Source organism: Coregonus clupeaformis, chromosome 16, assembly GCF_020615455.1.
Source record: "Coregonus clupeaformis isolate EN_2021a chromosome 16, ASM2061545v1, whole genome shotgun sequence".
In the NCBI taxonomy this organism is placed as follows: Eukaryota; Metazoa; Chordata; class Actinopteri; order Salmoniformes; family Salmonidae; genus Coregonus; species Coregonus clupeaformis.
Window position 1 is genome coordinate 32,999,813 of NC_059207.1, and position 106,833 is coordinate 33,106,645.

The 106,833-nt window shown below is 42.2% G+C and overlaps 3 protein-coding genes across 7 annotated transcripts in view; all 3 read right to left on the reverse strand.

Moving 5' to 3' along the window:
* Window positions 1-4,813: 4,813 nt before the first annotated feature.
* On the reverse strand, window positions 4,814-55,653 carry LOC121584867 (MLX-interacting protein-like). 5 transcript variants are annotated; one of them, XM_041901047.2, is made up of 17 exons: window positions 53,132-55,653; window positions 36,623-36,729; window positions 32,367-32,452; window positions 31,976-32,065; window positions 31,676-31,711; window positions 29,075-29,246; window positions 17,884-17,973; window positions 17,589-17,683; window positions 16,830-17,427; window positions 16,315-16,421; window positions 16,107-16,209; window positions 15,685-15,797; window positions 15,401-15,508; window positions 14,730-14,857; window positions 14,455-14,578; window positions 13,935-14,064; window positions 4,814-5,462 (listed from the first exon to the last, which is right to left on the reverse strand). In XM_041901047.2, the coding sequence occupies exons 1-17, from the start codon at window positions 53,446-53,448 to the stop codon at window positions 5,341-5,343; spliced, it is 2,526 nt and encodes an 841-aa protein (XP_041756981.1). In that variant the 5' UTR covers window positions 53,449-55,653; the 3' UTR covers window positions 4,814-5,340. The 5 variants fall into 5 exon arrangements, with proteins under 5 accessions (XP_041756981.1, XP_041756979.1, XP_041756978.1 ...); XM_041901045.2 differs by having other exon boundaries at window positions 29,075-29,315; XM_041901044.2 differs by having other exon boundaries at window positions 29,075-29,315; window positions 31,676-31,717.
* A 16,859-nt stretch (window positions 55,654-72,512) lies between these two features.
* On the reverse strand, window positions 72,513-81,777 carry LOC121584177 (B-cell CLL/lymphoma 7 protein family member A). The gene is made up of 6 exons (XM_041900014.1): window positions 81,579-81,777; window positions 80,620-80,701; window positions 80,318-80,411; window positions 80,033-80,212; window positions 73,638-73,741; window positions 72,513-73,498 (listed from the first exon to the last, which is right to left on the reverse strand). Exons 1-6 carry the CDS (start codon window positions 81,668-81,670, stop codon window positions 73,424-73,426), a joined length of 627 nt encoding a protein of 208 aa, XP_041755948.1. The 5' UTR covers window positions 81,671-81,777; the 3' UTR covers window positions 72,513-73,423.
* A 24,735-nt stretch (window positions 81,778-106,512) lies between these two features.
* psmd9 (proteasome 26S subunit, non-ATPase 9) overlaps window positions 106,513-106,833 on the reverse strand; it is a 4,669-nt gene continuing 4,348 nt past the window's right edge. The window contains exon 6 of the mRNA XM_041901043.2: window positions 106,513-106,714. Coding sequence (XP_041756977.1) covers window positions 106,687-106,714 — 28 coding nt within the window. The 3' untranslated portion in view covers window positions 106,513-106,686. The remainder of the gene's footprint in view (window positions 106,715-106,833) is intronic.

A 106,833-nucleotide genomic window follows, 5' to 3' on the forward strand; every position in this document is an offset into this window, starting at 1 on the left:
CTTCAAACCAAGCTGCTTACCTATTGCAGATTCAGTCTTCCCAGCCTGGTGCAGGTCTACAATTTTGTTTCTGGTGTCCTTTGACAGCTCTTTGGTCTTGGCCATAGTGGAGTTTGGAGTGTGACTGTTTGAGGTTGTGGACAGGTGTCTTTTATACTGATAACAAGTTCAAACAGGTGCCATTAATACAGGTAACGAGTGGAGGACAGAGGAGCCTCTTAAAGAAGAAGTTACAGGTCTGTGAGAGCCAGAAATCTTGCTTGTTTGTAGGTGACCAAATACTTATTTTCCACCATAATTTGCAAATTAATTAATTAAAAATCCTACAATGTGATTTTCTGGATTTTTTTTCTCAATTTGTCTGTCATAGTTGACGTGTACCTATGATGAAAATTACAGGCCTCTCTCATCTTTTTAAGTGGGAGAACTTGCACAATTGGTGGCTGACTAAATACTTTTCCCCCCCACTGTACCTATAATACACACACAAATATAAGCACCCACCAAAGCAATGGATGATTATGTTGACACTGTAGTCCTTTTTTAACAGTAGAAAATTACTTCCATTTCTATATTTCATATTCCACTAGTTACAGCCAATTCTTGGACTTACAGTATCATTGTTATCAGTTGATATCATACAATAATGTTAGCCATCATTGGAAATGCCAGGTATTATACCTGATGCAAATCAGTTAACATGCAATACATTTTTTAAATAATAATTTCTTGAACATGAGTGAAACTGTCAAAGAGCAGAAAACTGTACCGTTGTCATACTTCCTAGACTTGCGACATATGCACTCGGGAACGCAAGAAAGGAGGATATTGATGTTACCTAAAACACAGTACAAAAACACAGAAACCATGTAAAAAGGAAAAATGTCTTTACTTTGTAGACCAAGAAAGAGAATATTTACAACACTTATTTACTGTATCTCAGGGGGAACAAACATAAAAAGACAAGGACTTCCAAAAAGTAATCTCATAAATGAAATCTCCCCTTAAACAAAATTGTTAATCCTTGTTTTATAACATAAAACATGTCATGATTCTTGACAGAGGAATATTGGAAATTTTCCCCACATAATAACTGCTTGGCAAACACATTTTTTTAATGACATCCATCTGCTCTTGTCCTTTTGGAGTCTTTGCATAGTTCCAATTCCCTTTGAATGGAACAGAAATAAAACCTTTGATCTGAATGACACTAGATTAATGTTAGTTGTGATTAGCCCACATAATGCTGTCTGATGTGGTCAATACTGTACATGGGGCTCAGAATCTTGTAACAATAATATAGTCCCCAGTCATAGGATAAAGGGTACTCCACTCGTAGAGTAGCAAAGGGTGCAAACGGGTGATCGCAGTTATTGAGACATCTATTAAGGACTCTCGTAAAGCCCATATAGCCTCTAAGAAAAATTACATACATTGATGAAATACAGAACCAATGGTGCTAAATGTGATTTAATTCAAAGCAAACTCTGTTATGCATCAAAGTAATAAATACAGAAAAAAAAGCAAGCAATCAGTTACATTAAAGACTGCCTGAAGAGTGTTAACACAAATGTGCATATTGTTGAAATAAAAATAGACAAAATATCACCCTGCAACAGTCATGAGTTACAGTAATAAAGTATATCCATGTATTTGCTGTTCTGAGGTGCATTGCTAATAAAGAAGTAGTCTCTCTAAATGCCTCCCACAATGTGCCAATGTAGGTCAGGGTTTCTGAGACAAATAAAGGAAAGGGATGTGAAATTAATGTTTCTACTTTTGCAATATGGCCTATAATGTTTAACTGTATCTTAGACAAATAAGATCTGAACTATGAGAAGAGATATGCATCTTTGACAGGCTAGCATAATGCTGTCATAAGCATACGTTAGACATAAGGATGACTTGATTATGTGAAACAAAAAAAGAACATCAAACATACGTATGTAACTTGTATGCTTATAGCTGATGCTTTCTTCAGCTTAAAATATCCTGATTGTGTTTGTTCGTTTGGTTATAGGGAACAGCATAAAACGCTCACCAGCGCATCCCTGAGAGAACAAGAAAAGAGCAACATTCACCACATAATGTTTGAATGCTCCTATAGCACAAAGTTAATTTGTTTAAATGACTGAATGAAAGGTAGGCTGCAGCGTGTAAGGTTAAATGTGCTCAAAGTGCTTCAGATCTGTCCATGGCCTTGTCCTCGAACCACTCAGGGTCCATTAGTAAAGGCAGAATCTTCCTTGAGTGAAAACACTTTTCCATGGATAAACTTTGGCTTAACTTCATCTGAGGATATTAAAGACTTCTGGTATGATTTGCACAGTCCAACCTCCCCCAAGAAAAAGGGTAGAATACCCAGAATGTCTGGCCACAAAGAACTGGGACACCCTCCCTCCCACTTCATGGAGGGAAGACAACTGTGCAAGAGTTTGAGACCCCACCAGATGCAAAGGCACCTGAGCCAAATGATGAGAATGAAAAAACAGTAGTAAGTAGTTACTGAAGGCTTTCAGAGCACTCAAAGCATACTGCCAATCAGTGCTAAGCCTTTGGTTTGTTTTATAGCCTTTTTGATAACACTCAATGTATCCACACTCACTGTCATACAACAGAGAAAACAACAACAGAATCTCAGGATGCTACAACTCATTCAAGAGATATTTCCCTTTTATGACAATTCATATGCCGCTTTCTTTGTTTCATACCTTAAATAACAATTTAAAAGCTGAATAAAAACAAAAAGATTAAACAAAACGAGCAAGCACGGTAAATCCCCTAGAGTTCAAACACCATGCTATTTGCCTGCCAAAGTACAGTGCCTTCAGAAGGTATTCATACCCCTTGACTTGTTCCAAAAAAAAAGTGTTACAGACTGAATTCACCCATCTACACACAATACCCCATAATGACAAAGTGAAAACACATTTTTAGACATTTTAGCAAATGTATTGAAAATGAAATTGAGAAATATCTAATTTACGTAAGTATTCAAACCCCTGAGTCAGAACTTTGCAGAAGCACCTTTGGCAGCGATTACAGCTGTGAGTCTTTCTGGGTAAGTCTCTATGAGCTTTCCACACCTGGATTGTACAACATTTGCCCATTATTATTTTCAAAATTCTTCAAGTTCTGTCAATTTGGTTGTGGATCATTGCTAGACAACTATTTTCAGGTCTTTCCATAGATTTTCAAGTAGATTTAAGTGAAAACTGTAACTCGGCCACTCAGAAACTTTCACTGTCTTCTTGGTAAGCAACTCCAGTGTAGATTTGGTCTTGTGTTTTAGGTTATTGTGCTGCTGAAAGGTGAATTCATCTCCCAGTGTCTGGTGGAAAGCAGACTGAACCAGGATTTCCTGGTTTCTTTTTTAACCTGAAAAACTCCCCAGTCCTTAACGATTGCAAGCATACTATTGGATTCTAGCTTGAAATATACTTGTTCATGTTACCATACTAGAACTTATTGATTACTTTACATGTATAATGAATGTATATGTTGGGGTCAATGGAGGGTGGGAAAGAACTAGGTGTATGGAAAGTTACTGAGTGAGGAAGGGTGAGTGCAGAAAGTTTACATTCTGCAAAATATGGTATTGTTAAATCTCGTGGCTCCTAAGGAGGGAAGCAAAGTGCAAGTCTGGTTTCAGTCACTGATAAGGTAGGACAGCCGTGGAGTAGGGAGGAGTGAGGAATTTAGCCCGAGGTCGGGTCAGATGAAGTGACAAGGAACAGTCCTGTTACACACATATACTTCCATGCCCACGAGAGGAACCAATTAAGTCCTGACTTGCAACAGAGATATATTGGCTGTTTAGATGTGCAAGGAGTTGACTCCGCCTAGGAGGAGGGTATAAATATATATGCTTGTGTTAACATGTCTTTGCAGCTGTTTGACCCAGTGGGGGAATAAACTTGGTTTCAGCTTTTCCTAGTCGTCCGTTTGAGTTTTTACTCTGTTTGTTCAGAACCTAACAATACCCATAACATGATGCAGCCACCACTATATGCTTGAAAATATAGAGTGATACTCTGTAATGTGTTGTATTGGATTTGCCCCAAACATAACACTTTGTATTCAGGACAAAAAGTGAATTGCTTTGCCAAATTGTATACAGTATTACTTTAGTGCCTTGTTGCAAACAAGATGCCTGTTTTGGAGAAGAAAATAAAATTCTGTACAGGCTTCCTTCTTTTCCCTCAAATTAGGTTAGTATTGTGGAGTAACTACAATGTTGTTGATCCATCCTCAGTTTTCTCCTATCACAGCCATTAAACTCTAACTGTGAGCAGTTGGTTTCCTTCCTCTCCGGCAACTGAGTTAGGAAGGATTTCTGTATCTTTGTAGTGAATTAATAACTTCACCATGCTCAAAGGGATATTCAATGCATTTTTTTTTTTTTTTACACATATACCAATAGGTGCCCTTCTTTGCAAGGCATTGGAAAACCTCCCTGGTCTTTGTGGTTGAATTTCTGTTTCAAATTCACTGCTCGACTGAGGGACCATACAGATAATTGTATGTGTGGGGTACATTGATGAGTTAGTCATTCAAAAATCATGTTAAACACGATTATTGCACACAGAGTGAGTCCATGCAACTTATGTGACTTGTTAAGCAAATATTTACTCCTGAACTTATTTAGGCTTGCCATAACAAAGGGGTTGAATACTTATTGACTGTAGACATTTCAACTTTTAATTTTTAATCAATTTTGGGGGGGTTTAAATCGAAAAACATAATTCCACTTTGACATTATGGGGTATTGTGCGTAGGCCAGTGACAAAAAAACTACATGTAATCCATTTTAAATTCAGGCTGTAACACAACAAAATGTAGAAAAAGTCAAGGGGTGTGAATACTTTCTGAAGGCACTGCAAGCCTAAAAACGAATTGGGAGTTCCACCATCAACAGTGTAGAGTTACATCAACAAAGAGCAACGTTATTGCCATATTCAAAATATGCTGTAAATGTTGTTCTATGTGTTGTGTGTATTAATCATCCAAAGTAATGCACCGAGTTTGGGTTGTTGACCGCAAAGCCCACTCGATGTGTAGGAATGAGAGGTCAGTAAGCTGGATGAGGTCACGTATCCAAAGACCATAAACTTCATGTCCTGTTCTAAATGGTAATGGATAGGGTGGAAGACAGAGTAACCTCTTTGGATTACCTTTAAGACAAACTAGTGCTGGTGCTTTTCCATACTGTAGTTTCAAGGTATTTTTCAATCTGGAGAGGTTAGAGTAGTTTGTGGTAGAGACCCTCTGTGGAGTGCTGTACTATAGGGTACTAAGATCATGCACTCTATCTGAACCACTCCTCCCCTCGAGGTGCGGCTAGGAGTCTGCAGAGTGCCTGTGGGTGTTGATGACAGCCTGGGTGGCTTCCTCAGGCAGAAGGGTGGGGTCGGTAAGGATGGATGTGCTTGTGCTGAGCTGTCGGAGAGTGTTCAGTACCACTGGACAACAGAAAGACCAATCAGCTATACATTCATCACAGTTTACATTTTGTGTGACAACAAGTTACACAAAACAAGTAACAAAAAAAAAAATCCTCCATAAAATAATTTATGAAATAACAGACAAAGATAAAGACAAGGAGCTAGCATGCCTCTCAATAAGATTGTGTATATGACTCTTCATGATCCTACTTCCAAAAGCATGCTAATCAGATGGTAGTAATATACAGTCGCTAGTAAAAGTCTATGACCCTGGGAATCGATAGAACATCGCTCAGAGATGCACAAAAACAATGAAACATAAACAATGGGTGAATCTTTACTTTAATACTTGGTGGAAGCCCTTAATAGCCATTACAGCTTTGAATCCTTTTGAATAAGACACCAACTTTGCACAACTCTTAAGGCAACATATATCCATTGTTTTTATATAAATTGCTCAAGCTCAGTAAATTTGGTTGGGAATCATTGATGGACAGCAATATTCAAACCTTGGCTCAGATTTTCACGCAAATTTAAGTCGGGACTGAGACTGGACCATTCAGAAACACTTAACACCTCTTGGAAAGCCATTCTGGTTGGTCTTTGGCATTACATTTGTGTAATAGGCCCACTGGAAAATACAACTGTATCCCAGGGTTAGGTATTCAGAAGACTGTGGCAAGGTTTCCTCGAACTTTCTACCTGGGTTATGCTCCTTTCATATTTATTTAGATCCTGACAAACTCCCCAGTCCCTGCCGGTGAAAAGCATACTCATAACATGATGCTGCCACCACAATACTCAAATACCTCATCCTGGGACTATTACACAAATGTAATGCCAAAGACACACTATGACAGCTTTCCAATTATGTGTATTTTAATAGACTATGAGATAAACTGGGTTAATCACGAACATAGAGTTAGAATTATTTGTTACTGGGCCAGGAATGTAATTGGGTCATTTCACTGTGTGTGTGGGGATAAAGAGGGAAGCTGACCCAGGGTCAAATTGCTTGCTCTTACTTAGATCCATGGTTGTCTTATCATATCAAAGACTGAAACTGGCTTGAGCCTTTTGTTTCTATCTTCAAACACAGTGAAAAGAGCGGGGGTTGAACAGAGTTTAAACTAAACATGAGTGTTTTTGCAAGATAAGGGTTGATTGATTGTAGTACTATGTGATTCTGAACTTAATGAAAGTCGAATTTAGCCGCCCTCAGAGACAAAGGAAGTGGGCGGAGTGATAAAGAGCAGGAAACTGAAGAGGGAGGGATTTGAACCTAGGGTGGGGGAAGGAGACTATATAGGTAGGAGAGAGGGGGCGAATCTGCAGATTGGCCTGGCTTTGTTGACATTATAATTAAGTCATTTTTAATCCCACAAACACTCTGGAAGGACTGATTTGTAATAAAGTATAGTGGTTATTTTCCACAACACCAATAGGTGTTGAGTGTTCCTGAATGGTCCAGTCTCAGTCCTGACTTAAATTTGTTTGAAAATCAGAGATAAGGTTTGAATATTGCTGTCCATCAATGATTCCTAACCAAATTTACTGAGCGTGAGCAAGATCTAATTTAATCAATTTTTTGGAAAATGTGCAAGGGGTGTGTAGACTTTCACTAGGCACTGTAACCTAGTGAACTGAACTGTCTCCAGTGATGATCATCTCTGATGTCAACATCCCTTCCTCTTAGATTGAGTGTGTGAGAGACACAGGTTGAACAAGAGACTGAAAGAGAATGTGTTCATTCTTGTAAATAAGTGACAGGGAAAATATTGTGTGTGATAGTGTGTGAGACCATGTCACATCAGGAGGCAAATATTTCCTTACAAAGAAAATGGGGGTGAAATTGACTTATATACATTCAAAAAGTATAGCGTACCTCACACATACAGTGGTATTCAACGTTTTTCAGGCTTTTTGTCGAGCAAAACTTTTTGAGGAAAGTACTATGCAGAGCACAACCCCCTCGCACAATAAACTTCGTTGAGATACCTCAAGTGTCCTTGTAGGCTTATTTGGCGTGGAAAATGTGAATCCAGCTGTATAGCCTATTGCCTGTTTCTGTTTACGAGTCTTTTATTAAAGAATGTGAAACAATGTGTCTGTTTGCTGCTTTTCATTAAATCATGCATAGCTGTTTTTTATATGACCTACAATAAATGTGTTCATATGGGCAGAATATTATCTATAGGCTATAGCATACTTAATTTTGATCAGTTATGAAAATAAAAAATGTAATGCAGAAAAATTGATCTGGTAAAAGGCTGATAATTGGATGTTTCAGTTAAAACAGACTGTCACGTCTATAGAAATGGAAACATTTGATTTTAGAGACACAAAGTAACAATAACCTATGATTAAAGGGTTAGGCTATACCGTCATCATCATTATTCACATAATTCCAATTCAATCAAGTTGTCACAATTATCAGCTTTGGTATTGACATCAAGAAATCCAATGTTTATATAAAATTTCTGCCTTTCCCCTTACCTTTTAACAGTCTAAATAAGTAAATGTAATATAGGACATCACAAAATCCATTTGGCCTATGTCATTTTATGTAGTTTCACTATGATACGGAAAATGTAGGCTATTTCAACAGAACTGAATACCACATTATACTAAAGATCTGAGGTTCAACTTTTAACACTATTTTGATACTCACCTCATGTCTTGACAATGTGAATAAGAATGTAATCCATTTTGTTTTGAAATCAGCATTTGACCATCTCTCCCATTGTTCCAATTTTCAATATAAAAATATGCATGAGAGATTCACAAGACTATAACATTGGAATGTTGTAAAGTGCTGCCCTACTCTGGTTGGCGAGGACACAGGTGAAGCCAGTGAATAAAATGTATTACAAGGAAATAAAGCTTCTTAGCTTTTGAACCCCGTTTTTTTTATTACAATATTAGCCTGTATAGTTTGGACTGTAAAGTATGAGACTTCCATAATTGTTTTAAATGTTCACTTTACCGTAAAAAAATTAAAATAAAATCTTATTCACCTGATTGTTGAAACAGGGTTCAAGTTGCATGTCTAATTTCACAGGGAAATGCTTATTATATTGATAGGCAAGTAGTGTTTTATGTCACACGATTTTGGACAAGTAAAATGTTTTTAGACTGTATTACAATTTTACATTCCCATGAAGCCCAAAAGACGGTTCTAGTTTTAGGTCCTAATTAAATGTTAAATAATAATAGACACACAAACTAAAGTATGCTGCTAATTAACAATAACTAGCCCCAATAGATTACCTTTGAAACTATCCTCTTTGAACTGCCGGATCTATATACAGTAAATGGGTCCGATGGATGGCTTCGATAGTCCAGAAATCGAATTGCAAGTCGTTCATATGCTAATAATCCAAATATTCTATGATGCTTTCGAATGCCGAGATCGCACAACCCTCACTGATTGCATTACCTCCAAGTTATCTGGAGAACACACCATATCCCGGACAATGCTCGGATTCGGATCCAAAAGGTGATGAATTGTCCAAAGGAGAGAAGCCTGGATACCTAGAATGAAACATGGCTTCCCTGCGTCTATTTGGGGAGAAATGCCCTCTCTGAAGAACATGAAGAAGTTGGTGCAGAGGCACCAACAAAAGAACGCGGCACCCCCTGTACCTACATCCCTCTCCAAACTCGTCATCCCTGACAACTATAAGGGCTACAATGGAGAACTGTTCCTCCAGCATGACAGCGGACCCCAGCCAGACAGAATTTGGATCTTCACAAGCACACGCAACTTGGAATACCTGTGAGACTCAAAAGACGTAGATGGAACATTCAAGACAACCCCTCCTTTGTTCAGCCAATTGTTGTTGGGTATTTTTCAGTAGATCATACTGAGCCATGGTACCGAGTGGTACACAAGGTCAGACCATAGGTTAAACATGGTACATATTTTTAGACTATAAAGTTTAAAACATAGTTAATCATAAAGACAAGCATTACGACTAAGTGAATACGGAGTGTGGTACCGAGTGGTACACAAGGAGGGAGTCTGAGCCAGAGTCAGGACATGGCTCTTGATTGATTATACTGTTATGCATGAGGAAAGTCTTAAATGTATATGGTTGAGAATGGGTTATGGACCTGCCATGTGTAAACGATATTTAAGTATGGATTGATATGTTTTGGAATAAACAGAGCAGAGCCAGGAGATGGCTCTGTTATTTTTTACATGAGAAAGCCTGGTTCTGCCACTATTGTTTCCAGACTAGATAAATAGAAGGAGGAGACTGAATAGGGTTAGATTTTGCCACTATCATAAATAAAGATAGTGGGCGGAGCGGTCAAAAGATGAAGGCTGGAGAAACTGAACTGGGAGGGTTTAAGCTAAAGAGTATGTAAAACAAGCAGGAATGGAAATTGTATATAAACTGAGGGCCAAGTGTTGGGAGTTTAGTTGCTCTGCAGACCAGCTCGGCTTCTGTTGCTTTGTGAAATAAAGTCTATCTTGATTCTACAAAAACTCTGGAAGAACTTTGATTTTTAATAAGTATAGTGATAACATTTATAAGACCGTGTACACACCATTCATGGGTTGCAGGAGGGACACATGGTTCCAACAGTCTTCATGTTGCTGCCCAATAAGATTGAAGGTATATATCAACAATTACTATTGACGTTGTTTTATTGAAGTGTTCATTAAAGTGTTCATAAAGCGTTCATAAATTTTTTAAATTAAGGACAAAATGTAGGCCTAACCATGCAGTCTAACATTATATATTTTCTATTTTTAGGGAACATACACTCGTGCATTTGCGGCGCTGAAGAGGCAAGACCTGAAACCAGACTCCATCATGACTGACTTCAAGCCAGCGGCTTTTAAAGCCTTCACAAAGGTGTTTTCTGGGACCCACAACCGGGGTTGCTTCTTTCACATGAAACAGGCCATTTGGCGAAAAGTACAAGTACTTCCCAAAGTGCGACAAAAGTACCTCAACGACACCGACTACGCCCAAGAGATCAGGGAGCTCGGCACGCTAGCATTCGCCCCACCGGCTGATGTAGGCGAATGTGTCGACAACCTGCTAGATACCTGGTTCTTTCAGAGCCCGGAACGTCAACTGGAGGAGCTCCTGACATACTTTCCGGCAACATGGGTTAGGGAGAAGGTCGGACGCATTTACTGTATTTTGCTAAGCTTATCTGTTGATAAATACATGTTTTATAGTAAATGGTTGGTGTAAAAACGAGATAAAATGAAAATACATTCTTTAAAACAAAAATACATTGTAGAAACTAGATATAGGCCTAGATATAGTATAGTTTGTTTTTAGCCTTCAGCCTTTTTATATAACCATATGCACGAATTTATATAAAATATTCTGCCCATTTTAACTTATTTTAAGCCATAACTGAACCAATTTCTGTATATATACACACAATATTCTACACATAGGTGCTAATGTATATACAATATGTATAGCCATATATGAGTAAACATACACATTGTTTCACATTCTTTAATAACAGACTCATAAACACAATCACGCAATAGGCTACAGATCGCTTCACCGGGTAACTCAGCGTATTGTAGCCTCACGCAGACTAAAGAGTAGCGGAGGAAGGAGTTGGCTTCTGCTGCAGTGTTCCCGGCATTGGCGCTTCACTGTTTCAGCGGGGACTCAAATTATTTTCACCAACATTTCTGGAACCCCATTTTTTTCACCTGAAATTATGTAGACCCCACCCCAAATCTAATGAAATAACCTTAAAAAGGGGTTCGATTTTCACATCAACAAATTAGCTTCAAATTCATTACATTTTCATCTCTCCTATCAAAATAAAGAGAACCAATATATACAGTGCCTTCAGAGTATTCACACCCCTTTACTTATTCCACATTGTGTTACACCATGAATTTAAAATGGATGAAATAGAGATTTGTCACCGATCTACACACAATACCCAATAATGTCAAAGTGGAATTTATTTATTTGACATTTTTACAAATTAATTAAAGCTGCAATATGTAACTTTTTGGGCGACCTGACCAAATTCACATAGAAATGTGAGTTATAGATATGTCGTTCTAATTGAACGCAAGTCTAAGAAGCGGTACATCTGTTCTATGTGCATTATTTCTATGCTTCCCGTTCTTTCTGTTTCATTTTTGCATCTTTTACTTTCAGTTTTGAAAATACAATATTTTTGATTATGGAAAATATATTTCACAGCCGTTTAGATGGTACAATGATTCTCTACACTATACTTGCTTGTTTTGTCACATAAACTGAAATTAGGCAAACTATTAGAATTTTAGCAAACGGGAAATGGTGTAATGATTTCTGCATAGTACATCTTTAAAAATGAAAAGCTTAAATGTATTCAACCCCTTTGTTATGGCAAGCTTAAATAAGTTAAGTTGTAAACATGTGCTTAACAAGTCACATAAGTTGCATGGACTCACTCTTTGTGCAATAATAGTGTTCAACATGATTTTTGAATGACTACCTCCTCTCTGTAGCCCACACACACAATTATCTGTAAGGTCCCTCAGCGGAGCAGTGAATTTCAAACACAGCTTCAACAACAAAGACCTGGGAGGTTTTCCAATGCCTCGCAAAGAAGGACACCTATTTGCAGATGGGTAAAAAAGCAGACATTGAATATCCCTTTGAGCATAGTGCAGTTATGAGTTTTACACTTTGGATGGTGTATCAATACACCCAGTCACTACAAAGATACAGGCGTCTTTCCTAAATCAGTTGCCAGAGAGGAAGGAAACTGCTCAGAGATTTCACCATGAGGCCAATGGAAATGTTTAAACAGTTACAGAGTTTAATGGCTGTGATAGGAGAATACTGAGAATGGATTAACAACATTGTAGTTACTCCACAAATATTCCAAATAATGCATCCTGTTTGCAATAAGGCAATAATTGTCAAAAATTAACTTTTTGTCCTGAATACAAAGCGTTATGTTTGGGGCAAATCCAATAACACTGAGTACCACTTCATATTTTCAAGCATGGTGATGGCTGCATCATGTTATGGGTATGCTTGTCATCAGCAAGAACTAGGGAGTTTTTTAGGATAAAAAGAAACAATAGAGCTAAGCACAAGCAAAATCCTAGAGGAAAACTTTGTTCAGTCTGCTTTCCAACAGACACTGGGAGACAAATACACCTTTCAGCAGGACAATTACCTAAAACACAAGGCCAAACATACACTTGAGTTGCTTACCAAGACGACATTAAATGTTCCTGAATGGCCTATTTACAGTTTTGACTTAAATCTACTTGAACATCTATGGCAAGACTTGAAAATGGCTGTCTAGCAATGATCAACAACCAACTTGACAGCACTTGAAAACAATTAAAAAGAATAAATGGGCAAATATTGTATAATCCAGGTATGGAAAGCTCTTAGACTTACCCAAAAACACTCACAGCTGTAATCGCTGCCAAAGGTGACTATAACATGTACTGACTCAGGAGGTTGAATAATTATCTAATCAAGATACAGTATATTAGTGTTTTATTTTTCATTAATAAAAAAATAAAAAATTTGAATTTTTCTTCCAATTTGACATTACAGAGTATTGTGTGTGGATCATTGACAAAAAATGACAATTCAATCCATTTTAATCCCACTTTGTAACACAACAAAATGTGTAAAAAGTCAAGGGGTGTGAATACTTTCTGAAGGCTCTGTACATTTACTCAATACATATATATTTTTGTAATTATCTTTCTCAATAACGTTTGTATATTGTCCTATGAAATAATACGTACTCTTAATTTTTGGTTCACTCCCCAGAAGTTTTTTTTAAATTTTGGAACCCCACTGCAATTCCATTTGAATATCACTGCTGTAATGGAACCATTTGCCAGCTGGCCCTTCTCTATCCACCTCCTCACTGTCCTACTCTGACGCTACAGCTACAGGAAGACTGATTTGCAGGAAAATCATGGGTGAATCTTGAAAACATTTAATTGAAAACATTGTGTGTGTGTCTGTGTGGGTTTTTGGTTTTACTATCCTTGTGGGGACCAGGCTCAGGGGTTAAGTTTAGGGTTACAATTAGGGTTAGGGGTTAGGAGTTCGGGTTGGATTTAGGGGTACCGGTTCATGAAAATATGATTTTTAATGGGAATCAATTGTTTGATCCATACAAGGATAGTAAAACAAACATGTGTGTGTGTGGGTGTGTGTGTGGGGGGGCTTGTATACTATCCTCGTGGGTACAGTCCCCACAAGGATAGTATAACAAGGAAAATTCTCCCTCATGGGGACATTTCCCAGGTCGCTACAACGACAAAGGCTATTTTTGGCTTAGGGTTAGGTGTTAGGTTTAGGAGGTAGGGTTAAGGTTAAGGGTTAAGGTTAGGGTTAAAGTTAGGGAAAATATAATTTTGAATGGAAATCAATTTTAGGACCCCACAATGACAGTAAAACATATGCTGTGTGTGTGTGTGTGTGAGAGAGAGGTTTGGGGCGATGTGTGTAGTTTACTCACTGGGCCTCAGCACATGGAGGGAGCAGTGACGGTCCAGCCACTGCAGTGTGGTCTCACACAGCTCCCCTTTGCTTGTGGTGGAGACAGTCCCATTGAAGGACTCAAACAGGGGTTTAATGATGATGCTGAACTAAGGATGATGGGTCAAGGGTCAAACACACACTATTGAGGGAACAGATCCAAAGTTGCATCCTATTTATATCTCAGGAGACATATGAACGAACCTCTGACAGAAAGGACCTCAGATGTACTCAGATGGCTCATGGTATACAGTCCTATATTATACTACTTCATTTTCTACAGTCGTAACCTTTCACAAGTCCCCCTGAAACCTTAGGTTGGTAGGCTTTTCCAACAGTCAAAAATTATAGCTCTTCTTTGCTTATATACAGCATCTAATCTAGCCATCTGATCTAAATGAAAATGTACCAGCATAATATTAAAAGTAGCCTGATTGAATCTTATATCATTATGACAAAGTCATGTTAAATGTCAGTGATAAGGGTAAAAAAAAGGATACGATCCAAAACTTCCAGTTCTGAAGTGTGCGGCTCTTCACGTACTCATCAAACTTCTCCCGCATGTGGTCGAAGCGGTGGCGTGTGATGGGCACCCCCGTAGCAGGCAGCTGCTCCTGACACACACTGTGGCACAGCAATAACACACAGATCAGATTACTATGTCATGTAAACACACACATAGTATCATCACATAAGGCTGTGTACCAGTATACAGTTTACTGAACTCGTCTACTCAGAGGAGAGAGATAACAGATAACAGTGAGGAAGTACATACTTTATGGAGGCATTGACCTCCTCAATCTCCTCCCGTAGCCTTTTAGTCTCCTCCTGCATCTGCTGCCTCTCCTGCTGCAGCTTCCCAATGTACTCCACTGTCTTCTGCAGCGTGGCCGCATTACTGATCTGGTATCAAACACAACAAGAATAGGTGCCGATATTGGAAAGGTCATGTAGAAATGACACGTCGTAAACTGCTGGAGCATTCAACAATGTGTGGGTATGTATCATTCTTTCATGACTTTACCATTACCCATTTCAGACTGATGATGTGGTATATTACCTGTAAAAGAACATTAAACCATGGGTGCTGTTTGCATTTCACATTAGAGAGGTGTTAAACAATGGAAGTGTTAATGAATTTACCTGCAAAAAAAGCATAGAACCATTTACACAGCCCACGATAACTATATTTGGTTACAGTGCTTTTAATTTACCATGTTTTTTTTACCCCCTACCCCTTTCATATATACGAAAAATCTGGTATAAAAAAGCAGGCATGGTAAATTTGTGGGATTTTGGTCTGTGTATGAAATGGATACTATATTTGTACCTGAACATAACTGGATGTGCATACACTATGCTTCTGAACTGATCTTTAAATAAAAGCCACCAAAAGCTATTAGTATGAGGACTCAGTAGACAGATGACAGACAGACATGGCTTTACATTGGACTGGGACTTGAGAGTGGGAACCAGGCTGCACAGCGTTTTGAAGCCGATGTTGATGTTAAAGCGCCTCTTCTGTTCAGCAGTGATATGGGTCACCCTACGGCTCTGGAACAGACAGGGAGAGAACAGACACACACATAATTAGAATGATCAGAGTCTGCAATGCTTCAACGGCAGGCACACAACACTGGACCAGCTTGAAAAAGCTGTAGTTATACACAGACACAGTCACAGTCACAGACAGAGAGAGAGTAGTAGGCAGGAGGGTGGGCTGCTGTTACCTGGTTGGACTCATTCTTGGAAAGGGCTGTGCTGCTGCTGAGGGGAAACTGAGGACTGGAGACCTGCTCTGACCCACACGGTGACCCCTGACCTGAGCCACGCCCCTCATTCCCTGGGTGACACAGATGATCCACACTTACCAAAAACCATCATAACAAAGACTGCTACACCCTGCTACACCAGTGAGCACCAACTCACATTAAAGACAATTCAATAATTTTATGGAAAGCAGAACAGTACTGTAAACATTCCAAAACAATGTGTATGAATGTGTTACCATGCCACATCCTGTATGCACACATAGAGCTAATAGATTGATAGCTTAGGTTTGACAGGAGGAAAACACCCTCTGACACTTGACTGAGCTTAGTGTACATGCATATAACAAAAAAAGTAAGGGCCTGGCGTATGTCACTCTCACCAGTACTTGTGGAGGGTTTTTGTTTCTTGCGGCTGGAAGAGTAGGTCTCCTCTTTAGGGATAATGAGCTGGGGAGACTTCGGAAGGATATGAATTCCAGGAGCCTGAGATAGAGGGATGGAAAGAAATAAAACACAAATTAAATGAAAACGATCTTAAATAAAACAGTTGAAAGCAAAGGGGGTGCTTCAGAGCACACCGGGTCTTACCCTTGATAGGCTGGAGGAGCCGATGACCACGCCAGTTGAGGGAACCACGTCTGCTTTCAGGGGGGTTGGAGTAACAATCACTGCACTGGTATGCCCTGGGAAGGGTGCTGAGACAGCAAAACATCATCAGTCAGGGCCTTTGACATTAAAACCACAGGGTAAATGCTGATTCTTTCATGTATTTAATGTCTAATATTGAGCTTGGATGTCATTGATGATCTTTGCTAGGATCATTTAGGCTGATTCGCCTGCAAACATTGACTAGTTTTCATTTAGTTTTTCATTACAATAGTAACTGACTATATAATGATAGACGGTAGCACCACCTTGTGGTGAGATCACACTGTGGAGCAGTAATCCCCACACCTCAATAAATACTATTGTTTCTAATGTGGTAGTTTTTTTCTGGGTAGCACCGGCTAGGCATGTATTAATTCAATATTACATTTGATATTAAATCAATACACCATTCATATTCAGCTACAGTTAAACCTTTTGGGATGTGATTAACTCACCTGTTAGGATGAGGTGAGATGAGATGGCAGGAACAATCCTTTGCACACGGCGTGTCTTTTTGTTGGAGCAAGAGGGCTGGATGGGTCTGGGCAGGGTGAAGGTCTGTGGGTGTTGGGGGGTGGCGGCAGGTGAGGGTGCCAGAGGCTGGAGGGGTGGTGGTGGAGGTACCCGGGTTAGGGAGCTGAAGTTAGACCTGTGACTGAAGGTGGTGGCAGCATCACTGGGTATAACAGTGGAGGAGGCTGTTTGTGTGATGATAGATAAGGGTGTGGAACCGTCCAGGCTTGTGGCATCATCCAGGGGTGGGGGGGCTACTGGTGTTGCCGTGGCAGCACCCTGGCAGGGCTGGGTGTGCCGCACCGTGGGAAGGGCTGAGGGTTGCATGAAGGAGGAGCCTCCAGCCTGAGTACTAGGGGGCACCGGCCCAGAGAACAGAGGCATGTAGTTCTGTACGTAAGAGGGGCTTCCACTGGTCCCACTGGTTTGATTTGACATGGGGGAGGAGATAGTCAGGGGGGCTGGGGAGGCGATGAGTCTGTGGTCAGGACTGACGGACGGGAGGTCAGCTGAGAGGTGCATGGAGGAGAGTAGCTGGCCCTATCAAGTCACAAGGACAAGAGCAAAGATAGCACATTTATAATGTTATCAGCTAGTAAGATGTTGTGAAAACATCTAAGAATAAAAGGCAGGAGTGTGTTAGGTCTGTGGGTGTGTTAGGGTTGAGGTTCACAGGGACCGGGCCTACGGTTGGGGTTTACCTGGGATTGAGAGCTGCTGCTGGGTAGAGGAGTGGCGGATGAGGTAGTGAGGGAAGCAGAGGGGAAGATGGGCTGACGGAGGCTGTGAAATAAGTCTGGAAGAAGAGTCTCTAGGTTAGTTAGAATTAGTATAACATCCACTCTACCCTCATAAGTGTTAGGATATGTCACCTGCTGTATTACACTTCCCATATGAGAGTAACATGGTGCTCCAGGGTGCTGTTAAAGAGTTTGTGCACTGTGCAAGTGACATTATTTTAGAGTTTGTCGCTGTGGCAGAGTACATTGTCATTACCTTGTAATTGCTCATAGGAGTCCATAAAGTCCAGGTTGGGCTGTAGGGGGATGAGTCCAGGCTGGATCATGTCTGCGTTCCCTGCATGAGCTATGGGGAACATGGATGGGGTGTGAAAAACAAACAGACATTTCCTATAGATCTGATTGGGGAAAGGCTTGGGTGGATCTGAGTGAATAGAAACAGGCTTGGTGTACGGCAGGGCTATTCAACTGGCGGCCCGCGGGCCAGATCTGGCCCCTGTATCAATTTAGAATGGCCCTTTGATCAATTCTGAACATTAATAAAAAGAACAGCTAAAAAATCCCCGCAAAATCCAATGTTTAGTGCCAAAAGGAGCCCTCGTTCAATATTCTCCAATGGGAGAATATGTTTTCCTGTAGTCCCACCCATTAAGTGCCGTCAATCAATATCACCCAACATACGAGTTACAGCCAATCAGAGCTGCTAACAGGGGTACAGGGTCTGTCTGCCCGCCTATTGGCGCTTTCACTGCAGATGAGATCACTACACTGCCTGATACAGCAGCGCGCGATTTGAGTTAAAAAACATCACGGACTCAGTTATGGCTATCATAAACTTTATCCGATCAACATCTAGCCTGCAACATCGCTTGTTTCGTAGTCTGCTGAGCATCATGATCTACTTTTACATAAAGATGTTCGGTGACTAAGCAAGGGTAATAATGGCTGAGCAGCCTATGTGAGCTTAGGGAGGAGAGTTGCTTTTCTCAGCGATTGCCGCCACAAGAAAGCCAACACATACAGTGCCTTCAGAAAGTATTCACACCCCTTGACTTTTTCCACATTTTGTTGTGTTACAGACTACATTTTAAATGGATAACATTTTGATTTTGTGTCACTGATTTACACACAATACCCCATAATGTCAAAGTTGAATTATGTTTTTAGAAATGTTTACAAATTAATAAAATTCCATCATTTTGTCATGACAAGCCTAAATAGGTTCAGGAGTAAAAATGTGCTTAGCCACCCTGTAGGCCAGCAGCATACCACCCTGCATCCCACTGCTGGCTTGCCACTGAAGATAAGCAGGGTTGGTTCTGGTCGGTCCCTGGATGGGAGACCAGATGCTGCTGGAAGTGGTATTGGAGGGCCAGTAGGAGGCACTCTCCTCTGGTTAAAAAAAATATCCCAGGGCAGCAATTGGGGACATTGCCCTGTTTAGGGTGCCATCTCTCGGTTGGGATGTTAAACAGCTGTCCTGAATCTCTGTGGTAACTAAAGATCCCATGGCACTTATCGTAAGAGTAGGGGTGTTAACCCCGGTGTCTTGGCTAAATTCCCAATCTGACCACCTAATCATCCCCAGCTTCCAATTGGCTCATTCATCTCCTCTCCCCTGTAACTATTCCCCAGGTCGTTGCTTTAAATGAGAATGTGTTCTCAGTCAACTTCCCTGGTAAAATATTTTTTTTTAAATATATATATATATATATTGTGACGTCACGAGAGGCTACACAGCTTTCAGCGGGATTGCTCAAGTAGTGCAAGGAGACAAGGTTCAAACAAAACAAGGATTTTATTATAGGTCTTGGGAAATTAACGAAAATATAACAAAATTCTGTTCTCTTGTGGCTCTTTAAGGGTTAACAGTTCAGGGATGTCTCTTCCACATCCAAAATCATAATTCTCACTCGCTCAGATAACTTTTCCCCAGCCTTACTGTAGTCCACGTTGCAGCTAGTGGCCAACCCAGCAAAAAGTCCTTCCAAATGTCTCTCACGTATTTCCACAGGTGCATATATCCAAAGGTGAGTATTTTCCCAAAGGTAAGTATCTCCAAATCCTTATATTCCCCATGGAAGTGGACGTGCAGCACTCTTGTCCTCCAGAGAGCCCAGGTTGGAGACTGTGTCTCTTCCCTTCCCACCCCCCCCCTCAGTGTGTCTCTTCCCTTCCCAAAACTTCAGCTCATCAGCTCCTCATTTGTTTCAGCTGCGTGGGAAGATTGGCCATAGAGGGGTGGAGTTCCCGACCATACCAGCAGATGGAGCCATAGCTGTCTGGGTTTGCAGCCACCTCAGGGGGGATGTAACGTCCCTCCAGGACACAGCCTCTCGTGACATCACACATCCCCCTCCTCGGGACCGACGTCCTCGTCGGGGTAAAGGCAGCGAAGAAGGCATCACGCCGGGAGAGGGCGTCCGCCTTGCCGTGGTGCTTGCCAGACTGCTCTCTCTTCAACTCCTCCAACTCTAGGACCAGGGACTCAGCCTCCTGTTGTCTCTCCTTGAGTTTCTTACTGAACGCATCAGCCTTGGTTTTAGCAGAGTTTAGCTTCTGTTGAGCAGCTTTCAGTTCCTTCTCTCTCTCTGCCTCCGCATTCTTCATCTTGTTCTCCAACACCTTGTACTTCTCCTCTGCCTTCTTCTGGACCTCCTTACTACTGCGCAGGGTCTCCTCACACTCCTCAATGGTCCTGCGCAGCCTCTCCAGCTCCTCCTGTTGCTTAGGGAAGGAGCTCTGTTGGAGTTTAGCCTGGAGGATATCTAACTCTTCTGTCTTCATGTCTAACTGTTGCTTTAACAAACAATACCTCTCAGCGGTCCCCTTCAGACCAGACAGTTCTTTGTCCAGATTCTGTAGCTCCGTCTCTGTGTCGGTCTGGGCACCTGCCATCCCTATCAGAGCCCGGGCGGGAGTGAGTAACTCGGAGGATTGCACCGGAGCCTTCCCAGGATGAGTCTTGCCTCTCCGTTTCCGAGGTACTCGGGTTATCCTCTCCTGAGACTCTCTCCAGAGTGGGTAAAAGGCTGGGCAGTCTCGTCCAATTAGGACAGGGACGGGGAGGGAATCAACCACCCCCGCCGTCGTGTGTATGGTTCCCCGTGTGCTGGTCATTGTAAGTTCAGTAATGGGGTATTCTCTGGTGTCCCCATGGACACAGGAAACTGGGAGGACTTTCCCCGGGGTCAGACACGTTGGGCCCACCAAATCCTTACGCACCAGGGTGGCCCGGCTACCAGAATCCAGTAAGGCCTCCACATCATGGTGATTCACAGTTACCGGGCAGGTGGGGGGGGTCGATCTGGGCCGCCATCTACGACTCCCAAGAGCGAGGCAAAACGGTGTGTGGGTGCTGAGCTGGAGGACTCCGCAGTGGGCATAGGTTCATCGGCTGGTTTCCCACACTGCCAGGAGATATGTCCCATCTCCCCACACCGGTAACACTGTCGAGTTTCCCCTCCTGGTGTACTCTTCTTGGACCCGCCTGGTTTCTGGCTCCCCTGGAGCCGGGATAAGTCCTGACGTGGCTGGGTTCGAGACCTTGGGGGTCCTTTGGACGGGTTCTTCCCATTTGTGGTGGGGCCGCACTCCTGGGGTCTTTTCGGGAAGCATTCAGCATCTCCGCTGTGGCCTGGTACTTTTCCACAGCTTCCACGGTCAGATCAGCCGTGGTCAAGGCCTGTTGACTGATGAACCGTTTTGCCTCATAAGGCAGGGCGCGTGAGGTAACGATCCACCACAACGGCCTCCACCACCGCCGCTGCTGTATTCCTCTGCGGATCCAGTCATTTCCTTGCGATTCGGACAAGTTCATGCATCTGCGCCCGAGGAGGTTGGTCTGGTTGGAAGGTCCAGCTGTGAAAGCGCTGGGCCATACCAAACTTTGTGAGTCCATATCTGCTGAGGATCTCAGACTTCAGGGCATCATAGTCAGTAACCTGGTCAGGGCCCAGGTCCCGGACAGCATTCAGCGATTCCCGGTTAGAAAGGGGGCTAACAGACCAACCCACTGTTGCTTGGGCCAGGCTTCCCTAGTGGCCGTGGCCTCAAATGCATGCAGGTATGCCTCAATGTCATCGGTAGCTCCCACCTTAGATATAAAGTCACTTGCCTTTATTGGGCGGGTATTTTGGACCACCCTCTGTCTCTGCAACTGCAATTCCTCTGCCTTCAGAAGGTTGGCTTTCTTTTGCTCCTCCAAGAGAGCCATGTTTGCTTGCATCTGGGCTTGCTGGCCAGCAACAAGGGCTTTCAATATGTCCTCCATTTCAGTCGGGCGGGGAGCCTACGGCCAACTTGGAAAACTGGGTGATCAAACCTTCGGTATCCTCCTCTGACATGCACTATTAACGCTTGAGCGTGCCCGTATTCTCCACCATCTGTGACGTCACGAGAGGCTACACAGCTTTCAGCGGGATTGCTCAAGTAGTGCAAGGAGACAAGGTTCAAACAAAACAAGGATTTTATTATAGGTCTTGGGAAATTAACGAAAATATAACAAAATTCTGTTCTCTTGTGGCTCTTTAAGGGTTAACAGTTCAGGGATGTCTCTTCCACATCCAAAATCATAATTCTCACTCGCTCAGATAACTTTTCCCCAGCCTTACTGTAGTCCACGTTGCAGCTAGTGGCCAACCCAGCAAAAAAGTCCTTCCAAATGTCTCTCACGTATTTCCACAGGTGCATATATCCAAAGGTGAGTATTTTCCCAAAGGTAAGTATCTCCAAATCCTTATATTCCCCATGGAAGTGGACGTGCAGCACTCTTGTCCTCCAGAGAGCCCAGGTTGGAGACTGTGTCTCTTCCCTTCCCACCCCCCCCTCAGTGTGTCTCTTCCCTTCCCAAAACTTCAGCTCATCAGCTCCTCATTTGTTTCAGCTGCGTGGGAAGATTGGCCATAGAGGGGTGGAGTTCCCGACCATACCAGCAGATGGAGCCATAGCTGTCTGGGTTTGCAGCCACCTCAGGGGGATGTAACGTCCCTCCAGGACACAGCCTCTCGTGACATCACAATATATATTGTGACGTCACGAGAGGCTACACAGCTTTCAGCGGGATTGCTCAAGTAGTGCAAGGAGACAAGGTTCAAACAAAACAAGGATTTTATTATAGGTCTTGGGAAATTAACGAAAATATAACAAAATTCTGTTCTCTTGTGGCTCTTTAAGGGTTAACAGTTCAGGGATGTCTCTTCCACATCCAAAGTCATAATTCTCACTCGCTCAGATAACTTTTCCCCAGCCTTACTGTAGTCCACGTTGCAGCTAGTGGCCAACCCAGCAAAAAGTCCTTCCAAATGTCTCTCACGTATTTCCACAGGTGCATATATCCAAAGGTGAGTATTTCCCAAAGGTAAGTATCTCCAAATCCTTATATTCCTCATGGAAGTGGACGTGCAGCACTCTTGTCCTCCAGAGAGCCCAGCTTGGAGACTGTGTCTCTTCCCTTCCCAAACCTTCAGCTCATCAGCTCCTCATTTGTTTCAGCTGCGTGGGAAGATTGGCCATAGAGGGGTGGAGTTCCCGACCATACCAGCAGATGGAGCCATAGCTGTCTGGGTTTGCAGCCACCTCAGGGGGATGTAACGTCCCTCCAGGACACAGCCTCTCGTGACATCACACATCCCCTCCTCGGGACCAACGTCCTCGTCGGGGTAAAGGCAGCGAAGAAGGCATCACGCCGGGAGAGGGCGTCCGCATTGCCGTGGTGCTTGCCAGCCCTGTGGACAACAGAAAAGTTAAACGGTTGCAAGCTCAAAAACCATCTGGTTACTCTACTGTTTGATTCCTTGTTCTTGGCCATCCACTGCAGAGGGGCGTGATCAGATACCACCATGAAACGTCGGCCCAGGAGATAGAACCGGAAGGGACTCCAGGGCCCAGACTACAGCCAGACATTCTTTCTCCACCGTTGAATAGTTCTTCTCTCTTGGAAGTAACTTTCTGCTTAGGTAGAGAATGGGATGTTCTTCACCGTCATGTGCCTGGGTGAGGACAGCACCCAGACCCACCTCCGAAGCATCCGCTTGGACAATGAATTCCTTCTTGAAGTCTGGTGCCACCAGGATCGGACTGGAGCAGAGTGCTCGCTTCAGGTTGAGGAAAGCCGCCTCCGCCGCAGGGTTCCACTTCACCATTCGTGAGTGGCGTTTGGTCGTCAGCTCCGGTCAACGGTGCAGCTATGGTAGCAAAATCTGCAATAAAGCGTCTATAGTAGCCAGCGAGGCCCAAAAATGACCTTACTTGCTTCTTGGTGATGGGCTGCGGCCAGTCCTGTATGGCCCGCAGTTTGGCTTCCTGTGGTTTGACCAACCCCCGCCCAATGGTGTACCCCAGGTAGTTTGTCTCACTGAAGGCCAGCTTGCACTTCTTCGGGTTTGCCGTGAGCCCTGCTTCCCTGAGCGAATCCAGCACCGCTTGTACCCGGGGGTATGTGGCTGGCCCAATCCGGACTTTGTATAACAACATCATCCAAATAAGCCGCTGCATGCACTCTTGTGGGGCGCAAGGACTCGATCCATCAGGGCGTTGGAACGTGGCAGGTGCCCCGTGGAGACCAAACGGAAGTCGGGTATACTGGTAGAGCCCCTCCGGGGTGGCAAAGGCTGTCTTCTCCTTAGACGCCGGGGTCAGGGGCACCTGCCAGTAGCCTTTTGTGAGATCAAGAGTGGTTAGGAAACGAGCATGCCCCAAGGAGTCTATTAAATCATCGACACGAGGCATTGGGTATGCATCAAATTCAGACACTTCATTCAACTTTCGATAGTCATTACAAAATCGGACTGAACCGTCTGGCTTGGGAACTAGTACGATGGGACTTGCCCAGGCACTGTGGGACTCTTCGATTACTCCCAACTCCCGCATCTTCCTTACCTCCTTCTGTATAACCACTTTACGAGCCTCTGGCACGCGGTACGGGCGCTGGTTTACCGTTCGGCCAGGCATGGTGCGGATCTCATGTTGGACCACCTCTGTGTGACCGGGAAGGGAGGAGAAGACATCCTGGTTCTGCTCCACGAGTTCCAGGGCCATCTGTCGTTGATGTGGGGACAGATTTGGACCCAGCTGAACCTCTTCTCGCGCGGTTCCTTGGTCTCTGTGGGGGTAGACAGCTGAACAGCGCCTCTCTGGCGTGCCACTTCTTTTAAAAGGTTAACATGATAAATCTGCTCAGTTTTTCTTTTATCTGGTTGCCTCACCTTGTAGTTTACTTCTCCCATGCGTTCAATGACCTCATATGGTCCTTGCCAGGTTGCCAGGAATTTACACTCAACGGTTGGCACCAGGACCAGCACTCTGTCCCCCGGCTTAAACTCCCTGGGTTGAGCAGATCTGTTGTAGGAGGCTTGCTGTTGCCGCTGACTGGCCTCCAGGTGTTCCCGCATCATGGGATAGATGGCCTTCATTCTCTCCCTCATAGCCCCGACATGGTCGATCAGTGTCCGCTGTTGGCATGGCTGCTCCTCCCAGGCCTCCTTGGCGATGTCGAGCAGTCCTCTGGGTCTGTAGGAAAGCAAGAGCTCAAAGGGTGAAAAACCAGTAGAAGACTGAGGTACCTCTCTCACCGCAAATAATATGTAGGGTAACAGCTGATCCCAGTTGCGCCATCTTCCCCCTACCGCTTTCCGCAGCATGGATTTTAGTGTTTTGTTAAAACGTTCGACTAGGCCATCTGTCTGGGGGTGGTAGACCGAGGTTCTCAGCTGTTTGATTTTCAGTAAAGCACAGAGTTCTTTCATCACCCTGGACATGAATGGAGTCCCTTGGTCCGTCAATATCTCTCTTTGGGATTCCCAGACTAGTTGAGAGACGGAACAGCTCCTTGGCGATTTGTCTGGATGTAGCCTTCCTCAGCGGAATGGCCTCCGGGTACCGGGATGCATAGTCCAGAATGACCAGAATGTATTGATGTCCCCTGGAACTTTTCGGTAAGGGCCCGACTATGTCTAATCCAATCCTCTCAAAAGGAGTTTCGATAATGGGCAAGGGAATGAGCGGGTTTCTATATGTGGGCTTTGGCGCAACCTGCTGACACTCAGGGCAACTACGGCAGTAGTTCTCTATCTCTTTGTGTACTCCTGGCCAAAAGAAACGTTGCATGATTCTTTCCTTAGTCTTCTCTACCCCCAAGTGGGCCCCCTAGCGGGTGTGTGTGTGCTAGGTTGAGTACTGTGGCCCGATAGGGCTGTGGCACGAGGAGCTGTTCATGCACTTCATCATTTTTCTTGACTATCTGATATACTAACCCCCGGTTTACTGCGAAATGGGGGTAAGTAGGGTTTGTCTTATCACCTAACACTACACCTTCTAATACCTGCACATTTCTTAAGGCATTTGCAAGAGTAGGATCTTGTAATTGAGCCGTACCATACTGGCCTGTGAGAGGGGGAAGCTCTTGGGTGCCTGGGACGTCTTCTTCACTGGAGAACGGAGCACTTTCCTGGGCTGCGTTCTCTTCTCCCGTATCCGGACCAGTCTCGGTGTCGGTCGGGGCACCTGCCATCCCTATCAGAGCCCGGGCGGGAGTGAGTAACTCGGAGGATTGCACCGGAGCCTTCCCAGGATGAGTCTTGCCTCTCCGTTTCCGAGGTACTCGGGTTATCCTCTCCTGAGACTCTCTCCAGAGTGGGTAAAAGGCTGGGCAGTCTCGTCCAATTAGGACAGGGACGGGGAGGGAATCAACCACCCCCCGCCGTCGTGTGTATGGTTCCCCGTGTGCTGGTCATTGTAAGTTCAGTAATGGGGTATTCTCTGGTGTCCCCATGGACACAGGAAACTGGGAGGACTTTCCCCGGGGTCAGACACGTTGGGCCCACCAAATCCTTACGCACCAGGGTGGCCCGGCTACCAGAATCCAGTAAGGCCTCCACATCATGGTGATTCACAGTTACCGGGCAGGTGGGGGGGTCGATCTGGGCCGCCATCTACGACTCCCAAGAGCGAGGCAAAACGGTGTGTGGGTGCTGAGCTGGAGGACTCCGCAGTGGGCATAGGTTCATCGGCTGGTTTCCACACTGCCAGGAGATATGTCCCATCTCCCCACACCGGTAACACTGTCGAAGTTTCCCCCCTCCTGGTGTACTCTTCTTGGACCCGCCTGGTTTCTGGCTCCCCCTGGAGCCGGGATAAGTCCCTGACGTGGCTGGGTTCGAGACCTTGGGGTCCTTTGGACGGGTTCTTCCCATTTGTGGTGGGGCCGCACTCCTGGGGTCTTTTCGGGAAGCATTCAGCATCTCCGCTGTGGCCTGGTACTTTTCCACAGCTTCCACGGTCAGATCAGCCGTGGTCAAGGCCTGTTGACTGATGAACCGTTTTGCCTCATAAGGCAGGGGCGCGTAGGTAACGATCCACCACAACGGCCTCCACCACCGCCGCTGCTGTATTCCTCTGCGGATCCAGCCATTTCCTTGCGATTCGGACAAGTTCATGCATCTGCGCCCGAGGAGGTTGGTCTGGTTGGAAGGTCCAGCTGTGAAAGCGCTGGGCCATACCAAACTTTGTGAGTCCATATCTGCTGAGGATCTCAGACTTCAGGGCATCATAGTCAGTAACCTGGTCAGGGCCCAGGTCCCGGACAGCATTCAGCGATTCCCGGTTAGAAAGGGGGGCTAACAGACCAACCCACTGTTGCTTGGGCCAGGCTTCCCTAGTGGCCGTGGCCTCAAATGCATGCAGGTATGCCTCAATGTCATCGGTAGCTCCCATCTTAGATATAAAGTCACTTGCCTTTATTGGGCGGGTATTTTGGACCACCCTCTGTCTCTGCAACTGCAATTCCTCTGCCTTCAGAAGGTTGGCTTTCTTTTGCTCCTCCAAGAGAGCCACGTTTGCTTGCATCTGGGCTTGCTGGCCAGCAACAAGGGCTTTCAATATGTCCTCCATTTCAGTCGGGCGGGGAGCCCTACGGCCAACTTGGAAAACTGGGTGATCAAACCTTCGGTATCCTCCTCTGACATGCACTATTAACGCTTGAGCGTGCCCGTATTCTCCACCATCTGTGACGTCACGAGAGGCTACACAGCTTTCAGCGGGATTGCTCAAGTAGTGCAAGGAGACAAGGTTCAAACAAAACAAGGATTTTATTATAGGTCTTGGGAAATTAACGAAAATATAACAAAATTCTGTTCTCTTGTGGCTCTTTAAGGGTTAACAGTTCAGGGATGTCTCTTCCACATCCAAAGTCATAATTCTCACTCGCTCAGATAACTTTTCCCCAGCCTTACTGTAGTCCACGTTGCAGCTAGTGGCCAACCCAGCAAAAAGTCCTTCCAAATGTCTCTCACGTATTTCCACAGGTGCATATATCCAAAGGTGAGTATTTCCCAAAGGTAAGTATCTCCAAATCCTTATATTCCTCATGGAAGTGGACGTGCAGCACTCTTGTCCTCCAGAGAGCCCAGCTTGGAGACTGTGTCTCTTCCCTTCCCAAACCTTCAGCTCATCAGCTCCTCATTTGTTTCAGCTGCGTGGGAAGATTGGCCATAGAGGGGTGGAGTTCCCGACCATACCAGCAGATGGAGCCATAGCTGTCTGGGTTTGCAGCCACCTCAGGGGGATGTAACGTCCCTCCAGGACACAGCCTCTCGTGACATCACAATATATATATAACAATAAATTGCATGGACTCTGTGTGCAATAATTGTGTTTAACATGATTTTTAAATGACTACCCCACACACAATTATCTGTAAGGTCCCTCATTCAAGCAGTGAATTTCAAATACAGATTCAACAACAAAGACCAGGGAGGTTTTCCAATGCCTCGCAAAGAAGGACACCTATTGGTAGATGGGTAAAAAAAACAGACATTGAATATCCCTTTGAGCATAGTGCAGTTATTAATTTAACACTTTGGATGGTGTATCAATACACCCAGTCACTACAAAGATTAAAACAGTTACAGAGTTTAATGGCTGTAATAGGAGATTACTGAGGATGGATCAACAACATTGTAGTTATTCCACAATACTATCATAAATGACAGAGTGAAAAGAAGGATGCCTGTACAGAATACAAATATTCCAAAACATGCATCCTGTTTGCAATAAGGCACTAAAGTAATACTGCAAAAAAATGTGGCAAAGAAATTACATCTTTGTCCTGAATACAAGTGTTATGTTTGGGGCAAATCCAACACAGCACATCACTGAGTACCACTCTTCATATTTTCAAGAATGGTGGTGGCTGCATCATGTTATGGGTATGCTTGTCATCGGCAAGGACTAGGGAGTTAGTGACATCTTCAAATCAATTAAATTGACTTAATTTGGGACTACAGGGGAGGCATAAAACAGTTATTGACATGATTGAAAAACGGACTTCTTTTCTAAATAAATGTGTTATTTCCCCACTGTAAATATCATTCATATCAAATCTGGCCCCTGTAAGAATATAGTTGATAAGCCCTGGTGTATGGAATGGGATGTTGGTGGCAGGCCCTCACCTATTTCCCTGGGATTGGGCCAGGCCATGGGCTGGTGGGAGGCCAGCGTGGAGAAGAGTGTGTCAGAAAACTCTGACATCAGCACGTCCATGTCAAAGAGTGGGTCCATCTCCATGGGGACGGGTGACTCACAGCTCTTGCGAGCAACGCGGCGCCCAGCCATTTCCTCATCCTGACAAAGGGACACACAGAAGGTGTCTGGAAAGACCTCCCCAAACAGCGAAAACTGCTCTTCTGGCCCCTTGGGGTATTCAAAATGCAACAAGCCAGCCAGTCACACAAAAAAAACATGCAGTGCACACACTATACAGCATATCAGTCATATAACTAATCTATTTAACAGAGTAAGATAAAACAATTATGAAACATGCACATTGCATACTCAAATTGATTCCAAGCAGTCTCTCTGATAAGACATATGCCTCATAACAATCCAAATAATTATGCAACAAGCGGTGTTTTTTTTTTTTTTTGGGCGGTGTTTGTTTGCACAATTGAAGTAGGCCTATTACACTCCCCTACGTATTTATTTGGACAGTGAAGATTTGACTCTATACTCCAGCATTTTGGATTTGAGATCACATTTTTTCATATGAAGTGACAGTAAAGAATGGCACCTTTTATTTGAGGGCATTTTCTTATATATTCTGTTTTACCATTTAGAAATGAAAGTACTATGTATCTAGTGCCCGCATTTGAACGCGTCATAAGTATTTGGAGAAATTCAATTATGTGTATTAAAGTAGTCAAAAGCAAACTATAGTTTTGGCAAGTTGGTTAGGACATCTACTTTGTGCATGACACAAGTAATTTCTCCAACAATTGTTTACAGACATATTATTTCCCTTATAATTCACTGTATCACAATTCCAGTGGGTCAGAAGTTTACATACACTAAGTTGACTGTGCCTTTAAACAGCTTGGAAAATTCCAGAAAATGATGTAATGTCTTTAGAAGCTTCTGATAGGCTAATTGACATCATTTGAGTCAATTGGAGGTGTACCTGTGGATGTATTTCAAGGCCTACCTTCAAACTCAGTGCCTCTTTGCTTGACATCATGGGAAAATCAAAAGAAAAATCAGCCAAAACCTCAGAATTTTTTTTGTAAACCTCCACAAGTCTGGTTCATCCTTGGGAGCAATTTCCAAATGCCTGAAGGTACCACGTTCATCTGTACAAACAATAGTACGCAAGTATAAACACCATGGGACCACGCAGCCGTCATACCGCTCAGGAAGGAGACGCGTTCTGTCTCCTAGAGATGAAGGTACTTTGGTGCGAAAAGTGCAAATCAATCCCAGAACAACAGTAAAGGACCTTGTGAAGATGCTGAAGGAAACAGGTACAAAAGTATCTATATCCACAGTAAAACGAGTCCTATATCGACATAACCTGAAAGGCCGCTCAGCAAGGAAGAAGCCACTGCTCCAAAACCGCCATAAAAAAGCCAGAATACGGTTTGCAACTGTACATGGGGACAAAGATCGTACTTTTTGGAGAAATGTCCTCTGGTCTGATGAAACAAAAATAGAACTGTTTGGCCATAATGACCATCATTATGTTTGGAGAAAAAAGGGGGATGCTTGCAAGCAAAAGAACACCATCCCAACCGTGAAGCACGGGGTGGCAGCATCATGCTGTGGGGGTGCTTTGCTGCAGGAGGGACAGGTGCACTTCACAAAATAGATGGCATCATGAGGAAGGAAAATTATGTGGATATATTGAAGCAACATCTCAAGACGTTAAAGCTTGGTCACAAATGGGTCTTCCAAATGGACAATGACCCCAAGCATACTTCCAAAGTTGTGGCAAAATGGCTTAGGGACAACAAAGTCAAGGTATTGGAGTGGCCATCACAAAGCCCTGACCTCAATCCTATAGAAAATGTGTGGGCAGAACTGAAAACGTGATTCATTCATGATTTTCGGTAATCAAGTGTTCAGAAACATATTATATTCTTATTTACAATAAAATACTACAAAATGACACAATACATTATTTACCATTAATTTATATTCGGCACAACATAATCTTAAACACAACAAAAACAAAATCCAAATGCATCCAACAAGTTTGTAGAGTCACAAGCTGGATGTAGTCATTGCGTGCTAGGAATATGGGACCAAATCCTAAAGTTTGACTACTTTAATACACATAAGTGAATTTGCCCAAATACTTCTGACACTTTAAAATGGGAGGACTAGATGCATAAAGTGCTTTCATTTCTAAACGGTAAAACAGATATGTATGAAAATACCCTCAAATAAAAGGTGACATTCTGTACTGTTGCCTGATATGAAAAATATGATCTCACATCCAAAATGCTGAAGTATAGAGCCAAATTAAACGTTTTAGCTTCACTGTCCAAATAAATACATAGGAGAGTGAGTGTATGTGTACTCAAAAACAGCATTAGAACATAACCTACAACTTTCCTACCCACATCTAGTTAATTTATTCTGTGACATTAATAACCTATTATTTTTCATTTTCACATTAGATTTCAGATGTACTGATTATTTGGGTGTTAACCACTCCTTTGTTATTACCAAATTTGAATAGAGGCAGCACCACATACAAGAACGCTAAGAATGCATACCTTGAGAAGGCTTGAGAGATCGTCATCCTTGTGCTTCTGTAACTGTGACAAATTGGAAAATCTATGTTATTTGGCAGATTCCTATATTGAAAGTATAACATGTAGTAGAGCATAGTAAATGTAGGATATTCAACTGGTTGCCTCACCATCCAGTTAAAGCAACTGACAAGAACCTAAAATAGGCCTACTGCTGCTTAGTCTTGAACATTAGCCTACTTTGTTTAATTGCGACATTGCGGTACTTTAATATAAACACAGAAAAGGCACAATTTCAGGCAATAACAAAATCCATTACTCTACCCTTTTCTTGAAATATGTCCTCCACTTGTGATACTCTCGAATTACAATTTCAATTCTTCTTTTCCAATATTTACCCTCTGTGGCTATTGCCTATGGAAGATAGAGGGGGAGGGAGAAAAGAACATGAGGAGAGGTTGACAGGAAAGTGGAGTGAGTGGTAAGGAGGGGTGAGAGCCATGGGTTGGAGTGGAACAGATGAGAGGAAAAATCATATGATTGATAATGAAGAGGTAATGCAAAGGAGCTAAAACGATACGTATGGGATCAAAAAGGAGCTAAAACGATACGTATGGGATAAAAAAGTGATCAAAAAGAAGAGTTTGGTTATTAGGGTGAAGCAGCTGTATGGTAGTGTTGCCTATCTAATCTGAAATCCACTACCCTTCCTTACCTCTGCCGGACGATGGTCCTCCATGTCCATGGTACCATCCAGAGGAGTAACAAAATGGCAGACAGGGTTCTCTCTCTTTTCCACATCTGTAGAGTAGAACACATGCAAGAGCTACCATATGAGCGAAAATAACACACCAAATAACACACCCTCTATACCAGGGGTGTCAAACGTCCGGCCAACGGGCCGGATCAGGCCCGCAAACGGGTTTAATCCGGCCCGCGAGATGATTTTTAAAGAAACAAAACAAAAAAAAAAAATACATCATAATTTTGTAAAGTATAAAAATGCGCTGCAATTTTTCAATAAAATAAACTGCTGTTCCAATTGCGTCCACTGGATGGCGCAATAGCAATTGTGTTAAGCAAGCAAACTGTTTATACCGGGGCAGAGCAAGTAGGTCAAGCACGTGCAGCCAATGAGCTACTTTGTTTTGCCCGCGATATTTATTACGGCTTCTACTTTTAACATTATGTGCTTTGGCACCCTCATTGCCCCAATATGTCTCTGTCAAAAAAGAGAAAAGTGGACGCAGAGTGCAGAGTGTTCCAAGAAAAATGGTCATCCTATTTATTCACGGAATTGAATGGGAAAGCTGTATGTTTGGTGTGTTCAGAGCATGTTGCAGTGCTGAAAGAATATAACCTTCGCCGCCACTATGTGAGTCTTCATGCCGACAAATATGACAACTTTCAAGGACAGCGGAGATGAGAGAAGGTGAATGAACTGTTGGCGGGTCTGAAGAAACAACAGTCTGTGTTTACTCACAGCCGAGACATCAGTGACGCTGCAGTGAAAGCTAGCTACCTCATTGCTAATGAAATCGCAGTGGCTTCAAAACCATTTAGTGAGGGTGAATTTGTAAAAACATGCATGATGAAGGCAGCGGAGATTGTGTGCCCTGAAAAGCGGCAGGCTTTTGCAAATATCAGCCTGACAAGAAACACAGTTGCAGACAGGATTTCCAATCTTTCAGTGGATTGGGAAAGCCAGTTGAAGCAAAAAGTAAAGTCGACTTATTCGCTGTTGCAATTGATGAAAGCACGGACATTACAGATGTTGCACAACTGGCCATTTTCATCCGCGGAGTTGATGACACATTGACCGGTCACCGAGGAGTTCGTGGAGTTGGTGCCGATGACAGATACAACGACAGCAGCTGATATTTTTACCGCACTCGTCGTGCGCGCTGGACAGGGTCGGAGTGGACTGGTCCCGCGCTGTCAGCCTGGCTACAGATGGTGCGCCCTCAATGATCGGGAAAAAAGCAGGCGTTGTGACAAAGTTCAGAGAGAAAGTGCAATCTGCAAATGGAGGACGTGATTTTTGACTTTTCACTGTATTTTGCACCAGGAGGCTTTGTGTTGCAAGTCATTAAAGATGGATAACGTCATGAAGGTGGTCATCCAAACTGTTAATTTAATCCGATCCAGAAGCCTGAATCACCGTCAGTTTGACAGCCTTCTCAGAGAGAAAGACCACATCTATGGCCTGCAATACCACACTGAGGTAAGATGGTTAAGCCGAGGTGCTGTGCTGAGGCGTTTCTTTGATTTACGAGAAGAAATTGAACAGTTCATGGAAGAAAAGGGCAAACCAGTGTTAGAATTTCATTCCGCAGAATGGATGCAGGACCTTGCATTTATGGTGGATGTTACAGAGCACCTGAATAACTTGAACAAACAGCTGCAAGGGCGCAACAAAGTTGCCACGCAGTATTATGACAGCATACGTTCTTTCAAGTTGAAGCTGTCATTGTGGGAGACGCAACTTGCCGGTGGTGATGCAGCTCACTTCCCCTGTCTGAAAAATGTGTGCGCGACCCAACATGTGGCAGACATGAAGCGGTTCAAAGATAAAATAACGGACTGTTACGGGAGTTTGAGCAACGCTTTCAGATTTATGTTTATATGTTTTTATGTTGATGTGCTATTGTTTTTAATTGATTTTATTTTATTTGTATATTTAACCTATTCTTGACTCTGTGGTTCTTGCACTTGTTTGGGGAACAGGATTTCATTATTTTTATCTACATTTCTGCCTGAGAAATGACACCCTGATATAGTTCTGTGATCTGTGAAACAGTTCTGTTAATCACTGAGGCATTGTGTGTTTGTGTGTTCTTTTTCTTTAGAATTTTCAAATAAACTTGACGTGTTTTATGATTAATAGTGATGTTGTGCTTGTACTATTTTGGACACACTGTCCTCAGGCTCCAGCTTTATGTTGTATGTTGATCGTATTAAAACAAAGAAAACAATCTGAAGTTGTTATTTTTAAGTTATATATATACCATGATTTTTCCGGTCCGGCCCACTTGGGAATAGATTTTCCTCCATGTGGCCCCTGAGCTAAAATGAGTTTGACACCCCTGCTCTATCCTAATCAGAGAATATACCTAATATGATTTTGAGAGCAGAAATCAATTTACCCAGATTGATTAAATATGATTTGTACACATTAACTGTAGGCTATACAGTGGGGAAAAAAGTATTTAGTCAGCCACCAATTGTGCAAGTTCTCCCACTTAAAAAGATGAGAGAGGCCTGTAATTTTCATCATAGGTACACGTCAACTATGACAGACAAAATGAGATTTTTTTTTCTCCAGAAAATCACATTGTAGGATTTTTAATGAATTTATTTGCAAATTATGGTGGAAAATAAGTATTTGGTCAATAACAAAAGTTTCTCAATACTTTGTTATATACCCTTTGTTGGCAATGACACAGGTCAAACGTTTTCTGTAAGTCTTCACAAGGTTTTCACACACTGTTGCTGGTATTTTGGCCCATTCCTCCATGCAGATCTCCTCTAGAGCAGTGATGTTTTGGGGGCTGTCGCTGGCAACACAGACTTTCAACTCCCTCCAAAGATTTTCTATGGGGTTGAGATCTGGAGACTGGCTAGGCCACTCCAGGACCTTGAAATGCTTCTTACGAAGCCACTCCTTCGTTGCCCGGGCGGTGTGTTTGGGATCATTATCATGCTGAAAGACCCAGCCACGTTTCATCTTCAATGCCCTTGCTGATGGAAGGAGGTTTTCACTCAAAATCTCACGATACATGGCCCCATTCATTCTTTCCTTTACACGGATCAGTCGTCCTGGTCCCTTTGCAGAAAAACAGCCCCAAAGCATGATGTTTCCACCCCCATGCTTCACAGTAGGTATGGTGTTCTTTGGATGCAACTCAGCATTCTTTGTCCTCCAAACACGACGAGTTGAGTTTTTACCAAAAAGTTATATTTTGGTTTCATCTGACATTCTCCCAACCCTCTTCTGGATCATCCAAATGCACTCTAGCAAACTTCAGACGGGCCTGGACATGTACTGGCTTAAGCAGGGGGACACGTCTTGCACTGCAGGATTTGAGTCCCTGGCGGCGTAGTGTGTTACTGATGGTAGGCTTTGTTACTTTGGTCCCAGCTCTCTGCAGGTCATTCACTAGGTCCCCCCCGTGTGGTTCTGGGATTTTGCTCACCGTTCTTGTGATCATTTTGACCCACGGGGTGAGATCTTGCGTGGAGCCCCAGATCGAGGGAGATTATCAGTGGTCTTGTATGTCTTCCATTTCCTAATAATTGCTCCCACAGTTGATTTCTTCAAACCAAGCTGCTTACCTATTGCAGATTCAGTCTTCCCAGCCTGGTGCAGGTCTACAATTTTGTTTCTGGTGTCCTTTGACAGCTCTTTGGTCTTGGCCATAGTGGAGTTTGGAGTGTGACTGTTTGAGGTTGTGGACAGGTGTCTTTTATACTGATAACAAGTTCAAACAGGTGCCATTAATACAGGTAACGAGTGGAGGACAGAGGAGCCTCTTAAAGAAGAAGTTACAGGTCTGTGAGAGCCAGAAATCTTGCTTGTTTGTAGGTGACCAAATACTTATTTTCCACCATAATTTGCAAATAAATTCATTAAAAATCCTACAATGTGATTTTCTGGATTTTTTTCCCCTCAATTTGTCTGTCATAGTTGACGTGTACCTATGATGAAATTTACAGGCCTCTCTCATCTTTTTAAGTGGGAGAACTTGCACAATTGGTGGCTGACTAAATACTTTTTTTCCCCACTGTACTTCTCAATCAGAAGGGGATTCAAGTGCCATTTAATGGCACTCCAGACCCAACCAAAAATACCCCTGCACAAGCGTTAATCCCCATACTTTTTTCAGCCAAGTTCAACTTCGTTACAACAGTGGGTTTGCTGTTTTTAGTGAGAGACAGAATAGAGTATGAAGCCGTGTGTGGAGCTCTTACATTGCATGTACCAGGCCCTCCAGATAGCGTTGTTGAGCCGGATCTTGTCTCTCCACAGCAGCTTCAGGCCTTTGAAGTTCTTCCATTTTGGCGACACCAACTTGCCGCTGAAAAGGCCAAAGATAACACAAGCATCTAAATGACCTACTCAAGTGGGAAAGGTGCAGGTTGACAAAATCAAGAGGTAATGTTACCAGTTGAGTTAGAGGTTATCATAGAACAAATATGGATGTCACCCCTGATTTCAGACAGCTCAACACACCCTTTCTCCTAAGTGTAGGCAGACTGCCTTGACAGTAGACACACTCCATGACTCCAACTCTGAAAAGGCCAACATAACACATGCATCCATAGGGACTAAGTAGGCCACCGTTGACACTGGAGACTACACAAAACACAACAGTGAGAGGCAGAGCGCTTAGGTGAGGCAAAGACAAGGCAGTGGAGGTTTTAGCATGTTCTAATCAATCATGAACAACTTGTTTCTCAAAAGAATGTATCAGTAGTTTCACATTCAGGCCTATAAGATCCATTGTCTTTGATTGTAATAAAGATAATCTGAGGCATAGAATGATACGATACAAAATAAACATAATAAACCATAGCATATACATAGGCCAAGAGGCACTGTCTAAACCCAATTGAGAGATCAAATACTGTTCTACTTCAAGCAACCACAACGTTCCTATGGCCGTGTTCACATTGGACTTTTGGCAGATGATACCACACAGCCTAGTACAGCGGTTCCCAAACTACTGGTTGCAACCACATGTGGGGTCACCTGATATGAATATGGGGTTGTGGGAGAATTTCCAAAATCCTGAAAAATAAAACATTTCACAAAATAAAATATATTATAATATCGTCTTTGTATCTCAAACTCATGGTTATGTGGTTCATCTTAAAAATCGAAATGAAAATTATTCAAATCTAAAAGATCAAATTCAACCAGAGAGCGCTTTTAGAATATGGGAAAAGGCTGCACTTGACCGTTGCACATTAATTATTCCCACGGTGAATGGCTAGGCCCGCTACGCTATGAAACCACACACTATTGCAGCGACTTTGATATTACCGGCCACAATTCATATGTTGAAAACAATGTGTGGGGAGGCAGAGGCACAGAAACTCACATCAATACCTTTGTCAGATAAGACAAAGGTATTGATGCAGGCCTCTGCACTCTAGTTAAGAATGTGTCTCGCTCTGCCATATGGACGCATTATATGATACACCGAGAGAAACTGGCGGTAAAAGAGCAGGAGCACAGAACTCAGATATACTGCAGCAGATAACTTTGATTGTAAACTACATTTAACCACATCCACCGCGCGCACGACTGTTCGCAAAACTATGTGGAGATATGGGATCAGAGCATGACAATGTTCTATTGCACACCGAGGCTTGGTGGTTATCTAGGGGGAGTGTTGGAAAGATTTTTCGCATTGAGAGAGGAACTGCTGTCATTCACAATGGATGTAAAAAAAAAAAATTAAAACACTGACTTTCTGTGTAATGAAAATAAAATGTGTCTCCTTGCCTATGTAACAGACATATTTGGGAAACTGAACGCATTATACAGATGAGTGACAATCAGTGGATTCAGAGGAAATAATTCTTATTGGAGAGTCTTTCAAAAGCGAACCATGCCCCCCCTTCCCTCGGCTGTGCATGTTTCTAACAGAAAAATATAATACAATTGTATTTGTCACATGCGCCAGATACAACAGGTGTAGACCGTACCGTGAAATGCTTACTTACAAGCCCTTAACCAACAATGCAGTTTTAAGAAAAATAAGAGTTAAGAAAATATTAACTAAATAAAAAAAGTAACAATAAAATAAGAATGACGAGGCTATATACAGGAGGTTCAGGTTAGTCGAGGTAATTTATACATGTAGGTAGGGGTAAAATGACTATGCATTGATAATAAACAGCGAGTAGCAGCAGCGTAAAAATGCAAATAGTTAATGCAAATAGTCCGGGTAGCCATTTGATTAACTGTTCAGAAGTCTTATGGCTTGGAGGTAGAAGCTGTTAAGTAACCTTTTGGACCTAGACTTGGCGCTCTGGTACTGCTTGCCGTGTCATAGCAGAGAGAACAGTCATGACTAGGGTGGCTGGAGTAATTCCTCCTGGTATAGAGGTCCTGGATGGCAGGAAGCTTGGCCCCAGTACTCACTACCCTCTGTAGCACCTTGTGGTCAGATGCCGAGCAGTTCCATACCAGGAAGTGATGCAACCAGTCAGGATGCTCTCGATGGTGCAGCTGTAGAACATTTTGAGGATCTGAGGACCTATGCCAAATCTTTTCAGTCTCCTGAGGGGGAATAGGCGTTGTCGTGCCCTTTTCACGACTGTCTTGGTGTGTTTGGACCATGATAGTTTGTTGGTGATGTGGACACCAAGGAACTTTAAGCTCTCAACCTGCTCCACTACAGCCCCGTCGATGTGAATGGGGGCGTACTCGGCCCTCCTTTTCCTGTAGTCCACGATCAGCTCCTTTGTCTTGATCACGTTGTGGGAGAAGTTGTTGTCCTGGCACTACAATGCCAGGTCTCTGTCCTCCTCCCTATAGGCTGTCTCATCGTTGTCAGTGATCAGGCCTACCATCGTTGTGTCGTCGGCAAACTTAATGATGGTGTTGGAGTTGTGCTTGACCACGCAGTCGTGGGTAACCAGGGAGTACAGGAGGGGACTAAGCACACACCCCTGAGGGGCTCCCGTGTTGAGGACCAGCGTGGCAGATGTGTTGTTGCCTACCCTTACCACCTGGGGCCATCCTGTCAGAAAGTCCAGGATCCAGTTGCAGAGGGAGGTGTTTAGTCCCAGGGTCCTTAGCTTAGTGATGAGCTTTGAGGGCACTATGGTGTTGAACGCTGAGCTGTAGTCAATGAATAGCATTCTCACGTAGGTGTTCCTCTTGTCCAGATGGGAAAGGGCAGTGTGGAGTGCAATAGCGATTGCATCATCTGTGGATCTGTTGGGGCGGTATGCAAATTGGAGTGTGTCTAGGGTTTCTGGGATAATGGTGTTGATGTGAGCCATGACCAGCCTTTCAAAGCACTTCATGGCTACAGACGTGAGTGCTACAGGTCGGTAGTCATTTAAGCAGGTTATCTTGGTGTTCTTGGGCACAGGGACTATGGTGGTCTGCTTGAAACTATTATATTACAGACTCAGTCAGGGACATGTTGAAAATGTCAGTGAAGACACTTGCCAGTTGGTCAGCGCATGCTCGGAGTACATGTCCTGGTAATCCATCTGGCCCTGCGGCCTTGTGAATGTTGACCTGCTTAAAAGTGTTACTGTCATCGGCTACAGAGAGCTTCATCACATAGTCATCTGGAACAGCTGATGCTCTCATGCATGCTTCAGTGTTGCTTGCCTCGAAGCGAGCATAGAAGTAAAAAAAAAATAAAAAAATGTATGCACTCACTAACTGTAAGTCGCTCTGGATAAGAGCGTCTGCTAAATGACTAAAATGTAAAATGTAACATTTAGCTCGTCTGGTAGGCTTGCGTCACTGGGCAGCTCGCGGCTGTGCTTCCCTTTGTAGTCTGTAATAGTTTTCAAGCCCTGCCACATCTGACGAGCATCAGAGCCGGTGTAGTACGATTCAATCTTAGTCCTGTATTGACTCTTTGCCTGTTTGATGATTCGTCTGAAGTCTTAGCGGGATTTCTTATAAGCGTCCGGGTTAGAGTCCCGCTCCTTGAAAGCGGCAGCTCTACCCTTTAGCTCAGTGCGGATGTTGCCTGTAATCCATGGCTTCTGGTTGGGGTATGTACGTACAGTCACTGTGGGGACGACGTCATCGATGCACTTATTGATGAAGCCAGTGACTGATGTGGTGTACTCCTCAATGCTATCGGAAGAATCCCAGAACATGTTCCAGTCTGTGCTAGCAAAACAGTCCTGTAGCTTAGCATCTGCGTCATCTGACCACTTCCTTATTAACCGAGTCACTGGTGCTTCCTGCTTTAGTTTTTGCTTATAAGCAGGAATCAGGAGGATAGAGCTATGGTCAGATTTGCCAAATGGAGGGAGAGGGAGAGCTTTGTAAGCATCTCTGTGTGTGGAGTAAAGGTGGTCTAGAGTTTTTTTTCCCTCTGGTTGCACATTTAACATGCTGGTAGAAATGAGGTTGAACGGATTTAAGTTTCCCTGCATTAAAGTCCCCGGCCACTAGGAGTGCTGCCTCTGGATGAGCCTTTTCCTGTTTACTTATGGCCTTATACAGCTCATTGAGTGCAATCTTAGTGCCTGCATCGGTTGTGGTGGTAAATAGACAGCTACGAAAAATATAGATGAAAACTCTCTTGGTAAATAGTGTGGTCTACAGCTTATCATGAGATACTCTACCTCAGGCGAGTAAAACCTTGAGACTTCCTTAGTATTAGATTTTATGCACCAGCTGTTGTTTACAAATATACACAGACCGCCACCCCTTGTTTTACTGGAGTCAGCCGTTCTATCCTGCCGATGTAGCGTATATCCCGCCAGCTGTATGTTATCCATGTCGTCGTTCAGCCACGATTCGGTGAAACATAAGATATTACAGTTTTTAACCGGAATCTTAGGTCGTCTCATTTATTTTCAAATGATTGAACATTGGCTAATAGGATTGATGGAAGAGGCAGTTTACTCGCTCGCCGTCGGATCCTTCCAAGGCACCCCGACATACGTCCACGATATCGCCGTCTCTTTCTCACGTGAATGACGGGGATTTGGGCCTTGTTGGGTGTCTGAAGGATATCCTTCGCGTCCAACTCGTTGAAGAAAAAAAGATTTGTCCAATACGAGGTGAGTAATCGCTGTCCTGATATCCACAAGCTCTTTTTGGTCATAAGAGGCGGTGGCAGAAACATTATGTACAGAATAAATTACAAATAACACAAAAAAAACACATAATAGTACAATTGGTTAGAGAGGTGTAAAACGGCTGCCATCTTCTTCGGCGCCATTCTCTTCATTTCTGTATGGACCTCGCTTTGTGCATGGGGGCATTGCCATGCTGAAACAGGACTGAATAATCTGGGTTTGGCGGATGCATAGTGTCAACTCTAAGGTTTGGTGGAGGAGGAATAATGGTCTGGGGCTGTTTTTCAAGGTTCGGGCTATGCCCCTTAGTTCCAGTGAAGGGAAATCTTAACATACAGCATACAGTGACATTCTAGATGATTCTGTGCTTCCAACTTTGTGGCAGCAGTTTGGGGAAGGCCCTTTCTTGTTTCAGCATGAAAATGCCCCCATGCACAAAGCGAGGTCCACACAGAAATGTTTGGTCGAGATCGGTGTGAAAGAACTTGACTGGCCTGCACAGAGCCCTGACCTCAACAATGTTTTTCACTTGGTTGGGGTCGCAATAATTTTTCGATATCAAAATGGGGTCGTGGCCCATAAAAGTTTGGGAACCCCTGGCCTAGTATGATCTGAACTATAACTAAAGGGCAAGTTCATAGGGCTGAGTCAAACACAGGAAGACAGAGGTTATCAACAGGACAAGAAAAAACAGGAACAACATGACATTCATATTTATAGGACTAACAGGTTGCACCACAGCAATGGATTTGTTCCCCCTACAGACATGGTGTTAAAGGCCAATGTTTAGCTCGTCTCTCTACACAGATGGGTTGCCTCCCACAACGCTCCAGCTTACACGTCTGTAGAAGTTCCGGCTTCAGTTGGGACAGAGAGGATGAGTCAGAAATGGGACGCACGTCACTGCCGTATCTGCTTGTTGCCCTAGCTAAACATGAGCACGATTCCCGCCCGCATTTTAAGCCCCACCTACCCAAACTCGTCATTTGTTGGGAGAGTCTGTCTGAAGAGGACCCTCCCTGGAACTATCTTTCCCCTTTTGAACTTTCCATGAGAATCTGGGTCCGCGTTCAGCAAGACACAGCATTTTGTTACATTCAGATAGCATATTTCTATATCGGGTTGACATTAACGGTTGCCCAATGGCCCGGGGCAGGTAAACTGAACAGTCCGGCAAGTGGAATCTGCTTTGTGGTTGCCTGGTCGGGAAGGTAAAATGTTTTCACAAAGACGACCTTTATTTCACATTGATTCTAGTGTTCCATTTGTTTAAAACAACAAAAAATAAACCAAGGCCAAGTGATCACAGTTCTTTCCCCTACATTCTCTTTACACTCCGTGCCTCACTCACTCAATTCTGATCCGACCACTCCCTCTAGTCTATACACACGCGTGCTGCGCATAAAAGATCCCATTAGGCCTATAGAAATACTGCCTATAAAACGTATCTAACTGATGGGATACACAAACAAAACTATAGACAAGCTACATTCCTTGCTTAATCACGACTGCTTTATCACAAATTCAAAATAGACTGGTTGATTTAAGTAGGGAATAGGCCTGTGTTCCAACCACAAGCTGCATTTTTTTAAATAGGTGCGTCACGTCTATTTACCAGTGCTATTTTGCGAACCGCTAACGTGCCATTTAGAATTGGTTACAACACCCCTACACCTAGGCAGGTTCCAGACTGAAATATGCAACAAAAACATTGTTTTGGTAAAGGCAAAGAGTGTCTTTTTTTCAGAATCATTAGTCTACTTTGTTTGATTTATAACAAAAGCCTGCCCACCAATTTAAAGCTCACAAATCAAACACAAGGCAAACAAATTAACACCCACCAAATATGGGTGATTTATGGTTAAAAATACGTGAATTCTAGCTTTCTAATGTTGTTAACTGTTTGTCTCAACACCCTGATAAAAACGGGAGTAAACGGTGAACAGTGAGAAAGACGCACCTGGGCTTAGGAGTGTTTTAACGACGCATCGTTCCAACAACGGCCGAAGATGTAACATGCGTTTCTCAAAACACCACGCAGAGAGAACGTTTATTAAATGAGTCGTTGAAGCATTTGTCGATACTGAATAGAAACAGAAAAAAAGGCAGCACTGCTCTACACTGCACAAAAATATAAACACAACATGTAAAGTGTTGGTCCCATGTTTCAGGAGCTGAAATAAAAGATCCCAGAAATGTTCCATATGCACAAAAATCTTATTTCTCTCAAATTGTGTGCACAAATTTGTTTACATCCCTGTTAGTGAGAATTTCTTCTTTGCCAAGATAATCCATCCACCTGACAGGTGTGGCATATCAAAAAGCTGATTAAACAGCATGATCATGCCTCTCGAGTGGCGCAGCGGTCTAAGGCACAGTATCGCAGTGCACTACAGACCCGGGTTCGATCCCAGGCTGTGTCGTAGCCGGCCGTGACCGGGAGACCCATAAGGCAGCACACAATTGGCCCAGCGCCGGGTTAGGGGAGGGTTTGGCCGGCAGGGATTTCCTTGTCCCATCGCGCTCTAGAGACTCCTTGTGGCGGGCCGGGCACCTGCAAGCTGACTTCGGTCGCCAGCTGGACAGTGTTTCCTCTGACACATTGCTGCGGCTGGCTTCCGGGTTAAGCGAGCAGTGCGGCTTGGCAGGGTCGCGTTTCGGGGGACACGCGGCTCTCGACCTTCGCCTCTCACGAGTCCGTAGGGGAGTTGCAGCGATGGGACAACACTGTAACTACCAATTAGATATCATGAAAAAGGGGTAAAAGTACAAAAACAAATTTAACAAATAAAAAAACAGCATGATCATTACACAGGTGCACCTTGTGCTGGGGACAATAAAAGGTCACTCCAAAACGTGCAGTTTTGTCACACAACACAATGCCACAGACGTCTCAAGTTTTGAGGGAGCGTGCAATTGGCATGCTGACTGGAGGATTGTCCACCTGAGCTGTTGCCAGAGAATTGAATGTTCCTTTCTCTACCATAAGCCACCTTCAACGTCATTTTAAAGAATTTGGCAGTACTGTACGTCCAACCGGCCTCACAACCACAGCCCACGTGTATGGCGTCGTGTGGGTGTCGTGTGGGCGAGCGGTTTGCTGATGTCAACGTTGTGAACAGAGTGCCCCATGGTGGCTGTGGGGTTATGGTATGGGCAGGTATAAGCTACGGACAACGAACACAATTGCATTTCATCTATGGGATTTTGAATGCACAGAGATACCGTGACGAGATCCTGAGGCCCATTCTGAGGCCCATTTTTGTTAAGGTATCTGTTCCCAGTCATGTGAAATCCATAGGTTAAGGCCTTATGAATTTATTTAAATTGACTGATTTCCTTACATGAACTGTAACTCAGTAAAAAAAAAAAAGATGTTGCGTTTATATTTTTGTTCGGTATTAAAGAAGTCAAAAGTTTAGTATTTGGTCCCATATTCCTAGCACACAATGACTACATCCAGCTTGTGACTCTACAAACTTGTTGGATGCATTTGCAGTTTGTGTTAGTTGTGTATTAGATTATATTACGCCCAATATAAATTAATGGTAAATCTTTTGTTTTAAATAAGAATATAATATGTTTCTGAACACTTCTACATTACTAATAACAGGGGAGGTTTGCATTTCTTTGGGGGGTTACGATATTTATGCCTCTAACTTTCTCAATCATCATTATTTACGATTCATTCATGATTATCCATAATCATGGTAGCATCCACATTAAATATAGAAGTGTTCCGAAAAAAAGGAACCAAGGCCAAGCGATCACACAGTTCATTCCTCTACATTCTCTTTTCCCTCCATGCCTCACTGACTCAATTCTGATCTCACCACTTCCTCTAGTCTATACACACGCGTGCTGCGCACAAAATATTATATTAGGCCTTCAGATATACTGCCTATAAAAACGTACAAACAAAACTATAGACAAGCTACATTGCTTGCCAAATCACAAGTTCTAAATAGACTGGTTGATTTAAGTAGGGAATAAGCCTGTGTTCCAAGCACAAGCTGCATTTTTTAAATAATTTGTGCGTTGTGTCTATTTACAAGTGCTATTTTTCTAACTGCTAGTGTGCCATTTAGAATTGGTTACAACACCCCTACACCTAGGCAGGTTCCAGACTGAAATATGCAACAAAAACATTGTTTTGGTAAAGGCAAAGAGCATATTTTTTTCAGAATCATTAGTCTACTTTGTTACATTTTTAACAAAAGCCTGCCCACCAAGTTTAAGCTCACAAATCAAACACAAGGCAAACAAATTAATGTATGGTTAAAAAGAGGTGAATGTTTTGCTTTCTAATGCTGTTAACTGCATGTCTCAACTCACAATATTAGGGGAAAAACACCCTGTTAAAACAGGAGTAAACGATGAACAGCGAGAAAGACGCACCTGGGCTTAGGAGTGTTTTAACAACGCATCGTTCCAACAACGGCCGAAGACGTAACATGCATTTTCCCAAAACACCACGCAGAGAGAACGTTTGTTAAATACGTCATTTAAGCATGTGTCGATACTGAAAAGGACGGGAAAAAGGGTAGCTCTGCTCTCGGATCACCTTTCTATATTAAAATATCACCTTAACATTATAATTATTTCACAATACTGAGAATGGATCATCTCCTAGAGAGATATTACCACCTATGACTGCAAATATAGAGGAGTGTTATCCAATGGTTACCCAATAATAATGCACTAAAATCACAGATTTGGCACATCATTGCGCACATGCTGTTAGGCCTACACATCACTAAATATATTGAGGCAAAAAATTACAGACAGTAGCCTACAATTAGCTAAACATAATTGATTTAACATTAAATTGATTTAAATAGGATTTAAATATATAGGCCTATGTAGTCTATACTTATCTTTAAATGCAGTCATCACAATTTTCATCTGAAGCGTCTTTTTATCCTTCGCTTATTTGTAACAATTGCAAAGACATTGGCAACGTTGTATTTGTAGCATAGTCAACTTCATTCTGAAGTTATCGGCGGTCAGAGAGACAGATAAACATCTTGATTCTGTGTTTAGCAGAGATCTTCGTTAGATGCAAAAAAGCATCTAACGAAACAGTTCGTATTGGCCCGGAGGCCAGGCTGGGGCTGGTTCCACGAGTGGTCTGAGGCAGTCGGTAAATAACGAGCGTTTTCAAGTGCAACTTTACTAACAATGATTTTGGGAAACAGCTCGGAGATTTAAGGATGCTCCTACGAAGGTGTTTTTGGTAAACCGGGCCCTGTTTCGGTAGCGCTAGTCGCAGCTCAAGTGGTGCTTGCAGTCCATCATTTAGCAAATCACCTCGCCACTCAAGCAAGTGTTTTTCAGTTTAAATTACCCAATGACAATGGGCATAGACTCTATTTACTATGTATTTTGCATAGGAATAGAATGAAAGGTATGTTGTCCCCTGACAAGTGAACTGAAACTATCAATGGGTCAAGGACATGTCCTTCCCTTAAGCCAAGTTGATGGGTACAATGCCACCTGAGCCGGATGCCCGCATCACCCATCCACTTGGCTACATGTCTACAAATGTAGCCACTAGCCACTGCATTGTAGATTCCTGGGGACACCAAGCCTTAAAACCTCTCCATCTATGACAGCCCATGTGAGGACACTTGTTGTTCCGGACGCCCACATACTCACCCGCCCGCCCACTCCCTACCCAACCCCCCAACTGAAAGGCAACACGCTGCTTCTGAGCGACGGTGCTGGTGGGTGATTTATTTGTGCCGTGTCAAGCCATTTGAGCAAGTGCCGAGGTCAAGAGTGGACATGAATGTGGTAGACTGGCCCAGTTTAAGGAACCACAATGATTCTGTCAACCTTTTTCACTCATAGTAGTTGCACATTGGCTGGGTGCATTTTCAAATGTAGTGTAATAAAAAAAAAGAGGAGTGAGTTTGATTTTATGGTGGACTCTTCAGGCTCTGTCCTATTGTGTAGCAAAATAGGGTGTACCTGGACCATCTACATTGCAGTACACTTGTTGCTCTAAGAGAGAGCCAAAGTGCTAAAGGAATCCAGATTATGGACCATGTAGTAAAGGGTGTGGTTCACTAGAGGTAAACTGTCTAGCAGCGCTTACCTGACATCATTGAGGGATGACCTTAGGTTATGAGAATGAAAGTGCAAAAAATGCTGCTGATTTAATTGGCCAGGTTCGTATTGTGTACCTGCACCATGGCCCTACCACCTACATTTAGTTCAGGTTCTGAACATCTGTCATTGTTCTCTATATCCACTAAACTTAGTCTGCAGTAAAACTAGGGCAAAGGTTGCGGGATGTGCGATGGTGCCAATCCTTGGCAAGCAGAGAGCTGTAAAGGGATGCAATCTCCCTTGCACAGGTGTCATATCATGTGTTGACATGGGTTGAGGGTGTTCCGAGAAGGAGCAATACCGACTTTTATCGCAAAACCCCTGTCAGCAAAGTGGTGCGCAGGCTGTTTGCATTGCCTGGGCATCTGGTGTCAAGTGTCCTCTTCACACTCAGCACATCAAGCATGGCTAAACACAGGCTTTAAAATCCCAACAATCCAGGGTCCATTCTCTCAGCGAAACAGGGTGAGTATGTGTCTGCCTGTGTTTGGCACTAGACAAAATACTGCATCTGATTGATTTCTTATAGAATGCAGACAGAAAAATAACATGATTTGGGGGATTTTCACAAAATGTAATCTATAGAATAGTCCTTTGGAGGAAGGATTGTTGACATATTTGACATTTGTATCTAAAAGCATAATTAAGAAATAATTTATCAAAGTTGGCATATTTATGTTATTTTGCTCTCACCCAGGCCTCCTTTAAAGCGGCAATCAGCATCTACCCGACCCAGTTTCTGTAAAAATCTGAGGGATGGAGAAATGTAACCACCCTCAAATTCATAGACAGAGCTATGGATGCAAGGCCTGACCATCCATGATATCAAAGTTTAAACCAGGGGTATTCAACCGGGGTTCCGCGGCTCCCTAGGGGTCCGTGGAGGTACTGCAGGGGGTCCGCAAAAAGTTTTTTTATTTCAATGTTTTTATGAATATCGCTAGCAACAGAATAAACACATTTTTTATTACATAGGCCTACCTACAGTAGAAAATAGGAGAATATCTTATTTCTAATGAGGTCAACTTTATTTCTCAACTCCTATTGAGCAAATTACATTCATTGGAGCCAAATGACCCTTCGCTATGCTCCGCCCGCCTTGGTTACTGTTTCAAACTCTGACAACATTTTCCCAGGAAGCCCAATTCCCCACTTGCGAAATCTCCTCACAATGACCTCAAACTGTGTTTCTAATACACAATTAAATTAAAACCGACTACCCCTTGCTAATCAGGAAACTCTTGTGTATGTTGTGGTGGACTGTCATTACAATTGCTTCACGGGAACCTGGTAAAATTGTTTAGCTAGCCACTTAATGGCTCTGAATTCACTGTCAGCATGCAGTCAAAGCTATAAACACTTTTGGAGCTAACTAGTGCTCTCAAATCGTATCCTGATGTCGACAGCAGATGGGAATAGCATTCATAACATTTTAGCAACCGGGAAATGGTGGAGCGATTTCTGCATAGTACATCTTTAAAAATGAAAAGCTGAAATGTCTTGAGTCAAGTATTCAACCCTTTTGTTATGGCAAGCCTAAATAAGTTCAGTAGTAAGCATGTGCTTAACAAGTCACATAAGTTGCATGGACTCACACTGTGTGCAATAATAGTGTTTAACATGATTTTTGAATGACTACCTCTTCTCTGTACCCCACACATACAATTATCTGTAAGGTCCTGCAGTCGAGCAGTGAATTTCAAACACAGATTCAACCACAAAGACCAGGGAGGTTTTCCAATGCCTCGCAAAGAAGGGCACTTATTGGTAGATGGGTAAAGATAAGCAGACATTGAATGTCCCTTTGAGCATGGTGAAGTTAATAGTAACACTTTGTATGGTGTATCCATACACCCAGTCACTACAAAGACACAGGCATCCTTCCTAACTCAGTTGCCAGAGAGGAAGGAAACCGCTCAGGGATTTCACCATGAGGCCAATGGTGACTTTAAAACAGTTACAGAGTTCAGAGCTAAACGGCATATAAATGGCATATTACTATTACTATAGGAAAAAACTGAGGATGGATCAACAACAATGTAGCTACTCCACAATACTAACTTAATTGATAGAGTGAAAAGAAGGAAGCCAGTACAGAATAAAGAATATTCAAAAACATCCTGTTTGTAATAAGGCACTAAATTAAAACTGAAAAAAATGTGGCAAAGAAATTAACTTTATGTCCTGAATACAAAGTGTTATGTTTGGGGCAAATCCAACAAATCACTGAATACCACTCTTCATATTTGGATTGTGTATGTGTGCTATTCAGAGGGTGAAGTGCAAGACAAAATATTTAAGTGCCTTTGAAGAGGGTATAGTAGTAGGTGCCAGGTTTGTGTTTATTGCAACGCTGCTGGAATGCTTTCGACACATTGTAGAGTCCACGGCCGACGAATTTAGGCTGTTCTGGGGGCAAAAGTTTTTGGTATACTGAAGTGTATTCTTCAAGAATCTATGGGTACATATCATTAATTTATAAGTCCAAAAATGTATGTAGCAACTGCAGATTGCCACTTTAAGACCCCATAATGATTCATCTGTACAGTGAGGGAAAAAAGTATTTGATCCCCTGCTGATTTTGTACGTTTGCCCACTGACAAAGAAATTATCAGTCTATAATTTTAATGGTAGGGTTATTTGAACAGTGAGAGACAGAATAACAACAAAAAAATCCAGAAAAACGCATATAAAATTTTTTATAAATTGATTTGCATTTTAATTAGGGAAATAAGTATTTGACCCCCTCTCAATCAGAAAGATTTCTGGCTCCCAGGTGTCTTTCATACAGGTAACAAGCTGAGATTAGGAACACACTCTTAAAGGGAGTGCTCCTAATCTCAGCTTGTTACCTGTATAAAAGACACCTGTCCACAGAAGCAATCAATCAATCAGATTCCAAACTCTCCACCATGGCCAAGACCAAAGAGCTCTCCAAAGATGTCAGGGACAAGATTGTAGACCTACACAAGGCTGGAATGGGCTACAAGACCATCGCCAAGCAACTTGGTGAGAAGGTCACAACAGTTGGTGCGATTATTCGAAACACAGAAGAACTGTCAATCTCCCTCGGCCTGGGGCTCCATGCAAGATCTCACCTCGTGGAGTTGCAATGATCATGAGAACGGTGAGGAATCAGCCCAGAACTACACGGGAGGATCTTGTCAATGATCTCAAGGCAGCTGGGACCATAGTCACCAAGAAAACAATTGGTAACGCACTACGCCGTGAAGGACTGAAATCCTGCAGCGCCCGCAAGGTCCCCATGCTCAAGAAAGCACATATACAGGCCCGTCTGAAGTTTGCCAATGAACATCTGAATGATTCAGAGGAGAACTGGGTGAAAGTGGTGGTCAGATGAGACCAAAATCGAGCTCTTTGGCATCAACTCAACTCGCCGTGTTTGGAGGAGGAGGAATGCTGCCTATGACCCCAAGAACACCATCCCCATTGTCAAACATGGAGGTGGAAACATTATGCTTTGGGGGTGTTTTTCTGCTAAGGGGACAGGCCAACTTCACCACATCAAAGGGACGATGGACGGGGCCATGTACCGTCAAATCTTGGGTGAGAACCTCCTTCCCTCAGCCAGGGCATTGAAAATGGGTCGTGGATGGGTATTCCAGCATGACAATGACCCAAAACACACAGCCAATGCAACAAAGGAGTGGCTCAAGAAGAAGCACTTATTTCCCTCATTAAAATGCAAATCAATTTATAACATTTTTGACATGCGTTTTTCTGGATTTTTTTGTTGTTATTCTGTCTCTCACTGTTCAAATAAACCTACCATTAAAAATTATAGACTGATCATTTCTTTGTCAGTGGGCAAACGTACAAAATCAGCAGGGGATCAAATACTTTTTTCCCTCCCTGTAGATGCTACAAAGCAAGAATTGGTGTCATGAATCTTTACTGCTTGCTCTGTAATATAGGTAGTATTTAGCTTTCAATATTATAATTGTTTTACATTCATCTATGAATATTGAAAAATATAAACATTAATATTGAAAATATATTGTTGAACATAATATACTCTACAGGCATATCAAAATTCCAGAGTGGGATCTGTAGCTCAATTGGTAGAGCATGGCACTTGTAACGCCAGGGTAGTGGGTTCGATCCCCAGGACCACCCATACGTAAAAATGTATGCACACATGACTATAAGTCACTTTCGATAAAAGCGTCTGCTAAATGACATATTATTATTTATTATTATTATCTCTGTTAGTTTGAAAGTTATGGCCACAAATGTTCCATTATATTGACCAGATACTCCATTGGCCGCGCTAACAATGAAAATAAATGTATTAAAAAATGGAAGGTAGTCGGGTGGAGGCATCAGGTGGGACTATTCTAGCCAATGAGATGGCAGATACGCGTGTGAACCACAATGGTCCTTGCTATCCGGAATCCTTGGGATGTCCCTACCCCATTAAGTTGCCATTTAAATTGGTTAAGGTACCGGTTAGGGTTAAGGGTACGGACGTCCAAAGGATTCTGGATTGCACCCTCAGGCACAACTCTGATAGTGTTTTTTCTCAAAGTTGCCGGGTGACACGTGTCCTACTTATACCAGTACACGCCTAACAACCTAAGCATTACGAAACTTCTATTTGATCAAATAAACCTCACATAGGAAATAAAGACACATTTTTGGTTGACCAAATTCGACACTCAATGACCTCCATACAAAATCTCCTCGCTTGGTGAGTTTAAAAAAAACTCTAAACGCCACCTGCTGGAGAAGGCATTTTCGGCCGAGTTACCTTCTGTGTACAAATATTTTTCTTCCACTAGCCCTACTTCAGATTATTAGACAGGATTGAAACATATGACTAAATTTTTTAACAGTAAACCTTTTTTTACGGATGGTTATGCCAATAACTAGTACCTAATTCGGTCTAACTGTCAAACTGTTATACAAACTATGCAATGTTACCCAGACCTGCAAGTAGAACAGGACCATATACTGCAACAGTAGACTGTTGATCTTGGGACCACTGCACAACACATAATATTGCACAGAATTATTACATTTAAAGCATTAGACTGTATGCTTGTTGTTGTATGCCACAAGCCTGTGTTTTTAAGAAATGTAGACTCGTGACTTCAGCTACACCCCGTGCTTTGGGCGTGGGATCTGATGCTCGAGAGACACTGGAAAAGGAAACGCTCGTCCAACTTGTTGTTGTGATTCGCTTAGAAAACAAAACGTAGCTAGTTGTCATTGGTAGAGTTCGTTTTGTATGGCCCGGTGCCCCGCGTCAGCGGAGTTCTCATTTGAGACCATTCCATTGGTCTTAAATGTAATCTCCACTCAACCGGAGCACCGGGCCATGCAAAACAAACTTCACCATTCGGTAGCTGGGTATGGAAAACCTTTTGAAACTTCGAAAACACTAAGGCCATCGTACATTTTTAACCCAAGTCACAGTCCAAGATGTAGCCCATCTAATTAATGCCACGACAGTAAAGCAATACTTGGCAGCTAGGTAACTATCTAACGTTAGTTAGGAAACGTTACACTTTTAATTGATTGACGACGAGAAGCAACCAAGACACAAACCTGTATGCAAGCGTCATGCATTCGAAAAGTTTTGTCAACGACGCGTCAATGGAGATGTGTGATGTACACTTCTTCCCGAAGTGATACGTCCGACAGGTTTGTTTGTTGACTGTGTCGAAATCGTAACCCTTTCTTGGCGGGTGTTCAATGTGCGGCGAGGACACCATGAAGTGACCACTGTGGATTATCTGTGACTCGCGTCCATCCGACTTCTTGAAACCAATGTGAGACTCCTCCGTGTCCGAGTCATCGTCCTGCTCCTGCTTGATACTCACTGTAGGGCTTCGGTATTGTCGTATTTTCCTGGTGGTAGCCATGTCTTAGTTATCTAGCCAGTTAACTAGCTAACATTCGTTCTTCTGGACTTCTTTGCTAACGTTAGCTGTTCTCATAGCTAGTACTAGTAGCGAGTTCAAATAAAGCAAAGTGAATACTATTCATACATGATGTTACTTTGCTCTTTCGAAAACATAATTTTCACGTTTTGCCCCACCCTTTATTGAGAAAGAAACGTTGAATTGTTGGCAGCCACTGCCAGTCTTTACAGTATCCTCTTTTGCTAACTATATATAGTTTGCTTACAGCTAACAAAAGTGTTGCTGGTATGGAAGGATTTCCAGTGAAGCTGAAGGGGCTAACTCTTGCTCCGTCATGTCTGCAAACGTGATTGGCTGGAGTCTCACACCCTCGACTCGAGCTGCAGGCTCAAAATAACTTCGACGTAGAGAGTAATCTTCTTCGTGTGGTTTTCCAGAACGCTAGACGCTTTGTTGCATATTGCTGCATTGCACATTTGTTCACGAAAAAAGGAAATTACACCGCCATATAACCCTATACATACCACTATACCCAACACACCTTCTCACTACTTTGGCCCTAACAGATCCCACACCAGGCCGTTGGCCTGGGAGGCTGGACCCCCTTCTCTCAAAATCCCCTGTAGTTCTTCTGCACTAAAATCTCATAACCCAAAACGTCTCTGCTGCTGCTACTACCAATTCAATCTTCTGGGATTTCCTTTCCATCTGTGAGGTACAATTAATGACCATAACAATAAACGGCAACAAGCCAACGTTACTAAAGCACAAATTGTTCAGGTCACTCTGTACTGGCCTACTACTCACAGGGATCCTCTCAGGCTCCAACCTGTCTCACTCGCACAGGACATTTCTGATCCCCAGCAACATGGCCACCCCCACAATTGAAACGCTCCACTTTTTCCCTTGAAACTACCCACTTGTCCCATGCCCTCCTGCACACCTTGGAATCTCCCTTCTACATACTGCTGCAACATGACCATAAACTTGGCACCTGAAACACCTTAGTGGGTTCGGAACAAAAGCTCTCACGGGATAACTTATTCCCTAGCATGGCTTTATCAGGCAACACTGCATCAAAACTCTAAAGGACAGACCGGGTCTCCTCAGTCTCACGCTTGCCACCGGGTCTGCGTCGCATCAAACGGCGTGCATCACAGCATTGACGTCACCAGACCCGGGCTTTAGCCCCGAATGATTTTGTATCAGCCCCGAGTCTTTTGCCCTGCTGGGATGGTGTAAAACAAGCTATGCTACACTGCATTACACACTGCAATAAATACTCCAAACATGAGCCCTGGCCTGCCCTGCCTTTTTAGTGCTGCCTAAAACCAGCATTTCTGTGTATGGTGGCACTTTAGGAGGCGGAGTCAAACAGGGTTTTCCAAAGTCATTTTTGATTCCTCCCAAAAAAGCATATTTCGGGGCCGCGCGGGCGACTGTTCATTCTCTGAGGGAGCGAGCGCAAAGATGAGAAGGAGAACCGAAGGTAAACTTTGTTAGCTTGCTATTACTATAGCACATTTTGTTAGCCCATGATGATGTTATTCAGAGTTATTGACCTCACAGTAAGCCAGATTCGAGTAACTTACATTTCAACATGTTGACTCAAAAGCTGCACTGACAGATAACGTTAAGCTAACTAACTAACGTGAGGGACTACCCAGTCTAGCTAACGCAAAGACGGTTGTTGTATTTGCAGGAGTAAGTGAATAAAATGTGTGTGTGTGTATGTATGTTTACAATACAATTATTTAGCATCTAGCTACATAGATGGGTTGGCTGACAACGTCACGAAAACAATGTGCGCACTTCCATGGGGCATAAGTCAGCCTGTTGTGATTCTGGATGGCCAGATTGCTAGCAAGAATGACACTGCCATGTGTGGGAATCATAAGTGGCTTATTTCAGCATGTTTCATCATGTTATTGATACCATGTCTTGTTTTGAGGTGTTTTGACTGATTTCATGTCAATGCAAATATGGGTAAAATTCGCTAACTAGCTAACCAACAACTGTAACGATGTATTTGAAACAACAAGTGGTCATTGTGCAAATGTATTTGTTTTCAATAAACATTGGAGACGAAATATAGCTTACATGTTAACAATCTAAGCCAACCTCATCTGTTTTGCCCCATGATTGCACACATTTTGATTTTGTTGCTAAAGCAACAGAGAGAGAACACAGGTATTGTGGTTAGTGAAGGGTAATACAGTTGAATGTTAATCAGGTTTAAGATTGAGTGAACTGCTAATATCATTAAGGAACAGAAATGATCCCAGATTTTACCTTTTAGCTCAATTCAGGTAAACATTATTTGCTTGTTGTTCATATTGTGTGTGTGTGTGTGTGTGTGTGTGTGTGTGCGCGTGCGTGCGTGCGTGCGTGCGTGCGTGCTTATATTGCTTATGTGTGTTTTTCTGTTCAGAATCATCCATATTGGTACGGCACTGATACTATGCCATTTCTGTAATAATATAGGAGATCCAGGACAGCAGAACTTCAGACAGCAAGGAATAGAGGGGAGCAGACAGGACAGAGCGAGAACACAGGAGAACATAGAGTGGGCAGGCCCACACAAGACAAACATGGCATATTCCTCTGAAGCCAGAGGAAGTAGTCCTTGCTAAACATTACCTCTCAAAAAAAAAGAAAGATGCCACTTCTGACATGTCCTGTGTGTATAAATTGTTAGACACTGGTACAGTCAGGTCCATAAATATTTGGAAATTTACCAAGTTATTATTATTTTAGCTGTCCACCACAGTATATTGGAGTTGAAATTAAATAATGAATATGAGCTGGAAGTGCAGACTTTCAGCTGTAGTTTGAGGGTATTTACATCCAAATCGGGTGAAAGGTGTAGGAATTACAGCACTTTTTAAATGTGGTCCCCCCCTTTTAAGGGATCAAAAGCAATTGGACAATTGGCTGCTCAGCTGTTCCATGGTCAGGTGTGTTATTCCCTCATTAGTTCATTACAAGTAAGCAGATAAAAGGCCAAGAGTTGATTTCAAGTGTGGCATTTGCATTTGGAATCTGTTGCTGTTAACCCTCAATATGAAGTCCATAGAGCTGTCAATGCCAGTGAAGCAAGCCATCCTTAGGCTGAAAAATCAAAACAAACCCATCAGGGAGATAGCACAAACATTAGGTGTGGCCAAATAAACGATTTGGTACATTCTAAAAAATAAAGAACACACTGGTGAGCTCAGGAACATCAAAAGGCCCGGAAGACCACGGAAAACAACTGTGGTGGATGACAGAATAATTCCTTCCCTGGTGAAGAAAAACCCCTTCACAACAGTTGGCCAGATCAAGAACACCCTCCAGGAGGTAGGTGTATCTGTGTCAAAGTCAACAATCAAGAGAAGACTTCACCAGAGTAAATACAGAGGGTTTACCACAAGATGTAAACCATTGGTAAGCCTCAAAAACAGGAAGACCAGATTTGCCAAAAAACATCTAAAAAAGCCTGTACAGTTCTGGAACAGCATCCTATGGACAGATGAGACAAAGATCAACTTGTACCAGTATGATGGGAAGAGAAGATTATGGAAAAGGGAAGGAACTGCTCATGATCTGAAGCATACCACCTCATCTGTGAAGCATGGTGGAGGTAGTGTTATGGCGTGGGCATGTATGGCTTCCAATGGAACGGGTTCCCTTGTTTTATTGATAATGTGACTGCTGACAAAAGCAGCAGGATTCATTCTGAAGTGTTTAGGGCTATATTATCTGCTCAGAATCAGCCAAATGCTTCAAAACTCATTGGACGGTGCTTCACAGTGCAGAAGGACAATGACCCGAAGCATACTGCGAAAGCAACCCAATACTTTTTAAGGCAAAGAAGTGGAATGTTCTGCGATGGCCAAGTCAATCAACTGACCTGAATCCAGTTGAGCATGCATTTAACTTGCTGAAGGCAAAACTGAAGGCAAAACAATAATTTTGACAAAACCCTTAAATTAGAGATGAAAGTTTACACTTAAAGCACATCTTGATAGTTACAAAAAAAAAAATGTTTAGGGGGTAGATCAGCGTTAATATTGCAGATAGATTGTAACTTCCATCAATGTAATTGTCTGCATCACTTCCAATCCCCCATATGTTTTTTTTTCTCTTAAATATATATATATATATATATATATATACATACATACATATCCTTTTTTTTTTTTTATATAATTCCCTTTATTACCCTCCAACCCCACCACCCCTTCCCTAATTGGAGCAAACTAGTGAACAACTATGCTTAGGCCTCTAGTTCCATCTTATACATACTATATACACTTTATGGACACAATCAATTTTACAATAATTCTATTTTGTTTGTTTTTACTACTGAACTTCCTCTACCCTCAACCTCTCCGATCATTTTCATGATGTCCATCCGGTTTGCTTCTATATGCCATATCTTTCTAACTGTGCTCTTTCACAAAAGCTCTCAACCTATAACCTATATACTTATTATGGACACAGTATGCTTACATTTTTTTTTTTTTTTTGTTTTTTTTTCGGGGGGATGGATCAGCTTAATATTGCAGATAGATTGTATCTTCTATCAATGTAATTGTCTGCATCACTTCCAATCCCCCATGTTTTTTTGTTTTTTTATATATATATATTCCCCTTTATTACTTTTCAACCCCACCATCCTTTCCCTACTTGGAGTAAATTAGTGAACAACAACGCCCAGGCCTCTACTTCCGGTCTATACTTACTATCTACACCTTATGGACAGAGTTAATTTTACAATAATTCTATATCTATATATATATAAAAATATATATATTTATTTATTTTTTTGCTCCTGAACTTCTTCTACTCTCAACCTCTCCGATCATTTTCATGATGTCCATCCGGTTTGCTTCTAAATGCCATATCTTTCTAACTGTGCTCTTTCCCAAAAGCTCCCAACATACAACCTATATACTTATTATGGACACAGTATGCTTACATTATTAGCTATCTTTGTTATTATTTGTTGTTATTTGTTATTAGTCCCATCCTTCAACTCTATTCAATACCTCCCATCTATCTCTTAACACCATCCATATAGGATTTCTATTTGCCATATATATTTCAACCGTACTGTGATGTTTTACAAAAGTTCTGAACCTTTCTATTCTCATTGCTTCTACAGATTGTGAATTAAAAATAAACATTTTTGCTAAAAGTATTATTATATTATTGATTGATTGACTATTACTTTTCAGATCACCCAGTAATGCTATCTGCAAGGTTAGTTCCAGGTAAATATTGCAATCCTTCCTAAGCCATTCCTGGACCTGTGTCCAAAAACAAGCTACAAATGGACAGAACCAAAACAAATGATCTAATGATTCTATCTCTTCACAGCAAAATTTGCAGAGCTGGGAAGATTGTATCCCCCATATAAATAACATTCTATTGGTAGCAAGAATTTTATATAATAATTTAAATTGAAAGATTCTAATTTTTGAATCCGGTGTCGTTTTGCGTGTCAGTTCATAAACACTATGCCATGGGATCGGTACGTCAAAGATCTCTTCCCAACTATTTTGCAATCTATATGGGACTGCTGTCAATCCTTTGGTCCTTAAGTGAAACTGATATACTTTTTTATTTATCACAGTTTTCCTTAACCAATTATGTTCTTTAATGCAAGGCCGACAGACAAGTTCCTTACTTTCTCCCCCCTTCAACTTTCCTCTTCCACTTTTACGGTAAGGCTGCAATTATTTGGTTGTAATTTTGGGTAGAGCAGACATTTCCATATGTTTTTGTTAGCTGCATGTGCGACATAACTCCACCAATCCTACCGATGATATCATTTACGAAGATTATACCTTTTTTAAACATTCTGTCAAAAAATAAAGGTTTTTTGTCAATTAGTATATTTGAATTTAACCACAATATTTGTTGCATTATTTGTTCTGTCGTTTCTGGAGGATTAAATTGAAATTGCAACCAACTTTCTATGGCTTGTTTTAGAAATAGTGACATTTGGGAGATTATTTCCTTTTCAAATAACTGAAAGTGAGAGGTTGTAATCTGAATAAAGGGAAAAAGGCCTTTCTTGAACAGTGGGTGAGACAATCTTACTAATTTGCTTGAGAACCAGTTCGGATTTAAGTATAACTTTTGGATGACTGAAGATTTTAGTGATAGGTCTAATGCTTTAATATTTAATAATTTCTGTCCTCCGAATTCATATTCATTATATAAATATGCTCTTTTAATTTTGTCTGGCTTGCCGTTCCAAATAAAATTGAATATTTTTTTCTCATATAATTTAAAAAACTGTTTGCTAGGCGTAGGCAAGACCATAAGCAAATAGGTAAACTGGGATAATACTAAAGAGTTAATCAGGGTGATTTTTCCACAAATTGACAGGTATTTTCCTTTCCATGGTAGTAAGATCTTATCTATTTTTGCTAACTTTCTATTAAAATTTATTGAAGTGAGATCTTTTATTTCCTTTGGGATATGTATTCGAGTATATCCACATCACCATCAGACCATTTTATTGGTAAACTACATGGTAATGTAAAAATGTTATTTTTTAGTGATCCAATACGTAATATAGTACATTTGTCATAATTTGGTTTTAATCCAGAGAGGTTAGAAAATGTATCTAGATCCTCTATGAGGCTGTGGAGGGATTCTAGTTGTGGATCTAAAAGAAAACATGAATCATCTGCGTACAATGACACCTTTGTTTTTAAGCCCTGTATTTCTAATCCTCTGATATTATTATTGGATCTGATTTTAATAGCTAACATCTCGATGGCCACAATAAATAGATATGCCGATAGTGGACAACCTTGTTTCACTCCTCTTGACAGTTTGAAACTTTCTGAGAAATAGCCATTATTTACTATTTTACACCTAGGGTTACTATACATAATTTTGACCCATTTTATAAGAGATTCTCCAAAATTGAAATGCTCCAGGCATTTATATATAAATTCCAGTCGAACTTTATCAAATGCCTTTTTCGAAGTCTGCTATGAATAGCAGGCCTGGTTTCCCATATTTTCCATAGTGTTCTATTGTTTCCAATACTTGCCTTATATTATCTCCAATGTATCTTCCATGTAAAAAACCTGTCTGATTAGAATGAATAATATCCGACAATACCTTTTTAATTCTATGCGCTATACATTTTGCTAGGATTTTTGCATCACAACACTGAAGTGTAAGGGGCCTCCAATTTTGTAAATGGACTGGATCTTTATATTTTCCACTTGTATCCTGTTTCAGTAATAATGAGATCAGACCTTCTTCTTGAGTGTCAGATAATCTACCATTTACATAGGAGTGGTTAAAACATGCTAATAACGGTCCTCTTAGTATATCAAAAAGGTTTGGTATACCTCGATTGGTATGCCATCCAACCCTGGAGTTTTCCCGGACTTAAAGTCTTTAATTGCATCCAGAAGTTCCTCCTCTGTAATTTCACCTTCACATGAGTCTTTCTGTGTGGCTGTTAATTTGACATTATCAATAGGAAAAAAATCTCTACAATTAGCTTCAGTTAGAGGAGATGGAGGCGACTGAAAAGAAAACATATGCTTAAAATACTTTGTTTCTTCCTTCAAAATATCATTAGGTGAATTATGGGTGACTCCGTCAATTGTAACCAGTTTCATTAAGTTCTTTTGGTAGCATTCCTATGTTGAAGATTAAAAAAGAATTTTGTGCATTTTTCCCCATATTCCATCCAGTTTGCTTTATTTTTATAATATATTACAATTGATCTTTCTTGAATAAGTTTTTCCATTTCTTTTTGTTTTTCCTCTAATTTATTCTGAGCCTCTATGTTACAGTTTTTATTGCCATCTATCTGTTCTGTTAGACTTTCTATTTCCTTTCTTAGTATAAACTCTTTTGACCTAAATTGCTTTTGTTTTCGAGATGAGTACTGAATTGCATGGCCTCTTAAGGCACATTTAAAGGTGTCCCATACAATAAGGGGATTCGCTGTACCTATGTTATGTTGGAAAAAGTCAGTTATAAATTCCTTTGTTCTAATTATAAATAAATTATCATCTAATAGGCTTTGATTAAATTTCCAATATCCTCGCCCACGTGGAAATTCAGTCAGAGTAATGTATATGCCTATTATATGATGGTCCGACCGCATTCTGTCCCCTATCAACACTTTTTTTACTTTTGGTGCCAACGAGAATGAGATAAGAAAGAAGTCAAGACGACTAGCTTGATTCAGTCTCCGCCATGTATATCTCACTAGATCAGCATATTTAAGCCTCCATATATCTACTAGTTCTAATGTATCCATGACATTCACAATTTCCTTAAGAGCATGTGGGTGATTGTTTGTGGTGTGATTTCCTTTTCGGTCCATTGAGCTATTTAAAACAGTATTATAATCCCCCACCATAATAATATTGTCTTGAGTTGCTTGCAGGCTTGATAATTTATTATATACAGTGGGGAAAAAAAGTATTTAGTCAGCCACCAATTGTGCAAGTTCTCCCACTTAAAAAGATGAGAGAGGCCTGTAATTTTCATCATAGGTACACGTCAACTATGACAGACAAATTGAGAAAAAAAAATCCAGAAAATCCCATTGTAGGATTTTTAATGAATTTATTTGCAAATTATGGTGGAAAATAAGTATTTGGTCACCTACAAACAAGCAAGATTTCTGGCTCTCACAGACCTGTAACTTCTTCTTTAAGAGGCTCCTCTGTCCTCCACTCGTTACCTGTATTAATGGCACCTGTTTGAACTTGTTATCAGTATAAAAGACACCTGTCCACAACCTCAAACAGTCACACTCCAAACTCCACAATGGCCAAGACCAAAGAGCTGTCAAAGGACACCAGAAACAAAATTGTAGACTTGCACCAGGCTGGGAAGACTGAATCTGCAATAGGTAAGCAGCTTGGTTTGAAGAAATCAACTGTGGGAGCAATTATTAGGAAATGGAAGACATACAAGACCACTGATAATCTCCCTCGATCTGGGGCTCCACGCAAGATCTCACCCCGTGGGGTCAAAATGATCACAAGAACGGTGAGCAAAATCCCAGAACCACACGGGGGACCTAGTGAATGACCTGCAGAGAGCTGGGACCAAAGTAACAAAGCCTACCATCAGTAACACACTACGCCGCCAGGGACTCAAATCCTGCAGTGCGAGACGTGTCCCCCTGCTTAAGCCAGTACATGTCCAGGCCCGTCTGAAGTGCATTTGGATGATCCAGAAGAGGATTGGGAGAATGTCATATGGTCAGATGAAACCAAAATATAACTTTTTGGTAAAAACTCAAATCGTCGTGTTTGGAGGACAAAGAATGCTGAGTTGCATCCAAAGAACACCATACCTACTGTGAAGCATGCGGGTGGAAACATCATGCTTTGGGGCTGTTTTTCTGCAAAGGGACCAGGACGACTGATCTGTGTAAAGGAAAGAATGAATGGGGCCATGTATCGTGAGATTTTGAGTGAAAACCTCCTTCCATCAGCAAGGGCATTGAAGATGAAACGTGGCTGAGTCTTTCAGCATGACAATGATCCCAAACACACCGCCCGGGCAACGAAGGAGTGGCTTCGTAAGAAGCATTTCAAGGTCCTGGAGTGGCCTAGCCAGTCTCCAGATCTCAACCCCATAGAAAATCTTTGGAGGGAGTTGAAAGTCCGTGTTGCCCAGCGACAGCCCCAAAACATCACTGCTCTAGAGGAGATCTGCATGGAGGAATGGGCCAAAATACCAGCAACAGTGTGTGAAAACCTTGTGAAGACTTACAGAAAACGTTTGACCCGTGTCATTGCCAACAAAGGGTATATAACAAAGTATTGAGGAACTTTTGTTATTGACCAAATACTTATTTTCCACCATAATTTGCAAATAAATTCATAAAAAATCCTACAATGTGATTTTCTGGATTTCTTTTTCTCAATTTGTCTGTCATAGTTGACGTGTACCTATGATGAAAATTACAGGCCTCTCATATCTTTTTAAGTGGGAGAACTTGCACAATTGGTGGCTGACTAAATACTTTTTTTCCCCACTGTATATTGTCAAAGAATTGTGGATCATCATTATTTGGTCCGTAAAGGTTAATGAGCCATATCTGTTTATGGTCCAATACCATATTTAAAATAATCCATCTACCTTGCGTATCTATTTGGACAATTTGCACATTCGGATCGAAATTACTATTAATTAATATCATCACCCCTTTTGAATTTCTTTGCCCATGGGAGAAGTATATTTCCCCCCCCCATTCTTTTTTCCACGCTACTTCATCTCGAATTGTTGAATGAGTTTCCTGTATACAATATATATTATATTCCTTCTCTTTGAGCCATGTAAATATTGTTCTTCTTTTGTTATTATCAGCTAAGCCATTACAATTATAACTGGCTATACTTATTTCACCATACACCATAATGAGATACAAGTTTCACATTATTAGTTATCTTGTTGTTATTAGCTATTGTTAGTTGTTATTAGTCCCATCCTTCAACTCCATTCAACACCACCCATCTATCTCTTAACACCATCCATATTGGGTTTCTATTTGCCATATATTTTTCAACTGTACTGTGATGTTTTACAAAAGTTCTGAACCTTTCTATTCTCATTGTTTCTACAGATTGTACATTGAAAATAAACAGTTTTGCTAAAAGTATTATTATATTATTGATCGATTGACTATGACTTTTCAGATCACCCAGTAATGCTATCTGCAGGGTTAGCTCCAGGTAAATATTGCAATCCTTTAGCCATTCCTGGACCTGTGTCCAAAAACAAGCTACAAATGGACAGTACCAAAACAAATGATCTAATGAATCTGTCTCTTCGCAGCAAAATCTGCAGAGTTGGGAAGATTGTATCCCCCATCTAAATAACATTCTATTGGTAGCAAGAATTGTATATAATAATTTAAATTTAAAAATTACCAATTATGTTCTTTAATGAAAGGCCGACAGACAAGTTCCTTACTTTTTCCCCCTTCCACTTTCCTCTTCCATTTTTGCGGTAATGCTGCAATTATTTGGTTGTAATTTTGGATAGAGCAGACATTTCCATATGTTTTTGTTAGCTGCATGTGCGACATAACTCCACCAGTCCTACCGATGATATCATTTACGAAGATTATATTTTGCAGGTTTTCCTACTTACAAAGCATGTAGAGGTCTGTCATTTTTTATCATAGGTACACTTCAACTGTGAGAGACGGAATCTAAAACAAAAATCCAGAAAATCACATTGTATGATTTTTAAGTAATTAATTTGCATTTTATTGCATGACATAAGTATTTGATACATCAGAAAAGCAGAACTTAATATTTGGTACAGAAACCTTTGTTTGCAATTACAGAGATCATACGTTTCCTGTAGGTCTTGACCAGGTTTGCACACACTGCAGCAGGGATTTTGGCCCACTCCTCCATACAGACCTTCTCCAGATCCTTCAGGTTTCGGGGCTGTCGCTGGGCAATACAGACTTTCAGCTCCCTCCAAAGATTTTCTATTGGGTTCAGGTCTGGAGACTGGCTAGGCCACCCCAGGACCTTGAGATGCTTCTTACGGAGCCACTCCTTAGTTGCCCTGGCTGTGTGTTTCGGGTCGTTGTCATGCTGGAAGACCCAGCCACGACCCATCTTCAATGCTCTTACTGAGGGAAGGAGGTTGTTGGCCAAGATCTCGCGATACATGGCCCCATCCATCCTCCCCTCAATACGGTGCAGTCGTCCTGTCCCCTTTGCAGAAAAGCATCCCCAAAGAAGGATGTTTCCACCTCCATGCTTCACGGTTGGGATGGTGTTCTTGGGGTTGTACTCATCCTTCTTCTTCCTCCAAACACGGCGAGTGGAGTTTAGACCAAAAAGCTCTATTTTTGTCTCATCAGACCACATGACCTTCTCCCATTCCTCCTCTGGATCATCAAGATGGTCATTGGCAAACTTCAGACGGGCCTGGACATGCGCTGGCTTGAGCAGGGGGACCTTGCGTGCGCTGCAGGATTTTAATCCATGACGGCGTAGTGTGTTACTAATGGTTTTCTTTGAGACTGTGGTCCCAGCTCTCTTCAGGTCATTGACCAGGTCCTGCCGTGTAGTTCTGGGCTGATCCCTCACCTTCCTCATGATCATTGATGCCCCATGAGGTGAGATCTTGCATGGAGCCCCAGACCAAGGGTGATTGACCGTCATCTTGAACTTCTTCCATTTTCTAATAATTGCGCCAACAGTTGTTGCCTTCTCACCAAGCTGCTTGCCTATTGTCCTGTAGCCCATCCCAGCCTTGTGCAGGTCTACAATTTTATCCATGATGTCCTTACACAGCTCTCTGGTCTTAGCCATTGTGGAGAGGTTGGAGTCTGTTTGATTGAGTGTGTGGACAGGTGTCTTTTATACAGGTAACGAGTTCAAACAGGTGCAGTTAATACAGGTAATGAGTGGAGAACAGGAGGGCTTCTTAAAGAAAAACTAACAGGTCTGTGAGAGCCGGAATTCTTACTGGTTGGTAGGTGATCAAATACTTATGTCAAGCAATTAAATGCAAATGAATTACTTAAAAATCATACAATGTGATTTTCTGGATTTTTGTTTTAGATTCAGTCTCTCACAGTTGAAGTGTACCTATGATAAAAATTACAGACCTCTACATGCTTTGTAAGTAGGAAAACCTGCAAAATCGGCAGTGTATCAAATACTTGTTCTCCCCACTGTACATGGTAATGTAAAAATTGTATTTTTTTGTGATCCAATACGTAATATAGTACATTTATCATAATTTGGTTGTAATCCAGAGAGGTTAGAAAATGTATCTAGATATGAGGCTGTGGAGGGATTCAAGTTGTGGATTTAAAAGAAAACATGAATCATCAGTGTACAATGACACCTTTGTTTTTAAGCCCTGGATTTCTAATACCTTGGTATTATTGTTGGATCTGATTTTAATAGCTAACATCTCGATGGCCATAATAAATAGATATGCCGATAGTGGACAACCTTGTTTCACTCCTCTTGACAGTTTAAAACTTTCTGAGAAATAGCCATTATTTACTATTTTACACCTAGGGTTACTATACATGATTTTAACCCATTTTATAAGAGATTCTCCAAAATTGAAATGCTCCAGGCATTTATATATAAACCCCAGTCGTACTTTATCAAATGCCTTTTCGAAGTCTGCTATAAACAGCAGGCCTGGTTTCCCAGATTTTTCATATTGTTCTATTGTTTCCAGTACTTGCCTTATATTATCTCCAATGTATCTTCCATGTAAAACATCTGTCTGATTAGAATGAATAATGTCTGACAATACCTTTTTAATTCTATGCGCTATACATTTTGCTAGAATTTTTTGCATCACAACACTGAAGTGTAAGGGGCCTCCAATTTTTTTAATGGACTGGATCTTTATATTTTTCACTTGTATCCTGTTTCAGTAATAATGAAATCAGACCTTCTTGATTGTTTCCTTTCAAATTCATTGTGGTGGCCTACAGAGCCAAAATGATGCAAATTGTGTCACTGTCCAAATACTTATGGACCGGACTGTATGTTCCCATCACATCACTGAAGATAATCATACAGGCCGCACTGACCATCCCAGTTAGCAGCTGTGAGAGATCTTTCAGTGCATTAAGACATCTACATACCTGGCTTATGAGCCCAATGACCCAAGATAGAATGTATCATGACAATTGACAAATATATACATACTAACACGCTTGGGAAGGAGTGAAGTCATAGACAGGTTTGCACCTACAGCTTCATTTTGTTTAATTTCTCATCTTTAGTTGGAGAAAGGATTGTATGCTGGTATGTACATGTGTGTAAAATTGTGAAGTGTTGTTACTACAGGGGTGTTGGAGGGGGTGTATTTGTTTTTGTGTAAGTAATTAGGTATAAATATTGTCATATAGCTAATTGACCTTGGAATCTGTGATTTATTACCACAAATATTATAAAATCATGATTTTCAAGTGTGTTTGGTGCCTGCGTTTGTACATATTATCTGCAAAAGTTGTCCCCCCCCCACCCACCTACAGTTATAATACAAGCCTACTGCTAATGTGAGTTTATGTAGTTCCAACATAACCCAAAGGATGGCAGCCTAAAATTCCATTCCTGCTATTTTGCACGTAACTATATATTTTTTTTCATGCAAAACATGAATTTGTGGTTTAGGCTGCCACCATTTGGATTATTTTGGAACTGCACAGTGCGCGCAGCATGACAAAATTACGATATAGTTATGCACTTGCTAATAGATGTACAAAAATATATTGACACCATATTCCATGGGTTTACTGACCCGGAGTCAGCCCCAGGTGTTCTGAATGTCTAGTGACGTCTCTGCATCACAGACACCAGGGATCCCCCAACTTCAGTTGATCCACCTTAACACTGAACCCCGCCCCAGTTATCACTCCTTTTAGCAGTGCTCTGCTCCAGAGAGCAAGGTAGGACCAAATATTTGGTAGATATTCGGTTCTCTCGTCAATAGCTAGCATGCCATGACTATGAAGATAGTATATCCTGAATCAGGGGTGGATGGAGAAAAATCCAAACTTTTTTTATATATTTCATTTTTTAAATAATACTATTTCGGATTTCAATCTTCAATAGCTCTTACACAAAGCATGCCATGACTATGAACATGATATATTCAGAATCTAAGAGCTATTGAAAATTGAAATCCAAAACTTTATTTAAAAAATAAAAAGATGTGGACTTTTCAGAATTCAGAATATACCATCTTCATAGTCATGGTATGCTTGATTCAATAGCTATTGGCGAGGGAACCGAATATCCTATATGAAACTAATTTTACCTCGGTAAGCAGGACACCGCTTTCGTCCCCATCGAGACCACAAACGGATCGACCAAAAGGCATGGATCCACTTTCTCCATGAATCGTACTCCCATTGGGCCAGAGTCTTCCTGATCATTGGGGTGAGGCTCGGAAGCCTTCACCCCACCTGACGATCCAGGTTCTTTCTCCTCACTTTTGTCAGGATCAATTTCAAGTTCACTGTCCATTGACAGCTCAGGGTCTTCAGGGGCGTAACATGCATTTGTCTCTCCTGTTTCCTACCCCATTGAAGTTAAGGGTAGGGACGTAAGGATCCCTGATAGCATTGACCGTAGTCTAGTCTACTGTGGAGTTCTAACGCAACAGTATCTGACTTTCGTTGTTTGTAAATGACATTTCAGGTTTAATATTGATTGCTTTCAGAAATGGCTTTATGGACATAGACTTGTTTCATGTGTGTACATGATATTAAAACATACTCTTTATGTCGCTATGCCTGCCAATACTCTTGTCCATGGGTAGATGGTATACAGTTGATGTCAAATTGACATCTAAAGTTGACATTTTTAGCATTTTAGCTAACCCTTTACCTAACCTTAATCTAATTCTCCTAAAATGCTACGTTAATTCTCCTAACCTGCTATGAAAATTCAGTTCTGACAAACTGTATCCCATCTAGTCAAAACCTATACTCTGCACTGTAGCTTAGTAAACTAAACCAAAGAGTGTTTTATAATGACAAGATAGTCAAGTGACCGATCTAACAATGGAAATACATGTCCTCAAAGATGGAAGGCAGGCGGAAGGCAAGATCAGGTGGGACCATTTCTAGCTAATGAGAGGGCAAATAGTTGTGTGAACAACAGGCCATAGAGATAGGACTCATCTTTGTATCTGTGCCATTATAGCGTCTGTGACAGCATGGGCAGCGCCATTGAGGTTATCTCCATTTTAAAAAGTAGTACATTTTCTTCTTCATTGGCTGATTGCTCCAAACTCAGGAATTCCCACCCAGTTGACTACTTTCAAATAAATCAAAATCAAATCAAAATGTATGTCACAAGCTTCGTAAACAACAGGGTAGACTAACAGTGAACTGCTTACTTAAGGGCACTTCACAATGCAAAAATAATAGGAAGATAACACGAGGAATAAATACACAATGAGTAACGATAACTTGGTTATATACACAGGGTACCAGTACCGAGTCTATGTGCAGGGGTAATTGAGGTAGATACAAGATGCTCTCAATGCTGCAGCTGTAGAACTTGAGGATCTGAGGGCCCATGACAAATATTTTCTGCCTCCTGAGGGGGAAGAGGCGTTGTCATGCCTTCTTCACGACTGTATTGGTGTGTGTGGACCATGTTAATTCCTTAGTGATGTGGACACAGAGGAACTTGATCTCGACCCTCTCCACTACAGCCCCGTCGATGTGAATGGGGGCGTGCTCGGCCCTCTGTTTCCTGTAGTCTACGATAAGCACCTTTGTCTTGCTGACGTTGAGGGAAAGGTTGTTGTCCTGGCACAACACTGTCAGGTCACTGACCTCCTCCTTATAGGCTGTCTCATCGTCGTCGGTGATCAGGCCTACCACCGTCTTGTCGTCAGCAAACTAAACGATGGTGTTGAAGTTAGGCGTGGCCACGCAATCGTGGGTGAACAGGGAGCACAGGAGGGGACTAAGCACGCACCCCTGAGGGGCCCCCGTGGTTGATGGGTTGTTGCCTATCCTCACCACCTGGGGGCGGCCCGTCAGGAAGTCCAGGATCCAGTTGCAGAGGGAGGTGTTCAGTCCCAATGGGTCGAGCTTAGTGATGAGCTTGGAGGGCAATATGGTGTTAAACTGAGCTGTAGTCAATTATCATTCTCACATGTTCCTCTTATCCAGGTGGGAGAAGGCAGTGTGGAGTGCAATAGAGATTGCATCATCTGTGGATCTGTTGGGGCGGTATGCAAATTGGAGTGGGTCCAGGGTGTCTGGGATGATGGTGTTGTGAGCCATGACCAGCCTTTCAAAGCATTTCATGGCTACAGATGAGTGCTATGGGGCGATAGTCATTTAGACAAATCAAATTCAATTTTATTGGTCACATACACATGGTTAGCAGATGTTATTGCGAGAGTAGCGAAATGCTTGTGCTTCTAGTTCCGACAGTGCAGCAATATCTAGCAAGTAATATCTAACAGTTCCACAGCAAAAACCTAATACGCACAAATCTAAGTAAAGGACAGGTCTGCCACGGAGAAGGAGAGCCCACAGTCCTTGGTAGCTGGCTGCGTCAGTGGCACTGTGTTATTCTCAAAGCGGGCAAAGAACTTGTTTAGCTTGTCTGGCAGCAAGACGTCGGTGTCCGCGACGTGGCTGGTTTTCCTATTGTAGTCCGTGATTGTCTGTAAATCCTGCCACATACGTCTTTGGGTCTGAGCCGTTGACTTGCAACTCCACTTTGTCTCGATATTGACGTTTTGCCCGTTTGACTGCCTTGCGGAGGGAAAGACCACTCTGTTTGTATTCTGCCATATTCCCCGTCACCTTGCCATGGTTAAATGCGGTGGTTAGTGCTTTCAGTTTTTCGCGAATGCTGCCATCTATCGACGGTTTCTGGTTAGGGTAGGTTTTAATAGTCACAGTGGGTACGACATCTCCTATACACTTCCTTATAAACCCACTCACTGAATCAGCATATACGTCTATATTATTCTCAGAGGCTACCCGGAACATATTCCAGTCCGCCTCATCAAAACAATCTTGAAGCGTGGATTCCGATTGGTCAGACCAGTGTTGAATAGTCCTAAGCACAGGTGCTTCCTGTTTGAGTTTTTGCCTATAGGAAGGGAGGAGCAAAATGGAGTCATGGTCAGATTTGCCGAAAGGAGGGCCTTGTATGCATTGCAGAAATGTGTATAACAATGGTCCAGTGTTTTTCCAGCGCGGTTGCTACAGTCAATATGCTGATAGAAATTAGGTAGCCTTTTTCTCAAATTTGCTTTGTTAAAATCCCCAGCTACAATAAATGCAGCCTCAGGATATATGGTTTCCAGTTTGCATAAAGTCCAGTGAAGTTCCTTGAGGGCCGTCATGGTATCGGCTTGAGGGGGGATATACACGGCTGTAACTATAACCGAAGATCATTCTCTTGGAAGATAATACGGTCTGCATTTGATTGTGAGGAATTCTAGGTCAGGTGAACAAAATGACTTGCCTCCTAAGTCTGACTAGAAGACCGCTCCGGCTCCCTCTCCTCCGGCGGCGTTGTTTTGGGTCGGCCTCTAGAATCAGTTCAAATGCCCTGGGTGGTGCGGACAAAGGATCCACTTCGGGAAAGTCGTATTCCTGGTCGTAGTGCTGGTAATCTGACGCCACTCTGATATCCAATAGTTCTTCCCGGCTGTATGTAATAATACTTAAGATTTTCTGGGCTAACAATGTAAGAAATAAAAAATCAAAATACTGCAAAGTTTCCTAAGAACTAGAAGTGAGGCAGCCCTCTCTGTTGGCGTTCTTGGGCACAGGGACTATGGTGGTCTCCTTGAAATGTATAGGTATTACAGACAGGGTCAGGGAGAGGTTAAAAACGTCAGTGAAGACACTTGCCAGCTGATCAGCGCATGCTCGGAGTACGCGTCCTGGTAATCCATCTGGCCCCGCGGCCTTGTGAATGTTAACCTGTTTAAAGGTCTTACATCGGCTACAGAGAGCGAGATCACACAGTCGTCCGGTACAGCTGGTGCTCTCATGCATTGTTCAGTGTTGCTTGCTTCAAAGTGAGCATAGAAGGCATTTAGCTCATCTGGTAGGCTCACGTTATTGAGCAGCTCACGTCTGGGTTTCCCTTTGCAATCTGTGGTAGTTTGCAAGCCCTGCCACTTGCAGGTGGAAGCCCTGGTGGAAGCCCTCAATGGCAATGTCCATGCTATAACGGGTTATAGCCATGATGAGTCCTCCATCTCTATGACAACAGGCAAAACTCAGATATAACGTGTTTTTTTTAAAAGTTGCCGAAATGCCATGTCAGTGCACTTATATCAGTGCATTCATAACCTAACCATTACGAAACTTATTAGAATAAGCCTCATGTAGCAAATTAGCAATACAAAATTATGTTGACCAAATTCGACACTCATTGACCTCCATACAAACATTCTGAAGTAAAACCTCGTGTCGCCTCTTCCTCTCTGACTCAATTCCGGAAGATATCCATATTACAGGGATCTAAACTAGAGCTATCTGCATTGTAGATTTATATCTGTGGCAGCTGTATAACAAGTTGTTTTTGTAGATTTTTTATTTTAAAACCTTTTACATGGCAAAATCAATTAATATTTGTGGAATAAATAATGCTAGTTAAACCCCACTCAAATGTATTCAACACTAATAAAATAATAATACAAATAAGGGGTCCCAAAAGAAGACAATATTCAACATTTGACTTTCTGTAGGACTAATTGAATAAGGCATTTTTAGTTGGGCAAAGGCTGACGAGGAAACATAACTATTTAGGCCACGTACACTTTGCAAGTAGAGGTTATACTTATTGTTTAATAATCTATACATAGTGTTGCCAGCACTGCTGGACTTCAGTGAGGTATTCAAAGAGCTATAACCAAGCAGCCTACATTTGCACTGAAAAATGCTTTAAGGGTTAACAAAAACTGGGCAATGGGCAATTGATATACCAGAGTGAAGTATACACACTATAGAAACAAATCTACACACATTATTCTAGTAATTCAAGGCACACAAACCTGGAAGTATGCCTATGCTACAAGCTTTCACAAGAGGAGAAAGGGAAACCAATATGCAACTGAGTGCCACTAATTAATAAAAAATGTAGGTGTTGTCTTATCGTTAATTTAACTCATGTTTAACTGTCAAAGTAATAAAAGGTTACAACCGCAGCAGAACCAACAGATCATAAAAGGATTCAAACAGTGTGTTGACCCTCCTGAGCAAAACAACAAAAATGACTAAATCAAAATACTGTATGTACATATACTTTGGCAGAGAACCAAAACAACAGCAGGTGTTAGTGGCAAAATGAGAGGGGGTTGGGGGATGCTGGACTCCTCTGGGACCAATGCAGAAGAAGAAAGAGATGAAGACACAGGAGAGGTTAAGACACCTGAAGTGATTAGGAAATGGCGACAGGTCGAAGAATTGGTGATGGGAAAAGATAAGTTAGATTTCCTCAAAATCAGCTGAGGGAGTTTCCAACTTGCCCTTCTTATTGGGAGGAGTGCCATCTTCAGATTCCTGCAAAAATAAAACAAATTATTTCAGAAAACTTGACTTGATGTCAAATGAGTTTCATTATACTGCATCAGTAAAATGTCTAATTGACTTAAACATATATAAAGACATTCTAGTCTTGGATGGTGGTGGAGGGGAGGACCTGAGAATCTTGAGGAGTGTCTGAGGATGGTTCATTCCCTGCCGTGGACCTTCCGTCCCTCTTGGGTGTGCTTGTGTTGGAAAACTCTGAGGAGTGAACATTTCCTGCAATACCAGAAAGTCTGTTTGCATAACCATGGTAGACAAGATGCTTTAAGCAAATAGAATAAGAAAGGACAAGGCATTAGTGTTTGTACACTAGTCCTACTTCTGTAACAGTTTTGATTAAAAGAGAACATACAATTCTTACAATAGGCAAGTTAATTTTCTGTTACATGCCGACTACGCGCGTGCGTCCGTCATCGCGCCCATGTTGATTTTGTCCATTCACACTAGACGCAATCATGAGGGTAAAATATCAAAACCAACTGTGAACCAACTACAATGCTTTCGGAAAGTATTCAGACCCCTTGACTTTCCACATTTTGTTACATTACAGCCTTATTCTAAAATGTATTTAAAAATATGTTCTCATCAATCTACACACAATACACCATAATGACAAAGCAAAAAGAGTTTAGAAATGTTTGCAAATTTATTACAAATAAAAATACGGAAATATCACATTTACATAAGTATTCAGACCTTTTACTCAGTACTTTGTTGAAGCACCTTTGGCAGCAATTACAGCATTGAATCTTCTTGGGTATGATGCTACAAGCTTGACACACCCGTATTTGGGGAGTTTCTCCCATTCTTCTCTGCAGATCCTCTCAAGCTCTGTCAGGTTGGATGGGGAGCGTTGCTGCACAGCTATTTTTCATGTCTCTCCAGAGATCAGGTTCAAGTCCGGCTCTGGCTGGGCCACTCAAGGACATTCAGAGACTTGTCCCGAAGCCACTCCTGCGTTGTCTTGGCTGTGTGCTTAGGGTCGTTGTCCTGTTGGAAGGTGAACCTTCGCCCCAGTCTGAGGTCCTCAGCGCTCTGTAGCAGGTTTTCATCAAGGATCTCTCTGTACTTCGCTCTGCTCATCTTTGCCTCGATCCTGACTATTCTCCCAGTCCCTGCAGCTGAAAAACATCCCCACAACATGATGCCACCCCCATGCTTCACCGTAGGGATGGTGCCACGTTTCCTCCAGACGTGACGCTTGGCATTCAGGCCAAAGAGTTTGATTTTGGTTTCATCCGACCAGAGAATCTTGTTTCTCATGATCTGAGTCTTAAGGTGCCTTTTGGCAAACTCCAAGCGGGCTGTCATGTGCCTTTTACTGAGGCGTGGCTTCCGTCTGGCCCTTCTACCATAAAGGCCTGATTGGTGGAGTGCTGCAGAGATGGTTGTCCTTCTGGAAGTTTCTCCCGTCTCCACAGAGGAACTCTAGAGCTCTGTCAGAGTGACCATCGGGTTCTTGGTCACCTCCCTGACCAAGGCCATTCGCCCCCGATTGCTCAATTTGGCTGGGCGGCCAGTTCTAGGAAGAGCCTTGGTGGTTCCAAACTTCTTCCATTTAAGAATGATGGAGGTCACTGTGTTCTTGGGGACCTTCAATGCTGCAGACATTTTTTGGTACCCTTCCCCAGATCTGTGCCTCGACACAATCCTGTCTCGGAGCCCTACGGACAATTCCTTCGACCTCATGGCTTGGTTTTTGCTCTGACATACACGGTCAACTGTGGGACCTTATATAGACAGGTGTGTGCCTTTCCAAATCATGTCCAATCAACTGAATTTACCACAGGTGGACTCCAATCAAGTTGTATAAACATCTCATGGATGATCAATGGAAACAGGATGCACCTGAGATCAATTTCAAGTCTCATAGCAAAGGGTCTGAATACTTATGTAAATCAGGTATTTCTGTTTTTAATTTTTAATACACTTGCAAAAATTTAAACACATTTTTCGCTTTGTCAATATAGGGTAGTGTGTGTAGATTGCTCAGGATTATTATTATTTGTAATCAATTTTAGAATAAGGCTGTAACGTAACAAAATGTGGAAAAAGTCAAGGGGTCTGAATACTTTCCGAAGGCATTGTATATTAATTTTGGGGCAAATCGAACACACACAAAACATTCATGGACATTTAGCTAGCTAGTTTGTCCTGGGAGATGAACATTGGGTTGTTATTTTACCTGACATTAGAATTTTTACCCGGAGTCATACAAAATCGTGTTTCTCTACTCCAACTATTAATTCACAGATAAAAAGGGAAACCTTGTTAGTTTTTAGTTAGTTATCTTTATTTAATCTCTCCTCGTTTGTCTTTCAAGCATCCACGTGGGTTTGAATCTTCCTGATAACCAATGAGGAGGGGACTTGCAGCGTGTGGAGTGTCAAATAGAACCAAGTTCTATTTTAGCGTTTGGCTACGCAGACACTCGTTCGCACAAGCGGTGTGGGTGAAATTATTGAATAACATGTATGTGTAAATGTATTTTGCAACACTCACGCACGCAATGTGGCCGTTGAGGGTTGCATGTTATTCTTCTCTTTACTATCCACAATAGTTTCAACTTCACAGAAGTGGCATGAGTGACCTTGCTTGGGGTGTATTATCGCAGATCTTGGTAGACAAGGTCTGATTGTGACATGACCTAGGACGATTTATTTACCTGTATTTTCTCCCAAATAATATGACCAAATCTGAGTGATGACACAAATACCTTATTATAGCTTACTTAAAACTCTACATTACAGAACCATCTTGTGGCAAGAAATCGGCGTCGATGTATGTACAGTGGCTTGCGAAAGTATTCACCCCCCTTGGCATTTTTCCTTGCAGCAATTACAGCTGCAAGTCTCTTGGGGTATGTCTCTATAAGCTTGGCACATCTAGCCACTGGGATTTTTGCCCATTCTTCAAGGCAAAACTGCTCCAGCTCCTTCAAGTTGGATGGGTTCCGCTGGTGTACAGCAATCTTTAAGTCATACCACAGATTCTCAATTGGATTGAGGTCTGGGCTTTGACTAGGCCATTCCAAGACATTTAAAATGTTTCTCCTTAAACCACTCAAGTGTTGCTTTAGCAGTATGCTTAGGGTCATTGTCCTGCTGGAAGGTGAACCTCCGTCCCAGTCTCAAATCTCTGGAAGACAAACAGGTTTCCCTCAAGAATTTCCCTGTATTTAGCGCCATCCATCATTCTTTCAATTCTGACCAGTTTCCCAGTCCCTGCTGATGAAAAACATGGTGGTGTTCTCGGGGTGATGAGAGGTGTTGGGTTTTCGCCAGACATAGCGTTTTCCTTGATGGCCAAAAAGCTCAATTTTAGTCTCATCTGACCAGAGTACCTTCTTCCATATGTTTGGGGAGTCTCCCACATGCCTTTTGGCGAACACCAAACGTGTTTGCTTATTTTTTTCTTTAAGCAATGGCTTTTTTCTGGCCACTCTTCCGTAAAGCCCAGCTCTGTGGAGTGTACAGCTTAAAGTGGTCCTATGGACAGATACTCCAATCTATGCTGTGGAGCTTTGTAGCTCCTTCAGGGTTATCTTTGGTTATCTTTGTTGCCTCTCTGATTAATGCCCTCCTTGCCTGGTCTGTGAGTTTTGGTGGGCAGCCCTCTCTTGGCAGGTTTGTTGTGGTGCCATATTCTTTCAATTTTTTTATAATGGATTTAAATGGTGCTCGGTGGGATGTTCAAAGTTTCTGATATTTTTTTAACAAGTTATTTTTTTCATTTCACTTCACCAATTTGGACTATTTTGTGTATGTTCATTACATGCAATCCAAATAAAAATTCATTTAAACTACAGGTTGTAATGCAACAAAATAGGAAAAACGCTACGGGGGATGAATACTTTTGCAAGGCACTGTACAGAACAAAGGGTTGGTATTGTATTATGGAAAATACTACTCTCAAGGGTGTTTAGCTTGCTACTTGGTGAAAACTACATCAATGACAAGTTGACACACTGTAGTTTGTAAGGAGTTTTGCACTCCGTCCTTAAACGGCATTGGCATGGCAGACCGTTTTACCAGCTCATTACTACAGAAACTACAGTAGGCCTTAGTGAAATCCTTTGTTCAACCCCACAAGAGGAACAAACAATCTGTTTGCCTGTCTAGTGCATAACAGCTAAACTTTCTCCAAATATATGAGATACTCTTGTTGCCCAGAGTACATGCTCAGACTTGTGAACAAATCTCTCTCGGTAGATGCCCATTTTTACAATACTGTTAAGAGGCATGTTTAGCATTTCATGATATCTTCCATACCCTAATCATTGATTATGGTTTGTCAATATGTAGTTGAAATCGGAGGTTTACATACACTTAGGTTGGAGTCATTACTCACTAACTGTAAGTCGCTCTGGATAAGAGCGTCTGCTAAAATGACAAAAAAATTAAATAATATTAAAACTTGTTTTTCAACCAGTCCACAAATTTCTTGTTAAACTATAGTTTTGGCAAATCAGTTAGGACATCTACTTTGTGCATGACACATGTAATTTTTCCAACAATTGTTTACAGACAGATTAGTTCACTTATAATTCACTGTATCACAATTCCAGTGGGTCAGAAGTTTACATACACTAAGTTGACTGTGCATTTAAACGTCTTGGAAAATTCCAGAAAATGATGTCATGGCTTTAGAAGCTTCTGATAGGCTAATTGACATCATTTGAGTCAATTGGAGGTGTACCTGTGGATGTATTTCAAGGCCTACCTTCAAACTCAGTGCCTCTTTGCTTGACATCATGGGAAAATCAAAAGAAATCAGCCAAGACCACAGAAAAAAGAAATTTGACCTCCACAAGTCTGGTTCATCCTTGGGAGCAATTTCCAAACGCCTGAAGTTACTATGTTCATCTGTACAAACAATAGTACGCAAGTATAAACACCATGGGACCACACAGCCGTCATACCGCTCAGGAAGGAGACGCGTTCTGTCTCCTAGAGATGAACGTACTTTGCTGTGAAAAGTGCAAATCAATCCCAGAACAACAGCAAAGGACCTTGTGAAGATGCTGGTGGAAACACGTACAAAAGTATCTATATCCACAGTAAAACGAGTCCTATATCGACATAACCTGAAAGGCTGCTCAGCAAGGAAGAAGCCACTGCTCCAAAACCGCCATAAAAAAGCCAGACTACGGTTTGCAACTGCACATGGGGACAAAGATCATACTTTTTGGAGAAATTTCCTCTGGTCTGATGAAACAAAAATAAAACTGTTTGGCCATAATGACCATCGTTATGTTTGGAGGAAAAAGGGGGTTACTTGCAAGCCGAAGAACACCATCCCAGCACGGGGAAGGCAGCATCATGCTGCGGGGGTTCTTTGCTGCAGGAGGGACTGGTGCACTTCACAAAATAGATGGCATCATGAGGAAGGAAAATTACGTGGATATATTGAAGCAACATCTCAAGACATCAGTCAGGAATTTAAAGCTTGGTCGCAAATGGGTCTTCCAAATGGACAATGACCCCAAGCATCCTTACAAAGTTGTGGCAAAATAGCTTAAGGACAACAAAGTCAAGGTATTGGAGTTGCCATCACAAAGCCCTGACCTCAATCCTATAGAACATTTGTGGGCAGAACTGAAAAAGCGTGTGCGAGCAAGGAGGCCTACAAACCTGACTCAGTTACACCAGCTCTGTCAGGAGGAATGGGCCAAAATTCACCCAACTTATTGTGGGAAGCTTGTGGAAGGCTACCCGAAACGTTTGACCCAAGTTAAACAATTTAAAGTCAATGCTACCAAATACTAATTGAGTGTATGTAAACGTCTGACCCACTGGGAATGTGATGAATGAAATAAAAGCTGAAATAAATCATTCTCTCTACTATTATTCTGACATTTCACATTCTTAAAATAAAGTGGTGATCCTAACTGACCTAAAACAGGCCATTTCTACAAGGATTAAATGTCAGGGATTGTGAAAAACAGAGTTTAAATCTATTTGGCTGAGGTGTATGTAAACTTCCGACTTCAACTGCATCTCTAGCCCGAAAAATGTAAACAAAAACTTGCTAAAAAAAATTATACGCCATTCTCTGTATGTTGACGGGTTAATTCATAGAACTGTTCCCAACGCTACCAATGACATTGGTGAAGATGAAAGAACATTTGTATGCACGCATGACTAAGTCGCTTTGGATAAAAGTGTCTGCTAAATGGCATACATGATTTTGTTCACCAAATGTTCCTTATGAATGCCATCTCTACAAGCCATAACATGTACCCTTTTGACATTGACAACAGTGCAACTGCCAATTTTTTTACTATTCTGGGATTATGAGGGCTGGATGAAAGCATTCTGCCTGTCAAGTTAAGCCATATTGTTTGACAAGTTGGCACTAGTCTTGGAAAAGACCTTAAGGTAAGACAAGAGCACAGCTTTAATGAGGACACGATGCTGTATGTATGGTATGGTTTCATAGAATTTAGTTGAAACTAAGGCAATGCTCTCCCTTTCCCTTTCTGTGATAGGTAGCATATTGACTGACCACTCTTGCTGTCTGTGCTCTTCAGCTGCTCTTTGCCAGGGGACTGGCTCTGGTCGCTCTTAGCCTCGTTGCTGTCACTCTGGAAAGTTGCCGAGGCCTCTGGGGCAGGGCTGGCACTGTTGCTGTTCTCCTGCTTCATGGGGGAGCAGTCAGCAATGGAGCTCTGGTTACTGTTATCGTCTAAGAGATACAGAAAGTGACAGAAAGATGAGTTTACAACTATTATTGAACATAAGTTTGAAGTGTCTTGCTCTTTGTTGGCTTAAGGTGTGAATTGGCTCTTACCATGCATGTCCATCATTCCAGGAGAGGAGCTGTTTTCTGGTGTTGTGACCTCCGACCCATACTTGTCATCCTTGCCTTTCTTATTTTTGCTCTTCTGCAAGATAGCACATAAAATGCTGTAGTGGTGCTATTTATTATGTATAACATAATATTACATGATGTACTTTATCTCAATATACCGGTAATCGCTTTATATAGGTCATGCCAGAAGGAATTTGAAAGGAGATGAAGAAAGGAAGCATGTTGGTGATCATCCACCGCACTTTGCACAATTGGTGCCCCCAAACACCCTGTGGACTTACATCATTTGACTTGGGTTCAGTTACTGGCACCCACTTGTAGATTCGCAAGGATGTGTCACCGACTGTTACCCATTTCTTCTCCCTGCATTAGATACACAAGGAATGAGGAACACTTGTTAGCAATTGTGTGTTCAATTCAAAATGTCAACAAAACAACAGTACTATTTTTGTGAACTTTCACTTTACATTTCAATTCCATGTAGAAAATGTCCTTCAACATTTCTGTGGAAAGTTAATTTGAAAGTTAGGAATTTGTTGTTACTTGTAGCCATTTGAGAAATCTACCCAATGAGTGAGACTACAGACGAATAGCCTCAAATAAAATATTTAAATGAATTGAGTGGTAATTACATTTAGGCTACTAACACATCCACAAATCTATTAAATTGACTGCAAATCTATAAATTGCAATTTTATTGAACTATAGGGACCATCCAAAATAGAATTGTAAAGCAATTCGGTCTTTTACACAGTTCCTCTTCTCACCACCACCCCACGCGCTCCCTATATTTGTAGGTCACAAAAACCTCTCCAAGCGCTAAATTTAAAACCCAACGAACATAGAAACTATTCTAACCATTGACCGCTGTAGTATAACGGCGGCTGTGATGTTATTATTGATAACATTCGAGCGGTGAAAAAACAGTAGCCGACAAAGCTTCTCAAGCCAGCAGTACATGTACTATGCTAGAACGGCAAAGGCTTCATGTGACTACAACGAAATGGCTTCTAGGTTCAACCCACAATATTTTATGAATATATGTAATATTCCCACATGATAAGTGTTTAAGCGACCTCCTCTGATCAGGGCGCGAGAGCGCAGTGCACAAGAGCCGAAATATCATCCGACCAAATTTCATTCAATGTGTCTTTCGTTTCATAAATGTGTTCTTCTCCCGGTCTCTCCTCCCCCACTAGCATTGCTGCTCTCGGGTCTTAGATAACGCTTTCCCTCTTACCAATTTCGTACTTTATCAACAGCAGCCATAACCCGCTTGATGTCATCTTTCGCCCTACTCCGTGTCTCCGCGCGGACCGACCTGCCCGACATAAATGCTATTGGTAAAATATTTTCTTAAACTCGCCGGCAGTTTAGACACAATGCAAACACACTGAAGCGAGCTGTAGGAGGAAGTAACGCGCCTGCGCCAAGGACAGCGTTCAGAACAAGCAAAGCGCGTGCACGCACAATTTTTTGTGTTTTGTAGACAGACAGCCTGAACAGAAGTTGCACTATTTCAGACAAAAGTTTTATAGCATTTATCTTCCAAGTCTCCCAGAAGACAAAAGTTAAAGCATAGGCTATTTATACATTAATTTTAAAAAACAATTACTTGGCACAATGAAGTAAGCAATTATAGTGGATTAATAAATTAAATACATTTGCAATCAAATGTGTTTCTTATTTTTTCAATTGTCATAACATGTGCTGTATTCAATTGATCTTTATTAGCAAATCAAACTGCACCCATGAGGAAACGGCTGTCAATCGTATGTGTGTGCTTCATGAACTAGATACTTCCCATGAGTCTTTTACAGATTGAGCCCCACACTCTCACATACAGTACATGTAATTCCTATACAACTTCTGACCCCGAGGGGGACAACATTCCCTCTTGGGAGGAGGGAACAATCTCCAGGAAATCATTTGAAAATGTTTCCATGGAAATCTCCTCCGAGACCTCATACTCCGACATGTCTTCTGAATCTGTCCAACACAGACACAGACACACTTTTAATGGTTGACTATCAAAGCTGTGTAGTCTCAGTCTCATTATCACATTTTTAGACACTACTCTGAGCTCAACATGGTGATACATACCATCACATTCAAAGGCTTCCAGCTCGGATCTCCCCCTCTTTGGATTCAGTCCTACCAGTGTGGTGAAAAATTCTGCCAGCTCGTCTTCAGTGATGTGTTCCGCTGAGGCAAAAAGAGGGTTGACGTATTATTAGAATGAAATACCAGCGCTGCCTCAGAACAAGGGAACATAAAGACAGAAGGCTAGTAAATTGTAGATACTGACATTACCCTCCATAGAAATATACAGGCACAGCAAACAGACATGTGTGGAGACTAAGAAGATGCAGATTTACAGGCAGCTAGCCTAGCACAGCTCTGTCCTGGAAGAGTTCCAGCAGCTCGTCCCTGTTCACTACAGGCTCTCTCGTCACATAGGGGTCACCCAGGACCTGGAAGATGTGAAGCAACTCCTTCCTGGAGATGCCAAACGCTGGCCGGTGGTTGACGTACAGCTTAATTAACTCCTCCAGGTCTATGTCGGTCACATATCTCCCAGTCTCAGCATACCTGATGAACTTTACTTCGTTCTGCATGTCCTCCAGCTGGAGAGAGTCATGATCAACAAACATTATTATTTCTATACTGAACCTAACTCATTGTTATAACTCATTATAACTTATTATCAGTAAAAAAAAAAAGGGGAACGAAAACAGAAAATGATCAAAGGACTAGATTGATCAATCATTTCCAAATTAGCCTAGTCACTACATTAGTCCTCATTAAGGACTTTGTACCTCTTGCTCAATGGGGAAGAAACCCAGAGCACTCATGACAAAGGGGACCTCTGCTAGGGGGTTTGGGTGGACACCTGTCGGATCTCCATGGAGTCAATACCTTGTTTACGCAGCTGACAGTAATAGAAAAAGTCCTCCATTTCCTAAAGGGAAAAATGTAAGCGTCAGAACAAACACACAAGTATTGTACAGCCATAACAACTGATGTACCCACTCTATACAGTTATGAATATTGATGGTTACATGGTAAAGATATCAGTTTGACCTACTCTAAAGAGTTCTCCGTCTCTAATGCATTAAACACACAACAAAAGACAACGATTCAGTATGTTCAACAGGAAAGCTCAAGGGTCTACTCACTTTCAACTAATCTCCCATGAGAGGACTGTGCAGTCAGACCCCCAGCAGGGAAGACATATAGAATGCCATTGGAGCAGGCCATAGCAGATATCCCTGTTGGGTGGCAAATCAGAGCAGAGGTCTTGGGGGTTCCCATCAATGGGCAGAATCTCGAGATCCACCTTGAAAAAGAACACAATGACATTATGACAAGTGACACTGAAACCAGTATCTCTTCATTAGGCAAGAAATACACAGAAGTCTGGCCCCTAAAATAAAGACTTTCATACATATTTGGTCTGACTGAGGAGGTGGTTTGATACGATTGGGTGTGAATCAACACTTACCTTGTCTTTTGTGATGTATGCCATTTAATGAGAGCTAGGGTCATGATCCTTCATTTGTGGCCTTCATACTTCACCCCAATGACACAGAGATGCTGTGAAATAAGAGGACTAATCATATTTTTACAGACTCTGTTATTTGGGTGCTGACCTGCACATCTTGGTGATGCTGTTGAAAAGCTTCATTTTGTAGAGGTCAGAGGCGGTGAGCAGGAAGTCCTCTGTGGTGAGGGGTGGGCACCAAGCCATACAGGTGGGCCCAGCGCTCTGCTCAATGCACTCAGGATCAGCAGCTCATTCTCATTGCTATTCTCCAGGTCATACTCCACCTAAGCAATCACCACCACACACCAAGGCAAAGTCATCCAAAGTGATTCAGCATGCCTAGTGGTTCAGCAAGTAAAGAAACACTGCATGTAAGTAAACCAGAGCCCTACTAAGTGTGAGGGTCTGGTCCATGCCCAGGGAGAGTAGTCTGGGTTGGGTGCTGTCCAGGTACACCCCAAATAGGAAGTCCCTGTTGGGCTTATAGTGGGAGTGGTGCCTCCCCAGCTACTTCCAGCACTGCACGCTCCTACCAGTGTACAAGCCAAATACCATCACCGCTTTTCCAGCATCCTGACAGTAGCAACAGAACAGGAGGGAAAAGTGCAATTTGTTGGCTTCAGTTTGATTATAATGATTCAAGGTAGAGGGCTCAAACCTGTTACTTCCCTATCCCAATGCCAGAACCACATAGTGTGTCTGCTCACCGCTGTGGCCAGGTAGAGGGAGTCTGGAGAGAAGATCATGTGAGTGATGTGGTCTTGGCTGTAGTTGAGGCACCCCTCTGTCTTACTCTGCAATGTGCAAGCATCCAGTACATGGACAGCTCCACTGGCAAATCCAACCACCAAGTATAATCCTGTTCACTGACACACAGGATAGCCTGGTCAAAGCTGAGCCAACTCACACACAAACACAGACAGAGAATATGTTGTATTTAAGGGGAGTTCTCCCTATACCACAAATCAAATGTGAGAATATCAATGTGAGATCTTTCTACGTATGCATATAGTTTTACTTATAGGAAATTAAACTGACAAACGCCTCTGGCCTGCTGGGTCACCTTGGGGGTCATAGGTGATGCACTGAATCTGCCTCTCCTTCTCAAAGACACTGCTGCAGATGGACAACTTGCGCTCATAGTCCCACACCTTCAGGATGCTACTGTGGGTACCCAAGGCAACAACTGGTTGCTGGGGGTGACAGGCCACAGCATGCAGTGCCTCGCAATGCTTGCGCAGCAGCGTCTTCGTCACACCGCCCTGTGCATTCACATGTACCACCATCGAGCTGACTGTAGACAGGACAAAATGCCTACAGACAAGAGAGGGCTTAAAGGGAGAAGTAGGACAAAGCAGATACGTTTCACATACACTGGGGCACCAACTGGCATCACACTGATTCTCACTGGACAAAAAACGTCTTGGCTTCCAGAGTGCAGTCTTCCAGAAAACCCTGGCTGCTGTTGGGTGGAACTTCTTTGGAGAAGGAGATCGATGTGATTGGGTCCAGGTTGAATTCACTGTACCAGCTGATGAGCTTGAAGTTCTCATCATAGAATTTCACATGGACCAGAGTGTCACCAGTCACAATGAAGCTAAGAAATCAAAGACCATGGGGATATACAAACAGAGCAACAGTTAAAGAACAACAGCTACAAATACCAGGCTGCAATACCAAGACCAATACTTCAAATCAAATCCATTTTTATTTGTCACATGCGCTGAATACAACAGGTGTAGACCTTACCGTGAAATGCTTACTTACAAGCCCTTAACCAACAATGCAGTTTTAAGAAAAATAAGTAAACTAAAGTAAAAAATAAAAGAGCAACAATAAAATAACAATAACGAGGCTATATACAGGGGGTACCGGTACCGAGTCAATGTGCGGGGGGTACAGGTTAGTCGAGGTAATTTAGATAATATGTACATGTAGGTAGGGGTAAAGTGACTATGCATAGATAATAAACAGAGAGTAGCAGCAGCGTAAAAAAGGGGGTTAATGCAAATAGTCTGGGTAGCCATTTGATTAGCTGTTCAGCGGTCTTATGGCTTGGGGGTAGAAGCTTTTAAGAAGCCTTTTGGACCTAAACTTAGCGCTCCGGTACTGCTTGCCGTGTGGTAGCAGAGAGAACAGTCTATGACTAGGGGGGCTGGAGTCTTTGGCAATTTTTAGGGCCTTCCTCTGAGACCGCCTGGTATAGGGTCCTGGATGGCAGGAAGCTTGGCCCCAGTGATGTACTGGGCTGTACGTACTAACCTCTGTAATACTTCAATGGCGGTGAGGAACTTGAACTCCATGCAGAAAGATAAAGCTCCTGTTTCAGCGTTAGAAACCAGGAGTGTTGCATGTTCACACTGTAAGTCAGAGTAAGGTGATTCTGTCCTTCTGGAGGGGGATGAGCTTGATGTTTCTCCTAACGAGGGGTCTTGAGAATTGGAGCCCCTAACCATGTCCCACAGCACCAAGTTGCCTGCTGAGGTAGCGGAGAGGGCCTGAAGCCCCCTCCAGTGGAACACATATTGGCTCAGCATGCCCACAACCTTGTTGAAAGTCTTTGGAAAGATGGTAAAACCAACCATGAGTGAAAGGGGAGATTATAACATGATTATTACAATGACATGATTACAGGTTCTATAAATGACTAAACAGCAGGTAAAATGGACAGGTATGTTCATAACAAATAATAGGTTAATAACAAGATGCAATCGTTTGTCGTTAGTGAGAAGAGAGAACGTTAGTGAGAAGATCTTTGCATTCTAAAATAATTTGAAACAGGTATCTATTTCCTAGGCTATATCCCAGTGGGCATAGGACGTGATAAAGACGTCTTTTACTGGTTGAAATCTGGTCTGGACCTCATATAATCTGATCACAACCAGATTAAGACGTCTTCTACATGACTTATTTTTGACCTCATGAAAAATAAGTCTTATTTTGGTTGATATTGGGTTTTTGATTTAAATCAGATTTAACTACTGACCAGTTACCTAAATGTTACTCAATTAATAGAAACCAATCTATATGAACGTGCATAGTGTTTGTGGGCCATGCACACATTGCATATAAGACACTAGAAAAATTACAATTAATATAATTGGAGGAATGTTCTTTTTCAGCAGGGTTTCCATGATTCAGTTTAGCACACTTGGCAAACAACAGCTGGCAGAGCACACCAAAGCCGGTTAGGGTATTGTGGCCTACTATACCCTGTCAACACACTGGGCACGGACCTATTATGTTTGAGACCCAGGGAACTCGGCATGGCTCGGACTCGGGGGGGCTTCATGCGGGCCCAGCTCTTCCCGAGTCCGGCAGAATCATATTACTCTGGGCTCCGGCTAATGGTACTCGGGCCGAGTCCACTTCAGTTTATTCGTCCGGATTAACTTTTTCAGGAGTAGCGCCATTTGATGTTTTTATTTGGCAGGTGATAAAATACCAACTTTCAAAAACAAAGAAATGTGATATATTTCACCTCCAATTCACTTGTGACAGTCTTTGCAGTCCTATAGCTATCAGAGATGGTCCCTAATTTAGAGAATATCCAATGCTATAAATGATTTTGCTTTTACTACAGGCTATGTTTTTTCGTAGTTGCAGTCCACCCAATTGAAAAGTGCACATTCACTTCCATAACATTTGTTCTAGGCTACCAGCATGTGAGATAAACATGCACAATACAGGATACTCTTACAAAAATGTCACTGCTGTTAAAATGCAGTACAGTGAAAGTAATTAATTAATTATATCTGGTAGCTTACTGTGTGTGTTGGCTTCTAATGGTAATATTTCGTCAGTGTTAGCTAATTGCACTCTTTATTGTGCTGCAAATTTTCTTCTGTTCCACTGAATGCTGTTTTGATGTTCTATTATAACTAACTTAATTTGTTTTCAGAATTTAACAAATACCACGTAGGCCTATGTATTTTGTTTTAATATCCTACTACAATCCACCAGGATTTACAAAACCCATTTTTTATCGCATTTATTTCCATCAATAATTAGTGAAAATTATTGCACATGAATTTGACCCTGAAAATATGACTAGTATATGTTTCCTTAAAGCCTTTAATCAATTAACATAATGCGTACAGTAATTGTATTTTAATTTAAGTAGCTAAATAACGAGGTAGGCATATCAGTTCCAGCTAAAACTTGGATTGGAATATGTGTTTCGCGCGCAGCAATGTGCGCAGGCAGCCTGCTCGAGCGCATCTGTTAAACATTCGATACGGCAGTTGGGACTAGTGGTGATTGGAGTCGAAAAGAGTCGACTCTTGCTCGACTCTGACACCTGTGGCTTGAGTTGTAGGAGTGGACACTTGCTCGACTCCCAAAACACGCTGAAACGGATGCGCACGCACATACACACCACAGTCTCATTATTGCAGAGTTCTATAAGAAGACTACATTTGCGTTCTAGAGGACTGACATGAGCATGATGCTTCCCATTTTCCTATAAAAGGCCTATTTTGTTTGAATATAGAAGGTGATGTGTAGGAACTATAATATTTCAGTAATATGCATGCCCCAGTTTTCAGGCAAAAGTTGGCATTTATAAAAACTGAACTTGACATGAGAACGTGCTTATCCTCCCGCAAACTTTAGACCATGCGTATGCACAGTTTCTAGTGGTTGAAGTATTGCAATGCAAGAAGGCCAAAGTAGCCTAGTAGCCTTGTGCAAATGGGGAATATATGATGACTTATTAATAACAAAAAAACAGGTAGCTAAATATAATAACAAGATGCAATAATTTGCTGTTAGTGAGAAGAGCGAAAATCGATTTATTTTATCTTGGCATTCTAAAATAATTAGAAATCTATTTCCGATTATTTATTTAACTTCCATGATCATTGCAGAATACTACAGTCCTCACCTTTTCTGACTGAGATGGTTTCATACTCGCGAAAAAGCCTACAGGACTACAAGTTAGGATAGGCTACCATTCCTACCATCTCTCATTTAATTTAACCCACTTCACAGTAGTAAACAGATAAGCTACCAATTGACTTTGTAGGCTACGAATACAGTAATGACAAATTTCTCGAGTAGCCTAGACAATATTTCATTTATAAACTAAATACATATAACCATTGTACATTTTCTGACCATGATGATATTCCCGAAGTAGCCATACAACCAACAAATTACCATGCGCATCCCTCATTTAATTGGGCCTATTATATAGGCTATTATAATTTCAATGTTTTTGCTCTATGCATCCGAAAGGGAGCACGGTTTATAACATACAGTAGAATTAAACAGGTCAACAGACAGTTGATAATTTCCATTGAAGTGTGTAGGCTACCACTGTAAGTAGGCCTACTGTATTGTTTTCGTTTTTTTGAGTAGACAATACTTCAGAATTTGCGGGCAGTGCAGCATATTTATGTTCGGGAGAAAGTAAATGCAAAACATTATTGAATTCAAAAGATCTGTTTACAGGTCCACAACAATTTGCAATAGTTTTTGTGTTTCAGAAACCGTCAGATATAGCAAATGTCACTGAAAAAATACATTTCTGCCAACACCTCCAAAGACGTTTGATCAAGTTCGTCATTGATATTTCCTTTAGATATCTGACTACTGTCTTGGCCTAATTCCAATACTTCCAAGTTATACAGCAAATAGGTAAGGGCATTACTGTCACCATAAAAAGTGAATGATTGGCGTTATTCGTTATTCAGGCGGAGTTATGATGCTTGTTTACGCGCGCACAGTTCTACGAAAGGTCTGATTTATAAAAGGAAACATGCGTATAAATGGCGTGCGCCAAGTTTTATAAAGCTCAAAATGTTTGCGCATGTGCAGTCTTTTCAGAAATAGCACACACAGATATTTAGTGGCATTCGGGCACGGCATGCAAAATACGAATTGTTTTTCAATACTTAGTTTATCAATATGTTATTGGGTTTCTATGTCCTGCCTATGTACAGGCTCTGATATTAAATAGGCAACTCTGAAAGTAAATAGGCAATGATTTCGGGCTCATTTCGCACAGCAATACTGTAGCCTACCCATACTGTCAAATATTTTACATAAACTGTTTTAATCTTTAGCACTGATTTATGCTGGCTGTATCTGGAAAAGGACTATCAGTTTCTGAAAGAGAAAACAACGGTAAATTGTTGTGGACCTGTCAGCAGAACATTTGAATTCAACAATGTTTTGCATTGACTTTTCCCCCAACCTAAATATGATCTGCCCGTGAATTCTGAAACATTGTCTAGGGCAGGCAATAAAAAAAATGCAATTACAATACTTACTACTTACAGTAGCCTACATAGCCCTACTTCAATGTGAAAGATCAACTGTTCAGCTGTTAAATGCGACTGTATACCGGTATTATAAATCGTGCTGCCTATGATATTGCAAAACTTGAAATACATATAGCCTACTGTATCTATTTACTAGGCTACTAGGTCCAATTACTGTAAATGAGAGACGCGCATGATAATTTGTTTTATGGCTCCTTCGGGAATATGAACCCATCACGGCCAGAAAATATGAGGAATTTATTCTGCAATAGTAAAGAAAAGAAAATAAATAGGAAAAAGATTCCTATGTCTAATTATTCGATTCTAAAAAGAAAACACATAGATTTTCGCTCTTCTCACTAATGGCAAATGGCTGCATTCTTGTTAATGTTTTTCTGTTTTGTGTTTTTTATGAATAAGATGTTTATTATATATTTGCACAAAACACTTAGGCCTACTTGCCAGCTTGCAATACAATATTTCAACCACAAGCAGATGTGTGTATGCATGGTCTAAAGTTTTCTGGGAGGTGAGCACATTCTCAGGTAAAGTATTTTTTTAAAATAAATGCCAACTTTTGTGTGAAAACATTTTGGGGTATATTTTGTACATACTCACGGTTTATAAAATGGGGCCCCTGGCCCTTTACTAGCTTACCTGAACTGTCATGCATCAGTGTGTAGCGGTAGGACGGAGTCAGGCGCAGGACACAGAACTTAGTCAACGACATACTTTACTTATCAAGAGTAAATAACATATCTTCCACGCAGGGAAGAAAATACAGACTAACATGTCAATGACAACAAAACAACGAACAATCACGCACAACACCATGAGGGAACCAGAGGGTAAAATAGGGAAACAAATTATCGTAATTGGAACCAGGTGTGTGCAAATTAGACAAAACAAGTAGAACACAGAAATATAGATCGGTGGCAGCTAGTACTCCGGTGACGACGAACGGCGAAGCCTGCCCGAGCAAGGAGGAGGAGCAGCCTCGGCTTAATTCGTGACAGTACCCCCCCCTTGACGCGCGGCTCCAGCCGTGTGCCGACACCGGCCTCGGGGACAGCCAGGAGGACGCGGAGCAGGACGAGTCGGATGACAATGGTGGAAATCCCTCAACAGTGAAGGATCGAGGATGTCCATCCTAGGAACCCAGCACCATTCCTCCTGACTGTACCCCTCCCACTCCACGAGATACTGCAGGCCCCCCACCCGACACCTCGAATCCAGGATGGAACGGACCGAGTACGCCAGTGCCCCCTCGATGTCCAGTGGGGGCGGAGGGACCTCCCGCACCTCAGACTCCTGGAGCGAACCAGCTACCACCGGCCTGAGGAGAGACACGTGGAACAAGGGGTTAATACGGTAATCAGGAGGGAGCTGTAACCTATAACAAACCTTGTTCAATCTCCTCAGGACTTTAAATGGCCCCACAAACCGCAGACCCAGCTTCCGGCATGGCAGGCGAAGGGGCAGGTTTCGGGTCAAGAGCCAGACCCAGTCCCCCGGTGCATACACCGGGGCCTCACTGTGGTGGTGGTCGGCGCTCGCCTTCGGTCGCCTGATAGCCCGTTGCAGGTGTACATGGGCAGCGTTCCAGGTCTCCTCCGAGCGCCGAAACCATTCATCCACTGCAGGTGCCTCGATCTGGCTCTGATGCCATGGTGCCAGGACCGGCTGATAACCTAGTACACACTGAAATGGAGACAGGTTAGTGGAGGAGTGGCGGAGGGAGTTTTGGGCCATCTCTGCCCAGGGGATGTAACCCGACCAATCCCCCGGCCGGTCCTGGCAATAGGACCTCAGAAACCTACCCACATCCTGGTTTACTCTCTCCACCTGACCATTACTCTCAGGGTGAAACCCTGAGGTCAGGCTGATCGAGACCCCCAGATGGTCCATGAACGCCCTCCAGACCCTTGATGTGAACTGGGGACCCTGATCAGACACTATATCCTCAGGTACCCCGTAGTGCCGGAAGACGTGAGTAAACAGGGCCTCCGCGGTCTGTAGGGCCATAGGAAGACCGGGCAAAGGAATGAGACGGCAGGACTTAGAAAACCGATCCACAACGACTAAGATTGTGGTATTCCCTTGTGACGGGGGGAGGTCCGTAACGAAATCCACCGATAGGTGTGACCACGGACGTTGTGGAACGGGTAGGGGTTGTAATTTCCCTCTGGGCAGGTGTCTAGGCGCCTTGCACTGGGCGCACACCGAGCTGCACTTCCTTAACCGTGGTTAGAGTCGGCCAATTACGCATGGCTGAAATGTGGTCATTCTCCATCTCCACCCCTGATGCGGACAGGCGGTATCCTAAGAAGGAGACGGACTGTTGAAAGAACAGACATTTCTCAGCCTTGATGTACAGGTCATGTTCCAACAGTCGACCAAGCACCTTACGCACCAAGGACACATGCTCGGCTCGTGTAGCGGAGTATATGAGAATATCATCTATATACACCACTACACCCTGTCCATGCAGGTCCCTGAAAATCTCATCGACAAAGGATTGGAAGACTGAGGGAGCATTCATCAACCCGTACGGCATGACGAGGTACTCATAGTGCCCAGAGGTGGTACTAAATGCAGTCTTCCACTCATCCCCTTCCCGGATACGCACTAGGTTGTACGCGCTCCTGAGATCCAATTTGGTGAAGAAGTGCGCCCCATGCAATGACTCCGTCATACTAGCAATGAGAGGTAGTGGATAACTGTACTTCACGGTTATTTGATTGAGACCTCGATAGTCAATGCACGGGCGTAAACCTCCATCCTTCTTCTTCACAAAAAAGAAACTCGAGGAGGCAGGGGTAGTGGAAGGCCGAATGTATCCCTGTCCCAGAGATTCTGAGACATATTTACATTTACATATGTTTCCATAGCCGCCATCTCTTACTGTGACAGAGGATACACGTGACTCCGAGGAAGTGCAGCGCCCTCCCGGAGATTTATCGCACAATCCCCCTGTCGATGGGGTGGTAATTGAGAGGCGAGAGCCAAATCGGCATATTCGGGAGGAATGTGCATAGTGGATACCTGGTTTGGACTCTCCACCTACGGAAACACCTACACACCTCCCCGAGCACTGACGGGACCATCCCTTGAGAGCCCTCTGTTGCCACAAAATATTGGGTTCATGAGAGGCTAACCAGGGAAGCCCCAATACCACGGGAAACGCAGGAGAATCGATCGGGAAGAGACTAATTCTCTCCTCATGACCCTCCTGCGTTTTCATCCAGAGTGGAGCTGTGACCTCCCTAATCAGGCCTTACCCTAAAGGGTGACTATCTAAGGCATGTATAGGGAAGGGCACATCAACAGGCACAATAGGCATCCCTAATCTATGTGCAAATAGACGGTCCATAAAATTCCCAGCTGCGCCTGAATCTACGAGCGCCTTATGCTGGGAATGCGGGGAAAACTCTGGAAATTCTATGTGAACACACATGTGCGCAACAGGGAGCTCTGGGTGAGTCTGGTGCCTACTCACCTGGGATGGTCCACCAGCGCCCTGCCTGCTGCCTTGACTCCCTGAGGACCCTTTCCAGCACCGACCAGCAGTGTGTCCTCTGCGGCCACAGTTGGTGCAGGAAACAGCCCCCCTTCCGGTCAACCTTAGATCAGCACCTCCGAGCTCCATCGGTGTAGGGTCGGAAGTGCTGAGGAATGGACTGGACGGACCCTGATCCGGACGTCCGCGGGTAGCCAACAGGTTATCCAGTCGTATCGATAAATCCACCAGCTGGTCCAGGTTAAGGGTGGTGTCCCTGCAGGCCAGCTCCCGACGAACGTCCTCCCGTAGGCTGCATCGGTAATGGTCAATCAGGGCCCTCTCATTCCATCCCGCGCTGGCTGCCAAGGTCCTGAAGTCCAGTGCAAAGTCCTGTGCGCTCCTCTTCCCCTGTCTGAGGTGGAACAACCGTTCCGCCGCCGCTCTCCCCTCCGGTGGATGATCAAATACCGCCCGGAAACAGCGGGTGAAATCTTCATAGCGCACAGATGCCGCGTCTATTCCTCCCCACTCAGCGTTGGCCCACTCGAGCGCTTTCCCCGACAGACAGGAGATGAGGGTGGACACGCTCTCGTATCCCGAGGGAGCCGGGTGGACGGTTGCCAGGTAGAGCTCCACCTGGAGCAGAAACCCCTGGCACCCGGCAGCTGTTCCATCATATGCCTTCGGGAGCGAGTGCCGAATCCCACTGGATCCAGGTGGTGAAGGGGTGGACAGCGGTGTGGGGTGAATAGTAGTGGAAGGAGGTGTAGAAAGGAATGGATGTACCTGCTGGAGGAATGGATGTACCTGCTGACTCCATAATGGTGCGTGATTCTGTCAGGCGTCAGTGTGTAGCGGTAGGACGGAGTCAGGCGTACTTTACTTATCAAGAGTAAATAACATATCTTCCACGCAGGGAAGAAAATACCGACTAACATGTCAATGACAACAAAACAACGAACAATCACGCACAACACCATGAGGGAACCAGATTGTAAAATAGGGAAACAAATTATTGTAATTGGAACCAGGTGTGTGCAAATTAGACAAAACAAGTAGAACACAGAAACATAGATCAGGGGCAGCTAGTACTCCGGTGACGACGAACGCCGAAGCCTGCCCGAGCAAGGAGCCTCGGCTGAATTCGTGACATGAACTTCTCCAGCTCCAACTTTTACCAAGTATTTGGAGTCCTTTGACAGTGCCAAAGCTGCAACACCCCCCTCAGAGTGGCATGTCAAATAATGTCTGCACAGGAATCCTGGAACATAAGCCAAACAACCACTGTTTCAGAAGAACACATTTTAACTAGAAAATATGAATGTACTGTTAGAATAAAGTGCTACCCTAAAAAGGAATCCCAAATGATCACCAGACTTTCCTGTCCTTTGTCTGCTGTCAACAGCCAGCGCCTATCCTCATTCACATAGAAACACAAAATGGGGCTGCTGTGGCCCTGTAGGTGAACATCAAGTTTGTGTCAATACTATTTGCCTTGAACAGTTATTTTTTAGCTTTACCTTTGCCATTGAACACTGGCATTCCTAACAACATAGACATAGCATTCATTCTATATACCCAGAGGTCTTTGCCAGCATCTGACCTCATTGAGTGCATTGAGACAACTGCTGGACCTTACCTGAAGGACGTGTTGTGAATTTGAGGTTTGGTTGTACATGACGGCTACATAGGTGCCACCATACAAGATCACCAGCTGATCCTGGTCCTGAAGGCTGAAGACAGGAAATGCCCGGTGCATCCCAAAGGCCCACTCCAGTGTCTGTCATAATACACAAGAACACTTCATTCAATATTTCTGATATTGAACTTAGTGTTTCTTAGATATTTATCTAGTTGAATACAAATGTGTATGATAAAAAGCTAGATTCATTTACCTGTGCATGAGTTTTTACATGAGGGGATTGCTTGGGTAACAGTGTCATTGAGGTGGCTGTGCAGACTTGAGAGGCAGTTGGATTCCCATGTATTTTAGACTGATCATCTGCCTTGGGTCCCCATTCTGTCCACTGACAGACTCCTTTCAACCTGCTCTTTACTATACTCCTCTTCTGTCTGATGCAGATCCTCTCCATCCTTGTCTGGCTGCTGCTCCTCTTCGGTGCTAGAGGGCTTGGCAAGGGGTCATTACTCTCTGTTCCAATGCCTGACATGACTCAAGTATTCACAGGCCTACTGTGTTTTCAGAGAATAGACTAATGCCATTTGAAATAGATGGGTACCATGAGGGCAGTAGCTAGCAACAACAAACAGATTAAATGTACTTAGCTGTCAGTTTGTTAAAAATATACAGTGCATTCAGAAAGTATTCAGAACCCTTCCCTTTTTCCACATTTTGTTACGTTACAGCCCAATTGTAAAATAGATTTTAAAAATGGTTTCCATCATCAATCTACACACAATACCCCATAATGAAAAAGTGAAGACAAGTTTTTAGAAATGTTAGCAAATGTATTAAAATACGTTAAGTATTCAGACCCTTTGCTATGAGACTCGAAAATTGAGCTCAGGTGCATCCTATTTGCATTGACCATCCTTGAGATGTTTCTACAACTTGATTGGAGTCCACCTGTGGTAAATTCAATTGATTGGACATGATTTGGAAAGGCGCACACCTGTCTATATAAGGTCCCACAGTTGACAGTGCATGTCAGAGCAAAAACCAAGCCATTAGGTCAAAGGAATTGTCCATAGAGCTCTGAGACAAGATTGTGTCGAGACACAGATCTGGGGAACGGTACATTTACATTTTAGTCATTTAGCAGACGCTCTTATCCAGAGCGACTTACAGTTAGTGAGTGCATACATTTTTTTTTCTCATACCAAAACATTTCTGCAGCATTGAAGGTCCCCAAGAACACAGTGGCCTCCATCATTCTTAAATAGAAGAGCAAAGTACAGAGAGATCCTTGATTAAAACCTGCTCCAGATCGCTCAGGACCTCAGACTGGGTGAAGGTTCACCTTTCAACAGGACAACGACCCTAAGCACACAGCCAAGACAACGCAGGAGTGGCTTCGGGACAAGCCTCTGAATGTCCTTGAGTGGCTCAGCCAGAGCCCGGACTTGAACCTGTCGTAGAAATGTATCACTATACTTTATTAAAAATCTAAGTTCTTCCAGAGTTTTTGTAGAATTTAGATATACTTTATTACACAAAGCAACATAAGCCAAGCTGGTCTGCAGAGCAACTAAACTCCCAACACTTGGCCCTCAGTTTATATACAGTTCTATTCCTGCACATTTGACATACTTTTTGCCTAATCCCTCCCTCGTTGGTTCCCCCACCACTGTCTCCAAATCTCCATCTTTTGACCGCTCCGCCCACTCTCTTAATTTATGATAGTGGCGAATTCTGACTTCTCCTCCTGTGTAGTCAGATTTTGGAACCAATAGTGGCAGGACCAAGCTTTCTCATGCAAAAACATAACAGAGCCATCTCTTATCAGTCAGGAGAAGCCTTGAGGTTAGGGAGTGCACACACTCCTGCAGCCTGTCCCAGTTCACCAGTTTCAGAGATAGGCCCCATCTGCACACACAGTATTCCATCCACAAATACATTTGCACATATAACATCCCATCTAACCCATAACACATTATAAAACATATCAATCAATACTTAAACATGGTTTAAACATGTCATGTCCATAACCCATTCTCAACCATATACATTTAAGACATTCCTAACAGCCATCCTCCCTGGACCTTGAGCCACTATGGTTTCTTCTTGTGACTATGTGTATGTGGCTATGTGTGTCAGGTCATAGCGCACAAACAAGTGATAACACTAGTTCCATTGCTACTCCTATCTCCACACAGCTGCACCCTTGGAAGATAGTTCAAGACAGGATGAACTGAAAAACTGTGATTACGCTGAGGCTCTTTGTCTAGGATGAACTGAAAACCCTGTGGTCATTCTGAGGCTCTTTGTTTTAACCGTGTGACCGGGTTATTCTGAAGGAACGAGAAACAATATAGGTCTATACAGGTCTTAACTGTTCCTGAAGTTTATCTCCATTCCATGTCCTTGACTACACACCCAGACCAGCTGCAGGGAGCTAGAGGGAACCATCCTTTCTCAGAAGCACAGCATTTGCACTAAAGAAATGTCTCTACCATGTTCAAGCATATTATAATATATGTAATGGAAAAATACCTATAGAGCCATTTCATCATGGCTCTGTTTTAACCCTTTAATTGGTTCTTAATCCATAAGCATATAAGGCATATAGGCGTTTCATTCTACAACATGCATAATTCATATAATTGGTTTGTTATGTTGTCTTATAGGCGTTTCATTCTACAACATGCACAATTCATATAGTTTGTTTGTTATATTGTCTGACCTTAAGTGAGACAGAGTAGTTAACCAAAAATTCCCAACAAACCCGATCAAACATCTCTGGAGAAGTGGTCCCCTTTTCATCTAGGACTACACTGTACAGGACTGAACAATAAAACCCACCTTTATTCAGTTACCAACAACTATAAACATGTTATTTATATCCTTTCACATTCTCGTTGTTCTAGATGGATACTGTATGTAGAATATAATTGTAAACAGATATAGCCAGTAAGGCTGGGAATTGCCAGGAACCTCACGATACGATATTATCACCATACTTAGATGCCGATATGATATGTATTGCGACTCTCACGATTCTATATGCATTGCGATTCGATACTGCAATTTTATTGCGATTCGATGATTGTTTGTTTATTAGGATCCCCATTAGCTTTTGCAGAAGGAGCAGCTACTCTTCCTGGGGTCCACACAAAACACAGAACATGACAAGTAACAAAACACTGATACACTGATAGACAGTCACACAAATTAAAAATCCAACGATATTCAAACAATACAACAAAACAATTGTGTGTGTCTGTGTGCGTGTGTTTGTCGCCCCTCACAGTTCCAAACATATTGCTCACCATATGTTTATTTTTGTTATTTTTTATTATTATTAACCCATCCCTCTCCGGAGGACACATATTTTTTGTTTTTTTACAGCTTTTCTGCCACATAATACATACATTTTACGTATACATTTTACATACATGATACTTTTATATACAGCAATCACATAACAATAATACATTACCGAACATAAGCGCTTTAATCCCACCCCTCAGCCCATCCCACCTATCACCATAGACCACCCTCGTTTGGTTTCCATGTTCCATATATTTTTCAATTGTGCTGTGATGTTTTACATACATTTTGAACCTTTCTAATCGCATAGTATCCACAGATTGTGAGCTAAAGATTAAAACCTTTCCTACGAGTATTATTATATTATTTATTGACTGACTATGGCTTTCCAAATCGCCCCAACACTGCTATTTGTAAGGTTAATTTTAAGTGAATGTTGTGATTCTTTAACCATTCCTGAACCTGTGACCAGAAACATAATAATACATTATCTAGTGATTCTAGTGATTCTGTCTTTTCGCAGCAAAATCTACAGAGCTGAGATTGTTGTATGCCCCATATATTTAGCATTCTGTTGTGGCAAGAATTTTATATAATAATTTACATTGAAAAACGTAGTGTTGAATCAAGTGTTGTTTTTTGTATCAGTTCATAAACCATGTGCCATGGAATCGGTACACCGAAAATATCTTCCCATTTATTTTGCAACATGTATGGCGCAGCAGTCAACAAATGAAACTGGTATATTTTTCTATTTATGGCAATTCTTTTCAGCCAATTTGTATCTTTAATATATGGCAAACAAACAAGTTCCCTACCTTCTCCCTCTTCCACTTGCCTCCTCCATTTTAGTGGTAATGCTGCAATCAGTTTGTTATAAGCTTGGCTTGAGCAGACATTCCCATATATTTTCGATAGCGCCATATGTGACATAACTCCACCGTTTCTATTCATAATATCATTAATAAATATAATACAATTAAATAAATAAAAATCCATAAATAACTTTTTTTTTTTTTATTAAGCAGTACATTTGAGTTTAACCATAATATTTGTTGTAATATTTGTTCTATCTTTTCTGGAAGATAAAACTGAACTGAAATTGTAACTAGCTTTGTATGGCTTGTTTAAGAAAGGGCGATACTTTAAACAAAATGTCATTATCAGTTAATCGGAAATGAGAAGTTGTAATCTGTATAAAGGCAAAAAGCCAATTTTTGAACAAAGGATGAGCCTTTCTTAATAATCTACTGGAGAACCATTTTGGGTTTAAGTATAACTTATGTATGAGTGAAGCTTTTAGTGAGAGGTTTAAAGCTTTAATATTTAATAATTTTAGCCCCCCAAACTCATACTCATTATATAAATAGGCACGTTTAATTTTGTCTGGCTTAGCATTCCAAATAAAATGAAATCTGTTTTGCTCATATGATTTAAAAAACGAGTTGTCTGGAGTAGGCAGCGCCATTAGTAAGTAAGTAAACTGTGATAGGACCAGAGTTAATCAATGTGATTTTTCTATAAATAGACAAGTATCTACCTCTCCATGGTTGCAGAATCTTATCTATTTTTGCAAACTTTCTATTGAAATTGATTGTGGTAAGTTCACTTTTTATTTTTTATATATGAATACCAAGTATGTCTACTTCACCATCCGCCGATTTTATTGGTAAACTACAAGTTAGTGTAAACATTGTGTCTTTAAATGATCCAATTCATAATATAGTACACTTGTCATAATTAGATTTTAGCCCAGAGAGGCTAGAAAAGTGATCAAGATCTTCAATGAGACCGTGCAGGGATCCAGATTGCGGATTTAATAAAAAACTTGAGTCATCGGCGTACATTGACACTTTTGTTTTTATCCCCTGGATTTCTAACCCCTTGATGTTCTTGTTGGATCTAATTTTAATAGCTAGCATTTCGATGGCCATAATAAATAGATATGGAGACAACGGACAGCCTTGTTCAACTCCTCTTAAAAGCGTAATACTTTCAGAGAAGTAACCATTATTTAAAATGTTACACATGGGGTTGCTATACATAACTTTAACCCATTGTATAAGAGATTCACCAAAATAAAGTAATCCAGGCATTTATATATAAATTCTAGTCGTACTTTATCAAACGCCTTTTCAAAATCTGCTATGAAGACCAGGCCTGGTATCTTTGATGTTTCAAAATGTTCAATTGTTTCAAGTAATTGTATATTATATCCCAATATATCGTCCATGTAAAAAACCTGTCTGATCAGGATGAACAATATCTTGTAAAAACCTTTTTTATTCTATGTGCTATGCATTTCGCCAGGATTTTTGCATCACAACATTGAAGTGTAAGAGGCTTCCAGTTTTTTAAATGGACTGGATCTTTATACTTACCACCTTGTTTCAGTAGTAATGAAATCAGACCTTCTTGTTGAGTACCTGAAAGTCTACCATTTTTATAGGAGTAATTAAAACATGCTAATAATGGATATTTGAGTACATCAAAAAAGGTCTACCATGGTATACCATCAAGCCCTGGTGTTTTTCCAGACTGAAAATATTTTTATTGCCTCAAAAAGTTCCTCCTCTGTAAGTTGCCTTTCACACAGGTCTTTCTGTACATTTGTTAATTTTACATTATTATTATGAAAGAAATCCTCACAGTTAACATCCTTCAGTGGAGATGGAGGAGTCTGAAAATAAAACATTTGCTTAAAATATTTTGCTTCTTCTTTCAAAATATAATTTGGTGAATCATGAATGACTCAATCATTTGTAACGAGTTTCTGTAAATTCTTTTTTGTAGCATTTCTATGTTGAAGATACAATAAAAATGTTGTGCATGTTTAACCATTTTCCATCCAATTTGCTTTATTTTTGTAATAAACTACACTTGAACGTTCTTGAATAAGTTCCTCCAATTATTTTTGTTTTTCCTCTAACCTATTTTGTGCCTCTATAGTACCGTTTCCATTACCATCTACCTGCCATTTACTTGGCTCATCGCGCCCTAGCAACTTCTTGTGCCTGCAGGCTGACCCCGGTCGGCTATTGAAAGGTGTTTCCTCAGACACATTGGTGCGGCTGGCTTCCTGGTTAAGCTGGCAGGTGTTAAGGAGCACGGTTAGGCGGGTAATGTTTCGGACGACGCATGACTCTCCACCTTCGCCTCGCCCGTTGTGGAGTTGCAGCGATGAGACAAGATCGAAATTGGGGAGAAAAAGGGTGGTAAAGAAAAAAGAACATCCAGTAGACTTTGATTAAATGTCCAATATCCTCGTCCACGTGGAAATTCTGTAAGAGTTATATGGAGGCAGAGCTTGAGAGGATCTGCAGGGAAGAATGGGAGAAACTCCCCAAATACAGGTGTGCCAAGCTTGTACCCGAGAAGACTTCAACAAAGTACTGTGATATTTCAGTTTTGTATTTTTAATACAGTTGCAAAAAAATTAGAAAACCTGTTTTTGCTTTGTTATTATGGGTTATTGTGTGTAGATTGATGAGGGGGAAAACAATTTAATCCATTTTAGAATAAGGCACAAAAAGTGGAAAAAGTCAAGGGGTCTGAATATTTTCCGAATGCACTGTATACATCTCATATTACGCCCCCAATCTGTTTACTACCCTTAGCTATTTTCAACATGTATTTGAAGCCTACTTAGGTTCCTACTTCTACTAACATTAGCAAGTTATGACTGTTCAATAATGAATTAGCTAGCTTGCTAGTAGCCCAAAGGCCAGCAGATGGTGATATTGAGTCGGTCCTACCGTCCAAAGGGAATCTATGCAGCCTGCGATACACTTGTATCCCCGTTGACCGGTTCAAACAGAAGGCAGAATAAAACGGGGAAAATATGCGTACTTTCTTTATGAAACACTATTTTCCACCACAATGCTAGTAGATAAATGCTAGTCCGGATGTTGATATCACGTTCAGCCAATCAGGTTGCAGCAGTCTGTTGTTTATGCTTTGGTCTGAATGCTGGCTGTACGCAATGTCAGGAAGTAGCATCAGCCACCATAGCATGGTGGTAGAAAATGGTGTTTCATAAACAAAGTATGCATATCTTCCTGCCTTCTCACCATTAAATCAAGTTAAGGAGGAAATCGATGCCTTTGGAGCCTGAATGGAGAATGTTTTATGTATGAACTGTTCCAAGGCGATACAGCTGCATACAGTGATGGAAAAAAGTATTTGATCCCCTGCTGATTTTGTACGTTTGCCCACTGACAAAGAAATGATCAGTCTATAATTTTAATGGTAGGTTTATTTGAACAGTGAGAGACAGAATAACAACAAAATAATCCAGAAAAACACATGTCAAAAATGCTATAAATTAATCTGCATTTTAATGAGGGAAATAAGTATTTGACCCCCTCTCAATCAGAAAGATTTCTGGCTCCCAGGTGTCTTTTATACAGGTAACGAGCTGAGATTAGGAGTACACTCTTAAAGGGAGTGCTCCTAATCTCAGCTTGTTACCTGTATAAAAGGCACCTGTCCACAGAAGCAATCAATCAACCAGACTCCAAACTCTCCACCATGGCCAAGACCAAAGAGCTCTCCAAGGATGTCAGGGACAAGATTGTAGACCTACACAAGGCTGGAATGGGCTACAAGACCATCACCAAGCAGCTTGGTGAGAAGGTGACAACAGTTGGTGCAATTATTCGCAAATGGAAGAAACACAAAAGAACTGTCAATCTCCCTCGGCCTGGGGCTCCATGCAAGATCTCACCTCGTGGAGTTGCAATGATCATGAGAACGGTGAGGAATCAGCCTAGAACTACATGGGAGGATCTTGTCAATGATCTCAAGGCAGCTGGGACCATTGTCACCAAGAAAACAATTGGTAATACACTACGCCATGAAGGACTGAAATCCTGCAGCGCCCGCAAGGTCCCCCTACTCAAAAAAGCACATATACATGCCCGTCTGAAGTTTGCCAATGAACATCTGAATGATTCAGAGGAGAACTGGGTGAAAGTGTTGTGGTCAGATGAGACCAAAATGGAGCTCTTTGGCATCAACTCAACTCGCCCTGTTTGGAGGAGGAGGAATGCTGCCTATGACCCCAAGAACACTATCCCCAACATCAAACATGGAGGTGGAAACATTATGCTTTGGGGGTGTTTTTCTGCTAAGGGGACAGGACAACTTCACCGCATCAAAGGGACGATGGACGGGGCCATGTACCGTCAAATCTTGGGTGAGAACCTCCTTCCCTCAGCCAGGGCATTGAAAATGGGTCGTGGATGGGTATTCCAGCATGACAATGACCCAAAACACACGGCCAAGGCAACAAAGGAGTGGCTCAAGAAGAAGCACATTAAGGTCCTGGAGTAGCCAGTCTCCAGACCTTAATCCCATAAAAAAATCTGTGGAGGGAGCTGAAGGTTCCAGTTGCCAAACGTCAGCCTCGAAACCTTAATGACATGGAGAAGATCTGCAAAGAGGAGTGGAACAAAATCCCTCCTGAGATGTGTGCAAACCTGGTGGCCAAGTACAAGAAACGTCTGACCTCTGTGATTGCCAACAAGGGTTTCGCCACCAAGTACTAAGTCATGTTTTGCAGAGGGGTCAAATACTTATTTCCCTCATTAAAATGCAAATCAATTTATAACATTTTTGACATGCGTTTTTCTGGATTTTGTTGTTGTTATTCTGTCTCTCACTGTTCAAATAAACCTACCATTAAAATTATAGACTGATCATTTCTTTGTCAGTGGGCAAACGTACAAAATCAGCGGGGGATCAAATACTTTTTTCCCTCACTGTAGATTCCCTTTAGACGGTGGGGACCCAATGCAACTCTTCAGGTCTCAGAAGGCTATATTGGTCCGCTAATACAGGACTATTAAAGGCCCAGTGCACTACTTTTGTGAGAGAAAAAAAATATATATATATATATATATATATATATATATATATATATATATATACAGTGGGGTGAACAAGTATTTGATACACTGCCGATTTTGCAGGTTTTCCTACTTACAAAGCATGTAGAGGTCTGTAATTTTTATCATAGGTACACTTCAACTGTGAGAGACGGAATCTAAAATCCAAAAAATCACATTGTATGATTTTTAAGTAATTAATTTTCATTTTATTGCATGACATAAGTATTTGATACATCAGAAAAGCAGAACTTAATATTTGGTACAGAAACCTTTGTTTGCAATTACAGAGATCATACATTTCCTGTAGGTCTTGACCAGGTTTGCACACACTGCAGCAGGGATTTTGGCCCACTCCTCCATACAGACCTTCTCCAGATCCTTCAGGTTTCGGGGCTGTCGCTGGGCAATACGGACTTTCAGCTCCCTCCAAAGATTTTCTATTGGGTTCAGGTCTGGAGACTGGCTAGGCCACTCCAGGACCTTGAGATGCTTCTTACACTCCTTAGTTGCCCTGGCTGTGTGTTTCGGGTCGTTGTCATGCTGGAAGACCCAGCTACGACCCATCTTCAATGCTCTTACTGATGGAAGGAGGTTGTTGGCCAAGATCTCGCGATACATGGCCCCATCCATCCTCCCCTCAATACGGTGCAGTCGTCCTGTCCCCTTTGCAGAAAAGCATCCCCAAAGAATGATGTTTCCACCTCCATTCTTCACGGTTGGGATGGTGTTCTTGGGGTTGTACTCATCCTTCTTCTTCCTCCAAACACGGCGAGTGGAGTTTAGACCAAAAAGCTCTATTTTTGTCTCATGACCTTCTCCCATTCCTCCTCTGAATCACCCAGATGGTCATTGGCAAACTTCAGACGGGCCTGGACATGCGCTGGCTTGAGCAGGGGGACCTTGCGTGCGCTGCAGGATTTTAATCCATGACGGCGTAGTGTGTTACTAATGGTTTTCTTTGAGACTGTGGTCCCAGCTCTCTTCAGGTCATTGACCAGGTCCTGCCATGTAGGTCTGGGCTGATCCCTCACCTTCCTCATGATCATTGATGCCCCATGAGGTGAGATCTTGCATGGAGCCCCAGACCGAGGGTGATTGACCGTCATCTTGAACTTCTTCCATTTTCTAATAATTGCGCCAACAGTTGTTGCCTTCTCACCAAGCTGCTTGCCTATTGTCCTGTAGCCCATCCCAGCCTTGTGCAGGTCTACAATTGTATCCCTGATGTCCTTACACAGCTATCTGGTCTTGGCCATTGTGGAGAGGTTGGAGTCTGTTTGATTGAGTGTGTGGACAGGTGTCTTTTATACAGGTAACGAGTTCAAACAGGTGCAGTTAATACAGGTAATGAGTGGAGAACAGGAGGGCTTCTTAAAGAAAAACTAACAGGTCTGTGAGAGCCGGAATTCTTACTGGTTGGTAGGTGATCAAATACTTATGTCATGCAATAAAATGCAAATTAATTACTTAAAAATCATACAATGTGATTTTCTGGATTTTTGTTTTAGATTCCGTCTCTCACAGTTGAAGTGTACCTATGATAGAAATTACAGACCTCTACATGCTTTGTAAGTAGGAAAACCTGCAAAATCGGCAGTGTATCAAATACTTGTTCTCCCCACTGTATATATATATTGCATTCTTATTTTTCAGGGGATGCTTCAGTATCCTCATTACCCATACTTCCTGCGGCTAAGGGTATCAGGCAAGGTTACTCGTCATGTGAACAACTAACCAGTAACCTTGCCTATTGTTGAGTAACTTTGCCTGAAATCAGAAAAATTACAATGTCTCCCCAAGCTAAATTGCTTAGGCTTTGTGGAAATTGTAAATGTCTCTAATATCAAAAATGAATTAAATATTACACTGATTATGCTTTTTTCATGTGTCAATGTTTTATTTTTATTTTTTACTTGAGCTGTTAAATCAGGTGAGGAGTTGGGCAAATGGAAATGTCAGCCGAAGAAATGTTTTAATCTTTTCACACTGAAAGCAATATGTAAACTCACACATAAAATTATGTTAATGCTTTTTATTAGAACATGAAATTGACATTGAATCAATTGAAAATGTCAGTCTTCTAATTTATGGGCTCAAACAATTCCTTTACTCATAGCCATCCAGTGGCATAACAGAGTAAGGCTGGTGGTAAAGTTGACCCCTTACGATCTTGCTGGTCACATGGTCCTTATCATCTGTGGATGGGCACAATGTTGCATCTGTTGGGAAAACAATTAATAAGCAGTCAATAGTTTATCTTCTACAGTTGTCATGGCACCCTATTGGCAGCCTATGCAGAGAGCTCCTGTATATATATAGTTTTACAAAAGTGGTATGA

Bases quoted from the DNA above. Each gene is read 5' to 3' on its own strand.
- LOC121584867 (XM_041901044.2), bottom strand. From the start codon at position 53,448: ATGGCTACCACCAGGAAAATACGACAATACCGAAGCCCTACAGTGAGT. The intron at 36,730-53,131 runs GTTTGTGTCTTG...TGGCCTTTTCAG, and splicing joins TGCATGACGCTTGCATACAG to CGGCAAGTTGGTGTCGCCAA. The intron at 5,463-13,934 runs GTGAGTAAACTA...TCTGTTGTCCAG, and splicing joins CCTCCATGTGCTGAGGCCCA to TGGTACTGAACACTCTCCGA.
- LOC121584177 (XM_041900014.1), bottom strand. From the start codon at position 81,670: ATGTCGGGCAGGTCGGTCCGCGCGGAGACACGGAGTAGGGCGAAAGAT. The intron at 80,213-80,317 runs GTAAGAGCCAAT...TGTATCTCTTAG, and splicing joins TGGAATGATGGACATGCATG to ACGATAACAGTAACCAGAGC. The intron at 73,499-73,637 runs GTCCTCCCCTCC...TTATTTTTGCAG, and splicing joins ACACTCCTCAAGATTCTCAG to GAATCTGAAGATGGCACTCC.